The sequence below is a fragment of the Cyanistes caeruleus genome, chromosome 3 (assembly GCF_971803275.1).
Source record: "Cyanistes caeruleus chromosome 3, bCyaCae1.hap1.1, whole genome shotgun sequence".
Taxonomy (NCBI): domain Eukaryota; kingdom Metazoa; phylum Chordata; class Aves; order Passeriformes; family Paridae; genus Cyanistes; species Cyanistes caeruleus.
The window spans coordinates 82,534,558-82,678,736 of NC_141703.1; the positions used below are offsets into that span (position 1 = coordinate 82,534,558).

General features: G+C 38.5%; 4 protein-coding genes across 45 annotated transcripts in view; 1 reads left to right on the plus strand and 3 right to left on the minus strand.

Moving 5' to 3' along the window:
- Positions 1-2,202: 2,202 nt before the first annotated feature.
- Positions 2,203-3,324, minus strand: CCDC89 (coiled-coil domain containing 89). Its single transcript, XM_023921622.2, is given in 3 exon segments — positions 2,203-2,534; positions 2,536-2,640; positions 2,642-3,324. Coding segments are annotated over 3 exon segments (1,038 nt in total). The 3' UTR covers positions 2,203-2,284.
- Positions 3,325-6,065: 2,741 nt separating this feature from the next.
- On the minus strand, positions 6,066-58,916 carry SYTL2 (synaptotagmin like 2). 21 transcript variants are annotated; one of them, XM_086882273.1, is made up of 21 exons: positions 58,718-58,871; positions 57,206-57,244; positions 44,966-45,387; positions 36,413-36,561; positions 34,189-34,324; positions 28,167-28,239; positions 27,523-27,622; positions 25,636-26,493; positions 21,317-25,027; positions 19,516-19,617; positions 18,507-18,560; positions 16,917-16,964; positions 15,751-15,845; positions 14,003-14,122; positions 12,840-13,009; positions 12,131-12,233; positions 11,535-11,705; positions 11,106-11,184; positions 10,109-10,208; positions 9,144-9,349; positions 6,066-8,135 (listed from the first exon to the last, which is right to left on the minus strand). In XM_086882273.1, the coding sequence occupies exons 3-21, from the start codon at positions 45,064-45,066 to the stop codon at positions 7,990-7,992; spliced, it is 6,522 nt and encodes a 2,173-aa protein (XP_086738399.1). In that variant the 5' UTR covers positions 45,067-45,387; positions 57,206-57,244; positions 58,718-58,871; the 3' UTR covers positions 6,066-7,989. The 21 variants fall into 21 exon arrangements, 19 of the variants coding, with proteins under 19 accessions (XP_086738399.1, XP_086738410.1, XP_086738405.1 ...); XR_015284875.1 differs by lacking the exon at positions 57,206-57,244 and having other exon boundaries at positions 10,109-10,470; positions 58,718-58,916; XM_086882284.1 differs by lacking the exon at positions 57,206-57,244 and having other exon boundaries at positions 24,956-25,027; positions 58,718-58,916.
- Positions 58,587-84,537, plus strand: CCDC83 (coiled-coil domain containing 83). Of its 9 annotated transcripts, XM_086882307.1 has the most exons (13): positions 58,587-58,706; positions 61,491-61,655; positions 62,032-62,111; positions 66,064-66,178; positions 68,621-68,705; positions 71,906-72,074; positions 72,688-72,855; positions 75,762-75,853; positions 76,980-77,048; positions 79,771-79,892; positions 80,886-80,965; positions 82,411-82,565; positions 83,560-84,537. In XM_086882307.1, the coding sequence occupies exons 4-13, from the start codon at positions 66,093-66,095 to the stop codon at positions 83,746-83,748; spliced, it is 1,215 nt and encodes a 404-aa protein (XP_086738433.1). In that variant the 5' UTR covers positions 58,587-58,706; positions 61,491-61,655; positions 62,032-62,111; positions 66,064-66,092; the 3' UTR covers positions 83,749-84,537. The 9 variants fall into 9 exon arrangements, with proteins under 9 accessions (XP_086738433.1, XP_086738434.1, XP_023777442.2 ...); XM_086882308.1 differs by lacking the exon at positions 62,032-62,111 and having other exon boundaries at positions 58,626-58,706; XM_023921674.2 differs by lacking the exons at positions 58,587-58,706; positions 61,491-61,655; positions 62,032-62,111 and adding an exon at positions 63,060-63,229.
- A 5,091-nt stretch (positions 84,538-89,628) lies between these two features.
- PICALM (phosphatidylinositol binding clathrin assembly protein) overlaps positions 89,629-144,179 on the minus strand; it is a 66,899-nt gene continuing 12,348 nt past the window's right edge. The window contains exons 2-24 of one of the 14 annotated variants that reach the window (XM_023921692.2): positions 129,872-130,014; positions 127,658-127,733; positions 126,351-126,453; positions 124,089-124,182; positions 123,472-123,583; positions 121,950-122,056; positions 120,732-120,773; positions 119,964-120,049; positions 118,648-118,771; positions 118,171-118,307; positions 115,747-115,847; positions 110,826-110,975; positions 109,356-109,418; positions 108,937-109,017; positions 106,470-106,577; positions 105,592-105,723; positions 105,472-105,502; positions 104,557-104,656; positions 102,775-102,798; positions 100,687-100,746; positions 98,307-98,411; positions 92,185-92,287; positions 89,938-91,288 (exon numbers count right to left, since the gene is read on the minus strand). In XM_023921692.2, coding sequence (XP_023777460.2) covers positions 92,195-92,287; positions 98,307-98,411; positions 100,687-100,746; positions 102,775-102,798; positions 104,557-104,656; positions 105,472-105,502; positions 105,592-105,723; positions 106,470-106,577; positions 108,937-109,017; positions 109,356-109,418; positions 110,826-110,975; positions 115,747-115,847; positions 118,171-118,307; positions 118,648-118,771; positions 119,964-120,049; positions 120,732-120,773; positions 121,950-122,056; positions 123,472-123,583; positions 124,089-124,182; positions 126,351-126,453; positions 127,658-127,733; positions 129,872-130,014 — 2,072 coding nt within the window. In that variant the 3' untranslated portion in view covers positions 89,938-91,288; positions 92,185-92,194. Of the gene's footprint in view, positions 89,815-89,937; positions 91,289-92,184; positions 92,288-98,306; positions 98,412-100,686; positions 100,747-102,774; positions 102,799-104,556; positions 104,657-105,471; positions 105,503-105,591; positions 105,724-106,469; positions 106,578-108,936; positions 109,018-109,355; positions 109,419-110,825; positions 110,976-115,746; positions 115,848-118,170; positions 118,308-118,647; positions 118,772-119,963; positions 120,050-120,731; positions 120,774-121,949; positions 122,057-123,471; positions 123,584-124,088; positions 124,183-126,350; positions 126,454-127,657; positions 127,734-129,871; positions 130,015-144,179 lie in introns of those variants that run through there. The other 13 variants (XM_023921686.2, XM_023921724.2, XM_086882292.1 and 10 more) reach the window with 13 other exon arrangements.

Genomic DNA, 144,179 nt, shown 5'->3' on the forward strand with positions numbered 1-144,179 from the left:
TATTTATTACGTATTTACTAAAACGTATAAATAGTAAAAAGTTTTGATAGCTGTTGTGTTTAATTTGTGGAATACCACTGAGGACCCAGGCTTGTGCAACTCTGAAATAAATTAATGTCTCACATGTGTAATTATTGGCTTGTTGCACACCAGGTAACAAATCCGATTTTTGTGGGCAGCAGGGTGACAGGTGTGGGAGGCTGGGGGAGTGAGGGGAGGCGTGTGTAGGTGGGGTGTGTAGGAAATGTGGGTGTACAGGAGGGAGAGGGGAGTGTGACAGGGGGTGAAGGAGGGAATGGGGGCAATGACAAGGGGTTTGTGTGGGAGGGAGTCGGGGGGAAGCTCTCTCACACGTAGACATTGCCAAAGGATGGGAAGGAGGACGTCCCTGGGGAGTGCAGAATGTGGGGTCTTTCCCACCACACTCCATGGCTGGGGCTGGGCCAGAAGCCTGTGGGGCTGTTCTGTCGTGCTGCCAGAGGTTTACTCTGCCCAGCTTTAGAGTATTTAGGCACCTGGTTTCAGGGTCTCTTGCAGTGACCAGAGGGATGCAGGTGCCCCTCGTTGCCTATGGACTAATTCAAACAGAGCAGCCAGCCACACTACCAAGGGCTTAGTGTGTAACTTGAGTCAGCTAGCATTTACACTGTAGCTGCCAGCACTGAGATTAACTAAATGTGTATGGGGAGTGGGCACCTCCGAGCAGGGAAGTATGGTTAAAAAGTAGGAGAACGTGGTCCACAAGGCTCATGTTGAATGACACTTGTAGGAGCCAGGATCAGATATGCCGTGGTTTGTCGCACAGCAGATAGTAGAGCAATACTTCACAGCTGGCTTTGTGTGGGTTCAAGTCCAGAGAAATCCAGAAGAAAGGCTGATAGCAGCTGCTTACGTAGAGTCAGAAGCAGAGAATGGTTTGGGTAAAAGGGACCCTAAAAATCACCTAATTCAAACCCTGCTGCCTTGAGCTAGATCAGATTGCTCAGAGCCCCATGAACCTCACATTGAACACTTCCAGGGATGGGGTTATCCGCAGCTCTTCTGGGAAACCTGTGCCAGAGCAGAAACTGCCTTCAGCCAGTCTTTGAGATGAACTGGTCACTGGCCTCCTGACCTGCTGCTTCTGGTCATTTCTGTAAATGACTGCAATAGATACCAAGTCTGATACTGTCATGTGGCTTGCAGATACTCAGGACCAAGAAATACTCAATCCATTATCTAAATTCTTGAGTTATCCCAAGGTATAAGCATGCGGCAAAGAACTTGAGGTACTCTGAAGGCAGTTGCCTACAGCCCAGGTGGGGAATGCTGTTTGACCTGTCATGGTGGTTGTTTTGGCTTTTTGGGTTGTTTTGGTGTTGTTTGTTTTTTTTTTTTGTTGGAGATTTAAAGAGCAGGAGCTTAATCTCAGCAGCAAAAAACTTCCTTCTTGCCTAGGAGACAAGCAAGAGAGAGTGGGAGGTCTCTGTATCCCAACAGTGCTGACAGGAAAGATTTTTCTTTTTGTCAAAAACTGCCAGACATGCACAAAATGGAAGAGTGTATCACTAATATTTATCTGCAGAAAACAGCTAAAAACAGGAAAAAAATCCCTAGTGAACATCTAGAACATCATCGTATTCCAAAGAACAGATTGAAATCATCCAAAAGACTTGACAATTTATTCTGAGCTGAATGGGGATATAAATACTACTCTGGCATTAAATAGGGTTTAAATGACTGCAGAAATCTGTCAGACTACTAGAAAACTATAAACAGTAATTTGCTTGAGAATCACTTGTTTTATGATATTATTAGATTACCTGTTATATCCCTGAATTTAGAGAATTCCAGAGATATTGCAAGGTATCATTTCTTTCTTGAGGCCTCAGAGCCACTATGTGCTCAGCCTGTGTTGAACTTCAAAGCAGAATCAAATACAAAAGGCTAAGAGATTGAGCTTTCAGTCATCATGAAAAATAAAGTGATTTAACAATAAAAAACCTATGATTCAACAGAGATTAGCATGAAATAAATCAAATTAAAATTTATGTTTTCCACCCTAATCATTCATGTCATGTGTTTGACTGGTTCAATGATCCATGTTCAGATTTAAGAGTGTGGCAACTTACATTCATAAAAGTGTAATGACAAAAAGGTTACAGAACTGTCAGTGGAGGAGGGTTTAAGCTGGTGAGGACACTATAAAGAAATCAGAGGATGGTCCCATGGAGAGGAACAAAATTCAGGGGGGTGTGTTACCATAGAGGCACCTGTTGAGAGGAGAACAGAGAAAAAACTGCAGTTATGCAACAAAGTGACAGAGTTTGACATTCACAGCTCTCTCTTTAGTCAGCAAATCCATACTGTGCTTTCTGTAAGCATTGAACCGCAGCAAGAGTTCATTGTACGCCTGCTTGCTGTGCTCTAGCTGTCCTAGGAGCTCTTGAACCTTCAGATCTTTGTCTGCTGCTGCTGCCTCTTTCTCAAGGCACCTTCCTGCCCTCTGCAAGACTTCTTCCACGGTCTCTAGCTTCTCCAGCTTCTGAATCTCCCTTATCTTGAAGAGCTTTGCTCCTTTCCATGGCCAGGTTCCGTAGCTGCTCTTTCTCTTCATGTGCCCTTTCCAGCTTGCTGCCCTGAGCCCTCTGCTGACTCTGCCTGCTCAGCCCTTGCAGCAGCTTGTTGGTGCCTCTCCTGTAGGAGCTGCAGCTGCTTCTTCAGTGAATCCTCCTCCCAGGCATAGGCATCTGCTTGCTGGCTCTGAGCTTCCAGAAACTCCTTCTCTCACTCCCAGGCTCTGTGACTCTCATAAGCATATTTCTCCTGCAAGGAGCATAACTGCTGTGAGAGCTTCCTGGCCTGGGCTGCCAGCCGGAGTACTTCAGCTTCCTTCTCCCTCACATCCTGCCTGAAGAGTGCTTCCCTGTCCTGCCGCAGGTGCTTGTTCTCCTCCCACAGCTGCACGTGCCGTTTTTTGTGTTTGTTTTTGAACTGGATCATCTTTCAGTGGTTTTTGACCAGACCCATGAAGCGCCCCTCCAAATACTGAATACCCTGGGTCTGGGTTTTAATTTTCACAGCATCCTCTGCCCTCAGTTTCTTCAGCTCCATGTTGAGCTGCTCCAGGTCTCTGCAGCATTCACGTGTGTCATCCACTTTCTTCTTCAGTATAGAGACAAGGTGATTATGCTGTTCTAAGTATGAAAGCAGCGGTGCCTCCTCTCTCCACTCCTTAGAGCTCTCACAGAACTCCTCCAACCCTTTTGTCAGATCTTCCATGTCTTTGACTGTCTCTGGATCACCTGTGGAGTCAGCCATCCCTGCTCCTGTCTCCTAAGCCATGGAGCCCCTGTCTCATGCAAAGACAAGATAAAATTTTACAATGGGTGCTTCTGTCAGTGACACTTGGGATGATTAAACAGTGCCCATTGGTCGTGTGGCCAACACTGCTGCCATAAGTTGGTGGTGTTTCTCTGGAAGTCAAGAAAAAGTGATGTGGGGGAACAGGACCTCCCAAAACCAAAGTCAGCCAGCAACCACAGCTGGGCCTCCCCCTCCTCTGGTTCAGTCAGGCACACCGAGACTCAAGGTTGCCAGACTCCAAGAGCAAAAGCAAAGAATGTGGGTTTAGTATTTATGCAAGCCTATTCATTTGCTGATGACTAGCTTCACTAATTATTCCTTCTTGAGGCACTGCCCTTGTAGCTACAAGAACTGCTATTATATTTAGGTAAAAAGCTTGTAAGTGATAAAGCTGTAAATAATTCCTTACGCAATCTTTTTCCTCTGCCTTTATTTTCTCCTACAGCTCTGTATTGTAACTGCAAATAAAACACGGAGGGTTACGTCAAACTTCTAATAGATTCAAAAGATTTCTATGATAGTACATTGCTTGTTAAAAATAACTGAATAGCCTTACCCCATGCTTAGAGATTTATGAATCAAATAAAAGATCTATACAATGTTAATAATTAGTGAATGTTTTGTGATACAAAGCCTCTCTTCCTGGAGAAACAGCTCCTCATCAGAGTTTGCACACTGATCTACTGGATTATTTTAAGCATGTAATTTTAAAAATGTAGTTCTTCTTTTTCAAATAAGGAAAATATTGATATTACATATGCACCAAAAAGGTTATCGGTGCTGAATCACACAGCATGCTACCTAAACATTTGAAAAATTAGCCTGAAATTCATCTACAAGTTTTTCATGTGGATGCAGACCTGAAACAGCATGCTGATAATCAGGTTTTGTGAATTCCGAGCTTTGACTAGAGGTAAAGATTGGATGTGGGAAGGAAGCTTAAAGCAAGGATGAAAGATAATGTACAACAAAAATAAATAAATGCCTGTGAAGCACAAAGAATTTCAGAGCTGTGTAGTAGCAACTGCTACTAGTAATTGCTATTAGTACAGACACAGCTCTGCCTCCACCATCCTGCACTCTCTGACTGCTGTTGCTATTGCTACCTTGGATCCTTTGCAAATAACGGAGGAGGGAGGGAAGGATGGAAAGGTTTAGGCCATCCAGTGGAAATACAATGAAGAGCAAGGTTTAAGAAGAGAAAACTATTCTCTTACCAGGTATTTTCTTTCTCCTGTCTGTTTGTTTTCTCTCCTGTTGTGAGGTTGTGTTACCATAGAGGTAAGATGCTGAATCCAGTCACTCCAGAGCTCATGACCTCATCCAGGCTGCTTGGAGCCAGGCCAGCCCACCAGGGTGGCTGAAAGAGCTGGCAGCTCTCTGGCAGTTTCTTAGCAAACAAACATTGCTGACACTCTCAAAAGCACACAGATTTAAAAAAGGAAAGAGAATTTCCAAGCTTGAACAACTCCTCATTCTCAGCTTATGCCCTGCACATGCCAGAGGAGATCCGAATAGCAGGCTCTGACCTCAGACCACACTCAAGGTCCATAGAAAATAAAGACAGACCTTCCCCTGAACAATTTGCAACTTTATTCAGCAGCTAATAAAAATCTGGCAGATAGGATAGGGAAGGGAAAAATAAATGCAACTGCAAGAAAGAAGTCAGTGCAGGTTTTGCTGAATTCTCTGGAGAAGGATACAAAGGAGAAAGAAGAGAGTGCTGTCAGTAACAGACATGAAGCAAACAAGAGAAGAAGGGCACAGTATGCATTTCAAAATGAGTAAAACCAAAAGCAATGGGAGTTGCTGCACCAGCTCAGGCTTGCAGCCTTTACTTGCAGAGCTGGGAGGTTTCTGAACACAGAGCACAAAAGAAGACCTAGGACTTTGAAGCCTGGTTTATAGCAAGTGAAAACCATGTAATTTAGAAGATATACACATATGTATATATGTATATACACACACAGGTACTAAAAAAAAAATAAATTATGAGCTAAAATAAAGATGAACTTTTAACATGAAGGAGAAGAGAGGAGGGAACTGTTGCGTTTCTCCAGACAAGAATGAATATGCATAAAGATATTATAGGAGTGTGGCTGCTTTGATTCTTAATTCCAGTTCACCTTTATGACAAAGCATATCTATTAATTTATCAAACTGCCCTTTAATGATAGCTAATTATGCACCTTTAAAATTTTGGTTATGGATGACTAAAGGCTTTTCCTTTGACTTGAGAGCAAAGTAACAAGTTTCTTGAAACTTTTTGTCTTAATCAGCTTCCCGACTCTCATTTCTCTATCAGCATATTATCATACTACTGAAATAAGGAATTCTGTATATTATGAAAAAAAGAGGTATTAAAAACTGGGGAGGAATTTTTGTACTTATGGGACAGTTTATGTTACTTGGCTCAGTTACTTGATTAACCTAGATGAGTACATAGTACTTCTGTGTCACTAGCTAATCAAACTAGTTAATTACAAGTGCAGTGTGCAAGTAAATCTTGCATTCATGTTCAGGTAGCTTTTCAAAATTTGAAAAGTGGTATGCAGAGTTTTTTGGGAGTGGTGGTATGCAGTGTCTTTTGGGAGTGGTGGTATGCAGTGGTATGCAGAGTCTTTTGGGAGACCAGAAAATTGTGTCAGTTTCTAGGAGGGCTAAAAAACCAGCAAGACACAGAATTTCTTCTACTTGATCAGAAGACAAGGAGATTGCCATTGTCACAAACAAAACATTTTATTTTGATAGCAATGAAGTTCAAGTATTAAAATTTTGTAGAGTATAGACCATGGCACATTACATGACACTTGCCTTAAGACACTATCCCTACAACAGAACCCAAAGCTGTTTTGACTTAGCAGTCATATTTGAGCTTCACAGGAGATACAACTACAATAAAAACATTAATCCTGAGAAACTGAAGGTCATGTTCACAGCAACCTCTGTTTTCAGGTGAAAAATTAATTCACATAAGGAGTGAATACAAATAAATTAGGTGCCTATTCTTTTTCAGAATCACTGTAATTTCAAGAGTGGCTCTTCAAGAATGGAGAATCAAAGCAGCAACTGTACCATGTTGGTAAGAATACATTGTTCTGAAGTGTCATGTGCACATGTTCCCTAGTCAAAAAGTGTTTTTTCTATGTCTGGCAGAGTGGAAGCTGCAGCAGTTACTAATCTCATCCAAAACACCTGAAGCAGGAAGATATCAAAGACTGGCAAACTGCTTTTGACATTTGTAAACTCCACAGACTGCTTGGTTGACAAGAGGAAAGTGGATTCCCTGGTAGGTTGAATAGCATCTTTCCTTTTTTCCATTCATAGTGTATAATAAATACCAAGTAGCATTTAAATTTGTATAATTAAATCAAGCAATTGTTTTTTGAGTTGTGAAGAGCTTCCTTCTCCCCTCTGCTCTAACTGAAGTAAAAGATTTCACCAAATTTTAGACTTAGCTGGAGTAAAAAACTGTGTATTTATTTTCAAAAATGTTGTCTGTCTGCATTTTGTTACACTGCATGCTGAATGGCTAACATAAACCACTGGCATGTAATAAAACTGAATTCCTATTTCATTTAAATAGGCTGAATTTATTTTTAAAAAAAGAAAACAAAATGAATATATATTTTGTACTTTATGCATTTATCTACTAGCATTTCTACAAGTTACAAACTGCAGTCTTATTTCCTATGCCTCAAAACTAAGCAAAGCCCACCACAGTCCTACCAGTCTCCTAACGGTGGCGCTGAAGCACAGGTAAGTTCACTTTTTGCAAAAATAAAAACCAAAACAAGCTAATGGATACAGGTACAAACAAGTGCACTTTGGAGAATAAATACCCAACATTCTTGTCATCACTAAAACCGGCACATTTAGATCCTTTTGAGTAGCACTGGAATAAAAATAGTTTCACCTTTACATCTTTGGCACTTAAGTATTGTATGCTAGGAAGATGATTAACACATTTTTAAGCAAATTTTTTATAACCCTGATTTTTTACAGTACATTGGAAGAAGGTCCTCTGCACCTTGTAGAATAGGACATCGACAGTACCACTTCATGCCACGCTTCTTTCATTGGGGGAGTAACTTTCATGTCCTAGAAATGTACAATTACAACTGGAGGAACCTGCAGAAACTGTGTTCTTCACGACCATTTCATGCTGGAGAGATCTGACACAGCATAATGAGGATACAAACACATAGCAATGAGCTTTAACACTAATGTTGCTGTCTTATCAGTAAGACTTCATGAAAAATCCTAGCAATCTACAAAACCAGTTGACTTGCTCTTATATTTCTGCTGGTTATTTGGATTTTTAAGGGATCAGCAATGCTTCAGTTAGACAACACAGTCATCCAGATATCACAGCAACCTCTGACACTGAGTTCTGTAAACACCTTCTTTCTTGAAGTTGCTTTCAGTGAATAAGAAATTTTAAAATCCCTACAATTTACATAATGATCTGCAAGCAGATGTTCAATTTAAAATACAAAGTGACATCTGACAGCACAAAACCAGAACAGTAACAGAGCCGAAACTGACAAAAAAGCTACTGTGTTCCTCTTCTAAAGTTCCACCCCCATGCTTTTAATTTCATTCCCAAGGTTTCTTTTTGACACTAACAAATAAAAATCCACCTTATTTTGTCAATTTTGCAACCATAAGCATCCTGAGAGGTAGTGTATCTTCTATCCAGGTGTTCGGAGAGTTCATCATCTTCTCCCAAAGGGCAGTTTCATCTGAAGTAGAATCCATCCAATCTACTGTAGTTCCATAGCTTTTGCCTAGAAAAATGTCAATTTTAAAAGAAAAAAATGTGCTGTAGAATTAAGTGCAAACAATCAAATTTGCCTGCTCTAAAATGGTTACACCTCCTCAGATAGTTGACCTAATGCTTTGGAGATTCAGTTCTGTATTTTTACTCTTGAGAAATTTTGTCAAATACAATTTACAAAAATTTCACACAAATTTTGCCATCTTGGTCCAGAGTTTGTGGATTTTTTTATCCTTAGTCTTTTTGTCACAATCCCAAGGAAAAAGATGCCAATTGCCCATGCATCTGAGTTTAACAATAAGTTTAACAATAAAACAGGGTACTGTTTTTTGTATTTTGTACTGAAATTCAACCTTGGGTACTCTAAAATTCAAATTAAGATTTAATATTTTAATTTGTAATTTAGGTTACTATGGTGAACCATGCAAGAAATTATTTTGTGAAAAGTAGTTTGTACATTGCATTTCTTGAGAAAGCTCCAAATACATTCTCCCCTCAGATCAGAGGGCAGAATAGAAGGGAGAAATAAAAGAATTGTATGATTTTCCTGTTGTTATATCTGCACATCTTATATTACCCTTATGCTAATAACTTGTTTGCATTTATCATTTTCCTATTCAGTATCTTCCAATCTTATCCTGCATTCCTGATCTATCCTTTTATTTCCACCCACTGCTGTCTTTACACTATTTTTTTGCATGAGTAAGTTTGCAAAACATTATCACTTTTCAGGCACAGGAATAGCATATTCCTGTACTTTAAACAGTACCAGATACACTGTATGGCCACACACAGGTTTCTTTCCAATACTTCTCCTTGTCAGTCATCCTAACCCTCCTAACGCTACTATTATTTACATTTCAGGATCTGTTCTGAAGAATAGGTATGTTTCTGAATGAACTTGTTCAAGAGAAAAGAAAGACTGAAAGAAAAGAGAAGAAATGAAAAAGGAAAAAAAAAAAAAAAAAAGGCAAGACTGCTTTGTAAATTAAGTATAAATGTGGTGATTGTCCAGTACCTGTTCCAAGGCCTATCCGGAGGCCCCCCAGAAAATGGTTTGCTAGTTTGTTGTGATCCCAGACTGTGAGTTCTATGCAGGCTTCTTTTAAATCTTCTGGTCTAAAGCCATCATAGACCATGGTGTGGTTGAATACCGGGTTTGTCGTTTTTGCAACTGTCCTTGTTTTCTGGCGACTTTTTCTGCTGGTGTCTGGAAGAATGGTACTTCAGAGAGAAAAAGCATTGTCAGTTTGCACTTGTACAGCACAGCCAGCATTAAACATACTAAAAAGGCAAAAGCTGCTGATTAACTGTGTTTTGCATGTTAAAGTAGAACTGAAGATAAGGTGCTTTACAGAGATGGAGCGAAGGGTCATATTCTCAGCCCCTTACAGGAAATACTGGCAGCAGGTATCCACCCTTGTGATTCAGAGGATGTAAGGGCAAGTCAGGTGGGGAAGAGGCACAAGTGAGTTTATTTGCTGTGTTATCACTGATGATGCTGAAACATTTTTTGCTGCCAGAGATTTCCCCAACCACCTTGTTATTCTTGTCTCTTCACATCTTTAGTCTGTAGGCGGAAAGGAAGGGGGAAGAAATGCAACTGTTTTCACACTATTACACTATTTCACGCTTGTCTCCTCCCCAAATTTGCTAAGCTAAACCATGTTTCGCCACAACCGTGCTTTGCTTAAACGTGAATAAAAGCCAGAACAGTTTGACTAGTCCTTCCAGCAAGTGACTGAGAGACAAAACCAAAGTGTAATAATGACACAGAAAGCTCTCCCTGTAAGTTTTAGTTGGTACATACTTAGTCTCTGGAAGTTGTAAACTATGCAGGACAATTTGCACTACATTAAAGAAGAATCAGAAGGCAATTCAGTGTTCTTTTCATATGAATGTAGAAAAAGAAGATACAATTAGAAAGCACAATGGTAGCATTATTAGGCCATCACGTTTGATGACTTCAACCACAATTCTTACCATTTAATGAAAGAATTGAGCCTATTGCCTCTCAGAAGAGGGAGGTTATGGCATTCCTTCACCCAGATGTGGACCTCACCAGTAGATAGAGTCTTCTTTCCTGTAAAAATAAAATATCTGCTTAAGGAGATGCCTTTTAAATATATTTTGTCTGACACAGCAGTTCTTGCCCATTTGTCGAGGTGATATTCAGCCTGGACTTATCTCACATCTTAATTCAACATTGCTCTCTGTACTCTCAAAGTTGAAATCTTCATCCCATCAAAGTACTACAAGATCACATCATGTCTGCATTCCTACAATGACTTTTCTTCTGATACAACTAAGCAGACACATGCCACTGGTCTTCTCTTCCCAAGACTCTAGATAAACAAACAGATCAGATTGTCATCAGCCTATATGATGTTAGCATTTATTGTTGTACTTTCAAATAAGCTCTTTTATGCTCTTAATATATTTGATTCTTACTGACTGTCTGTCTGGATTAAAGACCTGACCTGACTTCACTCTCAGATTTGTCCACTATCTGTTGCCAGACAAGATTAAACCAAACTGATCAGACTGCTATAAATTTCTGCTTTCTAAATATCTGCTGCTACTTCTACATCTAGTATTGCTTGAAATTCAGTGTGTTATCATTGTTTAGCACATCACAGCATCTGTCTGATGATTTATAATCTCTAAAATTATACAAAAACCAGAATTTTGTTACATGTATATATTGCATTACAGATTTTAGATTATGACAATGAGGTAATTTCTTCATCAGTGACATTAAAAACAACAAGAGATCTCAAAACAGTCTTTGGGGTCCTTAACTGCATTCACAATCAGAGTGACTTAGTCCTCTAAGGAAGAAAACAGAAAACTTTTATGTTGAAAGAAGCTGTCTGAAGTGAATGACAAACATTAAACAAGGGTCTTTTTTTTTTTAGTTAAAAAAAAAGGACAAAATTCCCAAAGGCTTGATGAATCCAAGCAAAGCAGTAATGCTTACCTCCAATTGGATGTGGGACATACTGGAGGGCTAGTTTCATCTCCCCTCTGTTTTCTAGATTAAGAGTTACTGCTGAAGTCTGAAATGAAAAAAAAACCAAACATCTGATATTAAAATGGTGCTGTACTTGCTCCATATCTTCAGAAGGTTTACTCCATATTTGGTTAACAGGCACCTTCAGATTTCTGTTGCACTGACAGATTTCATTGTCATAAGACAAATACTTTGAAATTCCTACTCCTTAGATTGTGAGAAAGTTTTTTGTACTGTAATAGCTAGCTAGACTAAAAGACATCTCAGAACTGTATTTCTATGTATAAGTATTTATGACGATAATCAGCACAAAACCCACAGAACACACAAGACCAAGCTTAAATAATGATTTGGTTTTGCACTTACACAGCAGAAAATGCAAAACAGCCAACCTACCCTTGGCTTGAGAGGAAACCAGTTTATCTGCTTATTGGATGGATCATTCCAGTCCCAAGTTCCTAAATCCAGCTCCACTTCACCAAGGAAACTATTCCTCCCAAAGGTATCATTGTGCCAGACAGAGATATTGAGGCTTTGATTCTTTAGGAGCTCCTTCTCAATTTTATACTGCCAGGTAGAAGTAAGAAAATAAGAAATTAAGTTGAATTTTTATCAGTGCTGTATCAGAAAGTGATATGGTTAGAAAAAAGTGTCTGGGTTTATATGTCCATAACTGCTCACTTCTGCATTTCAGAAAGCATACAAACCACAACAAAACACAACTATTTACTTTTTATTTCTATCACCTTAAGCTCATATGTGGCTCATGTTTGTTTACACATAAAAGCATAGAGCCACCAGTGTTCTCAATGCTGGATCCAGAGACCACTGCAGAGCTGACCTATCAATGGAAACACATGACCAGTTCTGCAAGGCAATCCCTCCCATGCTAATGTCCCTTTTGAGTGCAATCTAGACCTGTGCCCAAAAGCTGAGATTCCTCACACATCACACATACAGTATATTATGTCTAGTAATAGTTTGATAAATACCCGCAGTATTTCATTATAGACTGGATTAAAAGTTTTCTTTTTGACAGAAGTCTTCCGTTTGCCCAGTCTGTATTTCTCTGGAAGCAGGTAGGTCTTTACATACCTAAAATTGAGACAGGGTTGTTAGAAGGGTTAAGAAAATTCCAAAAATCTAAAAAATCCAGACCTTCTCCAGCTTCACCTTACAAAATACACAAGTATTTGCTTACAAAGTAAAAGAAATCCACTTGAGTAGACATTATGTTATTCAGCTTGTATTTTTAAGAATTAAAACAGCAGTGGTGATGTATGTCATAACTTTCTTATAATATTCTTCTCCAGGGGAAAATCTGGTGAAATATCTCCTCAGAACATGAAAATAAAGAATATATACCTGTAGCAGGCCCAAATGTCATATTTATAGGTGCTAATCCTACTGAAAATGTATCAAAGTGGAATTTACCATCTGAAAAGTGGCATTTTAAAAGATAATTTAATATTCTTTAAAGTGTTCATTTTCTATGTTAACATATATACACACCAATTTATAAGGGTTGTTCGATATTGAATCAGAGTTAAAAAAAAACACCACAAAGCACATTATAGCCTCCTCATCTGTTTCTTTGGTGGTTTACTCCCGGAGGTTAGAGAGACTGGAAAACCCCAGAAATTTTCATTTCCACATTAAAATAGACTTCCATTAGAAAATAAATGCATTCTTTGTACTTACGGGTCTGAACGTTGTCGTTTAACATCTGCTACTGCCAGCTCTTTGCACTGGCAAATAAAGATGTGGAGCTCATTCAGCTGTTCCACATAATCAATGGCAAACTGAATGTTCCCCTTCACATCAACATTGCCAAAGTCTGCACTATAGATGCTCATTAGGCTGCCGCTCACCTGCATCGTACAAGAGGAGAAATATGTTCCAGACATTGAATTTCACCAGATATTTCAGGGCAGAAGTTGTGCTCAGGATTCAGAAAGTAAAGAAATCAACTGCATCTCTTTAGATGTAACAATAAAATGTAATGGACACTGTTATACAAGCTTCTCAGCAAGCAGATTAATGAAGGAAAGATATTTGGAAATCAAAGGGGTTAGACCAGGATTCTTACCAAAAAAAAAATAAAAATGAATGGGTTTACTGCATTGAGATAGAAGGAATTAAATTATAGGATGCTGTAGATCTGAAGACTGACTGCTCAGATCCTTGACATATTACTTCTAAATCTTCTCAGCTGATCTTCTAGCAGAAAACAAGCCTAAGAGTTTAGGAAAACAGACTTTCTTGAAATACTAACAAGAAGATTAATAAAGTCTATATGGCTGAATTATGTACCTAAATATGTAACTAAATAAAACACTGAAAATTAAATACTAAATACAGAGAAGAAGAAAGATGTGTGCATACATATATGTATTTTATCCCAACATCCTTCCTCAGAATTCTGTTTTTCTTACTCCAAGTCCATATAAACCAATGACTTTTGGTTATCTAGTTGACTCAACTACACACCTGATATATCAATATCTCCTGCTTTCACTTATCTCTCTCCCCTTTCTCCCTTTCTAAATGTTTGTCCTATATGAGTTGTTCCTCATTTTCAGCTACAAATGTAAGCTCTAAAGGTAAAATCCATATCTTTGTTCAGAGCCCTGAACAAGCTCCAATATATTACAAGAAAAAAAAAAAAATCTATTTAATTGTACTTTACTTGCTTCAGGCAATTCCATGCAAGGAATTATGTTATGTTCATATAACAGAAGTGGAAAGAAGGAGAAAGAGATGACAAAGGAAGAAAGATAAGGTGAATGAGATAAGAGCCAAAACAATATTGGAGAAATTAGCAAAAGCAAAGTGCCATTAAAATAATGCTTTGTTTTACATACAGAGGATAAGGAGGCCATGCCAGAAGAGCTGCTAAGATTGGTTAGAGAGCTGGGACTCTTCTTGATTCTGCCAAAGGAATAACTGCTTTCTGATGCTGTATCTGTCTCTCTGTCATCACTCTACAAAAACATCACAGAAAGAAAGTCTGTGTACGTTCTTTATAATCACAAGGAAAATTTAAAAAAAACCAAAACCAAACAAACAGAATTTTAATGCAGATTGAGACTCAGTGGAAGTCTGAATTTAATTTCCCTTGTAGTGCAACATGAATAATATTTCTTGAATTAGGTCATGCATTTAAAGTTGAGAGTTTTTCTGATGAACTGATAATTTTTTAAAGCAGCGATGCAACCAGATTTAGGGGTTTGTTTGTTTGTCTGTTTTAAATCTCAAGTAGCAATGAAAAATTACGAAGTTAAGTTTATTGGGACAATTAAACTCAACTTCTCTGTGTCACTGTCTCATGCATAACCTATGCAATTGATAATGCTCAGTCCTTTTACAGTCCTTTCTGTTATACAGTAAATGCTGTCAGTTCTCTGCCTCTCTCTTAAGGGCACCTGACCAGAAGGTAACATTCATAGAACAGCACTGGATACCATGAATGGTTTATGCAAAGTCTTTCTTGCAAGAGGACAGGCAGGGCTTTGCTTTTCCATGAGGAGATTGCAGCTTTTGTTTCCTTGGTCATTATCAGGTTATGTACTCACAACCCCATTCCATCTCAATGCTATCTCTGCACTAAAGAATTGATCCCCTTCCTACATGTGCCTTCCTACACAAGCTGTTACAGACAACTTCATCTTCCTGTTGTATTCCACCCATGAACAATTTACAAGGTCTCCCCACTCCTTCAAACAGTTTTGAACTGGTGTCATAGATCTTCTAATAACAGATGCAAGATTAGTAAAATTTCTACACACATTAAGAAAATAGTTATTTATATAAATAAACATTTAGCATATAAAGACTTTTTCATTTTGCTTATAAAATCTGGTTATGTCTATTTTGTTGAGTAAAGGAAGACCAGGATTGTTCCTCTGTTTCAGAGGTCAATGATAAGGACTGAAAAATGTCCAGCCTATCTAGGGCAAAGCCTCTTGAGAGAAAATTGCTTTGGAGAGTGCTATTTGGGACTGCACAGAATAAATCCAGAGTGAAGTGACAGTTAAGCAGTGTGGATAATCAGTCCGGTTACATGGACTCTTTGAAAGACAGAAAAATTCTATGTCCTCCTCCTAGAGGAGAAGGATATATAGTAATTAGATAAGGGGGAACTGGCTTTAAACTAATAGGTTTAAATTTAAATTAGGAAGAAATTTTTCACTGTAAAGGTGGTCACAGCAGTCACAGGTTGCCCAGAGAAGCTGTGGCCGACCCCACCCCTGGAAGTGTTCAAGGCCAGGTTGGATGGGGCCCTGAGCAACCTGGTCTGGTGAAAGATGTTCCTTAGCAGGGGGGCTGGAACTGGATGATCTCTAAGGTCCCTTCCAAACCAAAAATTCTGTGATTCTTCTGAAAGAGAACCATAGATGTCATAGGCCTAACGGTTCAAATTGCTTATCACTTTCAAGCTTCAATGTCACTTTAGGAGATTTGAATATGGCCTCTGAGTTTGTTCCAAGGTTCACACCATGATGATGATAACAACAATAATCATGCATGGCATGTCATTGGGAGTTCTGAAACTTGCACAGAATTAGTGGTCAGGTACCTGAAACTATAACACTTCAGAGATGGTGCTTACCTCTTCTTGTAAGAATGATGGTACTGACTTGCTCAGTCCTTTGAGTTTTTCGGGGTTGGAGAAGAGTTTATCAGGCTGTGAAGTCACTGTGGAAACTGCAAAGCAGTAATTCAAAAGGCTTCAAAAACGTTTGTACATCAGAACAGTGAGATTCCATAACAGGATGCAGTTAGAAGCAAACCACTCTGGATGAAATGCATGCACATGCACAACCAGCTTGGATGTAAGAGGTTTTGTTTTTTTTCTCCCATAGGACTCAGAGAAGCTGTCATTAGGAAGAATAATCTACTTTGCCATTGCCTATAACAATGACCAACAAACTTCAACAGGACCAGAAATATTGCTTGATATGAGGCAGCCTGGGTGCTACAAGCAAATTCTGATCAAAAGTGATAAAGAAAACATTGAAATTACCTTCTATATTTTCTTCCTAGAACAATAAGTACACTTCTGCACTAACAATAACAACACTGACATTCAAATTATCATAATATTCTTAGTAAGAAGTCAGCATACAAGCCAAATTCTGGTCTAGTTACTCAGTCTATTTAACTGCAATAGGCAAATTTATGTAAATCAAGCAAATTCTAGACCTGACCACGGAAGTTGCAAGTATTCCTACTTAATTATAAGATCCATATCTTATTAATGATGCACTTTTTTGCACTCTGTCTCTTCCACAATTGCATACCTCTACTGCAGCTTACTTCTGTGGTCTTTCACTGTACAAAACCTAACTGTACAAGCTAGGCTTGCAAAAATAAAGTTTGCTTATGATCCTCAGAATTTTCCATGCTGTAGCCCCACTTATATTTAATACACAAAGATGAACTGCATACACATTGTGAGATGCATCAATATCATGTGACAGAAAATGATCAGCCAGCTACAGGAGCATGTATTTATTGCAGAAAATGAAACACTGCACACAATGGGATTGTCTGCAAGGTCAGTGAAACTTTTGCAAAGCTATTGATGTCAAAACTCAGCTAGTGCTCAACAGATCAGTTACTGTCAGTATGCAATTAGATGCAGTACTTAGAGCAAGTAGCTACTCCAGATGTGTAACTTGTTAGTTGTTAAATGAAAGAGTATTGTTAATTTACTAGTTCAGCTATCAGAGGAAAAGTCTCTCCAGTATCTGCTGGAAGAACCGTATTACTCACTTCCTGCTGCAGTTTCAGTCCTCTCTTGATGCTGATCAGGTTTCAGACCTGCTCAGTGCAGTATTAACAGTCATTCAGCAGTACTGTTTTGCAAGGTTATAAATAGCATCAATATACTTAATATGTGGGATTTTTCTGAGTTTTTTTGGTGGTTTTGGGTTTTTTTGGTGGTTTTTTTTTTTTTTTTTTACTTCCCAGACCCCATGAACTTTGTGGGTTTTTTTTTCCTTCCAACAGTTAGTGGTGGTTTAAGTATGAGTTCTGTATGGGCATTAGATCTGTTTGATTTTGATGCATCATGGAGTCTGTTTATGCGAACATAAATTCAGAACTAGGGACGTGGCTCAGTGGTGAACTTGCCCATGCTGAGTTAATGGTTGGATTTGATGGTACAAAAGCTTTTCTCCAACCTAAACAATTCTATGATTCTGTTTCCGTGTCTTGCGCTGCTGTTCTCCTTTGAGGAGCTGGATCATAACAAAATATGAGTGTAATAAAAGTGTACAGGCTAAAAAAATCAGTCCTTTCACTGCTCCAAAAGAACAGTCCTTTCAAAAAAACTTGCCTTATTCTGCCTGTACAGCTATCAGTTTGGCTGTGTGTCATTTTTTCATAACTTCAGTCTTAACAAATCAAATTCAAATTTGCCCTGCACTTTTCAGGTTAGCCTCTACACATTCACACTGAATGTCAAACAGGCTTTCAGTAGAGGTCTCCACTTGAAAGCAGAGTGCAGGATGGTGCTTAATCTTGTTACTTTACTGGGTGCTGTAGGTATCCTAATATGCTATGACTATCCTACTGATACTATGGGCCACTGGCATGCACAAGGCTTTAAAGCATCTAAACCATGAAATAAAAAATACAATTGCACACAAGAGTTCTTTTAAAACTGCAGTGCTACAATACAGTAAATAAAGAATTGTGTGCTATGTTCCACCATATTCAATATTATTTGATGCTTTTCAATTCTGTTTATTTCGACACGTTCTTGGAGCAGGTTTGTTTTTTGTTTTTCTTAGATTTGGAATTTCTAAAAGTATATAGAAAAAATTAACTGTAAGGCATCTGTAATGCACTAATGGACTGATGATATCAGCAGTTGATCTAGAAGTTCATCTATTGCCTAGAATAATGCTACTTTATAGGACTAAGGCAGGGATATTTAGACAGGTTCCTTTCCAACTGCAGTATTCTGAAGGGTCTTTTGCACTAGCAAAAGTCATCTTGAATCTTACAATGCAACAGATAAACAGAAAAACTGAATATTTACTGAGGCCAATTTCTTTCAAAGGAGCTTGTGTTCAAAGCTCCCAATGATTTCAGTTACTCACAGGCTGAATGACTGAAGGCCAAAAGAACACACTGATAAATGGCACACTTTCTACAGATACGGGAGGACATAAATAGATTCCTTAAGAATAAACACCACAACAGAATTCTACAAAAGCTTTCCAGCCATGCTGAAGGTAACCAAATCCAAACACACAATATAATTATTGGTTTAGAAAAAAAATAAAACTGCACTAGCAAACCATTGAAGCCATTGAAAAAGCAACAAACTTCCATGCAGACACAAATTATATTTACCATCTTCATCACTAAGAACTAATTCTTCCTTTTGTTTATTTATTTTTTCTTTATCTGTGCAGGAAAAAAACAACACAGTTAGAAATTTTGTTATTTGGTATAAAATGGATGGCAGTGACAATCACAGAATTAAGAGTAATGAGGACCAAAACCACAGACAAACCAGCAGAACCATGGGAACAGTTAAATTCAAGAGAGGTTTTTACTTGACATTCTACCTCAAAGCCTACATCCAAGCAAGGGTCTCATGCTGACATAGTTTCTCCCAGTGTGTTGTTGTAACAATGTTAGTGCACACCTAAAACCTTAAAACTGGTTAGAAGAAAGCAGTAGCAGTATTAGAAGAACAACTTGCCAGTATCTTTAAAAAAATCCACATCTCCATGCTTCAGTTCACAAATAGAAGTTCAGTCTGTGTCTTCCCCATTAGACATGAGAAGCATGAAAACACTCAGGAGCAGGGTGAAATGAGACAGGAATAATAATTTAACGAAACCCAAGGAATCCAAGTAGTACTGAGGGAAGCTAGGAATTAATTTTAAGTATAATATTAATGTCACCATATTCTCTTAAAATGAGTTTGATACATTTACTGCTAGAATACACTGGTGAACCATTACTAAACTCAGGTTTTCATGCTTTCATTGTCTACTTATTCAACCCAAGCCAGCAACCAGGAGACAATGACAGTAGCTGCTCATTACTGTTTTGGGTAATTGCCAATACTTCCACAATTGAAAAACTATCCAAGAAACAGTTAATCACTGATCAAGACAGTGCACTCCTGAAAGATGTCTGCTTCACAGACCAGCCTTGTTCCAAAATTAACACCAAGAACTGAAAATTAAACCATATGAGAAAATAATCTGGTTCCAAAGTACAAACTCCATACAGCTTACTGAGAAACAAAACCAAAGCCACAACTTGGCAAGGCTGTATGGAAGACCAGTATGAAGACATTTAAGCCAAACTGGGAGTCATGGGAGACACACACAAGCTTTGTGCTCACTTGAGGTAGCTGATGGAATGTCCTCTAGACTTTTGGAAGGCTTTTTCCTATCTGCACTCCTTTTCAAAGCCATCAAAACAGGGTTTAATTCTTCTTCAGAACCTGTTATGAGACAAAACACATGAACACTGCACACACAGACGTGCCACTTCAACCAAGTCAATGAAGAACCAGTCACAGGTTTCTCATGAGAATCTATTTTGACAATTAACAAAGACAGCAAACATTCAGTGAAAATACAAGATGAATCAAAAAAAATAAACATCTAATTTTAAGTGTCCATTTGCTCTCTCTAAACACCCTCAGTCATCAGCAGAGATAGACAAGTCTGACAAGTGATTTGCCCTGTGTAGGTATAAGTCTGTGCTTACTGACTAATAATGGTGTTTGGGACAATTATTGCATTCAATTGGTTAAGATTAATATAGGATAAATTCAGATTGTAGCCATTTTGTAACCATTTTTTCATGAATCAGCACATAAGAATTTTTGTTTTTTCCCTTTGTGCAAATTTTTCTGTTATAACCTTTCCACAGAAAAAGTAATTTTGTTTCAATGCTTGAATAACCAAATAACCCAAACCAAACAACCAAAACCACAAAAAACCAAACACCATTTCCCCACACACATGCAAAAAAAACCCCAAAACCCAAACAAACACAAAAAAAACTCCCCACAAAAAATGAGCTGTGGATGTATTTGGAACCCCGAAGTTATGCAATTGTCTCCAAAAGTAGAGACAGACTTAGCTCCTTCAGAAATCTTTAAGACTTTCTTTCCTCCCTATCTCTCTTTCCTTCCCCTCCACCAACAAATCAGTGTTGCTGCCTGTAATTATGGGTGAAACCACATTATGTTTCATTTTTCCTCACTTATCTTGAGTTTTCACCAACTTTCTTCAGAAACCTCTTTCAAAACAGGCTCAGATGTAAGTTGGCAGGCCCTGGGAACTTCATATATTTCTCAGATTCTTCTTCAGAAGAAGATATTCCCAGTTTCTCAGTATGAGACTAAAAAGGTTAAACTATCTCCTCCACCTTAAGCTCTTTGATGACTATCATACACTACACATTGACTAGAACTACCATTTAACCAAATAATGTGAATCCTAGTAAACTGACCTCTTCATTTATATGGCCATTTTTCAGCGCAACAGGCAGCAATGATAAATGAAACAGCACAGGGTATTGGTATTATCCTTACTTCTAGATATTCCACTGATAAGTATTTATCTATCTTCAGAGACTAGCCAGTCAAACTAAAGAATGAATCAAGTGAGCCACTGATAATTTTTTCCTCTTTTAATCCAGTATATTTGAAGGGATTACCAGATTGAGTGTTACAAATTTATTAATTTGAAGGCAATGTCACATGGGATAAGAAAAGTGTAAATCACAAAGACTGAATTGATTCATGCTGCTAAACTATCCTTACCAAAAAAGGCTTACCCAAGTGTAGTATGTGTCTGTTAAATCTTTCCAATCAAACAACTTAATTAGTTCTTCCCACCCCTCCCAAGAAAATATCCAAATCTCTCAATTAAGAAAGTATCACACAGACTTTCCACTAATATATTTCAAGCTGGATAAAAAAAAATAATTATTGTAGCTATGTTGAACTCAGCACCATGAATTTTAGAAATCAGGTAGCTCATGAGTTGAACTTCTATTCAGAGTTCCAGAGTGAGAATCAGAAAACTTGGATCCCAAATTTATGTTGCTGCCTTTCTCTTCATTGTTATCCTCATGCTGAGACATGAAGCAGAACTGAGATTCTTCTGGCTGGGGGTAGTTGATCTCACCTTTAAGTGCTGTAGTTGCTCTTCTGAAATTCATCAGTGCTTGAAATTCTGAATTCTGTTCAGAAGCCTCCAAGAACGTGCTTTCAATCATCCCTTTTTCATTTATCTCAAATGGTTTGATTGCGACCATATTTGTCTTGCCTTCCAAGGAACAAAGATCAAATGAAACCATGTTTCTCTCTCCTATTTTGTTAATAGCTCCATCTCTTTTAAGACCAGAAGCTTCAATTTCACTTACTGCAAGATCATTAACTGAGGCTTTGACGGTCTTTTCTGGAGCTCCCACTTTGAGAACTATCTTCATATGTGTATCATAGCTACTTAGGGCATTGTATGGCTGTGAGTTTGTCATGAATAGAGTCTCTTTCTCTGAGGGAAATGTACAATCCTCAACTTCTTGCTGATATAAGTCTCTGGATATTGGACATGAAACTGCAGATACTTCCTGAAGTTTTTCTAAAGAGCGACTGAATTCACCAAATTTTGCATTATTTGAAACAGAGGATTTTTCTACTGTTTCTTGTATTTCTTGAGAGTGATCTCTGTCTCGTTGATGTGGAACATATATACCTACACTAGTCTGTATTTTATCATGCATTTTCTTATCTATATTTTCCAGCACAGAAGCTGGTATTTCAGAAACCTCTTTTGGTTGATTCTGAAAATTAACATCAGACCCTGTATATTCAGCGTTGGACAGGGCAGATCTTTCTGTGGTCTTACCAATTCCCTGCAGCAGCTCTCCATCATGCTCATAGGCTGTGCTCATAGCTTTCACCTCAGCAGTCTCCTGTACTGTGCTCTCAGCACATTTGTGTTTAGGAGAGGGCGTTTCAGAGGCCTCCTTCAGCATCCTCTCTAAAGCAGAACTCAAGCTACTGGCCTTGGATGGGGCAACAGACTTTTCTATATTCTCATTGATTTCCTGAGCTACCTCTCCACCATGCTCATAGGTCATGCTTTTAGCTTCCACCTCCAGAGTTCTCTGTACTGTGCTGTCAGCATGTTTTGGCTTAGGAAGAGGTGTTTCAGAGGCCTCATTCAGCAGCTTCTCTAAAGCAGAACTCAAGCCACTCGCCTTGGATGGGGCAACAGACTTTTCTACAATCTCATGGATTTCCTGCAGCACCTCCCCATCACACTCATAAGTTGCGCTTTTAACTTGTGCCGCAGCAGTCCTTTGTACTGTGCTGTCAGCACGTTTGGGTTTAGGAGGTGGTGCTTCAGGGGCCTCTTTCAGCAGCCTCTCTAAAGCAGAACTCAAGCCACTGGCCTTGGATGGGGCAACAGACCTTTCTACAGTCTCACTGATTTCCTGTGGCACTTCTCCACCATGTTCACACATTGTCCTTTCAACTTGATACTCAGCAGTCCCCCATGCTGTGCTGTTGGCAAATTTGGGTTTAGAAGGGGGTGCTTCAGAGGCCTCTTTCAGCAGCTTCTGTAGAGCAGAACTCAAACCATTGACCTTGGATCCAGCTACAGACTTCTCTATGGTCTCATGGACCTCTTCAGGTGGACCAGTAGCTTCTTGGTGTGCTGATTCTACACTGCAGTTATTTTGTGATATACTATTTGACTCATCATATGTTTTCATTCCCACCCTTCTGTATTCAGAAGGTTGAGATACAAGGGTTTCTTTGAGAAGGTTCTCCAAACCAGCTTGAGGCCTTGGGGAGCCCTCAAGGGTATCATCCTTGTCTGCTGCCTGATATTGTAGATACAAAGGGTCAAATTCCCTAAACAGCTTTCTGAGACTTTTTCTGTTCTCATGCTTATGTGTTGATGACACATTCACTTGTCCTGTACTTTTGCCTATTTCTTCTCCTTGATCAACAGGAGAAATAACGTTTCTGTCTTGCCCTTTTCTCTCAAAGACCTTGCACTGATTTGACTGAAAATGCGTCCCTTTTAAAATGCTTTCTTTTAGGTTTAAGCTAAATGACATCTCCAAGGCTTCCTTTTCTAGCTTCTTTAGACATGATTTAAATATATCAAGCTCACCTTTGGGTAGAACAACTTTATCCACAGTCTCTGCAACTTCCTCTTTATCCAAAGGAGTAGTCTTGTTTTCCCCTTTTTCTATAGGTAAATGTAGTTTATCACCTACTACTTTCTCCTTTAAAGCATCTTTATCACCAGATGACTGGAGCTGCAAGGATACATGATTATCTTTTGATGAAACAATGCTTTTATCTGTGTATTCTCTAACTTCATGCTCTGGAAGACCCATCTTCTCCTGTGATTTTGAGATAACTGGCTGGCTGTCCAGCTGGAGAGAGTCTGTATTTTTTGTGTGTGTCACATTCAGACCTCTTAGGATAGGAGATCCTAGAGATTTTTTGCATACTACAGAATCTAGTTTCTGTGTTTTTTCTCTCTCAGGTGTTTGGGTTTGTTGTTTAATTAACTCTTGCTTGCTCACATTATCTCTGCCTTTTTTATCTTCCTTTGATTTTCTTTCACAGATTATTGATCTAGTATTATTTGGCAAAGAATCATCTTCCCTGTCAATGCTACTCTGGAATTTAGCTCCAGTATCCCAGAAGTTTCTCAGACTCTGGAAGTGTGAAGGATCTGAAATTTGTTTCTTGGACTTCCCATTCATCTTTTCTTTTAAAGACAAAACCTGGAAGTTTGGCTTCTGTTGGGAAGAAGCAGGAACTTTTCCTTTAAGAGTCTCCTTCTCATCTTTGTCTTTGCTTTTTGGTGAAACTGAAGTGACACCAGCTCTGGGATGCAAGTTACTGGCTTTTGGGAGTTCTGTACATTCACAAACTTTATCAAACTGAAGTGTCCCTTCTGCCTTTCCAAATGCATGGCCTGGTCCAGATTCAAAAGAGTGCTGACTTTTGTTTCTTGACGCCTGGCTTGCACAACTTACTTCAGGACTTCTTAATGTGTTCTTGCACTGATCATGCAATGCCTTAGGTAGATACACTGCAGATTGTTTCAGTTTGTCACTTTCTCTGAGACCTGTCAATGCACAGCCACCTGATGCATCAGTATTGATACTAACTCCTTTCTCTCTGTGACTGGGTATAGTTTTATCCCTTTCCCAGAAAGCTCTGATCTCCCTTATTCTTCTTTTTTCTTGTATTGCCTTCTCTGATTCACATTTCTGAGCCAGTAGCTTGTGCCCTTGATGTTCCAAGAGATTTGATTTCTGATTTTGTTGTTTGATTTCTTGACCATGTTCTTTTTCTTCAACTCTTGTACAACCAAATTCAGTTAGCAATTTATCATTTTGCTTCTTATTTGCTTCCTCTGTCTTAGGCTTCACCCTCTCCTTTATCAGCTGTATGTTTTCTGAAGTAAAGGATGTAGATGAAATACTGCTCTGTTGTTTAATCTTTCCAAATGGTCTCTCTTCTGTATCTTTTGTTGTTCCATGCATGCCAGGCCCACTGTGTTCTGTAGGAAGAACTGCTCTTCTGATTGACATGTCCACTTCCTCTCTGGGCTCCCTGCCTTCGGACTTCATTGATACAAGTTCCTCATCTTCAGTACTAGAACTTCTTCTAAACCAGTCTAAAACTTTTGATACAGAGTCATCGTCCACTTTCACAAGTTCATCAGCATGTTTTCCAGGCTTGAAAATGGTTTTAGCATCTCTCTCCTCAACAAGATCAGGCTTACCTTGTTGAAGACTTGTAGAATTGGTATTGGACATCTCACGTGCTTCTGTTTCAGCCAAGAGTTGATGTCTATCTACAATGTAAACAAATTTATCAGATTTATGAATCAGACACATGACTAAAGATGTTTGGTCTACCTAGAAAATTCTCAGAATTTTTTTAACTGTTAGTGGAGAAAAAGAGTTCTCTGTCCTTGTGATTTTTGAAAAAACTATACCATGGGCGAAAGTGAAGAAAATTCCTGTTCTGAAACATGGAATCATTACTTCTGAGGGTACAAGCCAAGAAGATGAGTTAAGCCCATTCTTAAAGGAAATGTCTTCATTGAAGGGAGGCACACAGAGGATGATAATCCAGCATTATTTGTGTTTAGTCCCATAAGCAAATCCCTAAGTCACATCTGAATTACTGCCAAGGACAACTGACAGCACTACACTAAAATAACATTCACAACAGAGGTGCCTATACTGGCTCTGATAAGACTACCAAGAGGAGATCATAGAAGTATTTTTAAAAATATGATTTTTTTAATTCTGCAGTAGCACATTACTGCAGTAGCACATTCCTACTACTTCTGTTTCCTAGTTGTTAATTGCTAGCTACAAGTGATCCACATTAATGTGTTATGTGAATGTGTTATATCCCATCTCATTCCATTCTTCACTTCTATTAGACTCTTACCTGCTTGGATCAGGATCTGGTTGGATTTTTTTTCATGTGTCTCATTAACACTCTGTTCATTATTGCTGTTTGACAGGATATTGCTGGAGGTCTTCTGTGGGGTTTCAAGTTTCTTGGGAGTAACTGTATTTGTCTGGAAGCTTTCACTAACTGGGAAGACTGATCTGTTACTGTCACGAGGGCTGGATGCAGATGTGTCTTCTTGTAAGCCATCTATTGTTTTCATTTGTAAAGCTGATAAATAGGTTCCCAAAGGCTTTGCAGCAGGAATTTGCCTATCACCAAGTGAATCTGATTGAACAGCATAATTTCCACTATTCTTTTTTTTGTCAGGTTTTAAGATATCATGGTCTCCTTTTTCTTTAACATGGCATAGCTGTGGGCTTTGCAGAGGTTTTCCTTTACCTGAGCTGGATGAAAACCTCACTTGTTTCAGTTTTTCCAGTGAGTTTTGTGTGGAATCTTCTGCTTCTTCCACAACAGAGTTCTTCTCACCTTCCCCTTCAAAAATAGTTGTGGTAGAAAGATCATTCTTTTTCTGGACATCTAACATTTGACTGACCCGAACTTCTGAGTCAGTGGAACTTGAGCTTGAGCTGCGTTTCAGAATGCCCCTGGGCGGGCTACCAATGCCATTAATCCTCTCGGTCTGCTTGGTTGGTTTGGGGGCAAGGCCTTCTCTTTGTGATACAGAATCTGCTGCTTTGTGAATTAGTTTCCTAGCTTTTGGGACAGGACGATTAACTAGTTCCTTCTGTGATGGATCAGTAAGTTCTACAAAAGGCTTCTCAGGTTTATCTGATTCATCATTTTGTAAGTTTGATTTAGGTGGGCTGTCTTCTGAGACTGACCAAATTTCTGGAAGACATAGAAGAGCTCATCAGTTTACGTGACATTTGCCAGTAGAAACGGAGAGATGTGACAGTGCAGATCTAAAATGCAGTGATTATACTGGTTTATTAAAAACAACTGCAGCAAAAACACATCCAGTAATTTTACATAGGTGTTGATTTCATTTTTATGTAACTGAAATTTTTAGGAAATTAAAAGCTTGCTGTTATTTCTCATTTTAGAAACATTAACTATTTGATGATAGCAAAGAGAGCACTCCAAGTTTTTTATCAACATTTTTCCTGCAAGGGATAATGTTTGCAGGGAAGGGCAGCTTTTGAATACACATACACCTCTTTAGTGTCAGAACAAACAGCAACCTACAAAAATGGAAACTGGCTATTTCCACAGTCATATGGAATAAGGCAAATGCAGAAATAATCTCCTGGCAGGGACATGAAGGGTTTTATGTTCCTACTATGCAAATCTTTCCTTTTCCTGTTAGCATGCTTCACAACAGAGACAGGAGAGTAATAGCTACATATGACTCTAAATTACAACTTCAAATGCCTGTATTGTGATATGCAATCACTCATCAACTTGCTTGCAAAAAATACTGCTGGAAAGGGAGGCTAATAAACAGGACTAAGGAAACAAAGGAAAAAAGTATAGACCAAAGAGAGCTAGGCTGCTTCTGTCTTGCTAATTAGCAGCAATGATTGGAAGCTCATAAAGACAGCTATGTCAAATTCAAGGAAATTTCACTGTCCTTCTGTTAGAACTTCAGGACAAGCAGCCATCTCAGAAGTAGTGCTTAGTACTGACTAGAACTATGTGCAAAAGAAAGGAAGCAAAATTCGTTTACTCATGTCTACAGCCATTTCCCAAGTATATTCACATGCTTTAGATGAGGTTTGAAATAAGCTAGTTAACAACTCACAGTACTTAAGACAAAAAGGGTTTTGATCTCTTTCAGAAAGAAGCAATGAAAGTAAAAATAATTTCCCTATAAACCTACAGGAAATTCACAGTTATCTGCTAAACAAGTATATTTACCCTTCTTTGATAGCTGAGGTACAATGGCTGGTCTGTCTTCTGATTCCCCATTGTTCAAGTTATCATCTGATGTAGTGGAATTAAATGGATTTCTCCTTTGCTAAAATAGGAACAAACATTACTGTTGCAGTCAAATTCTTACATGACAAACAGACACAAGTGCAGTGATTTCCTCTTCCCCACTATCTATCAGAAAAGAGTCTGAAGGCATACCTCTTGAATTGGATACATGACAAAAAACCTAAACAATACGAACAGGAAACTATCAGAAGTGCCAGTGATAACCTCATCTTGTTCTTTTGAACTCACCAAAACAGAGATAAGCCACCACTTAAAGACACTTGAAAACTCCCAAGTCCTTGCAAGTTCAATAAAATTATCTCTAATTCTGTGATATTAGAATCGAGCAGGCCAATCACTTTCAGTAGTTGAACAGACTGGAAATCATGCCAAGAAAGAACAGCCACCAATTATAGGTGTAGCAGCACTTTAGTGCTAAACCTGTAGTGGCTTTCATTACCTTTGTCCAAAACAAAAAAAAAAAAAAAGCTCATTTTTTTACAAATTATTATCGTTCCTCCTCAAAGTTTTATTTATGTTTACCAATGAAAAATAATTTCCACTATATTCAGTATCAGTCATACCCTTACTGATGAGACTGCTGCCTTCACAGGTCTTTCTTCTGGTTTGTTTAACACAGGGCTTGCTTCTTTAGAACTGCAAAGAAAAATTATATAACAACTTCAGTAAACAGGACATTAAAGCCTTTTTGAAAAAATAGAACAAAGATCCATTTATACATACTAAAACATAAACACTTTGTCCCTGAGGTTTTCTATTTAGCCTGCTCTCATCACATTTAGAAGAAAAGCTTCTCATTCCTATAGCAAGGGGGATACTCTTGCTGCTTTCTTTCCTTGTAAAGATGTACTTACTTGTTAAATAATTCAATACAACTTCTACTTGGCATGACAGAAACCACATTTTTGATACATCTTAGATGTCTGAGCAAGCTTTATAAAAAATAAGTGTAAATACATATTTTATATTTACTATAAATATACTAAATATAGCTACTCTCCAAACAATATCAGTGTTGCCAACTCCATCCTTGTCCTACATTTGTACTTCTAGGACTAAAATCAAAGTGGAGGAAAGTGTCAAAATCTGATTAAAAAAACAGAGCTTTGCAAAGTGTCTGAGTCAGAAAAAACAGAGAAACACCATCACCACTATAGTAAAGATACCATACCATAGATGACAACACATCCCCCCAGAGGTACAATTTATAAGCTATTCTTTCAATTGAGATGTATACATTTTCTTGATTGATAGCATAAGTGAAGTAAGTTATTACTTGTGATAATATAAATATAGCCCAGATATGGAGAAATTAAAATAGCTAGAAGAGACAGCGCCTATATCATCTCAAGAAATACTTCATCTACTTGCTGAATGATGCAAGGGTTTTTGTTTCCAATCAGATTTTTACTGTTTGAGTTTACCTAAACATCTCAGATATGAAAAAGTATTCGGTTTTTGAAGATGGAAGTTAGACATGGATTTCAATATTGTCTTCACATAACAACCATACTCAGTATCCTAATTTTATATGGAAAACACTGACATTAACCAAGATACACACTTAGGATTTTGAGGTGGAGGAACAGTATGAAGCAGAAAAAATTTTATATCTCAGGCTAGGAAGGAAAGCAACTCCTATGGTTTTTCCAATATAGATGTGCAAAGAGATGCCAAAACTGAATATTTATTTGCTCCATGATCTTTGTTTTGTGTGAAAAGTCTCAAGGGTGGTAAGTAGGAGAGCCACAAGGTGTCTCAGGACAGAAACAGCATCCACCTTTCATCAAGTTCCAGATTCACCTCCTTTCATTGACAAATATCTCTCCAGTCTGGTAATTGGTACCAGTCTGCCCCCCTGAGGGAATGACAATTTTCCCATCTTCTCCAGGTTGCACAGTTAAGCTCAAAGTTCAAGGGAGAAAAAAACTCTAAAACACTGATAATTACCCTTGAAAGTCTATAATCTGGACTGGTGTGTCTGAGCAGTGACATCACTTATATTTTGCAAAAGGTAAAACATAATTATGGAGAAGATAAAATGACCACAGTGAGCAGTGTGAACATAAGACCAAAAAAATACCAGTTGCAATCTGAACTATAAACTTCTATATCCCTTCTTTGCTCTTGATTCAACACCACCTTAAAGAAATATACCACCATGAATAGCGAGAGAGGGTTAAGGTATGAGCAGATCTTGTACTGGAATCTATCTCAAGGGTGAAAAATTAAAGAGGTAAATGTTGAAACTTCTAGTTTCTTTTCCAAAATATCCTTTCACATTATGGTTTTTAACCTTAGTTCTAATATATTTTTTAAGTGTGAAAATAGACATACATACTAAAGAAACTACAGAAAATGGAGTTTGTATTCTTGCTTTTATAAAGCATTTGTGTTTTCATTTTTGAGAGCACTACACCTGTATGCTCCTGCATTTTGTGTCTTCTCTGCACCATCTACTACTGAACAAAACAATCATGATTTTTGTTTTTAAGGTTTAGGTCCCAAATATTTCAACCCCTCACTCCTTTTAAGCAAGGAAAATACTGTTAAGCACCCTGGGCTGAAAGAAACTGTTAAGACATCTTCAATGCAGCTTCTACAGGTGGAGAGGTAACTTTGTGTGTGTGTTCAGTGAAACATAATCTCACAATCTTTAATGCAATGCTTCTTTGTACTTACCATAGAATAATTGAAGATTATTAACTTGGCATTACATACTGCAAACCCTGGCTTAAATATAGCAAAACAGAGAAAAAACAACAGCCAGGATCCTATAACTAAGTTTTACAACAAAGGGTCTGAAAATGAGTTTACCTACAACCCATATAGATAAGAAAACTGAACAAACAGTTCCCAGATAAGCTGCATTCACAAGGTTAATCTAAAAGTGTATAAGGCCAAATTGATAGATTAAAAAAGATTTAAAAAATTCTACACTTCAGCTTGGAAAAATGATGTGCCAAGAACCACAAGGAAGGCCCAAGTCCCATACAGACTGAGGCAACAAGGCAAAGAGGAAGGAGCAAAGCTAGAGAAAGGGGTTACAGATTTGCAGACCTTGTCAATACATGGATTTTAAAAGACAGGGATATTTTGTGCAGGTTTTCTACTTGCTGAACTTCAGGACCACCTGCTCAATGTTGATCAAGAATACTTTCTAGCTTAGGGAAGAAAACAGCCTACAAATTTTAATTTTAAAGATCTCCTTTTTTTGAGATTCAGCATATAGACAGATGACATCACTGGAGAGAGGTAATATTGACAGTGTGACTCACCCTGGAAAACTCATTCTGTTCAAGGTTACACCTTCAAAGACACTTCATACACCTGGCCTGTAAAGGCTCTGGTATGCAAGAAAATTATCACAATGATATAACACTCAAAGAAATAATTCATAGCTTCATTATGGAATTTAGATATTTGGGGTGTGGAGATAAAGGTCACCACTAATTTTAAGAATATTGTTGCTCCACCTAATATAGCAGCACCCTGATTCAACAGTAGTTGAACTGGCCCCAGGATTGGATTTTATCCTTATCAGTTTACAAACAGATCTACCAGAACTGAACTTTCTTTACACTCAGTAAGAATTGTTTTATTTTAAGAACAGGATCCAGAACAAAAGTACTCTGAGTAATTTGTTGTCACATAGCTTCAGGAACCAATCCTCAAGTTAGCAGCTCTGTAGTTTATGCAAAGCCTGTCAGTGCTGGTCTGAGGCACACTCTTAGAGAAAGAAGGGGAATGGAAAAAAAAACAAACAGAAAAACCCCATAAACCCCACAACCTTATTCTAAAAGCAGTCCTTTAAAATGCTTCAGAAGTCCAAGTGCTTGAACAGCATGTAGCATTTGGACATTGTAAGCTGTGAACTGCCTTTAATGCAATCCCAAGTTCTAGAATGATACTCTGTTTCATCCTCTTAGCTGTGTTAAGACTGTTGCATTTTAAGAGGAAGATCCCATTAATTCCTTGTGGCTCCATTATCTTAGTAGCCAAATCAAATATTTGTAGACTCTCCCTTCCCACCCCAACTACTGGGGTTATTGCTTTTGCACCATTGTTTCCTTCTGCCATTAGAGACAAGCCCACAGTTATGCAAGGTCAGTCTCTTTCAAATTCCAGGGAACAATCAAGGGAACAGAAAGAAAGAGTATTTTAAAAAGCATATGGTGCATCCTGCAATTTCTCACATGCAATATTGTGTAGACTAACCCTAGTTATAGTGAATTAAGCCCACACTGAATTCATGAGTATCACAGTCCTGCCACATTTGCTTGCCATAGGTTTTGAAATTTTAGAAACAAATTATCTGAGGCATCTAATCAAGTCATTTATGCAAAATCAATGTAAGTAAGCATCCAGCCCACATATCACTTCCCAAGGTCCATTTCCAACAGTCTCATAGATCACTGGAGTGTATAAGCTTGCTTTAGAGAGAAGATCATGAGCTATTGAGGAAAGTACAAGTACACATGAACAAGCCTTGGAGGCTGATTAACTTCTGGTACAATTTGGAGCAAAAGGCAGGAGAGAGTCCTGGAAAATAATTATCAAGCTTTACATGGCTGTGATCTGAAATAAGTCATCAAATCACTTCAAGCTGAAGACCACTATCAAGTTGGTCTCATTTTAAAAAAGACTGTCTACATATTCTTAAACCTTACTATGTTACATATTTTTGAAGAGGTTGCTCTGGCATATTATGAAATCTATTATTCCTTACCAATCACACACAGTTTGTGTAGAGTTGTAATTAAAAGAATAGCATAATAAGGCTGTATTTCTCTAAAAGTATCATCATCTTTTCCTGGTGTGCAAGATGATATGTAAAATATTCTAAAAGATTTATTAAACAGCAGCATGTCCTCTGGTGTTCTTAAAGAAATAACTTCACAGCAAACCCCTGAATGTAAAAGCCACCTGTAAAAAAAACTACATTTAGTAACAACTAACTCTGTCAGCACATCAGTTAACATCAGTTGGGAGGGGAAACAGAGCTCTGTCTTGTGATAAGCAATCTTTGTCATCCTTTTTGGACAAATTTTGACTTAATTTTTGGCGAGTCTATAGCAAAGCAGTTTATTTGACCTTTTTCAGCACAATTTCAGATGTCAAAACAAACACCTCTGAGTTCACTGAGTGATAAGATAAATATAACAAAGACCAATAACACAAGCCAGAGTTGTTAGGACTCACACCAACCTTTGCTGCCATTCACCATGAATGTGTGTGCCCAGACTGCAGACCATGAAAGTGAAAGGTTCAAATGCTACTAGGTATTGTATAAATGCATAGTAGGAGAAGCCTTACTGCAAAGAAAAAACATATGATGTACAGAGAAGAACTTAGAAGACAGACAAGGAAGTGACAGGTTACAGGGCTGATCAATGGCACAACCAGAAGTAAAACAGTTCCCCTAAGAAGTAACTTCTCTTACCTCACTCTATTCACCATAAGTACGAACAGTAGCTATCTGGGTTATACCCTGGTTCTTGTTTCCTCAGTGTGTTGTGGAATCTGGCCATTTTAAGATATTTCACTTTCACCTGCTCTGACTCCAGTGTTTCAGCACTTTCCTTCTCAAACATAGGCTTTTTAAAAGTTTTTAACACAGCCAATGAATTACATGGAGGTATTTTAAAGAGAAGACATCTCTGTTTCAGAAATTAATTCAGGATATTTCAAAGCAAAATAAAACTGTTTGGGATGCTTACAGATTTGAGATAAAGTGATTTTATACAAAATCCATTTTAGTTCAGAAACTACTTATCATCCAGTCCTCCTGACAACTGTAGTAATTCAGGCATACCAAGGATGACTGTCTTATGTTACTCTGAAGGGAAGCTTCTCCATTCCAGAAAGACGTTTACTTTTCTTGGTAGAATCTGACTAATTTTCAGCAGCTATCTAAAGATTCTTGGTCTTTTTAAAAGGTCTCAGAAGCCTTAAACTATATGCCAAATAATTTGGAAAATTCTAAACAGCAATTTTTTAGTCTCCAATTCTTCATGTGATATGAAGTGTTCAGAACATGTGGATGTGGCACTTGGGAATATGGTTTAGTGCAGGCCTTGGCAGTGCTGGGTAAATGGTTGGACTTGATGATTTTACAGATTTTTCTAACCTCAATAATGTTGTAATCCAAGTTTGAAATTCAGGCTTAATTGATAGAATGGTTTCAGTAAACAACTGAATGAAGAGATACAGAGGTTGTGACCCCCCGATTACTGACTGGAGGGGACTGATCATGGCCAGCCATTCTAACTAGAAAATCCAGGTCTCACTTCAAGGAACCAAAATAAATTGTGACATGAGAACATGTGTGGGACCATTCTATGCTTGACTGTCAGCTTTTTCTGAGAAAGGCAAGCTGAAGATTTTTAATTGTTCTATATTCACATGCAGAACAATACATGATTATGTGTCTGTCACATGCACAGATTTTTTGTATAATTCTGAGGGAAAATTTGGTGACCTTTGAAATAAGACCTAAGTGCAGTATTTTGGGTGGAACTTCCAGCTCCCAAGTTTCACTAGTCTATAGATATACATTCTAAGCATGATAAACAGACAGCTTACCTCAAACTAGCTTTCTGTTGCTCTTCTTCTTGATGTTCCACAATGCCATGTAGATCTGGTGGCACGAAGCCTTCTTTATTAACATTGTTCACCCAGCTGATCTTTGCTTTGCTTGTTTTGTTCTGACCCACTTCAGCTAAAACATGAAGCAACAATATTGTTGTTTCCCACATGTTAATACAAGATTTCTTAAGAAAGAAGTACAAGTAGCAAGTTGCATTTAGGCCTACAGCTATTTCTAAAGGCCACTATACTTGAAATGTTTTTAGAAGCAGATCTGGTGCCTTCTAAAGAACACCTTTTTAATGCTACTAAACATGTAAAATACTGTTCTGGATACTTCATTCTACTACACCAGATATACATGGTTTAAACCTTAAAGTGATCTTATATGGAGGAGCTTTATACAAGAACCCTGGTAAAGACTAATCCTGCAGTTTGTGCAGTTAGACAAAGGAAAGTTCATCCTCAGTGTCTTGAGGAAGCAAAAATGATTAAGCCATAGGAAACTCAAAATATGTTGAATTCCAGTCAATTATTCCCTTCCTAAGCAGTAAACTAGAAGTTGGTCATAACTCACTTAGACAGGTGGCTAATCCTTTATGGACAGAATTACCACAAGATGTTAAAGAGGTAATATAAAAAACCCAAACAAACAAAAAGCCCCACCTAACTGAGCAAATGCAAATACATTTGCATTTCTTTTTAGGGTGGGACAAAATCCTATTCTGATAATCTCTTTCAGAGCAAAAACATTCCATTATTTCCTCTAATGCCTTTTCCACTTCACTAACAGTTTTGAAGTAAAGAATTTCTTAGTGTGCAAAAAGAAGCAGGATTTTTATTCGCACTTTTGCTATCTATAACTGCAGGGAAAAATATCTTGCCATCTCATGAGTCATTGAAACCAAACAATTGTACATAGTTCTGAATGTACCAACATATCTCTTTGTTTAAGTAACAAGATTGGGATTAATTAACTTTGCTTTAAAATGGCATGGCTTTTAGTACTTTCCTTTAAGATACAAATTACTGTGAAATTTAGCTAGAATTTTACAGCTGATTTTCATAACCTTTAAGCACAAAACCAGCCAAAATGACAAACACACCACACTAACCACCTATGATTTTATTTTTTTTTCTGCATTCTTTTCTGTTTCAGGCCTTTTTAACTTAAAAACTCAAAGCAGTAACCTCAAACTGACTAAACTGACATTATTCAAAATCATCTCTGAAAATATAGAAATTGAGAAGGTGCAATATTACAGTGTTAGACAGGGTTTGTAACTCGTGGTTACAAAACCCATAGGAAACAACACACTAGTCCAGTCACAGTATGGAAGGACGTACCTTACTTGCTTCACCAGCACAAAGCAAAATCCCTTGATAGAACTAAAAAAGCTAAATAGTACAAACATCAGTACAGTCTGATAAGAATAATATAAGTCTTGCTCTTCTAAATCAAAAGGACTTAGTACAACTTGAGGAGGTTAAAAGGGGATGTAGGTCAGTTTTGCTAAGAAATAAATCACTTTCTATAGGAAGAATGATAAAATAGACCAGGACATTCCAGATTAAAAGTCAGATGTTGACAGATTTATAATGGCTGTCTACAAAATCCTGGATATTATATAATACGCTGTTGTGAATACAGATTGACTGCTCACTCCCTCCGTCTGAGGGATAAAGTTAATGTTGACCAGGGCACCCACCACAGCACGGGGATTCTGGGTGCACTTAAAGCTCACCTGGACACAGGATGCCAGCTGAAGCTGCCAGAGCTTTCAGCACATATATTTCAGTCAGTTCTAACCACTATCTCTAGCTTGTGATGCCTGCCATTAAGCCTCAAAGGTCTCAAACCAAGCCCTGAAATCTTGGAAATCCACGTTAAAGAGCAATTTCCTCAATCTCGGATTCTTTGCATGTTCCTAAGTATCTCACAGGGACATAGAAATGGAAATGAGAATGAGTCCAGGAGTGCAGAAAGCTTTTAATCCTACACAAACACAAACCAGTCCCTTCTGTTAGCAGTCACCACTCTTTAATATAGAGTGCTGTGAGAGAGGAAAGCTTACAGTGTAAATTACACTAGAAGTCTCTTTTTTGCATCACTTTCCACTTGTAGAGACACCAGTATTCTTAAATTTCACAGACAACATTGTCTGAGGTTAGCAAAGTAAGAGCCAGCCTTTCCAAAATAAAGTACAAATCAAATGCTTACCGATGGTGGCAGGTTTCCTGCGCATGGAAGCTCTGATAATGTCTGCTCCATGGATCTTATCCCTGTGCCTCTTTGACTTGGCCTCATAAAACCACTGCCCACTCATATTCTTTAGCTGAACATGGTCTTTGACTTTTTCTGGTAAATGCCTGAGGAAGAGAAAAGTTAATAAATGAGATATAAACATACTTCACATACCTACCTATATGAACAGAAAAAAAGAATCAGACTTTTTTGGTTGCTTGTTTTTTCTTTTGGGGAGCAGGGGGATGGATTTTTTTGGTTGACTTTTTTTTAACACTGTCTCCACATGCTATTTCCACCTTCTCACCTGTTACATTGCTTATTTAGTTATGATGAGCTGGAAAGGGAAGAGCCTCAGCCTTATTACTTCAACCTATGCTCTCAGGGTAACTAAAAAAAAAATTACCAGCTTTGCTATGATAAACATTCAAGGACTAGAGAAGTCTCCAGTAACTGCAGATCTTGACTTCCTGCCTTCAAAGGCCAGTTTTCCAAGATTAAATCTGTGATAAGCTAGTAGAACAGCATAAAAAGTCTCTATTTTGGGGCTCAGAGATGCTTCTTCAGAGTTTCTTTTGGCACTGCTTTTACACGCACATTCCCAAATGTGTACTGGAAGCATGGTGCCATTTTTTCCATAAATTACACTAAAATCCTTATATGAATAGAATGAGTTACAAACATAATCACATGGAAGAAACAAAAAAAATAAGTTTGTGCCATTTATTTTATTAATCTGCATGTATTCATCATGTGAACTGCAGCCATTTTAAAAACTGGGAGACAAATTTTTAAGAATTTGTTTTCCAGCTTCAGGGTTTTCCTGCTTTTGTGAGGTGTGCTTTAACAAAATAAGTAATTGCTGTGGGCAATTTCAGAGGTTGTTTTTTTTTTTCCATGTTAGGCATGTAACAGGCATATGCTTACATATGGCCTGGAGACTAACCTGCAGAGCAGGAAAGTTACCACACAGATTTAGAGAGCACTTAAACAAATAAAAAAAGTCAAGTCACGCTTCATCTTCCTTCTCATTTATGTCCTTTCCTTCAGCAAAACAAGCTAATAACAGAGCCCAAGGGAGAAATTAAGTAAGATCCACTCAGTGAGACTTGAAGGCTAAGCACAATCCACATTGCTATGGAATGCTGCTGTCTTTTACAGGCCTGATGGACAATCATGAATGGGTTGGGTTGGGAGGGACCTTTAAAGATCTAGACATCTACCCCAACCCTAAGGAAGTTCACCAGAGTATGACATTTCTCATGGGTTTAGGGGACAGATCTTCTGGTACAATCAATTAACTCTGATGACAGGCGTTTTATTACAGGCTGCAGATTTGACTGTCACAATAGTCATTGACATCAACAGACATTGATAGTCATTGACAGCAGAGGAAGGACACTGGGTCAGCTCCAACCCTCACACAAAGACAGACCATTCTCATCTGCCAATCGACTTCTCTTCATCTTTGTACAGCCAGATAAGAAAAAAGCCTTAATTGAACGCATCAGCTATATTAGAATTTCAGTACTTAAAACTTCATTTTGAAAGTACTGTCAAAAATCAGTCCCTCCTAGGGGTGCCTCAAATCTACTACATGCAGTTTATGCTGCCAGATGTTGAGGTCACCACTGGCATTTTTAATTCCAAGATTCAACAGTGCCTAGTATTACATGGTAATTTAAAATTTCTCCCTCCCTATGTGCTTCTCTAAGGGCCAAAATATGTACCTTTCCTAAGCAGGTGTTCTAAGTTGAAGCAGGAACATAGCAGTAGCTTCCCTTTGTTCTCCAGCAAATATATTATTCAGTTTATAAATGCAGCCAGCAGGAAGAATGGAAATGTAGAACACAAATTTTTTACACAGGTGACTGCTTCTCCCTTTCACCTTCTTTCACACGTGTTATTTGTCTTCTCAGAAGTGATGCCCCTTAGGGCTAGGGACTGCCTTTTCAGCTGTTTGTACAGCCTGCAGGGCAACGGAGCTCTGACCGCAGCAAGTGCTCTGGGACAGTATGACAACATATGCCAAGGGAGGTTCTCCAGCAGGTGGTACTGAGTCACAGGACAAGTATTCAATGTCCTCACCCTGTTTGATTCAATCCTTTAACCCCAGACACTGCTCACCCCTCTCCCCTTGGTATTCAGGCACTGAAACTGGGGTGTGGTTGGAAACCTTTACAAGTCAGCTCAGAGCAGAGGAAGCTCAGCTGAGCTGTGGAAGGGGACGGAATCCCAGATCCCTCAGCTGTTCCAGCCTGCTTACCTGCCTGCAGGACTCTCAGACCAGTTAACATAACCAGACAGAGACAGAGATGGGGATTTGCCATAGCTCTAGACTCAATAAATGTCACCTGGCCAATGCAGCTCTCATTTTGTTTGGGAGTGAAAGTCAAGCATTCTGCTCCTACGTCTGCTTGCTGCCTATGGGAGTTAATGTACCTTAACTCCACCAGCTCAACAGGCTTTCTAGACTTTGAGAACTAAAAATGAATTATGCTTGCTAGCAAAGGTATAAATGTGCTCTCAATTTACATAGAAGTTCCTTTACAAATGACCTCCTGCCTGATATGGTTTGTATGGTGAGAACTGACGGATGCTCACAGCACCTGATTTGCAACAGACTTTTACTATCTCACCTCAGAGTAAGCTTGGCTTACTCACCTTTTCAAGAGAGGTGTTTAGCCTGTCAGTCCCATTTTTTTTGAGGAAATCAGAACAACCTAAGTATTAAAGCTATTTCCAGGCATTCTCCAGCCACAAAACAAGAAACAGATTTTTTTCTTTAATTTTCCATTATCAGAAAGACAATTAGTTCTATGTTTTGACAACAAAGAAGTTTTTAAGCCTCCTGCGTTCACCAATACATCATAGACTCATAATGCCTGTGGCCATTTTTGCAACAAATGAGAAGTTTTACAAAAGATTTACAAATCTTGAATTCTCAAGATTTACTAGGAGGAGGTCTTAGCAGTAACATCAAACTGCTTGTACCATGTTGGCCTGTTTGACTGCTCGGAATTAGACACAGACTGTGGTTTACCTTGAAAGGAACTGTGGAGAATCAGACTGCAGCCATGGTTTCCCACAGCTATGTCAGCCTCCCAGCAAACCATAACAGGACTAGAAGCCAGCAACAGATTCTGTGCCATCTCCCCAACTAACAAAGAGGCTGACGAAGTTGCCTTCAAATGTTTCTCCTGGTGATCAAAGAGCTAGTAAACATCCAGATCAAGAATCAGATTGCAGGCTCAGTTGCCAATTTGCAATTAGGAGAAAATGCAGCAAGAGCTTTATGTATGATACAAGTACATATTTTGGAGTCCCTCTGTGCTCTGTTAAAATGCCAGTAAGCTTATACTGCAGTTTTTCAAGGAGGAACAGGCTAAAGCTATAATGAAGCTAGTGCCCATTTCTCCTACAGGAACTTTAAACTCAAGAAAGTAAGGGTACATAGTTAAAAGGAAATTTAAAAGAGAATTTTGGACTGAATAACATGGAGCTCCCATTATTTAATATGATGTTTCCACTATGCCAAGGTGAAATGTTTTATGGCAAGATGGAAAATTTGTCTTCTCCCCTAGGGCAGTAAGTACATGCAGATTGCACTGAACAGAATACAAACCAACTGTCCACCACTCTGCAGGCAAACAGAAAATCTATGCATGGATTAATTGGGTTGCTCCTCTCCATGTCTGGAACATCTGATAATAGGCCACATCATATGGTATCACTGTAAGGCAGGAAATCTGCTCTGATACAATCAGTCCCTGCCAGCCTTCTTATCAACAAATCCAGAATGGTTTACCCTATGCTTTGTAGGCTACTGTAACAGGTCATTGCATGAGCAAAGAGGTAACAACTCATCCCTGTTTTTGAAAAAAAGAGTATCTAGCAATACATACCTGTATCTAAAACTTGATCTACACCTCCTCAGTTGCCTCAATTCCCTCTTCTGCACCTGCCTTATTCATAGCCGACATTACAAATCACTACAGAATTTGCAAGATGTTACTACTGACACCTTAATACATTATTTGATTATGCCTTATACCCCAGTTGACAGCTTCAGCTGAGCTTTTCAGACAGGACAATCTGTGTGGTGCCAGCATACTCTGGGACTCCTCATGATGAATGAAGGAGTATTTAGATCAAGGTCTGTGTTTGCCTCAAAGACAGACATTACTGTCCCACACACCCTAATCTGAACATATGGAAAAAGCACCCTAGAATACAATAGCAAAATAAAGCCTTTAAAAATTCTGATATTACCACACCTTATCTACAAATTAACTTCCAAAACCTCCCTTCTGCAAATGGAATACCAAGTAAGTGGAGAATTTGAAAGGAAAGAGAATTTTGATGAATTTTATCAACATAACAACAAATCACAAACTAACAAAAAGACAAATGATTTAGGTTCTGGGTCACTTTCTGAACACAGAGAAGACAAACTTTTTGTGGTATCACTTCTGCAAGAACAGGAGTAAAATTATATTAGACTAGGCATTATGAGCCAGACTTGTGGATTAAGTTCCTTTTTCTTCTTTGAGAGTAGGAAACAAATACAAAAAATTTACAGGACAAAGCAGTAATTGTTTAAACACTGCACATTGTATGAGCGTGCCTCTTTAGTCTGCAAATATCTGTATAAGGTATAGGAAGAAAGTCTGTTCAGACATTTGTTTGAGAGCCACACCCAAAATATTTGCAGTGGGCAATCAAAATTGCAAGTAAGCTATCTTTTGCATGGCAGCTACACACGATTTTATAAAAACCCTAAAAAGCCCATCAGTTACTATTTAATTGGTTTAAAGAACAGAGTAATATAATTTCAAACTGTTTGAGGGCTAAATTAGAAAAAAAAGCAGACCTATGGAATTATGCAACCTTTCCCCATCCCTGTCATCACAATTCCTCATAAGCAACACCTCTTATTCTTGCTTTTGGGGTCTCTCTAGACAACAAGATTTCTGAGAGTTAGAAGTAGCTGGATACATATAAAAACAAGCCAATTCTGTTTGTAGTAATGCATATTCTTCTATTTTATGCTTGTTCAGAAGTCTGTGTATGATAAGTCTACTATCAATACCCTGCCTTGAAAAGTAACTGCAAAGGATATCTGTTAGAACTAGTCAGTAAAAATAACATTTACAATAGGCTTTCAACAGGCACACACTCCCAGCAGAATCAGACCCCTGAAGCATTCCTCTATTTTTGCAATGCCACACCAATTAATGTATCAAAGGGGTTTGGCACACAGCAGTCCCCATCCACCACACAAGCAACTCGGCATCAGAACTTCCCCTATCATTAACCTCCTACAGTTTACACAAGGAGCAAACAATCCCAAGCACAGCCCAAAGAAGTGTGGTGGTCTCCCACTGCTAGGAGATTCTGCTGGGAAGGGCTGATCGCCACAGCAGGGAACCCTGTCACAAAGGTGACCACAACATCTTTCTGCCTTAGACACGCTGGTGCCGGGGACCAACTACTCAAACCACAGAAGAGTCATCCAACCACACTCCACAACTTCAGATCAGACAGAGATAATTCTGCTCACATTACTGTCTCCAGAAAGGGCTCAAAGTTAAGTTAATTCTGAACTATGCATCTGTAAAAGGAGTTAGGGGTTATGTTGAAGCTACTGCCAGGACATTCAGTTGTGTACGTAGCCCACTCATTTGTTCAATGCTGGAGCAGGGCATATCAGAGCTTCCTGGACAGGAATGATGATAAAACCAAAATAATTAAGTTAGTAATACACTGATAAACAGCTTCTAGTCTTGATAAACTGTCACCTGACTCATGTTTTATGCCTGTGCCTTATCCCCAGCAACACTACCATTGAGTGACCTGCTGCAGCTCCTAGTGTAAGGAAAGAAAGAGAGGCATCTTCTTACACTGGGAATAAAAACAGCATAGAGTGTCTTTTGCTTTCTGTGCATCACACCCTCTTTCAGAAGAATCTGATCTTCTTTCAGAAGAAATCTGATATTTCTTCTTCACCCCTTTGCCAATGAGAGCATCAATATCCTCTTTCCTTTGAGACAAACCTCAGCAGAGGTGAAGGAAGAAGAAGGTATGCTGTTCCCAAAGCACTGCTGTACCTAAAACTAATCATGCTGATTCAAACCAACATAAAAGGAGCCACAAGATGGGGAAACACCTATTACAGCCCTTAACAAATCAAGAATTAAAGCAGACTGCCTTAAGAAGGCTGCATGGGCCAGTCTAATCAGAGCAGTTTTATTAGATTAGCAGTACTAGGAACTGTTAGCAGGGAAGAGACTCTATCAGGTGATTTGTAAAATTCCACTAGGAAGGGGCTCAAAGAGGATTTTGTCATGTTACCAATTCACCCACGCTCCAAGAACAGGGCACAGATTATTAGAACACCCTTCAAACCTGAGAACTTTTTTTGGAGAGGAAAAAACATCACATTGAAAGACTTCCATTATACACACATATAAATAACATGCTGTGTGATGTTTGTATGATGACAGTTGATTTCAGCTCTTAGAGTCTTCCAGCTGTGCAGGGCTATAGAAGCCAAACTAAAATACTGTATCTCCTTGGCTGGAGATATAATTCCAGTAGTGTTTTAATATATATAAGATATGAAAAGCAAGCTTCATGTGCCACAATTAGGCAGAAAAATCCATTTCATATGTAAGCTTCCAGCTTCTCAGAAGTTATAATATTTAGAAACCAGAAGAGACTTTTTATTGTAGCAGCAAACGTGCTGATTACAGGCTGCTACAACCTGTATTTTCCACCACACCCTCTTGAACTAGAATTTTAAATGGCAAAAGTAAAGCTACAGGGACAAAAATACTTGCTGACAGTCCTTTCAAACCACTACTGAGAATGTTTTTTTTATATTTCTGTTCCAAGAAGGGTTCCTTTCTCTACATGTTGTTTTCAAACTCTCATCTACAATTACTTACCCAGAATGCTTTCAGACCTGGCACTGATATAACTTTCCATGACTAAAAACAGTGGCTTTCTACCTTCAGTAACTAAAATGCCTATTTTGTTACAAAAAAGGTCAGTTTACTGCTTTTTGAAGCAGAAGATAAAACTGTGTGGTGAAAATATTTACTTAGGCTGCATTAAGATGGGGGCAGGAACTTGGAACAGCACCTGTAATGATTTTACCTTCAGCAAAGCAAATCCTTTGAGAGGAAAAGTCTTTTTAACAAGGAGAAGCTACTGGTCTACACTTTATTGCTCTTAAAAGAAGCAAGTGGAATAACTCAGCAAAATGCTGACCACTTGCTGATCAAAGAACCCCAGGGCTGCACAAGCATACTCAGCAAAAGGAATGCTGCTCTTAGGGCAAGAGTCAGGCTGCCTTTTCCTTTGCAGGATACAGGGTATGCCTACACCAAGGATATTTATTAAAAAAAAAAAAAAAAAAGAAAAGTCTTTCTCAGTAGCATAGAAGCATCAGAGATGCATCATGGTTGGAAGAGTTTCAAATCATTTCAACTGGAAATACATTACTTCACGAGGAATATCACAACGAGAAGGAATCTTAGAGAAGATTACCAAATCAGTGAGAGAAAATCCTGCCTTCACTGAGGCCTGTAAAAATTTGTCTCTGTTATAGCACTTGGAGTTTTCAGCACCTCAGGCTCCATTTTTCATTATCTGTCCACATATTATTTTGTGTACCTTGTAATTCATAATTTCCTTCACACTGGGAAAAAACCCTAATGCCTACCAAAATCCTCATTCTTGAGCAGGCACTATCAATGTCAGCTGAAGCAACTATTTGACTGCTATTTATACCTGTGTAGATAGACAGCTTTCTCAAAATAGAAATAGAAAATAGAAATACTATTTTCCATGCATGCCTTTCTAGTCATAGCAGTTGCCCTAACAGTAGCTCCAGTAAAACCTCCCAGCACATAAAGCACTCCAGAATAACAACACATTGCTCCATCTGTGACACCACAAAGAAATTAAGGAGCAATTTTCTGCTTTATCTGTGGATTGCAAGGACTTTTCTTGGCAGTGGGGCATGGTGTTGGTACTTCTTCTGGACTGCAGCTCCAATGTATTGCAGTTTCACATATTTTAGGCACAACATCAGCATTCAGACATATTTGCTGACTGCAACCGTATTTTGGTTTGTTGGGGCTGCTTGCACTCTTTTTGAGCCAAGTCCCTCATTTACTATGCATTAGTCTAGCCTGCAGTGGTTTTGACACTTGAAAACTGAATCCTCTTCTGAGGAAACCAAGGCAGATGTGTATCCAGGCAGATGTGTACAGGGTGCTCTTGGTCCCTTAGGGAATTGCAGGGGTCTAAAATAATTTTGGCCAGTAATGAATCATTTGTGTGGTAGAGGTATTTAATCCAGAGACTGTGGTAAATCTAGCCCAGAGTAAAAAATCTCCAAACCACATATACTGAGGAACATGGGGGCCTCCGCAACAACTGTTTTAATCTACTTCTGAGCTACACAGTTCAGGAACTGTGTAAGTCTTCCCAGGACAAGGAGGTTGCTAGATCACTTACCTGACTCTCTCTTCTTCGGTTCTTTTAAGCTCTGCATCCCGTTGCAGCACCTTCATTATTGCCTCTTGTTCCTCCTCTGTTAGGAAGCTTAGGTCAATCATCTTGTTCTGTGTGTAGGGCTGGTAAAGTGTCTGGGAAAATCTTGGATCCTGCTGAGGACAGTCTTGTAGCCTGCTTTAAAGTTCTAGAAGTCTTTTTCAGCAGGCACTGACAAACCTGGACCAGGTTACAGTCAGTGGTTTAAAGAGTCACAACGGCTGCTTTCTTGCATGTTTCCCTAGATGAGGGACTTCTGGGAAAGTGTTGCATTCCTGCTTGCCATCATTATAATGTCTTCTCAGTTTGTCCTCTCAGCTCTGCTTCCTGGATTAACAGTTCATTGACCCAGCATATCCAGCATTTGAGAACAAAAAAAACATTCCCTAAAAAAAGAGACAAGGAAGAACAAGTTGCAATATCAGGGATCAGGGAAGTACAATATGTATGCATTTTTAATTAAAAGAAACAAGTTTTTCAGTGTGATTAAATGACTTTATGAAGTTCAAATGGTCACTTCAAGTCAAACTTGTTTTACAGGCCTCTTGAACAAGGTGGCCATGAAAATATATTCCTCCCCAATACAACAACTCACACCCTAAAACATAGAAATGAGTGTCATACAATTGGTACATTTGTATTATACAAGTATATTTTAAATCAGCCTTACAGTTAGCAGAACAATTTGAAGGAAAGGGGAGATTACCACCCCACCAAAACAAGAGCACTTATCACAATGATTTAAAGGAAGAAGAAGAAAAAAAAAAGCCAAATCACTGTCCTACAGACCATACCGAATAAATGTGAAATAATTTATACATAATCATATTGAGTATGTGTAATTACAAGTCATGTGGTAACATGAACCTCACTGCTTTATACAAGCCAAACTGCATTTCCAAGTAGCAATTTGAAACACTGTTTTGTCTCTGTTTCATAGGCCATGATTTCAGAGGACTATCCACTTAGAGATAATTCCAGCTGTCAAAGACAAAAACCTCTTCTTCAAAAAAAACCTTAAGGGAATAGAGAGTGGCATGAGGAGGAGTTAGTTGTGTCTGTGGTAGGGTATCTTAGTGCCTCAGGATTACAGAGATGTGGATGTCAAAGCCTGAGTAAAAAGAAATAAATAGCTCAAATGTAATGCTCAGAGGCATGCCTAGTGCTAAGGCTGGTGAGAAACAGAAGCATATACTTTCCCTGGACATGTCTCTGTACTAGGCAGCTCCATCACAGCCCTTCAGGGTTGTGGCATCTTCCTTTAGCCCTCACAGACTGGCACTGTGATGTGGCTGACAGGATGCTGGCCTCATATCCATCTACTGAACACTACAATCACACAAGGAGTCACTGCATTTGCTCCCCTGGCCATAAGAGTGCAACCAGGCCATTAAAACAAGATATCGGCACTGGCAGGACTCAAAGGGAAACTTCATTCTCAAAATCATAGCATGTCTTTTAGATTTGGTAGGGAGCTGTAGCCACCTTACTGATTATTGCCCCCAACAACTCCAATATCCAACTACCTTCTACACGTTTTTGTTTGGCTAACATATTTTCCCTGTGATTTTCATTGTAATTTTGTTGCATGAGGTTGATACAACAGCATCTCAAACAACCTGCCATCTGTAACTTCATTTGCATTTAGAAAATAATGGGTTTATAATTAGGCAAAAGTGAAAAGTGCTTATTATAGAACTACCAACAAAGATAACAATCCTAATTTTTTTGAGTATCTACAACGGTACTCCTTTAGCTTTGGAACAGGTATGGATATTGGTTTCAACTGTCATGTGAAAACTTTCTATACCATCTGACACAGCAAGCAGCATCCACACTGCTAATCCAAAGCCCTGGACACTAGTTGAAATGGCAAGTACCCAGCCAACAGGCACAGAAGCTACAAACCCTGGACAGTTGTGAACTGGAATAATCAAAGATTTGGCTTTGTTTCTTGCCCAAGATCAGTCAAGTCTGGAAAAAAGCTGTTGCACAGAATAATATCTTACCATGTCTTTGGTCTTTTTTGTTTAAAGAAGAATGAGGGAAGGTGTGTTACATTGCCTTATTATCTGAATTTTAAAATCTAAAGGAAAGAGTTAGACAGCATTTATAAAACCACCTGCAGATTTCACTGATGTCTCTCAGCACTCAAATACATGAAATCTGTGGAAATAGAGCTTCAGTCCTCCCCATCTGAACAACAGTTTGCAAGGGCACATCCAAACAGGCTGTGAGAGCTCACAGCAAGCAGCACTGCTACTAAACTTCCCAGATACCATCATTCTGTAGAGCAGTTTCTTCAACCTAGAGTTGCATCCCCACTTTGTTTTCAATCAGAGGCGAGATACCAAGATCCCATCCACCCTGGCAGGCTCTTCACCCATGATTCCACAGCTCTTCATAAACAAGAAAACCTCTTTCTATGTGTGTGGTGCATGGCCAATCTCAAGAGATAGTCTGATACAAGTTACAAGCAAGGTTGGCTTTCCACAAAAGATTATTAGCGCTGATTCCAAATACAGATGGCAAAAACTGCTAGCTTAGAGAACCTGTTATAAAACAATTTAAAAATAAAAAGTGAAAAAAAATAAAATTAGTGTCTTCCCCCTGTTCAATTCACACTCTAGCATCACCCCAGCCTCAATTATTTTTATTTATTTTGACATTTTCTTCTTCTTAAGAACCCCTATACATGCCAGGGAGAACTGAGAGGTTTGAATAGTTTGTTCGGTGCCACTGCAAGCTCAATGGCAAGGGTTTTTTTGTCAGAACAGTTTTCAGACCTTTCAAATAAGACTGAAAGATCCTTATCAAACTGATTAAATCATGAAAATTGATATCACATTGACTGACTTCCAAAGCAGGGTTTTCATGTGCCATATACTAACATTTGTGAGTCATGGCATATTTGCACAATTTTTTCCTTTAGACATTAAATTTAGGTAAAACCACACCAAAAAAAAAAAAAAAATTAAAAAAAAAAATCTTCCTTTTAATGAAAGACTCCCAGTAATAAACAGAAATCTGAAATTATGTTTCATCCAACTCATGCATGAAAGCTTCTGTTTTGGCAAAAATAAGATACAGAAAGGCAACTCAAAATATAGTTTGCCCACACACACTCTTAAGCTGCTCTTGGTTTCCAAGCGGTTTAGGCCAGGCACTCATCCAAAAATTTTATCTTGTAAAATTTCTCAGAACCTCTCAGGCATCTGTATACCTCAACTGCTTTAAGTCAGAATTTCCATTTTTCTAAAACAGGAACCACAAAAGAAAAACAACTTTGTCTATAAACTCATTAACCCTACAGAGGTCTCTGCTTACCCTCTTACACTTACACTGCTTTTCCCCAAACACATAAGGGGAATGTTAATTTGAATACTCTATTCCAAACATTATGGGCTATTAGATTAAGAGGTATTACAATAATAGTTTAGGTTTCCAAGTTTGTGCTCAGTGTATACCTATGGGATGCAACAAGGGAGGCAAGGAGAATGCTGGAGTACTTTGCCATGGCTGGCACTGAGTTTATCAATAGAATCAGAAAACAAACAGCAAAACCCTAGAGTCATCTGTTCCATTCAAGATCCAAACAAGACCTCTGTCTGCATGCAGAAAACTTATAACGTCCTAAACTTATATTGAAAAACTACTTTTCAAGTGCTCCTTGTAAAGTAGACCCTAAGCTGCTAAAGCTTTGATCCAGAGAATGTGTTGTGCAGCCAATGCCTTCTAACAAGAGGAAGAAGGTGACAGCCAACCCTACAGTTCTGGCTGGTTCACACCACTCTTTATGCCAACTCCTTCAGCTGAACAACTACCCTACAGGCCTGGCTGATCAGCAACTGCTATCTGCACACATCTTCATCCCAGAAAGCATTCATTTACAAGTAACCTACTGGCTCATAAAAATAAGAGGGTTTGGATTTATCCACTTGAAAGCTACACACTTTTCTAACTATATTCCTCCACTCTAGAACCAACCAGCACTAGTAACTAGGATGAGTTGGAAGTCCACACATAAGGCAACAGGAAGCTGAGGAAGACAGATAAATGCAATTGTGCACTACAACAATTTGCATCCGCAGAGGAACTCATTCTCAAAAGTAACCAAGTTTGGCCTACACCCATGCTCAGGAAATAATAAACCTTTATTTTGAAGCAGAGAAGACAATAAGAATACTAAGAACAATAAAAGCCTTGGAGAACTGGCCCCTACGGCCCTGGGAAGTTACATTGGACAGTTACGGCACCTCTGACTGCGAGCCCCACAAGCTACAGCTTTGCAACAACAAACAAATCAGTCTCCTGAATAAATTTAATTCTCCAGTGATATTTAAGCAGTACCATCACAGGTAACTCAGCACCAACCTGGGCTTAGAGATAATTTTTTTGTAAATACACGAGGCAAATCCCAAGAAGGCAGAACAGCTAATTAAGCTTAACACCAGTATTGGCGCAAGCACAAATGGTCATGAACATATTTGCTCAGAAGATCAGAGGATTATGGACTTTAGTTTGAGCAGTGGAGAAAGGAAAGCTATTAACTTTGAAGAGGGACTTAAGTCACAATTCACAGGAGTTTTAAAAGCTGTTGCCTGCAATGATCAGGACAAGAATTTAAAACAAGCACTAGAAGGCTTGTTGTCATTTTTATTCCTGAAGGAGCAGAAAGGAAAAGATCACCCAGTAAGATATGCATATCTGCAGCCAATCCAGCTGCTCCTACAAGAGGTGCTATCAGAATATTTTCAAAATTATAATAGCAGAGTATACACAGCATATCATATTTCCAACAGTCCCAGAGATTAATTTAGAGAAGAGTGTTTGCTAACATGTATGTTTAGCCAGTGGGAGGTAGGGAAGTTCTTATCTAGCTTGTTGTGAAGAGTGCTGGTAGAACAAGGACTTTTGCAGAAGTGAGGGATAACTATTTTTAAGAGCCATTTCAGTGTTGCCTTATTAAATATAGCAATGCTTCATTTTATTGCAATAATAAATCTATTTGTGCAGTATTCCTTACAACATGCTTAAGAGAAAGAATAGGACCAGATAACTGTTCCAAACAGCCAAAAATGGGAAGACATTAAAAGTTACACACAAGCTCTGCTGAACAGCATCAAAATAATCCTTGATGATTTTAATCTGTAAAATAGTTGCAGTCTCAAGATACTTTCACTAGCAGCCTCATATAGTGATGTTCAACCAGCTGAAAGAGGAAGAAGTTCAGCTGGAGTAAGAGAAGCACTTCAGAAAATTCTCATTTTCTCCCAGAACATCTGAACATTTGTTGGTCTGCATGACTCTGCCTGTGGTTTAATTTTATTCTTATTTGGTAAGACATTAAGACCTTCATCACTTTGAAGACTAAAAAAGGCAATTTACTCTGAAGAAGAGTTAATATCAAAGAGGATAAAAGTTAACAACTTAATATTGGAACAGAAAAAAATAATTTGCTTTGGTCATGGTCTAATCCCTCTAATCACACATGGCAGCTTGCCACTTCTTTCACAGGGCTTGGATATTGGCAGCACTGCCTAAGAATGTCAATCTCTATCGCGGTTATGGTACAAAATCATTAGACCAGAGGTATTAAGAGGATGTGGTCTCTGGAGAAAGAGGCTCATAAATTAAAGAGAAGCCTCAGGAAAACACACCTAAACATTCCTTCTCCCTTTGACCACTGTCAGACTAACTGTAGATGTCATGCCATTTATTTCACACTGCAGTAAGTATAAATCTACTAAAAAAATATAATTTGAAGAATCTTCAAAATTACAGAAATTCCATCAATTTATTGATACTAACATGAGCATATTTTCAAATCTAGTTATATTTCCTTGCACATTGTACCATTTGTACTTGGCTGTGGTTTAATCCTAGTAAGGCACATTCCTTGAATTAGTAACAGTTCATTTGAAAGAACTTCATTCTTCTAGCTAATTCTTTTCATCAAGAATTACAAAACAAAGAATATCTTCTCAGCATAATGAACTTGAAATATAATAATGAAGGTGACTCAGTCCTGTAGATCTCTGAAGGCAGAGCACTGTCAGTTGTATAACAATTATTCTCATCTCCATTAAGACAGCAGAAGTGTGATGCTCACAGGACTCAAGCTCCCATTGTCACTTTCTCATTCTTCATGTCAACATTGGCATTAAACTCAGACAGGGTCCAGTCTGAAGGACTGTTTCTATATCTTATTTGAAAACAGACTTAAGCAAAATACTAAACCTTTAGAGAGATCAGAAACAAACCTATTATGTGGTGGGAAGCATGTCATGATCCTACATATCTGATACATTTCTGTATTTAATGGCTAGCTATTTCTGAATGTTTTCCCAACATAAATACAAGACAGTTCCAAATTCTAGCAAGGAAGCTACACAAGAAACAGCCAAAACATTGTCCCACCTCTCCCTTCCAAAAAAGATCCCAGCAACAAGCAACCCTGAAACTCAAAATGCAACTGATTAATTTCTTAAGAAGGTTTTGTTAAGAAGCCATGACCTTCCTTTCATTTTACAGGAAAGAAGTGCTTACCCTCTTCTTCTGGAGACTTGCCATCTTAAACATACAGATTCAGCATGGAAAGTAACATTGAGAACAGGACAACAGACCTCCATTCCATTCCCACAAACTCTTATTACAGAATGGAAAACACACCTGCTATTTCTCCTGCTTATACTGTCTCATAAAGGACATTCATCTATAACCAGGAGATGCCAAAGCCCTTTCCTTTTCCTCCATTGCCCCATTCTTAAAAAAAAAAAAAATAAATACATATATATATATATGAAATTATGTATGCAAGTTTTGGATTTAGCACTACCTGGATTAGGCTAATGAACACTGCACTGACACAAGCAAAATAAAAACATCTATTATTACTAGGAATTCCTTAACTAAAAAAGAGTTATCAAAAAGGCTAAAGTAGAGGCCTTGACAAGATTAGATACTGGAGATGTTAGGGGAGCTATCTGACCTCTAGCCTCCTTCCGTGCTTTCCAGCAAACATTAGCTACATTTTAGCTAGGATTCTATTTTATTGTAGGAATTGTACTATTGGAGAATGGAAGTGTGCAAAACAGTGTGACTAATTAACAAGTATTTCCTATCAGTGGCTACTGGGAAGTGACACACTTCCTGCACTTTGTCAAGATATTGTGTCTTGTGTGAAAACAAACTGAGCTGCAGTTTACAGTCACTGGGTAGTTCTGACTCTTTGCTAGTGCAGACAATCCAACCAAAGGGCTTATTAAGGGGCTAGCAGCACTGATGAGAAGAAATCTATATAAAAAAGAGAAGACAAGGATTTGCATCCAAATACTTAGAGTGATGCTAAATTGACCTGACAGTAAGACAGTTTGTAGAGCAGTTCCAGTCCTAAACACCAACTGGAAGACTGGAGCATACAGTTTCTGAAGAAATCTTTTCAAAGTTTTATTTCAAAGTCAATGGACATGACTTCTCAGATGATTTTTATCTCATGGAAATCCATGAGTTAGGATCTGTTGCATCTCTGTGACTTTAAGAATCCCACTCTTACTCTTCATTTGAGTTGAGGTGATGAGGTAGTTGAGCGAGGACAGCTACCATCACTGACAGACTGATTTTCCTCCACAATTTTGTAAAACTGGGGTTTCCCCTTCCATGTAGCACTTGGATCTTCTCTAAAGCACTGTCAACAGCCAACTGCACAGGTCACTGTTAGTAGCACATTGCCTTTCCAGGAGGGTGCACAATACACCTTTGTGGTACACATTAAGCATAAAATTGCCTAGTCAAGACAGCAACATTTTTACAGCATCTTTGCTTTCCCTGACAGAGGCCACTGATCTCAGCTTCCCCAGAGCACCTTTGCCTGCGGGCCAACAGAAATTTGGGATCACACAGTACATTGCAAAAGGCACTCCATAATTCTCAGATAACTAACTGCATAAGTAAGTACCTGTGGGAATCAAAAGAATCCATAACTCACCTGAACCACTCTAATTTGACACTGCAACCTCCCTGCTTTTCAGCTACCAGACTTCTTCTTGTAACTACAGCTCTACTTGATTGATTACTACTGTGGACAAAGTGCCAGCAAACAGAACAAGCCAAAGGGCTGTCCTTTCTCACAGGATGACTGACTAACCACTCACCTTAAACACTCACTAGTGCAAGTTTTGAAGGTTAAAATTACCTACCTAATAGATTACATAATCTCAAGGATCCTAAGAAAGTTTGCATCAATTAATCAAGTCCTTGCTACCATAACTAAAGCACACGCCTTCTTGAAAACAGGGCCTCACGCAATTGCCAGCACAAATCAGGTGCTAGAGGAAAGAAAATATCCTGTAGGAGTCCCACAGTCACAGAAACAAAAAAGTAAGCCAAAGAACGAGTTGCAAAAAAAAGCACTACGGCAAAGTTCCCACGCAAGTTAAAATCGAAATGGTTTAAAAAGTTAGTATTCAAAAGGGTTAAAAAAAGTTAGCATGCAGTCTGCACACAGCCCAGTCACAATCAGGTCTTGTCTCAGTCATAAAAATTTACTTCAACTTTGCAATGAAGTTTTTATTTCAGGGTTATTTGGTTTTTGTTTACTTGTTTTGTTGTTATCTCTTTTTTTGAATAGATACATTTTAAAAAGCTCACAATAGCTCCATATTGAAAGGAAAATAACTGTCCTCCCAAGCATAATGTTTTAACAGATAGCTCCATAACATGAAAATTTTGTCTGCTATTGGGGTCCTTCTGGCTAGGTTGAAACCAGCCAGCAGCAATGTTAGTCCTCCTTAATACTGATATTAAATTGCAAGAATAGCAGGAAGTCTATCAGTCATGAAAACTTCACTCACGAGATTGTTTGCACGGCTGGGCTGGGCTGTATCATGCAAAATTGTCTTCTCCCTGACTGGTACCAGTTTCCCTGAACACTTATGGTCAAATGCAAGCAGAGAACTCTTGACACTGAAAAACGAGGTGTGCTATGGTGCAAGGCAGATAAAAGGCCATGGCAAGAGCTGAACCAAACTGCTACTCATGGGAAGCATGAAGCAGAGAACTGTTTCTGGAGCAGCCTTCAGTTGCACTGGATGAGGTGAAGTGTCAATGAACACTTTTTAACCCTTCTGAAAAGGATTTGCTCTACAAATGCTGCTGAATAGCACAGGAATAGAAAAGAAGGGGCAAAAGACTGTGACAGGAATTGTTTCTCATGCACAGGCAGCTAAATCTGGAGTTTAGAGTTTGTGAGGCTGGGCTTTGGAGTATCAGGCCTGTCCCTGAATAGGTATTTAGCCTTGCAGGAGTGGCTCATTCTTTAAGAACATAGTTACGCAAGGTGTTAGCTCACTTGCCCAATAGCTATAGCTACATACCCAGGAATCAACTAAATCCAGAGCCCCCATGACCACTTAACCCAAACTTCAAATGCACATCCCTTTGTTCACCAAAATACACGATAATCTCTGAAGGGTTTGCTTGGTTGTCTCTTGACCCTTCCTAGGCCTTAACTACCAAGGATTAAACCTCACAGGCAGAAACAAGAAGCCAGGTACACTTTCTCTCAGTCAGACCACTGTAAAAAAAAAAAGTCTCTTCCCTCCTCATCCAGATAGACCTGCATTCCCGGCTATAGACAAGTCCAGTTCTAACAGAGCAGAGGGAACAGGAGAGTAACCTTAGGGTATCCATTTTTAATCCAAGTCTCTTAAGCTCCGGAGAAGTAATGTAATCATTATTAAGCAAGGTAAAATTAATGACATTTACACTAACATAAATTATCCCAGGATTAAAAAACAAGTTATGTGGGCAGGACCAGAATAGAAGGTTAATAGCCTGCTACTTCTGCTTGTTTGACAGACTTCTGCCTAGGAGTTAGATAAATACCTTTTGCTTATAGTTCTTCAAGTGCGATTACAGAGGGTTTTTGGACCTCACCCTTAATTTTTCACAACAGATGGTCTATTTTTAAATGCTATTTTTAAATCACATTAGCCATTTAAATTCATTAGAGAAGAAAAGCATGGTGGCAGATCTTAACATCAACAAGATAATGGTGTAGAAACCATTTCTAACCCAGGGGTTCTCAAATACAATAATCTAGTTCTGGGGCTCTAGCACACTGAGATCCCATAGTCTGACTGTAGTCCAAACAGCCTGTACAGAGCTAAATCTCTCTCAGTTTATCAGTCAGCCAGAATCAGACCCTGGGCAGGAAATTTCATACAGAATTTACCAATATTGTTTGATGCTTTTGTAGAACAAAATCATTTTGCAGTGAATCGAGGATATTATTCTGCTAATTACTCCACAGGTAAATGTGGAGCAATTTCTTCTTTCTTCTTACCTTTCTTTTTATTTATACTCAGACACATTTAGAGAGAGATGAAATGAAAAATTTCCCTGACGGGGACAGAGAAATAGAAAAAATATTTTCAGAAGATTTATACTGCAGAGAAAAAAGGAACACACCAAGATGTAAGAGGAAAAAAATATGGGATCACAGCATGGTTTGGGTTGGAAGAGACCTTAAATACCATTTAGATCCAGCCCCCCTGTCATGGACAGTGACACCTTCCACTAGTCCAATTTATTCCAAGCTACATCCAGCCAGGCCTAGAACACTTTCAGGAATGGGGAGACCCAGCCTCTCTGGGCAACAAATTTTTAAGTTACTCATTAATTTAATGTGTAGGCATGGGAAATCAAGTGGATTTCAAGACAAAAAGAGTCTGGCATTATCATGCAGAAAAGGAGCTACAAAATAAAGAAGGGGAAGAAGTATTCTTTTCCTCCTCTTCATATGTACATTACATCTCTTCCCTTTGCCCCTCTTGATGCAATAAGCAGAATCAAATTACATATAGCAAGGAAACCTTATAACATGAAGTAAGAATCTAGTATAGCCAGTTGCTGCACACTGATGAATTGGAATGACTCCCTACCACATGAATGAATCATGAATAAGTCTGCAGAAATCAGCTGTCACTCTCAAGTTATGCCCAAATAAGTTAAAAAACTGGAGACTGCTGGTACAGAATATGCAATATCACTGGTTTGACAGTGATGCTGCAAATACACATTTTGGCATAAGTGCTTTGGAATTAGAAGATCAAACAATGGAGCCTCCTTAAACTGACTTCTGATCAACCTAAATAATCTGTCTTTAAATGCAACAGGTGATGGACTTCAAGCATCAGAATGGTACCTATTGCTTAGCAGTCATCCATTAGTCAGCCATCCCAAGTGAAAAGCACTTTCTCTGCAGAGAAAAAAATTCTTTACTACGGTTTAAAGAGTTTGATTCTATTCAAACTTTACTCCTGAATAAAGAGTGGCTTCCAAAGGATAGGAGCATCACTTTTAATTAAAGAAAAAGAAAATTAAACACTTTTTTCTGCCAAGAGACTACAAATTACCTTTATATTTCCTTGGAAATAATGTTTTTTAAGTAAACCGATTTAAGCCAGTTTCATCCCTTTCTGTCATGAGCACAGGAAACAATACAGAGTAGAAAAGTAGTAATTTCTTCAACTTCAGCCAACAGCTTTCCTAGTTAAGCCTTTTTTCCAGATGCAACTATCAAAGATTTTCTCCATGTACTAAACTGAAGCAGTATTTTTACTTGGGAATCTGGCAGGCATCTCCTGCAGAATAACAGGAGTTTACTCCAGGGAATACCTGCACATGGTCTCTATCCAGCAGAAACAGAGCACTCCTGGAGTGCTATCCAGTGTTCCAAAGCACTGGCTCTTAAGGGAAATTACAAATTCACTTTTCTGTCATCCATTTTTGGGCGCAAAGGAATGTTCACTCCGGCCTTTGTCAGAATTGGAGAACAAGAACACGAAAACCTATTGCACAGAATTTTAAAAGTCTGTCAGTGAAACTGATAATACATTATTTTGGGATGCAAGAAATGCTGGAATTAAATTCGTTTAACAAGAGACAGGTCCAATGAAAGCTTCAAGAAATTAAAAAATGTGCCTTACAACCAAAGCAGAGAAGGACTGCACACATAAGGTAGAAGCAGACTAAGATGCTATTTCCTTGCCTTAGACCTAGACATAAACACACTTAGGTATGGTAATTGGTAGCAGTATATAAGCATTTTGTAACACAGCAACAGTATTAGTAGTATTTTATAACTTAGTATACATGAATAGCACACAACTGCAAATGAACAGAGACTTGCAGTATACTTGCCCAAATAGGGTGCAGGAAAGCACATGCAAGTAGCAAAATCTGCAAGATAAGAACAAAGAATGTAGAATGGTCAGGAAATGTATCAGATAAAACTAAAATAAGATTGAAGAACAAAGGGGAGATATGTCTGATGGAACCAGAATAACTGCAAAACAAATAAGAAAGATGCCTAGCAACACTGTGGTAAGCTTATTCCCTCAAATAATATGAACTCCATCATCTGAGATCACCCCCTTTTTTTCCAGGGAGGAAGCAAGGTGAACAATACATTAACAATTAGAAAAGAAGGATGATAATGAATGAAAATCACAAAAATTCTCACTTCGATTCCAGCTTCTCTTGCCAAGGAGCTCTCAAGCACTTTACTGTGACTCCTACAACTGAAACAAGCCATCAAGTGTAGTCATCAGTGCTAAATACAGGGCACCAGCTCCAGGGTATTGTATAGTCCAGGTTCACTATTACTACGTAATATATATGATTGTTAAGAACTCTTGGGGAAAGAGATAATAGCAACTAATGGTAACTAAGAACTAATGACTGGAAAGCTGTATTGTTGCTGTACACGAGTTTAATAAAGTGCTTTGTTTCATTAGTCTTTTAAACAATCCATCACCGAAATCTTCAGTCTGTGCGTAAACACACAAATGTTTTGGTGCAACACTTTGATCAGTTCTTTTAGCTAGTAAAACTAAGTTTCTTCTCACAACATCCTGTTGAGCTTATGTTGTGAATGAGTGTGGGGGAACACATCACCACAAACAGTTCTAAGTCCCTTCCCCTTGCACTTTGTCAAAAAGTTCAAAAATCTTGTCACTTAGCAATCCATCCCCAGATTTAAGTGACCTTCATCCTAGCAATCTTCTAAGCAGATTCTTCTGCTCATACAGGAAAGACACAACTGGCTGCGTTAGACTTTAGGGCCAGGTCCAATCCTGTAAGTCATTTCAGAGACAGGGTGGATGGTGCGACTAATTCACTGTTTTGAGATTAAAAGTGTTTACTATTTACGCAAAGGTTATTAACATCTCTCAGCTGAGATCTAAGCACCTTATTTAAATAAGGAGAGTCCTCGCATTCCAGCAGACTGCAGGAGCTCTGCGCAGGGAAGTTCTGACAGCTACCCGGCTCTCACCCGGACAGAAGCAGCAGCAGCGGGGATGTCCCGGCGCTCGGCTCCCCGGGCACGGGGCTCTCGAGAGCGCTTCTGAGGAAAGGCGCTGACAGGCGCCACTTCCCTGCGGCCTCAACAGCCGGGGCCGAGCTCACACCTGTGAGCGCCGCGCCGTCCTCAGGTGAACGGGCTCTGCCAGCCGACGGCGGCCAAACCCTGCGGAGCAGCCCGATGGGTGAAGGCTGGCAGCCGGGTCCCTCAGCGGCCAGCGGGCCCGCTCTCACGCTGCCCCAGCACGGCGGGCGCGGGAGGCTCCTACGCCCCTTTTTGACTCCGAGTCACTGCATTAACAAGACACCCCCCTCCCCTCCCCAGAGCCCTTTCTAGGTGAGCCTCACCTCTCCTTCCGTCCCCTCCGCGGCTCCCCCTTCCTTCCCTCCGGCCAGGGACAACGCCGGCTCCCCGGTCCCGCGGCAGCCGCTGTCCCGCGCCGCCGCCGCGCTTGTCTGAGGGCAGGGAGGCGGCGGCGCGGGGCGAGGCCGAGCCCGTCCCGCCGCCCCGGGCCAATGCCGGCGCCCGTCCCTCCGAGCGGGGCGGCTCCCCCGGCCCGCGCCCGCCCTCCGCTCCCGCTCCTGTCACCTGCGGCAGCCCCGGGCGGGCCGGGGGAGCTCCGGCTCGGCTGTCAGCGGGCGCTGCTCTGAGACAGCAGCTCCGCAGCGGACAGGGGCTGCTCCGCACGAAGCCCGTGTGTCGGCTTGGCTTGACGACCTGCCTTGAGGGACAGTGATCGGTGTTTCACTTTACCTGGTGATAGGCAACCCGAAAAGTGTGAACATGCGCCCCTGTTTGAGTAAAGATATGGGCCGCGATAATAGAGGTTGCAGTCATCTATTTGTTCAGGAAGCCGCTGTAAGTGCTTTTTCTGTTTAATTAGTGGCACAAAATACACGTGCCGCCATTTCACGGGGTGTTTCAGCAGGACCTTCCCCTCCGCAGCCAGACTCCACGGCGGTTTCAGAAGCCCCTGCCAGCAGGGTGAAAGCACCGACCCTGGCTATGGGGAGAGCTGGTGTGCTGCTATTTTCCCCTTATGCACGTTCTTCTTGCAGTGAGATCTAGTTAGATCTACCTTGATCTAACTGATTTAATTCTGGTTTGCGGCAGCTGGAGGATTTCAGCGTCTGGCGTGCTCAGGAGTGGGGCCGCTGTGCCCTGAGGGCGGCCCTGTTGTCACCTGCCCACATCTGCCGCCCACAGAGCTGGCTCGGCTCTCTCTTGTAGCACCTCTGCTTTAAATTATATCCCCACTGTGTTGTTCCCAGCCTGTGTCCATTCGCTTCCCGAGTCCCATACCATCAGCCCCGGCTTCCCGCTAGCAACAAATTCTTATGTTTCACTTCCTTCTCAAACTTGGCTACGGTGAAACAATTTTTAGAGAAAATTTAATGTTCATAGCATTGGTGGAAAGTTTGTCAATTACATGTCTTCTCAATTTCATGCGTTTGATACTCGGCTCCTCCTTTTTGGTGACAAAATAAGAGACTAGACTAGAGCATGCTTTTCAAGTACTATATGGTAAAATTCAGGCTTAATAAGCCTTTAATAAGGCTTACATTCAGCTCACAAGGATCAGAGTGAATTGAAGACCTTGTGAAAGATTAAAAGTCGCTTCCTCCCCTCAATAATTTTCATTCAAACACCTCTCATCTAAATATCCTGTTTATTCATCCCAATGCAGCATACCAAGCTGCATCTATTCAAACCCACACTAAAGTGCTGTTCAGTGCAGATCAAGAAACATCACTTATTTAGAAATGATGCGAAGCCCTTTTGACACTGCGTAGAGGAGCATGTTTTTCTCGTGTGTAAAATACCACTTTCCCCCCTCTCACAGCAGACCCGAAGGAAAAGGAAGCTATGACTAAAACAGTTCAGGAACAGACACGCATCAGCCGGCTGTGAGTGCGCTTGACCCCTGCTGGATGGACTTGGAACTGATGGGTCGGGCGCCCGAAACAATTCCCCTTCTAATCGAGGACTTTGGACCCAAGTTTAGGAAAAAGCAGCTTCTTGATGCTCAGTGGCAGAGGTCTCCAGCACTGTGAGAAGTGACTGCTGAGAAATTATATATGTGGTGTGTGCTGTGTCTGTTAAAATACGTAGGTGAACTCTCCTGCTCAAATTTAATGTAGTGATGTGTTCTTGAAATGGATTCAGATGAAATCTGTGGGATTATGTGTGTAAGGATTGTCTCAGCTCAGACCAGTTGCCAGTTGATATCATCATAATGAAGAAACTGAAAATATCTGAATGGCCTTCAGAGCATGGAATACCTTAAGGACCCTCAGACTCATTCCTCAGTAAATGCAGATGGGAAAAGTCTGCACCCAGTATCCATCCTGTCCCCACAACAACTCTGCAGTGGTGCAGTAGATTTGAAGAATCTATGCATTTCATGTAAGCACAGAACAGATGTTTTTCAAGTGATTTGAGCTTGAACACTCTCAAGGTGGCAGCAAGAGAACAAAAATTAGTCATAAAAGGGTACACTGTACCCACCCTCCTCTTTGTGTTTCCCAGACACAGTAACAGAGCTGTTAAGTCCTCAGCACAATCAAAAGATATCAGCATGGTTTTGATTGCAGTGCAACAGAGAGCATTATGGCATCTTCAGGAAAAAGACCCAAACCAACCAAGTCTGCAGACAGTAGTATAGGAGTATTGTATAGTAGTGTTGCTATCAGAGTCAGAAAGCGGTTTACCTTTCTTCCTTCGCCCCCTCACTCAGCATGTCTATCTCTCTAGTGATTTCCCAAAGTAAAAAGGAAGTCATCCCATCTTCTTCCAATAATGAAAAAATTAGTGAGTGCTTTGGTGCGGTTACAAAATGACAGGTATTTGTTGAAGTGACAGTAACTTCCAGTGAAGCAAATCGAGCTGATAATGCTTTCCTTCCTCCAGTTTCCTCCTGTCACTCAACTGCCTTTGACACTGAGCGCTCTCTGATGAACTAACACAAATCACAGCTAACTCTGATGTTGTTCATTTAATGGCTGTAGTGATATTTCCCAGGTGGCTTTGACCACATCATTCCTCGCTTTTCATCCTTCAGTTGGTTCCTGGGCATTGAGGTAACTTTTTTGTTTCTTTTAAAATCTTCCATGCTGTTAGGTTATGCCGTAAAAAGCTCTCCACATGCACAAAGGAAGGCAGAGAAATAATAGTGAGTGGAGGAGTGAAATACCCTGCCAGGTTACCCCCAAGTCCACCACAGGAGCTCTCAGCCCTTCAAAGATTCATCTCTTCACACATGAAGGAGTGCAGAGTCTTTAAAAAGTAAGCCTTCAAAAATATTTTAGAATTATTTAGATTTTAAAGCATTTCAAAAAATGCATACCAGAAGTGCAAACTGTAAAAGGAAACAGTGTGTATAATTTATATTACTCTATAATATGGTACTCTCTATGATAAGAAAAAGACTGGCTTCATAATAATGATCATGAAAGGAATGGCCTCAAAGATCAAATGTGCATGACTAGGGCCTGATCATTTTCCTTCTCTTTTGCTCCCAAGCAAAGCAAGTTTAAGTGCTGCTGCCAATGACCAAAGCATCTTTAAATTGACTTTCTTATGCAGCATGGCCAGAGATCTCTGCCTGTAGAACTTAAAAAAAAAAATTCTGCTTACTTTCATGAATATGTCTTAATTACAGAGACTGTTCTACTATGTCAAATGGGACTTGTCAAAGGAAAACAGAAATTCCCAAAGGGATGGCCAAAAATTATGAACAAAGTAAGTAAATGTGAATGTTCATCATGGAGAAAAGGCGGTTATGGGGAGAGCTCATTGCAGCCTTCTAGTCCTTAGAGGGAGCTTATAAAAAAGAGGGAGAGTGACTTTTTACACAGGCAGATAGTTATGGGACAAGGATGAATGGTTTTAGACTAAAAAAGGAGAACCCAGAGAGATTGTGGAAGCCTCTTCCGTAAAAGTTTTCAAGTCCAGGATGGATGGGGCCCTGAGTAAATCAAACTAGTGATGACATCTCTGCTCATGGCAGGGAGTTAAAACTAGATGATCTTTAAGGTCCCTTCCAACAAGCTTTTCTATGATTCTGTGTTGCCCAAGATTGAAGACGGCACCACTTTAGTGACTGATAATTTATTTCTGTGGTTGAGTATGGCTCCCAGGATTATGTGGCTCAGGCATTGATATCCTATGAAGGAAGGAAATGACCAGAGTCTATCCAAAATTTATTGCAGTATGCTGACTAGAAGGAGAGAAGCAAAAGTAGTTCAGGATCAGACTCCAGCCTTCCTTTCCACTTTCTTGAGTCCCGTCCCCGCCGCTGGGCATGGCCTTTCGCACTGATGGAGCAAAGGGGTCACAGGGCACAGAGTACGGCTGTTGCTACTGCAGTGCAGGAGCCACCCAAGGCTCCATCGCCGTGCCTTGGACTGAGGGAGCTGGCTCCTGAGAAAGCAGCTCTGCGATGATGGCTGGCCAGGCTCACATTCGGTGTCGGACTGTCCCAGTACGGGACACACTCTTTTTCTTGAAGAGAGTTACAACTTAAGGAGTTCAGCCTGGCAGCGCATTTCGGCGAAACCCAGGCCATCCCACGAGCCTTTTCCCCCCGTACTTCTCGTTTCCCGGGGCAGAGGGCGCCGGCGGCCCCCGCTGCTCCGGGCCCCGTCGCGATGGCGACCGGCGGGCGGGGCGCGCGGCAGGGCCCGGCAGGGGCAGGCGCGGCGCGCGGCGCGGGCCCGGCGCCGGGGCGCGGGCACCGTGAGGGGGGACGCGGGTGTGGGTGGGAACAGGGCCGGGGGAAGTGGTGGGGAGGGGTGGCTGGGGCCGAGGCGCAGGGTAACAGTGCCAGCGGATTTGGTGCCTACAGGCAGCGATTCGAGGTGAGGGGTGGCCCAGCTTTATCCACTGAGGTGTCTGGTGGCGAAGGGGGCTGGGGGGAATAATGTAAGGGACATGGGAGAAGTGGTAGGCAGGGACGGATTGAGGGCAGAGGGAATTGTTGGCTTGCTTTGGAGATTGGGAACGGGTTACAGTGTGACTTGCACGATTTTGTAGCGTGACTGAGGTAATCGATTTTCCGTATTCTGCACCTGGGACGGGACAACCCCGGGTGTACCGACAGACTGGGAAGCGAGAGGATGGGCAGCAGCCAGCGGAAATGGAGCCGGGGGTCTTGGGTTGATGGCAAACTGAACATGAGCCAGCAGTGCCCTGGCAGCCAGGAGGGCCGAGTGTGTCCTGGGGGACATCAGGCACAGCATCCATCGCCAGCCGGGCAAGGGAGAGATTGTCCTGCTCTGCTTTCAGCTGGGGAAGCCTCACCTCGGATATTCTGTGCAGTTTTGGGTGCCACAAGAAAAACATTAAGCTATTGGAGAGTGTCCAAAGAAGGGCCACAAGGATGGTGAAGGGTCCGTCCTGAAGAGTGGCTGAGGGTACTTGGTCTGGTCAGCCTGGAGGAGACTGAGGGGAGACCTCGTGGCAGTCTGCAACTTCCTCATGAGGGGAAGAGGAGGGGCTGGTACCAATCTCCTCTCTAGGAAGAAGTGAGAGGACCCCAGGGGATGGCCTGAAGCTGAGTTAAAGGCGTGTTTGGACAATGCTGTCAGGCACGTGTTGTGATTCTTAGTGTCCTGCATAGGGCCAGAAGTTGGACTCGATGATCATGATGGGTCCCTTCCAACTCAGTGTATTCTGAGGGAGTGGAGGCTTCTGGTAGTGCAGCTGCTCGATATATGGGGGTAATTATGTGAGTGCAAGTGCAAGTTTGGATGGCATTAATGATAATTGGGCTCGTGAGAGTGGTGGTCTCTGGGAAGTCACATAGTTGGGTTGTGTCAGGAAACTTGTCTGCTTCTTCTAAGGATGCAATGGCACCGTAGGTACTGCTTGAGACAGTGCTGGTACTGATAAAGGTCAGTCAACAGCATCACAATTTTACTTGTTTGGGAGAAGAAATAGATCTTTCCCTCTGCAAATGTTCTCCTGTGGGTTTAAAATGTGCAATCTTCAGTCCCCTTAAATATGTTTCTCTCTCTCTCTCTCATGTGTGTGTATTTTCTATGGTTTGCAAAATCCTTTATTGTAGTATGTGTTGTTTCATCTTGTACAGCTTGGAGGCTTTCTTGTTCCTCTCTGCTTGGGAAGAATTTCATAAATATATCACTGGAGCTCATCTGGGTCTGTAGTTAAAAAGCAAAAAGGCCCTGAGCCTTTTCAAGATACTTCTGCTCAAAATATTCTGGTTTGTATCCAATTTTAAGCAGGGAATTTGATTATCCATTTAGTGAAAGAGACAGAAACAATTTAAAGAAAACCTTAGAGAGTGCTCTAGTAATCTTCAGTTTCTGAGGAAAATCAGTAAATTAAATGCTCAAGTGGAAATGGAATCAATAGCAGTCCAGTTAATTTTGCACTGAAGAAGTGTGATGGATCCTTTTTTACACTTAACAAGTGTATCCTGCACTTGTGCATTTGGTTTGGAAATTTCGAAGGGGTCTAGGAGGAGCAAAGTACCTAACTTCCTGCTTCAGTGAGATGTTTTTCTTAATTCACTTGTTCATTTGGGTTTCTTTTAAATCTCAGGTCTTACAACAGACATGTCTTTAGGATTTCTGAAAGTTTCATGAAAAAGTATTGTAATGAATGGGAAACTGCAAAGGTTGTACATGAAAAAGGATAGAAAGTTACTTTGTATACAAAAAGCTGACATTGCCTTGCTTCAGGGTATGGGGAGTGTGGTGAGAAGGCATAGGACAGTGTATGGATTACAGTGTATCTGTCAATAGTTGGTTTCACTTCATACCCTTGATTTTACTGGCTTGCTTATGTGGCTTTTTACTGATTATTTTTTTCCTGTTTACTTGTACTCATTTTAACAGGAAAGAATATCTAGCCTGCTGTGTTTAGTTCCAAAACAAGTTTTTATCAATATCGGCCATTATTGTAAAATTCAGAATTTAAATTCAGAGGAGCAGTTTAATAAGAAAACAGGTTATATACAATGTTTCTACTTATTCAGTAATAAAACTTTCTATATTATATAAGCTATTTCGGTTTGGACATTTGGTTATGTGACTGCTAAAAGTGAGGAATCTTCATAAGTGCCCTTTCTCGTGACATTTTTTATTTCGTATAATATATGCTACCAGAACTATTGCAGAACTATTCATTGCCAGTTGAATTCTGAGGTTGGTAGTTGTGCCAGCATGCCCAGGGAATACTGCTGACATGCATATCCCTTCAGAAAGTGCTTTTGTTCCAGCTCTGACAATGAAAACTGGTATCAGAGTTGTGGTGAAAGGGAGATATTCATAGTGCTAGCAGAACAGAAGGAGAGGGAAAGAGAGGCACATGAACAAGTGGTCTTGATAAAACAAGCCTGATAAAGAAACAAAAGACTGGAAAAGGAACAACTGCTGGTTTGATTTACAAGCATGGTAAAGACAACCTGCAGCAAGGGATGCAATAAGTAACTGGTGATAGAGACCACTGTATCTACTTGGGTATACATTACATTAATATACATATATATACATGGGCCTGAGTGCTACCCCTGGGTAGGATAATTGCTGTCTAAAACCCAACTTTTTTTTTTTTATTATTATTTTTTTTATTTCAGAAGTGTTACAAGCTTGTCACAAGTGAGAAATGCCATTGAACACACAATATTTTGTAAATCATTCATCTCTATACTTTTTTCTTTCACTTCTAGCACAAGTATAAAGAAAAAAAAAATAAAAAATGGAAGAGAGTAAGAAAAAGAAGAAACCAGAAGAGCAAGTTCAAGAGCCTGAATCAGATTTACCAGAAGCCTTATTAGAATATCAGTAAGTTTAATATATTTTAACTTTTCACTCATATAGAATATGTGAATGGAGGAAGCGGATAACAAAGACAACTTCTACAATTCAGAGCCTGAGCTGATTGTTTTGAGGTTTTGGGGCTGTTTCAGAAAGGTACACTTTTTAAACTGTAGCTGTAAGAGAGCAATTAACTGGGTCAGGAATGTTATGCCATTAGGCTATAACTTGGGAAAAAAATTATTAAAACCAAAACAACCTGACATTTTTTCTGTAGCAAGCTTTTGATCAGCATATTCTGAATTTGGAAGATTACATTTGACTGTATTTTTTAGGATTCCTTGGTGTTCGTGGAGGTTTGTTGTCACTAGCCAGAACCTCAAGACCTACAGTTTGCTGTCTTCCTTGGTGCAGCTGAGAGCAGAGCATAAAGTGTTTTATTTTGAAAGTAAGAGATGGACAAATTAAAGGTCTCTTAAAATCAAGCAGAGAAAAATAAGAGCCAAGGGCGAAATATCTGAAGTAGTTACAAACTAGTCTAATTTATTTGATTTCTAGTCTTTGAGTAAATGATTAAAAGGTGAAAAAGTAAGCTTCAAGACTTTTATCTAAGAGACAGAAATGGAAAGGGAAATAACCTCAGGAACACCCAGTATCCAACAATTATCAGTGTTTAGGGAGCAAGCAGTAATGCCTTGGCGTGGGAATGAAATGTGGAGTAAGCAAACTGAATAGTATGCTCCTATAGTTGTAGTGGCATCTATATGAATTCACAGGGTTTATGTGTGATTTTCTGCTTCATTTTACAGAGCACAGAGTACAATTTTCCATAGTGAAATAGCCTAGATTTAGCTGAATCATATCCCAAACAAATACCATCTGAAAAGTCCAAAACTAACCTATTTTGTGGAGGAATAAGGAAACTGTATTACTGGGCTGAGAAAAAAGCTGTACCATGTTCTGTACCACTTTAAAATTGTTGTTATGCATATGCAAATGACTCATTTGTCTGGAGAGTCTTTCACTGAAATAGGTGCTTCACTGAAATTGAATATGTAGTTTCTACTGCAACAGTAGGGGAAAAAGGGAAGGAAAGTATTCTTGCTGTTTTTGTCTTTCTCTCTTCTCTGCCCCTCTTGCTCTCCCTTTCTTTCTCTTCACCTCTGTAATCTGTAACTTCTCTGTATCACATGATGGATCAAAGGTGGATAATAATACAAGTCAATAGCTGTCACATTCCACTTTAGGATTTATCAAGTGTGTAGTATTTATTTAACTTCCATTCCTGTTTTTTGTTTCCATACACTGAAGAATGGTCACAGTTCCTAGGGAGTTTATTTTGCAGTTTCATTAAAGTTCTCAGTTTTAGCATTTCTTAGGAACAATAATCTTATGATGTACTTTTGCTGTGGCCATGACCACTGTACCCTTGTATCTCTGGCCTGGTCTCTCTCGAGCTAATATCCTTCTGCTTATCTGAAAACCTGAAGAATACCTTGGAGCACGCTGACACCAGAGGATGTAAATTTAGTAACCAGCAATTTGCATGATTCAGTGATCCAAATGTAGCAAATTAACCAGGAAAAAATGATGTTATTTTAAAATAGCTTAAGGCAATAGGGAAGGGAAAAAACTCCCAAAACCACAAAAAAAGCACCCCAAGCCCCCAAGCTAAAAACTGAAAGAAGAACTGTTAAAAGAATAAAAGACTTTGTGATAATTGTAATACTTGCCTCTATAGTGCTATATGATGAATGAATGCTGGGAACAGAGGTACTTATTACAGAGAATTTTGAAAATAGACACCATTTGCAGCCTAGTGTTTTTCATTCTAGAAGAGAGAACATTGGAAAGAAATCTTTATTTTATAGCTGTGGCAAAGTTTTCTTTGACAGAAATATACGAACAGAACGTACTACTTAGGCTGGAGTCTCTATTCCCTTAGTTCTTCTCCAAGGCTAACAAGTTCTTGGTGTACAGGTGTAGTTTATGAAGTTTAACAAAGCACATCATCAGAAGAATTGAATCCCATTGAATTCTCCAACTTGGATTTCATTTGACCTATATGTGAGTGAGTTGCTTAGGCTTTCTCCTGGCTAGTGATGAGTATTATTTTCTGGAGCACAAATGTTCTTGTCCTGAAAGTGACCTGTGTAACAGGCCAGCTAAACCTCTGGCAAAATGAACAAACCAGCTTCAGCCTCTCAGGAGGCTACACAGGAACAGTATTATCAGGGAATCTGCTGCTCTGTAGGGGTATGAAATCCAAACTAACATGCAGGCCCAGATGTATATGGGAAATAATTTCTTTGTGTGTGGTAAGCAGACAGTTAATTATTTAACTAAACGAGTCAAGCAATATGATATGAAAATAAACATTTTTGTAGTATTTACATCTAATCTAGCTTAAATAGCATTCCTTTCTTTAATATTTTTGTAAGAATGTTTCTTTCTTTACTCTCTTCATAGCATTGTTGCAAAAGAAAGAGCAATTGAACGGGTTTTGTTTCATCTGAAAGGACTGGAAGAAAAGATCAAAGAAAATCTTAAAAATGTAAGTGACTGCAACAAGTTTTATTTGTGGTGTTCTTACAGATGCAGTTTTGTTCTTTCCATTCTAATACTACATACATTAAAATTAGCTACTGCAGTGAATTTGTTACAGTTAATGAAACTACAGTTAGTGAGTCACTTCATGTGCTGAAAGTTAGTGTTATTTGAATTAAATGTGATACGTAGCATAAATGTCCTAAATATAACATGCTAAAAAGAAGCTGCAGGAGTAGAACATTACAGAATAGGACAGAGCAGTAAGGTAAAGTGAGTTCAGTGCAGGTGCTTTCCAATGCACAGAGATCCTTATAACCATCTATGTATTTCATGGAATCACAGAATCATTGAGGATAAGAAAGACTTCTCAGATCAAGTCCAACTGTTTAACCCAGCACCACTGTGTTCATCACTAAACCAAGTCCACAAGTACCACATTCACATGTCTTTTGAATGCTTCTAGGGACAGTGATTCCACCACTTTTCCTGGGCAACCTCTTCCAATGCCTCACTACTTTTTCAGTGAAAAAATTTTCCCTAATATCCTGTCTAAACCTGGCACAATTTCCTTTTCCTCTTGCCCTGTTACTTGTTACCTGGGATGAGAGACCAACCTCCACATGGCTACGAAGTCATTCCAGGTGGTTGTAGAGAGATAAACTGTCACCTGAGCCTCCTTTTCCCCAGACTAAACATCCTCAGCTACTCCATATCAGACTTGTGCTCTGGTCCTTTTATCAACTTTGTTGCCTTTCTTTGGCATCTTTCTCTGCAGCAAGTGCAAGACAGCAAGCTCCCTTTCAGTAGGTACCTTTCCTGCAGTACATTCAAATATATCTTTTAACCAGTTCTACAAATATTCTTCAATATTTCAATGCATGAAGAATGAATGGTATAAATTTCAATTTTGTCAGTAGTATTAGCCAACCTAACCAAGCACTGAGAATTGCTGACCTTCTTCAAATCACTTTTGAACTAATGGAATTGCACAAGTTTCTGTCGAATCTAGTTATTGCTGCAAACTCAGTTACAATAAAAATTGAATAAAGAAAGACTACCATGCTATTTACTAGCTGTGATTTCTAGCACTGATTGATGAAGACACACTTTCTCATGGATTAAGAATTGCTTTGGGTAATTTTTAGAACAAGGCTGTGTAGCTACTGATCTCACCTGAGTGACACTTTAAAGAACAGTGTGTATGAGCTGTATATAAAGAGCCATAATATGGCATCTAATAACTGTGAGCAGTGAACTTTGAAAATAGATATTAGAGAGTCACCTATTGAAATTATATGAAAGTGCTCAAAAAGCCTTATTCTGGATCATGTTGCAGCCTGCACTTCATAGCAGTGGAATATTGAAACAATGTGCCTCTCTCCTTTCCATGCTGATGCTTGCCCTGCTTTATATAAGCATCCATCTGTTTAGCTTTCTGTGGTACTTCTTTCAGTCTTGAAGCCTGGATGGTGTTTCATCTGTGGCTTGACTATCACTGGAAGTGGCAATTGGTCTTCCTTCTGCAGGCATCTGAAGGGTTTTATGATTATTGTTGGATCTTATGCCTCTTATGATTATACTGCTGGATCAGAGGGCAGTTTGACTGCCTTGTTCAGGGACACAGAGCAGCAGCGTAAAGGAGACCCCTCAGTGGGTCTCCCCAGTTTGTTTGAGCATGTTACTGACAACAGTGCCCATGAAGGACTCACACTGACAGTTTATGCAATAATAATTATGCAATAATTTTAATATAAAAATATTAACTTTTATTAACATAAAAGTTGGGACAGATTAAGATTTGAGGATTTTCAGTGATGGTATCTCCCTGCAAAAGCATATTGCATATATGCAAAAATATTCAAAGCAGCACACGGACATGCTCTAATCCCCAGTGAAAGCATTAAGTGCGCACAGAGCGTGATTCTAACCCAATAAGTGTCCGTATCGGGAAGAAGACAGATTCAGCCACATGACTGATCCCAACAGTTATGATGGACTTCCCAAACTTCTCCCGATTCCCAACTTACTTTTATACTATTTCTTTATGTTTGGGTGGAGCTTGAGTGACTCTAGTCATTCATCTTCTCCTCTCTCCCCTGGCTGACAGGTGCTGTGAGATTTGTCAGCTACAGAGTGCCATTTAGTTCCCCACCCTGCAAGGATTTCTATGCAGCCTGGCCATAGTGTCTCCACTCTGTTCCACCCTCTGTTCCATCCCCCTTTGCAGGGGTGGTTGGAGATTGTAGGGAAATCATCATGGAATAGGTTATGAGCATGCCAGGTGCATTGCATTCAGTGAGTAGCAGCTGTATTTTACCCTTTAATTTCTGAACCACTACAACTTCTGTTAGGATGTGAATACAACTTCCCAGTTTTCTCTAATTTTACCCCAGCTATCTTTCTACAGTTATTCCCCCAATTCACTCCTAGTTCATGGTCTTTCAAGGATTCCATATTTTAGATTGAGCAGGGCACTTTAAGGTGTGGGTTAAGTGCTATTGTTTTAATTTAATCATGTTTTGACAGTTCTTTGAGCTCCATTCTTTTTTTCCTGCTGGATGTTTCTAAGCTGTTCAGAATTAATCCTAGAAGTGAGGAATGCTTGAGAGTCTTTCTACTGCCTAGTAACTGTTACTTACTTACTCCTTGTTTGCTCCTGTATGGTATCCTGTGGGAGCAAATATACACAATCAGTAATTTCAAACAATCTGAGTGTCACTAGAGAGTGTTATGGCCAAGTGTTATGATCACAGTTGTGGAATCAGGAGGCATAATTAATTTCAGCTCTGACAAGACTCTTTTCTTTGGCTGTATGCAAGTGCACCTGATTGTCTTACAATTTTTCTGTGTGAAGATGGTATGTTCTCATGAAGAATGTTAACATGAAGCAAATAGCTCCTACATATAAATATTGTTATTAAATTATCCACAAGCACCTTTCTTTCCAGGCAATGGAGGATTATTGGTGTGCTGTACCAAGTACAGCTGTCATTAGTCTCTCTTTTCCTTCCAGTGGTCTTGAAGTTACTGAGGAAATGTCTGAGCCTTGTAAATTCTCCCTTCTGTTCTAACCTTTCAGAATATGAAGAACAGGTGTTAACTGGGTGTTCTAGCATTTCATCTGGCACTAGGCCAGATTTTACTTTTTTAACTTAAATTTGTCACTTTGAAAGCATTTTAATACCAACGTGTCTTCTTTCTTAGAATGTTGCTCTGAAGGAAGAGCAGAAAGTGCTTATCTGGCACTTAGTAAGGCAAATAGAAGAAAAGGAGAAAAAACGAGATGAGAAGGAGGTTGTAACCAGGGATGATGTGGAAAAGTCACTGAAAGAAGTTTTTCAGTTTGTGAAGGACAAAGAACAACTCCTTCAAGGTATGTTGTGAGTTGGGAAGTGTGGGTTGCAGTTTACACACTTGGTATTGAGTACATGTTGTTGTTTTGCAATTTAAGTAGAGATTCTTTGTTGTGTAAGTATAAAACTTTTCCTCTCCTAAAACTGGACTCTTTCAATTTAGTGTGAGATTGTGGAGGGCTTATAAATCAATCTGTCCCTGCCAAGTGATGTATAGTATTGTGCAAGCACAGAGGCTTCCTCCTTTTTGAAACTCATGAAAGTCCAAGGCACTGGCTCTACTGAAGATTAAAAATAAAATTATTGATGGCAGGAAAAAAGACCAGTTTTGAGTGTTGAAAATTCTATCTGCCGTCCCTGCGATTCTTTGTGGGAGACGTGACCTTGGTTACAACATTTGGTGAGAAGAATTATCTTCTCTTTGAAAGAATAAGATCAGCCTGTTTGCAACAATGATGGTGGCTCATGAAACTATGTCTGGCCATCAGGTTGTAATGTATTGTAGTGTGGAAGAATCCCCCTTCCTTTTCCATTCCCTCTGAAAGTGCCTTTCCTAAAGAAGTTGACATTGTAAGAATTATCAGTTCAAATAATCAGTAATGAACTTGTCTTTTGATATTCTTATTTTGATAGATCTACGCTCCCAAATTGAAGAAACTAAGAAAAAAATTTCAGAAAAGCAAAGTGAGAGAGATTATTGGTTGGAGTACAAAAATGTTGGAAGTAAAATACACGCTGAGAGGATTAGCAGTCTGGAAAAAGACATTGTGGAAGTCAAATATGAACTTGAAAGAACTGAAGGTCAGTTTACAGCCGGTGTAATGTAAGTCTTACAGGGTCTTTGCATATTGCTTGCAGGAATTAAGTGATAAAATTAATTTTAGGTCAAGTTCTAGTAACTTGTATCAGCTTTTCTAGTAACTTGCATGAACTTTTCCCAGTGCACCTAAGATGGGCTGCGTAATTCTGAAAAATATGAGGACTCTCTTTCTTTCTTTCTTTCTTTCTTTCTTTCTTTCTTTCTTTCTTTCTTTCTTTCTTTCTTTCTTTCTTTCTTTCTGTCTGTCTGTCTGTCTTTCTGTCTGTCTTTCTGTCTTTCTGTCTGTCTTTCTGTCTGTCTTTCTGTCTTTCTGTCTTTCTCTCAGAAGTTCCTTTATTAAAGAAATTTATAAAGTTTACCGAAATTATGACACTTAGAGAAACTGACAAAATGGTCCTTTGATGGCTTTCTTATAAAATACAGGCAACCCTGTATTACCCTGTTTTAAAAAAAATGTTACCCAGAAGGATAGCAGTTTTTTGTAAAAAGAAGTCTACGCATAGTTAGATCACCTACACAGAGAGCTCCCTTAGCAGTCATACTTGAAAATGTTGACTCTGCAGCTCTTATTTCTCATCATCTACAAGCACTTCACATATTGAAAGCTCCTTTGACAGGAAAGTAGTATGAGCTCATTCTTGGAACAGTATTTTCCATGGAGCACACTGGTTTGCATGCAGGACTAGGGGGAGCTCTTTAGCCAGTGGTCTGGACCTTTCCTCCTAGTTACGCAGTGTGAGGCCCTGCAAAATCGTCGGTACAGACACATACTGGGAACTGTTTCAGCACTGTCACAGCAGTGGAATTAATTTGAGAGCTTATATGTTTTGGTGCTGAGTGTTTTACAAAGACTTCTTTCTTACTGCATTATTTTAAAATAATTTAAATATTTTGTTGTTACATAATCCATGCTTCCAACAGGAGAAGGATGTCCTGGTTTTCTTTCTTTATGTCCCTCTCAGTATGCGTGACCACAGCCAAGCAGCTGGTAGTAACAGGCAGTGACACCGCTCTAAGGGTCTCTATATTCTGTGCCAGCCATTACCAGTCATCAGCTACTGTGAATAAGAGCCAGCCAGCTATATTTCTGTCTATCAAAGCATATTTGACCACAATTAAGATCTGCTCTGTGATTTCTATATTTCCAGATAGCTAGTCACATCTGTATTCAAGAGAGTTTTTTTGGTTTTTTTATTATGCATTTTCTGTGTTCTTAATTGTTTTAAAACTTTGCTATATAGCTGCTGAAATACAAAATGAAAAAGATAATGGGCTTTCATATAGAATGCCAGTAGGGACAGGCAGTCTGACCTCCTGCACGTTACAGGGTAGAGAATGTTGTGGTTTAACAAAAATTAATGGTCCAACTGAAGTGTATTTATTGAAAGTTATGTTATAGTGGTACATTTGTAGGTGGCCTACATAGCATACTGGAAAGTGATGCTGCCAGTACTGGATGTTTACCATTCTATTTTGCTTAACCCCCTAAAACTGAACCAAGAAAGTGTCTGGGGAGTACAGCCTTCCAACAGAAATCTAACAAGCTTTCAGAGCAAGACAGCAACAAATTTGTCTTGTTCAGACCTTGAATGTGTAACAGGCTTAGAGAACAAGCATAGGCGAACAGGTTTCCGTCTTTGTGTGTTCCACTGAAGGGCTTGAAACTGGCACAGTTCAGGTTGTCTGGTGGTGACATTTTAAACAGCTGAAGAGAGGAAGCAAAAGAGAACCACACATTCAGGTGATGTGTGGGGAAAACAGTATTGCAGTGAAAGGAGTAGAGAGGATAGCCTCTTTAGGAACTGTTAAGACATAAAATTTCTCCTTTCTCATTCTCTAAGTACAGCACGGGTTATTTAGCTGTCTGAAATAATGAAAGAGTGAATTCATTATAGTATAGAAGTACTTCCTTTTCATTCTGCCAAGTTTAGATGGTGGAGTCCAGCTTCCACATTGTTAAATTAATAATTAATGCACAACTAATACACCTTTCATATTTGACTGCCTTTGACTCCACAGTGCATCCTTGAGCAAATATTCATTTACATCCAGATCAGAAATAGGCTGTCTGCAACACAAGTGCAGTGAAAGACTGAATTTCAACCCTTTGAAACAAGTATGCAGTGCCTTTCTTCAAAGAAAATTACTACAATCTCATTAATTCCTTCAAAGAAGAAATGTCAAGCAGAAGTGGGCTATTTAGATGAGCAAAAAAAAGAACTAAAGGGAAGGATGAAATAATTAAATAGCAAGTGACTAGAACATGAAGCCAAACCTATTCAGTTCAATGTTAGGCATACCTTCTAAATAATGACTGCAAGTAATGATAGAAGCAAATCATTGTGGCAATTGCCACATTCACCATTTTGTCCTGTTGTCTAATTAGAACCTTAGAGCCTTAGGTAAGTCAGAATATTTATTAGGCACATTATAATAACGATCTTAAAAAATGTCACATAGATAAGGTGATCCAATATGCTTCTGTATCAAAAAAATAAATGTTCTAAGCAAATCTCTTGCTTGGCTCCAGGAGCTCTGCTATTGATAGAGACAAAATTTCATGTTAAGATGACAATATTTTCACAGAGAATTGCTTAGCTCACTGCTCAGTTAGTAGTGAATTGCTCAGCTGTTGCAGTTGTCAACAAAAATGTGTAAGAAACTTCGGATTTCTAGTTTTGTAGTTAACACCACTGTTCTTTGGGTTTAGGACAATTTCTGTGGAGAAGGATATTTGAATGCTTTTCTGAGGAGCATCTATGCAGGTGACTTGCTGATAAGTTCCAGTTTAGTAATGACATGCCAGTTATCTGTTATCAGGAAAAATTGATGTCAAATAATGATTTCTGATTTCTCTTTTTTTTTTGTTTTTTTTTTTGTTTTGAAGAATATTATAGAGAAGCTTTGAAGGTTGTGAGAGAAGAAAATCAGAAACTGTTTGACAGGCACATGAAATTACTCAGTGAAGAAGCTCTTAAGGTATTTTTGATTTTTTCTGCATTATACTTAGGATACATGTACTTTGCATTATTAATTCTTTTAACTCATATTAACACTTCAAACTTTTCTAATAAATTAAGAGTAAAATCTTTTGTAAGTCTTGGTACACATGGATCTGGTTATTGCTATACATACATGTACCTATTTTTTTTTCTTCTTTCCATCAGAATAACAATGGGTAGAGGTGAGGGCGTTTTACAAACAAGGTATGGGAAACTGGGCACCATGCACTGACAAGGCTTGTTTGAGAACATGTTGCTTTTGCCATAGCCTTGATTTTGACATTTACACAGACTTCAAAAAGCAGTAACATACACAGAGATTGCATGAAAATATACATCTATTTGAATAAAAATGGTTTCACTGTACATGTAAAGTATAACATTTTAAAACGCCACAATAGTGAAATCTCAGGAAAATGTAGGTATATTGATTCACTATTTTTTGTCATCTCTGCCAGGTCTGATTTGAAAACATGGTTTACAGATAGCTCTAGCAACAACTTTTTACTTTCACAAAATGCAAAGCATACTTCAGTACAAACCACTGGGCCCATTAGTCCTGACTTCTGTGCTGGAATTTCCAGTCGTGTGAGAACATAATCCAGAGGACTGTGTTTATGGTGATCTACAGGGGCATCTTCCCTCCCAGTTCTTACTTTACTGACATCAATAATTAAATTGTAGCCTTGGCTCATTAGCACAGACCTCTACATGCTTAGGTCACTTGTAGATCAGTACTGCCTCATTTGAGATTTTACTTGGGGTTCTTAATGTCTGAAGGTTTGATTTTCTGAAAGCAGTAATATTTGATATGGGAACATAGAAGAATTTGTTAGACAAAAAGGGAAATGTCCTATTTTAATATGGGAAATCAAAAAATATTGGTAAATTGCTTGACATATAATCTGCTCTAGGCAGGATGATAGAGGAGAAACATCTGGCCTTGTGAACTAAATCCCTTGTAATCCCTTAGGGGATGCTACAGTCTGTTGTGTGGATGTTTCTTAACTATTTCCTCCTAAAGAGCAGAAGGTTCTTTATAGTATTCAGGACTGTCAAAGTTTTGCTCTCAGGTGAGATGTTCTTAAATTGTGTTTTCTCAGAATGCTGTGAGATACTTAGACAAAAACTTACGGAGAGAGATTGAAGAGAATGAGTGGCTAAAAGAAGAGGTAAGAAAATCACTTGCCTGCAGTTTATCACAGCAGTTTATGTTTGAGATATTGTGGCCTACGGTCAAAACTGTTTCCAGTCATGGGCCTCAGGAGACTTCTGTTGGCAAAGGAGGGCAATTTTCCAGTAATTAATCTGTAATCCTGAGCAGCAAACAGTGCAATGTGGTGAATAAAGGTAAGAGGTGAACATTTACTTTCACAAATGGAGGACACTCTTTCCTGCCCAAGCTGTTACATGAAGGATGACAATGTTCCATACAATAAAAGATTTTTATCTGTGGAGATTGGGATGCTATATATTATAAAGGATCAACCAGGTAAGTAGCTGAAGAGGGGAGGTTTGAATTGCATTGAGGTTCCTAGTGCTGCTGTACTGAAGGAAAATGATATGGATGTTGGAAACATGTTCTGAGAAATGGCTTGAGATGGCATTAAATGGAAAGTCATAAAAAAAACAACATGGGGAGTCTACACTGAAGACAGGAAAATCAAAATCATATATAGTCGTAATTATTGCTTGATAGCTTTTCTACTGTCCTTTAATGGCAATTTAGAGCTATATATTAGATAGCTGTAATTTTCTTGACAAGAAAAATTTCTTGTGAGCCAGATTTAGGAAACTAATTTTTTTCCATGGTGAAAGTTTGATTTTATTTATTCCAGCCAATATAGGTTCTTTATTTCAATCAAATCTGAGATTGGTGGGTGAAATGTCTTTCCTCACTTTTACAGCCTCACAGATGAGAACTGAACAAAACTTTTTGGGAAGTTAATAAATGTACTTACTTTTCCATGGCACATCAATGAACCTTGTAGAGGTTTCTTCATTTTAGTTACTAATTTAAGTTCTTGCCAGTATGCAGGAACACAGCTTTCCTTCTTCCCCTTAATGAGCTCTGAGCATGCATCTTTAACTTTCCAAGGAGGGTGTCCAAGCCACAGCTTCTGAAGCAATGAGGGTAGGGAAGAGAAATGGGAAAGAATGAATGTTTTATTCTGTATAAACAAACAGGAGCTCAGATCTACACATCCCATCAGTGAATGAGTATGAAATCTCTTCCCTTCTCCTTGTCTCACTGAACACTTACAGTTTTTACACACATTAGCAGTGCCAACGAGAGAGCACTTTGGAGTACTCTTATGTCCTGACAGGCCCTCACCTCAGAGCTGAGGGATTTGGATTTCTTTCGTCTCAACTAGAAGTTTCCTATGTTATGAATTTCTTCCTATGTTGCTACTTTCCTATGTTATGAATTACTGCTTTGAATTTTGGGGGAAAACAAAACTATTATCACTAACTTCTCCAGTCCTCTGAATTCACCCATTCATTTTCTTTGCTTCTCTTACATGGATGAAATATTTTCTCTCAGACTGATGTTTATAAGTAGCTGACAGGCTGTTTCAGTATTTCCTTTGGGGAAGATAAACCAAAAATTTCAGTTTTGTCTCAATTATTTTTATTTTATTTTATTTTTTTTTTTTAATTTTTATTTTTTTATATTTTTTTTTAAGTTTGGCCACTGGACTGAAAAATTACTTACAAAAATAGCCCTAGATTAGTTGCCTCCAAATTTAAACAGATTTGGAGACTTCAGTCACATTTTTCTGTGGTTACTGTGTCACACCAAGATGGTGCAAAGCTGCATCACCTCACTGTGCCAAGCCACATCCTGTTACTGGTTAATTTCCAGTCATTTTCACCTTTTGAATCCTTGGAATAAGTTGAAACTAGTTTTGACTGCAAATTTGGATGATTCTAACTGGGTTAATTTGGTTTTGATGAGAGTGGATCCTTTCAGATCACTGGGTGCTTCTCTTAAACATGTGGATATGGCTAAGTTTTATGGGAAGTTTTCTTTCCCATAGTAAATTCCCCTTCCCAGTGAAAGGGGTAAGAACTTGCTTGTATTTCAGTGAAAGTGGGAGGAATTATGGGAACTGAATAACCAGTGTCCTTTGGTCACTATAACTCCATGGTGATAAAGGGCAATTACCAGTCTGAAACCAAGTGGTACCTGGGCTTAGCCAATGTCACAGAACCATAGAATATCCTGAACTGGAAGGGGCCCACAAGGCTCATTGAGTCCAACTCCTTGTCCTGTAAAGCCCCAACACATGCCTGAGAGCATTGTCCAAATACTCCTTGAGCTCTGTCAGCTTTGGGGCTGTGACCGTTTCCCTGGGGAGCCTGTTCCAGAGCCCCACCACCCTCCAAGGGAAGCAATGTGGTAACTTGGACTGAAAACTTCACTAATTCTGGGTAAGAAGGTTTTGTGTATAAGAATGAATTAGAAAAAACAACACTTGCTGAGCAAGAGCCTAACTTTACCTCTCCAAAGAAACTTTTCCTCTCTCAAAGCTCTGATGTGAAAGCAAAAAAGAAAAATCCAGAGCTCCTGTTTTGCAGACCTGTTTGACCACCCAAGAAGGTTTTGCTGACAGGATTGCATAGCTCAAATGTGTGGCTGGGATTGACACATGTGAGCTATGACAGTAAAAGGGTTCTAATAAAGGTGTGAAACCAGAGAGTCCTTCCCTTTGTTTGAAAATGTGTCAATATATTTCCCCACCAAATGTGCAAACTTGCTGATAGAGCAGCATTTTTTCTAGGTATGTGCTGGTAAAGTAGTTGCTATCAAAGCTTTCCAAAATTCTAAGATTCTAAATTCTAAATAATTCTAAATAATTCTATTTTATTTTTTTTTTTAATTGTCAAAAGGTTAAAATCTACCGAAAGGAAGAAAGTGATTTGAAAGCTTCTGTCCAGCTCCTGGAAGAAGAAAATACCACTTTATTGACAAAACTGATTGATATCAAACTGCAACATCTAAGAGTATCAGGGTAAAATAATGCTTTTATGGACTCAAAAGTGATTATTTTTTTTTAAAGATAGTGCTTCTGTCTGCCTCTAGAGCTATTTGGGCTCTCCTGCATCAAAGCCAAGGTAGTTTCCTGGTTGAGAGAGGACAGAATTTGACTGAGTATAGGTGGGAGTAGTATCTCTGAAGGATGACAGTAACATTGTGACTTCCCAAGTACTAAATTTCAGGGAAGAAACTGGGTCCTTAATTAATCTACTAAGACCTAGCACCATTTGCTTTATATTACTGTGGCTTGGAAATAATTTCTTTGTGTTGCAATTAGATGGTCTCAGCCCCACCTTTTTAGACTAAGTGCTGAATAATAGATTTTTACTGTTCACAAAACATTTAAGGATGTGGATGTGAAGATTAATTTGCAAATATAGGGGACTTGCAATCTTGAGTGAAACAAGTGACCTGACACTGACAAAGGCAGAGACCATGGGAAATGTCTGTCTGCAGAGGTGTCTGTAGTATTAGCTTCTTTTGTATTGAAATGATTTAATGTCAATACTAATGGTATCAAAAGCACAATGCAACAATGTGAGAGATCCATCTTCAGTTTCCAGTCCCAGCTCAGTGATTTTAGCCATATTGCACAAAAAGTTCCAAGTCTTAAGAAGTGACCATTTTTCTCTCCTTTCCAAACTTTGGATTACTTTGAAGTGAGAGCTGCCAGCTGTGGTCTGAATCTTGGACTGACTGGAGACTATAACATTTGTTTTCTTTTAGTCTCATGGACATAGTTGGACTAAGGCACTAAGAATAAAAAGGAGCAGTTTATTAGCCACTAAGCTACCTGGCTGCCTCCATTGCATTTTTGAACCATTGCGCTATTCAGCCTTTGTGGTTAAGCAGCAGTGGCTCTCAGAAAGGGTGGCCTCCCCCTCACTCCAAATCATTGCACAGGACAGTCTGTAGAGAAAATTTAGGGCCCTGTTATAGATTTCACTTTATATTTTTTATTCCATAGGCATTTGTTTCTTACAAAGGGAGATAGCTTGCAAGAACTTTCTAAGGATGAAATGGAAAGGGAAAACAGAGAATATGCAGGTAATGCAAATGCCAGCAGCTTATAATTGATAAGTTGAATTGATAAGTTGAATTGATAAGTTACTGAACATTTATAGACTTTTCATTTCTGAAACTTTTTAATCAAAGTACCTGTTTGATATGGTGAATGTCTTATTTCCTTCTTGACTGCAGCCACCACAGCAATGATAGATGGTAATTTGCATAAGGAGAGAAAATCACAATCTATCTGTAATAGAGCTTTTAAATTAAAATTTGTTTTATATTGTGGAATATAATTACTCATCTAGAGCTACCCTGGAATGCAGTTTACAGGATTGGCCATCTTTTATGAAGATATGAATCATATCTTAATCAGTTCTTTATTGATCCATATCATAACTTCATTATAGCTTGTCCCTGAGAGGACACTCTAAAACTCCATGTTGGCTTTCACTTTGAGTGTACATGCACTTTGCAGTCATTCAGCCAATACACCAGAGTTAAATTAGAACTAAATCCCTAGCAAGAGCAGATGAAGCTACATGGAGCTCAGCCTGAACTGAAAATCTTGGTAAGCCGTACTGAATTTTGGGCTGAATCTCCATCCTTTCTGGGAGGTGTGCCCAGGGAAATGATATACCATTAGGCAAGAAGGAGCTGAGTCTGTACTTACCTGTTTAGGAAAGTCTCTGTGGATTCCTAAGCATCATGAGTTTTTTAATACAAAATTAAAGAGATATGTTAGAAAAATGGAAGTCATACAGTTATGGAGACATGAAGAAGTTCTGAAATTCTGATCAGTCCCAGCCATAGGTGGGCCTTTTGAAACCATCAGGCACCAGCAAACATGTTGACTAAGACTTCTCTATTAAATATATGTTTACTTTGAAAACCTTTGCTAGACTTTTGCAATAGTTACCTGGAGGAGAAGGCTTTGTTCCAATAAGCTGGGTCAGTGTCCCAGGCAAACCTGTAACTTGGCAGTCCATGTCCAGAATCCTCTATCAACCTGAGAATTAGTCAACTACAGATGTGATCTCTTCAGGGGAATTATAAGTAGACTAACTCTGTTTCAGGAACTTGTATTTATGTACCTATAGATACACAAACATGGGTACAGAAGAACTTGTTTTTGCTGCCTTTCTTATTCTTTTTAGCTGTTCAGGGCTCTACAGGATTTAAGTTGAACTGATAAAAGCTCTTTTTTTTCCACACCCCCTCTCACAGATCCATTAGTTCTAACTTCCAATCAATTTCAGTTCCTGGGTCCTGATCAGAAATTGTGAACAAAAAACACATCAAAAACCCCAACATAAATGAACATTTGGCTTGAATTGCCAATTAAAAACACTACCAAGCTGTTCTTTGCATCACATGGGCTCAGCCATATTAAAGATTGCAGGCAATGCTCATATCAAGTACTGATTCTGACTTCCATAAGGCCTAACAATTACATACACTTCATTTTTCTTCGCTTTAAAAAGCAAAGACAGATGGAAAGAGCCTCAGAAGTGCCTTTCGAAAGATTCAGTCTAAAACAGATTATGAGAAGTCTCAAGAGAGTGATGAAAAGCTGCAGAAAAAATTCTTCACTCCAGCCCTGGACAGCTTGTTGTATGAAGATGAAGATGAGTTCCAGGTATGAGTTAGAATTCAGGTCTTTCACTGACAAAAACATCATTTAGTGTGGAGCATGAGCTACTGTCAGGACCATTCTGTTTCCAATGGTGTTACGGCATCCAATGTCCTTTACCTGGTGGGCGATTCAGATGCTTGACTGCAGTCCTCTGGTGCTGTTTGGGACAGTTAGGTCACTCCATGTCCTTCAAATGTTGGGCCAAAAGAGCACAGGTTGTGTGTCCTATGGACCAGCCTCACATGCATGTTTTGGATGTCTTCAGGCATCTCTGATACCATGAGGCACATGTTTTGGCAATTGAGTGGTGTCCTAGGAATCATCCCATGGAGTGTCAGGATGAAATTCCCCTGGAAAGAATTCTGAATGTCACCCAATGAGAGATCACTTGGATGGTAATGGACTGGTTCTTTAGAATCTGAGTTGCACAGTAACATTAAAGGATCAATATGCCTTCAAGAAAAAGCCAGGATGAAGGTGTTCATGGGTGCAAACTATGGGGTTGAGAAAACAGTGCACATTGGCCTTTCCTGTAGCTGATTGACTCTAACCCAGCAGAAAAGCTTTCCTTTTCTTTCTCCCCCTGAATTAGTTTCTGTTGTGTTGGTCAACTGAGGTTTGGAGAAGACCAGAGCCAGTGCAGATGTGGCAGAAGCACATGGCTGGGCTTGGACCTCTCTCTTGTAGGCTGGAGCAAGCTATTGGATTAGTTTAATTCTTCTCATAGAACTGAGTTTGAGATCAGAATTTTGTTTATAGAGAAGGTGATATTGATGAAAACACCCAGGAAAAGGAGAGGGCAGCAGAGCTGCAGCCTCCTAAAATGAGTTGGCTTGCAAAAGAAGCCCATTATTACTGACATTATCAAACAAAACCCCAGTGCAGCAGCTCTACAGCTGCTTTAAAAAGAAAAGTCGCTGGGTTGTTTGTTGGTTTTTTTTGAAGAATGGTTGCTTTCCTATGAAATTGCAAAGGAAACGTGTTTTTTCTTCTTAAGGCATACTCAAAACTGGGACCTCTGAAGAGAAAGCTGTATGTGGTTGGAAAAGCTGTGCCTACTTGTAAGGAACCAGAAGAAATGTCAAGGAGGAGCCACAGAGAAGAGGACACTGTTGGTAAATCAGATGGACATATTACAGCTAAGATGATCAAGGCCTTATTTAAGGAAAATGTTGATGAAAACTAGACAAGCTGTGCTCTTGACAAAGAAATGTAACATTCTCGATTCATTAAATATTTGCTCTCTTCTGTGCAGCATGGGGCTTTGAGGAAACTATTTTAGAGTGCCTGAATCATGGTTTTAAATTTCATGAGAGGTATGCCTGTGTGCAGAGGTTAATTGAAAGGTTCCTTTCCTTACCGCTGCGAGAGGTCTTGTGCACTTTTTGGGGTATTCGGTCCACGTAGCAGCACATATATCTACTAAAAGGTCAGAACTAATGTTTAATTTGTGCTGTCTCCACTTGTAGATATGGAATTCCCTCTTGATCAGACAGTGGATGGGTAAATGCAGGCTGCCATAAAACACAGAACTGTTATAAAATACTTAGTGCTCTGCTAAAGCAGAATTAATTTATGCAAGCATAATTCAACTATTGCTATGGTTTGAATGCTTTTTTATCTGTCTCCACAAGACCTCTACTTAAATACATTGGTATAAACAAAAATTAATTTAAAAACAATTTAAAACCAGCATAAAAATCTCTAAGGTCTTAAATATTTTGCTTGTTTAGAATTGGCCAAATATATTATGTAATCCCATATCCTTGGTTTGTGGCTGGTCTCTTTGAAGTGCATTGATGCAATGGGAGGTTCCCTCTGGACACCCTTTCAGCAGGACACAATGGGTCCTTCCCACATGTAGGCTCTGACTTGTGCATTTCCTCATTAGAAACTTGTGACAGCATTGACTAATCTGATTTAAACCCTTGACAGGATAATCAGCTCTTTGGAATAAAGTTTTTTAAAAACCTTACATTTTAAACAACCTGTATCTCTGTGCAGTATCTCAGTGTATCTGTACTTCAGTGCAAGCGCTTTTCCAAGCTCACTCAGCTGTTCCTGCCCAGCAGGTGTCTGTCTCCTTGGGCTGCAGGTGAGTCCCACTGGTCTCTGGGCTCCACTGACCAAGCTCCTCTGCTGAGATCACAAGCAGACAGGTTAAGGTGTCAGACTCCACCTCACACTGATTCACACTTCTCTGCCACTTGGTGAACAGTGAAGTGAGTTTGAACGTGCTCCTGTAACCCAGGGAGTTACTGTGAAGGCTGAGGCGATTCTTATCCCTTGAGTGTCCAGGGAATAGGGATCTGCACTTGGGCAGCTCCTGCTGTGTCTGCAGCCCAACACAAGCCTCCCCTCGGCTCCCCTGCCTTGCTTTGAGTGCAGTGCAAGCCCTATGAAATGGCTGACTTGAAAGAGAGATTAGTTCTGCTCAGTGATTAGTTTAGCTTCTCCTTTAGATGCAGAATTGGAATGTGGCTAATGCTGTGAATGGCTTTTCTGTTGAAGAAAGGCCTCTCCTTCTTCCCACCACTCCCCAGAAGGGATTTACATTTTCTAGTGGTATAAATGTGGGGGTCATCTCTAGGCTCCTCTTGGCTTATGCCCATAATGCATAACACCATGGGAAGGACATATGGCAGGACACCATCAACCCGTACCTTGAAAAAAAGAACCCTTGCCTCCTCCAGTCAGTTTAGCCTTTTCCTATAACAGCCTGTGTGGGGGAGAAGGAGTTAAAAAGAAATCCCAAACATGCTAATTAGGGTACAAGCCACAGGCAGCCTGCACAAGCCAGAAGCAACATCCTGCAGCAAAACATATTTAGTGAAGTGTCCCAAATCCCCTTGATTTCTACAGGATTAGCATTAAGGCCACTTCGAGGCTTGCATATGGAGAAAGCTGGGTCTTCAGCCCAAGGCATCTGGATTTGATAAATTCATTACTGGAAAAACCTCTCAGAAATGAGTAGCATGTTGTAAAACAGGGGGCTGATCAGTCACTTTCTGGCAGCACAGCCAGTGCTTCCAAGCCCTACTTGGAGTTCACTACTGCAGTTAGGACCAAACTTATGGGAGTCACCCTTGTATTCCCAGCATTATGAAATACCTTTTCTTTACTGTGTTACTGTTGTACATGACAACTCTAGGATGCAAGCAAGGGTCCGGGTGTCTCCAAAACTATAATCCAAGCTGAGCATCAGTTGAGCTGGAGTTGTGTTTAACTAGAACAGAGCTCAAAGAAACTTGCAGTTTCAACAGGAAGAAAAAAAACAAGTATTCCTTGGAATTCAAAACTAAAGAAATACAAGCATCACTCAAGTTGCATGGAAATAAAAATGATTTTAATAGAACTGAGGTCCATGAGCTGAAGTGAGAAACATCAATCCATGGAATGTCTATAAAGCACAATGGGGAGAGGTGTGCTGAGAGCTTCTATCCATTCCAGTGATGAAAGGAGCTGCTTCCCTCAGCACTCTGCTGGTTTGAACCCTCTCTGAGCAACTGGATTGTATTGCTTTATAGTCTGGCTGTGCTGGTATGATCTCCCCCAGTTTGAGCTGCAGGGAATGTGGTTGATTTCACTTTTGGTCTGGTTTTTGCGAGGTTTGCAGCCTCCTCTGCAGCAAGGTTATATAACAAGGCAATCTTTCCACAGGTTCAGACCTGCACGTTTTGGGAAACGAGGGTAAGAGACTCGTTCTGCAGCATTTGTTCTTGTTTGGCTGCTCTCTGAGAGAGAAATTATTAAACACTCTGCTTCTGTGGGCTAAAAGGAGTTTGCCAGAATAAGGTCAAGGCAGAAGCTAAGGGACTGAAAAGTTACACTGTAGTGACAAGCACAGAACAGAGAACCTATTGGTGTTAGAATCTTTAGCCACTGATGTTTTGCAGCTAGATGTTCCTCCAAAAAAAGGCTTTTCCTTGGATTTTGAGTCAGCTGTGAAAGTAAGGATGCTTTTTGCAATACTACATTTCAGAGCTCGTGTTCTGCAGTCTCCCACAAACACCGTATTGTTTCAGGACATGACATGGCAACAAGATGCCAACAACTGTTCTCATATGTGGACAACTGAACACTGAGCCATACTGAAAACCGGGATTTTATTGAAATACTGGATCTTTAGTGCTCACTTTAGCTCACATAGTGATTAAAGTAAAACAAGAAGCTAAAATTGTATCAAATACTGCTTTTCTAAAAAAAACCCAGTACCTGGGCAATTGCTGTAGCTGGCACAGGGAAGTTCAGCAGTTACTACAAAGAACAAAACAGAGATCCATGCGATGAAAATAAACTCGAGACCCCAGTGCTCCTTGATATCCAAAGCACTGTGCTTGCATCCAACACATTCTCTGTACCCACGATCTCCTCACAGAAATTTAAGCAAGTTGTCTCTTCATTCCAAAGCTTTTGATCTTTGCTTCAGGGAATTTCATCATCAGAGAATCAAGAAAAGAATTAAATGTGTTTTACTCACTCCTAGACTGATCTGTTATCTTGGGGACGCCATCTCCCATAGTATTACTCAACCTTCAGGTACACAAAGGTGCTGAGTAGGTGTTAGCAATGTTACACCTTCAGGGAACCTGCCCTGGGTCATCTCCTCACTCATTCTCCTGATCCAGCCAGGATGCAGCTGGACAATCAGCTAAGTCCCTCTGCTCTCCAGTTGAACCTTGGAAAACAGCAGCATCTCACAGATTTTTCTTGTTGGGGAAACTCAGTGGAAGATGTCAAGCCTGCTTCTGCTCTCTCCACTGTGGTGTGAGAGCTCCAAAGGTCAAGTTGAGAGATTGACAACAGGCCAAGGAGAAAGCTCTTGTTCAGTTTACATATGCTGCCATTAGCGCTGCTCTTTTGTTTGTATTCAGCACATTTTTTCACTGCCCCTCACATTATCTTGTCAATCTTCTGCTCCCATCAGCATTTACTATCATTCCCAGTGTTTTTAGCACTTAATTCTCATTTCTCTGTCACAATCTTTATCTCAATTATGTCATGGCCTTTAAGTTGCAATTCATTTATGTTGCTACAAAATTTGTGTCAGGCTCTGGCAGTGGGCACTTTTTGTCTAAAGAAAAATGCAGGGTTTCACCCTGTCCCTTTTTCTTGCTGAAGGGCTGTTTGGCAGCTGGGAACAGCTGGCAGTTGGCTGAAAGGAACCTCTGATGTCACAAAGTCATGCAAAGACAGACTTAAAACATGTCCTGAGGTACCAGCTCAGTGTAGTTTGTGACTTTGAAACAAAGAAGAGAAACAGCAAAGGAATTTAGATCTGTCTTCAGATGAAGACTACATCTGTGCTGTTAGAAAACTCAGTGAGGAGCTGTTCAAGTTCTTGTTCTGGCAAGAGTAATTGTCTCAAGAGGTAAATCCAGTTTTTTTTTTCATTATATAATTCCCTGATTTAAAAAAAAAATAAAAATATTGTGGTTATTCTGACACACCAGTTCCCTACAAAAGGCTTTAAGAACCACATCTCTCTAACAAAGCACTCCATCATCTTCTGCTTGCTAAGGGCCAGCAGCTTTCCTACACAGTTTGTTCCTGTAAATTAAGCAGCCTTTCAACTCAATTCTGAAGAGAACCAGGTTTTCACAACCCCCTATTACTGAAAAGTGCCAGTAATTAAAAAACAAAATGCGTCTGTGTGCTGCACTTTTTAAATTAAGCTAAAAGTGAGTGTTATTTCAGTGATACTGAAAACAAACACTTACCGGGAACAAAGCAAATGAGAAAATACTACTCAGAGAAATTCTCAAGCCAGTTTGTTTCCAAAGAGTAAACCAAAAAGTGAGGGTTTTTAGCAAGGCCTTCAGCAAGAAAACCTAATTTGCACAGCAGCTGTTTCAAGGAACACAGAGCAATAACAAGTGAGCAGTAAAGGGTAACAGGAGTTCAGCATCCCTGCAGAAAACATGGGTTTGGGTGTTCACAATTCTTTGGCACTTTCATGATTTGCAGCCTTAAGTCCACAGCCACAGAAAGAGCCCAAGGGATCACAGAGATCTAGGAACACAGATGTATCCTCAGCCAAAAGCCTCAAGTTAGACTCTGCAGAGAGCACCACAGACCTAAAAAGAAGGTTGGCATCTGTTTTATCATAACCCAGCTGATCAGGCTCTGGAGGAGGACGAAGGTCTGCGCTCTTCCTTCACACAAGGTCTGGGCTGTATTTCAGAACAATCTGTACCCTGGTAGTTATGGATGTAGCTAAGAGGTCACAGATGTGCACCTTTTATCCAGTTGCCCCCCAATTCAAACAATTCACCTTTTTTATATTCTAACCCCAAGCAAACCTGAGTTGCTTTCTGCACCGTCCCACATTGAAAGCCTCAGGGGTAGGAAGGTAAAATTTAGTAATGTGTATGAAAACTCCCCAGATCTGGGTGTGTATTACATACTCTGTAATAGGCTCAGGGATATAGATGCTAATTCTAAAGCAGGCAGCACAGTGCCTGTGAAATAGCAGGCCACATAACTTTCTCAGTCTCACCTGAGAAAGTGGCCTGGGAAATCATGGGGAGGAATTAAAACAATCCTCAGAGATAGAAAACAGCCTTGCAGGTGCTGTTTGTCTGTTCCTTGTTTTCTTGCAAGAGAAGGTCGAGGGGTGGTGTACCCCACTGACCAGTCATGGTGATGTGTTAGTTTACTAACCAATAAAAGTTTTCTTTTCTGTACTTTTCACGTGTAAGTCTATAAAAAAGAGCTGAGGTAATAAACCGAGAGGAACTTCTCCAGTTTGGACTCCACGAGAGAGTCTGTGTTGTTCTTTTCACCGTTCCCAATGGAGCGACACAGGGATTTTTTTATTCATGCTTTGAGAAAGAAATTTTAAATCTATTGACCTGTACTGCTCAGTTTATGATATCCTGGCCTCCAGGACAAGCCTCAGGTCATTGTGAGGAGGAAAGTTCCACTTCTACCAACTCTTCCTGTGTCGAATTACAGAAGATGGTCTCAGCAAACTGTTCATAGCTTTTCCAGCACTACCTTCTGCTGGAAGATTAGGAAAAATAATTATCATTTCTGGGGACATATTTATGCTTCTTGCTCATTGTACAGTTATAAACAGTACAAGTTTATTGCCATGAATATTTTGAAAAACTAGAAGATGGTGAAATATGATGTTAGGTCAGGAAGAAGGAGACACCTTGTTACCGGAACACTGAGGCTGGTTGTGACACCAGCCCGGGCAAGAGGCTGCATGGATCACGTCAGCCACAGGTTCAGAGCGCTGCACTTCCTGCAATACAATATGCACGTATGAAATACATTTGGTATTTTATTAAGTAAACAAAGCAATTATCAGTGCACATTTTAAGCAGCAAAAAGAAAATAACCTCAGACTTTCATACCGTAACAAAAGTTCTGTGGAAGCTGCATTTTATTTGAAAATCCACCCATTTTTGCTAACATACATTTTAATATTTTAAACAAAAATAGAATCTGCAGAGACAATGCAGCAAGTATGCTTAATTCATGTACAGAATTGCTTTCGTATCATTGACTATCCTTCTGAAGGCCCCACTCCACCCAAAAGTTATGATGTATTTACACAAAGCACCGATCAACAGCGCTACTTCCTCGTGAACTAAATACCCACTAGACATATGTAAGGAAGTTACTTCCCCTTTTTTACTTTTAAAAGGTACATGATCATAAACATGGCACGAGCCAAATGAAAAGGCTTTCCCCCCCCAACACACAACACCTCAATTTATTTTTTTTACAGAAAAGAAGGAAAGTCTTAAAAGTGAAAGCAATTCCTCACATTCATCTTGGAAAGGCCTTATAATGTCAAATGTAAAAATAATGACATGCCAAGCACAAAGCAATAAAGTTCCTTCCCGATGCACTAATGCTGAATTGAAAATGTAGTGCTTCTTCTAGTCAGTTAACTGTTCCCTTGCAAAATCCTAGGCACAGAATTGACTATAAGGATTAATGCGTTTTACAGCTCTTCCCTAATTCCCATATATACTGAGAATTCATGAGATTCAGACCTTTAAAATATTTAGTGCTCTGTATGTCAGCTGAAAAGCATTCTGAACCAGATTCATTCTTTGTGGATAAAAATCAGACATACTGTATACATCCATACTCATTTTCATAAGGAGGTTTTTTTTTGATACAATATTAATGTTAAATTGATAATCATAAATAAATACAAACAATAATACATAAGGAATGTCTACTGCAAACTGAATATATAATTTTTAAAAAAAGTTAATTTCCATTACTGCTGTGCCTACATTTGTGAGGACTGAAGAAAAGGTAACTGCAGAATTAAGAGTTAGGATTCGACCCTCCCTTGCCCAGAGTCTTGTTTCGAGTTACGGTAAAGGACACATCTCCAATCCAGACAGCATTTCCAAACACCAATATCAATTTCCAGAATAAAGGCTTCCATTCATACGTTACCAATTAAGGATATTATTAGAAGCTGAGAGTATTGACGTGTTAGTCACCAGGACAAAAATAGATCTTGGTCTTAATTCATGGCAATTCTTGGCTTTGTGTTGTGTACTGATATCTTCTTATGGAGGTGTCCCAGCTTCCTTCATTGGTTTTCATCATTTCACTGCATCACTTAATGGAAGAGGAGAGTTTGAGAGACTGAAGTTCATTTTTTTCCTGGAACTGGGAGTTTACTGCTGAGCACATCTTTTTGGAAACGTTCCTTTCTCTTCCATCTAACACAGTTACATAAACTGAATCTGGAAAGATGAAAAACCCTGGGGTTAACATGCAACAGAAGTAGGACTTCACTCTAAACCTTTTTTCTTCAAAAATTTCCATTCTTCTGATGCCTAAGCTACCCCATGATCTGAAGTTCTGAACAGAAATAAAATATTTTAAAAAATCAGGGCCAGGAAACAACCAAAAGCCATCAGGATGTTCTTCCAACGACACCAGCCTTTGGAATAGCTCTGCATTAAAAATAAAACCCAACTAGTTATCCATGCAATATTGTCACCAGCGGCAGCATAACACAGACCAACACCATTATGAAGAGAACTCAGGGTCATTTTTCATGTTGAACCAGAGGACGTGCACGAAGAAAAGGAGCTGCTGTGTGCAATAAGCCTACTCTCTCTTTGTACTGTGTATTCTTGAATTTCTTTTTCACATTTTCACTCATTTTACTATTCAATTCCCACCAAAACAACAAAAACAACACAACTCCACTGCAGCTCTGTACCAAAATGGATCCCTGGCACATGTGAAACAAGCACCTCCTCCTGCACAAAAGGAACTCTCTGGCCAAGCCACGGGGAAGTGCACAAGCACTCTGCCAGCAGCACTCAGGGCTCTGCTGCTAATGGGCAACTCTGAACATTCTCCTGATGAGGTGGTGAATAACCAGGGAGCACCAGTTCCTTCCCCCTAATGACAGCAAGTACCACATGAGCTGGTTCTATTTCCAGTCAACCTCTAAACTGCTGAAGTTAAATACACAGTTTCCAAATCACTTCCACAGTGATTCCAACTCAACAAGATTTGGTTTTATTTCCTTCAGAAACAGTTCTAGCCATATTAATAAAACCTGAATTAGAACTATTTTTGTTTCATATCACAAACACCAGCATCTCCCCAGAATAACGGACAATACCTAAGTTGTTCTACAAGAAATCCTGGAGAGAGAGCTCTGCAAAGGGATCCTTTCCTGAGGCTCTGTGAGGACTCTGACTGGAAGGGCTGGATGCTGCAGACAGCTAGTAAGAAAGACGACAGAGAAAGGGAAAGAAAAAGAAAACAAGGTCTCAGAATGACAGAATATGAAAGCTGAACGTGTAATGAAAGGACAAGGGGAGGTTAAGAGGCAAACTTGGCAGAAGTCGACTATTAAAGCAAGGTGTTTGGTCATATGGAAAACAAAGCCTCTTCAAAGGTTGGTGTAATGCATAAACAAGCTGGACATGACCTTCCAGAAAGGAAATACCAGTGGCATTTCCCAAACAAGCAGATAACCTCAACACTTTCACAGCAGTTTTCTTCAAAAGAAGATACAAAACATTCAGCCTGACTCCTGTGAAACAGGTTAGTCCTCTCCCTGCTTTACTGGGAAAACTACAGCCTGGCAGGGAGAGATGATGCTGGGGTCTGGCCAGAGCATGGCAGCTTTCCAGATGGTTTCTCCAGAAGGAATAGCTCTCAGCATCTTTTCTTGTCAAAATAGGATGTGTAAAAAAAAAAAAAGGCTGGATAGCAGAGAATAGATAATTCTCAGTTTGGGACCTAGAAGGAGAACAGGATATATTCTGTGAGTAGGAGGAAAAAAGAAATAAAAAAAAGGAAACAGGATGAGAGTTTCAACTGCTACTGTGGCCATTTTCGGTGAGAACTGAAGACTGTGACTGATAGTCTGTACACTCAAAAACTGCATCCTACAGTTGTGTACCTAAAGCATCACACCACAAACTCACATAAAGCACTTAATTTAGGTGGGTAATATTGGCATTCCAACTGCTGCTGCTGGGAGGGACCAATAATCTGCAGGCTGTACTTGCAGGAGTATCTGCTATTTGTTCATTTATTTTTCCTTCTGTGTTAGTACTTTTCCTGTTATAAATAGTGTTTCATTAAATCCTATTTGCCCTCCCCCTGGGTAGAACATGCATGTTTTTGCAGTAACAAATCAAAGTCAGCATCCTCCAATTTGGGTTCCTCACTGGAACAGTTTGTTCAGAATCGAGTCACTTGCACTCTGTGTCCATGGCAAACAACATTGCATGAAGACCTTTTCCTCTGGAAATGCCAGGGACCCGCCAACCTATGCACGACAGGGAATCTGCGTATGGGAATTGCTTGCAGAAGTGCTCCAAGTGTAAATATTGCCATTGCACATTTAAACTTTTCACATGAACCTCTATCTCGGAAACCACATGAGCAGAAGGACTTCCTTCAGGATCAGTACGTGCTTGATCTGCATTGGAATCTTCATCTCCTCCTGAAACCCCACTCACAATGGGGCACTCAGATCCAGTCACCACAAATAAATTATGGAAAAGTCATGAGACAGAATGGGAAATGCTTAAGAAGCCATCTCAGGATGTCAGAATTTCCCTCTTAAACTTGGTTTTTCCCTTTGGAAAGCCATAGGCAGACTAGTGATATGGTCCAATAGAGTCCTAAGCTCAGCAAGAATGCCTGCTGCCACTTGATTTCAGGAGACATTCTTCCTCTTCATGGTCAAATGCCTTGAAGTCACACACTAAAACTTCTATCAAACTGAGCTGGGAAATCTCCAACCCAATCCATATCAAGTCCAAAGTAACATCCCAGTTTGAAAGCAGTGTGGAAGACTGGTAGGTTAGAGTAACTTGTGCAGCATCAGCACATAACCAGACACAGGGGATATTTCAGGAAGCCTGTTCAGGTCAAAATCTGAGAAAAAAAACCTGACAATGCCATTACCTAGATGCCATAATTAAATTCAGACAGGACACAACGTCTTGCAGTAAATACACATTTTAACAAGATTCCTCTAATTACTGAAAAGGAGGTCTAAAAAAAAAAAAAATACATGGAAAGTATAGTTTCCTACATTGCACCTCTTCAGATTACTGTTCATAAATAGGTCTGAAAACCAGAACCATTCTCAGCAGTTTCTAAGGATAAGCATTTAAAACAACAGCACTGGCCATCAGTTTCTCTAGTGCTGATCTAACTGGAGCTGTGGATTTAGTGTCCCCACTGCCCAGAGCTGGTGTGATGTGAAATGCACCGCACTGTGCTGCTCAGACAGCTTAGTCACACCTCCAGCATCAGCCATCACTTCTCACTGCCTCCAACCAAGACAGAGCTCCCTGGAGTCCCAGTAAAACCTAAGAACCCGTCCATAAGCAAACACTGGGCTGACTGCCATCATTAGCTACATTCCAGTTTCCCATGAAACAAGTCTGTCAAGCTGTTTTAGCATATATTTTAGGGGTAATGTGCCAAAGCAAGCATCTCTAAGGTCTACTTTCTGGCATAAGGCTGTCCTGAACTACATATCCTGTTCTTACAGTTTCAAACACCCTTCAACAAAAAAAACCCACACAAAAAACAACCACAAAACTCATCCATCGAACCAACTTACTCATTTGCACATTTACCTGTTCTCCATCACCCAGGTGGTCACTCCTGCTACTTGCCACGTGCAGCTGGCTGTGTTAACAACTGCAGTGTTACAATCTACATAGATGTTGGCAGTAGGTGGAGTGATTTCTTTATTCTATTTTAATCTTAAACTTTGCACTACCCATCTCCTTCCCCCTCCTAAGGCCATGTCCTTCTGGGGACAATCACACCAGGACACGTGACATGTGAAGGCACATGGATTTGTCCTAACTGTACCATTTTATATTGACCAACACATCACTGTTGTTGGTTTATCAGCCCAGCCCTGCTGCTGCACATTGTGACACTTGTGATGGGCAGACACATTCCAGCCCTGTACATTAGATCTGGCTTGTCTGGAACATTCAGCATTTGCTGTACTGTATCACATCTGCCATCCCTCTGCTGGAGCCACTGATTCAGCCTGCCCCTCTCCTCAAACACAGACACACACACACTTCCCCGTCACCAGCCACAAGGTCATCAAACAACTCCAACCATTCTCACTGTTCTGGGCTAGCACAGTATAATAGTGTGTAATGCCCACTATTTTATCATGATGAAAACTTTTCTTTCTCAGACAGGAAATACAGCAAGATAAATATTTTCAAAGAAAAATTACACACCTTTCAAAACTATGAATGCCTTCTGCACTCAGATTTTTGAAGATGTGACTTCTAGTTTCATTCTGAATTATTTCAAGTTATTTTATCCTTAAAAACCAAACTACCCTTGCTTTTGACTGCAACAATTAGGAAAAAAGTTGTGAGCATGTAAAGAGAACACTTGGAAGAGAAGCAAAATAGGTATGTCTAGAGATAGAAAAAACTTATTTATTAAGACCAATCCTTGAGAGTATCAAGTTATAAACAACAGTTTAATTTATACAGAAACTGCACAACATTAAGATGCCTATCTTCCCAGTGTGTTCTCCACTCACTACAACTTGTCAATAAAATTTTTGGCAACAATTTCGTATCTGTCATCATGCTTTTAAGTATCTTCAGCTTTCTTTACTGTAGACAACACCCAAGATCTATTAGAAGACTGGGGGTGGTATAATCTGGTGCTTTAAAAGTAAATATGAAAAACAATTTGGTTTTTGGCAGTGATGATGCCATGGAAGAAAACCAGTATTAGAATAATGGTGTTTATAGTGATCCATGTGGGCAGTTTGAGCCTGTGCCCTTCAGATAACCATTATTTATTCTTTAAGATTTGTTTACTGACCCCCAAGAACACACATTTCTATTTCTTTTACTTTCCTTTTTCTATTTCTGGCGCAATGAAAGCATTGGCTAAACTGAAACTGTGAAATACACTCTCAGAAGAGCCTCAAGACTCAGCACACAGTAAAGTCAGCATGATAGAAGTGTAATTCCCCTCCATGGATATACATTAATATACTCTGCTGTGTATGGGGAAGCTCTCACATGCAGCCCTTGTTTCATTTAAGATGCTTTACTCATGTCAGGTTTCTAAAAACTCAACAACTTCCAGCAACACAGACTACGTGTCTCAGGGAAAACCGTTCTTGGTCACAGCAAATGCCGACTCAAAGGGTGTGTTTTCAATGAGATTAATTCTCACAGGAGCCAAACACTGTCAGATAAGAGAATAAATATACACCTCACACACCTCACTTGTGACTAATTCCTCTTTCTCCTGTTCTGACAGTCAGTTGGGATTCAACCTAGGCCACGCCCTGCAATGTCAAGTGAAGCAGAAAGGCTCACTGAGCTATTCAGACCCATCTACCTGTTCATAACTGAATCAGGCAGATAGGCAGGTTTGTTTTATTTTTTAAGGATCACTTCAATTTTTATTTTCTCATGTAGAGAAAACTCCTATCCTTGAGGATTCTTTTACTTGGTCAATATTTAAAAACTGTCATAAACACTATTTGTCCTCTTGAAATGGTATAAAACCCATGTGAAAAATACCAAACCACTTAAGTGACAGTGAAGGTACAAAGCAGCCCTCCAAAGCCCAAGAGAAAGCCAGCTGAGAACTGCATTTCTAGCTAAGGAAATCTAACAGCATTCCTTTCAGATAAGGCATTTAAATAGATATTTAGAAAAAAACCCTATCCACAAGGCTGTATTTTGAAGAAGACAATGGGCATACAGACCACTGGCAGCACACAGCAGAACCTTTCTTATTAAAGGATCGGACTGAGGCACTGGAGGCCTCACTTGAGGCTCTTTTTAATTCCAGCTTACTGCTGAATTCCCTTCCCTCCACAGTCCAGTCCCAAACACTGCAGTTACACCAAGCTATACCTAAGTGAAGTTATACATGAGTACTTTTAAACAGTCACCTATAGAGACAGAACTCTTTATAGTAAGATCAAAATAAAGGCACAATATATTTCACTTTTCTAAGAGAAATCTGATGTACAGAGTGAACTTAGAAAAAGAAACATCTGATAGGTGAGTCAAACCACATTTAATCCCAGAGCTTCAGTCTGCCAGCTAAACTTGGCTCTGCTTTTAACTGCAGTTCACAAATACAAAGTCTTAATGACCTCAGAATTTTCCAAGAATAGTATAAAAGTGGTCAGGGTTACCTATCCCCTCTTCCTCCTACTTTTTAAAATGTTTTTCCTACTGTAAAAAAGCCCATCTCTTAAGATGCCTATCGGGTTATAAAAGTGAGTTCAGACAGAAGATTTCCCAGTGACAGACATTTGTAAAACAAACAGTAAAACAAACCATTAACAGGCACATATTCAACCCCAGTATTGATGCAGTCAGTTCAGAGTGGCCCTTTGGCACACTCATTCCAGTAGGTTAGGCAATCAGTCCGGACACAACACATCCCAAGAAAGGGGTAACAGGGGATTTAAGGAGCACTCCATCTATGGTAGCACTTAACAGGGAAAGGCCAGGTAGATGGTCAGTATTGCTATTGCACATCTTCACTGTGCTGCAAATGCAGTCTCCTGCAAAGCCATGGAAGAACACAAAACCCAGTGGAGACCACCACAGTTAAATCTAGACACACCATGTGCCTCCCACTGAGATGGTCAGGAACAACTGAGTGGTGCGTTGAGGTTTCACCAAGTTTGATTCTATAATTTTTTCAAACCCATCTAATGCAGTCATGGACATAAAAGGCTACACACACCCTATTTGGCCCCTGCAAAATGCTGTAACACAAACACATGCCTTGCACCTTAGGTAAATTATAATGTAATTCTTTGAAGTGTAACAGGGGAAAGAACAGTGACACATACTTAAGAAAAAGCTATAATAGCCAATCTCACAAGGCCACACACTCTGAGAATAAAGCAGCATGGGATATCACTTTGGGGAAAAAGCTCTTCTTCAGCTAAAAGCACAGGCATCAGCTTTTCCTATTCTTTGTCACTGTCACATTCCCAGAAAAATAATGCCTGAAAGAAACCTACTGTCTTTGCTTTGGTAACACAAAGTTGCTGCTGTTAACATGGATACAAGCAGATAGGAAGCAAGCCTCCCATGAACCACTGGGCTAATGCAATAATTTGCCCAACACAAATAAGAGACATTAGTTATATCTATGTATAAAATTAACATATTAAATATATTTCTAAAGAAACTGCCTCGTGTAATTCATTCCCAGCACCAATAATTTGAATATACACACCTGTGCTCCCGGTACAGGGCCAAAGGGGTTTGGTGGTCTCATGACTGGCTGACTGTATATCAAAGTTGGCTGTGTCATTACTGGTATGCCTCCCATCTGTGATGGCTGAAAAAACCCAGACAACATGAAATCACACACAGCATTAACACATTGCAAGTATTGAAGAAGATAAAGGAAAATGGCAAATGGGGGAAAAGTCTTGGTCATATTTGAGATATGCAACCATGTGAGATCCTTCTACAACATTCTGCAAATAAAGGTTACCAGAAAGGAACATTAGAGCCTTTCCAAGGAATTTTCTCAGTAACAACTGAGCCCATTCACTCTCTTGCTGCAAAGATCTGAAGCACTAAGAGCACTTGTTAGACAAGCATTTGTACTGGTCCTTCTGCTCCCAAACACAAGGTCTGACAGCACTGCCTTGATTGCCTCTGAAAGCACAAGCACAGTTTTGCAGAGACCAGTGCAGTGCTGACAGAGTTCAGGACAAAATTGAAAACAGAGAGCTGTACTTGCTATCAATAATAAGTCAATATGCATTCAGAGTCAAAGTGTTACCAACACTCCAGCTGAGCCAAATTATGAGTTTAATGTGTATTAATTGTCTTCCAAGTCAGGTTATATTTATCACAGATGCCCATCTCTGGCACCGCTTTTGGCATTCCCCTCAGGCTTGGGTTGACAGCCAGCAGCAGTCCTACTGAAGCAATCCCCATTCCAAGCAGCTTTTCCCTAATTCTGGTGGTGGTGGTACTCCTCCTCCAACCAGCTGTATGGGCAATCACAGGGTCAACCCATTCAATAAACTAACCCTAATGAAAACACCCTATAAAAAAATGCAAGAACAACCAAACAACTGCTGGCCCAAGACACAGGAAGCAGCAGCCAGGGAATGCCCAGGCACAGTGTTACGGCACTAAGCCAGCTGCCTGTCCCAGCATGCTTGCAACATATGGGAACATAAGGGAAAAGTCTGCACATAGAGAGGACTATCTTCAGATTTCTGGTCCCCACTACTGCTTTTATGAAAAACCAAAAGGTTTTACAGCAAGGGTTATAAATTGAGTCAACATTTCAGAGATTCCTCATGGTAAATGTCCTGAGTAAAGTCTGAACAAGCCAGGGAAGATTTCAGGGTGTGCTATGGAACACACTGGTCATTTGTAACAGCCCACCTCACATGTTTGAACAAGCAGTAGCAACTCAGGGTAACAGAGTTATGGCTCCTTAATTCCAGTTTCCATTTCACATTGGCATTTGAACTCCACAATTAAACTTAACACAACAACATAACATAACAAGCAAGATTACTTCTCGTATACTATATATGTTACCTTCCCCTGCTGCTGACTCAGAATAACTATTAAAATGCTGCGGGTACCTTAAGAGCAAAGTTCTACAGATCAAGTTTGAATCCACCCTAATGTTAGTTTAACCATAAGAGCTTTGATCAACAATATGTTCATGGATGGTAATGGGTAATGACATGAAAGACGATACTCTCCCAAGAGGCTCTCAAGAACACAGCTGGCCACTTCTGCAGTTCACTTATTGAGTGCATACAAGTTATAAGCCATTAAAATAATTTGGTTATATGATGAAACATTTAACTTTTTTTTTTCCTTTAATCTGTGAGGCATTTAATAGAATAACTGCATGAAGGAAGTTTTCATTCCTTTTATTCACCCAAGAAAGCTGTGCTGCATCAAAATCATACTGAAAAATGCTAAGGCATATAACTTCAGAAATATTTTAAAATTTAAGAGAAGAACAAAAATTTTCAGAGCAAAAAGCAGGAAGGTCAGGTTTATGTCAAAAGCCTTGAGGCACTGGTGTGTCACCAACAGATGCAATTCCAACCAAAACCACACCATACTGAAGTGTCATAAACTTGCACTTTTGTAACATTAATCATCACAGATACTTGCTCCCAACCTCAGCAGAAGGTATTTAAGGAAGGCTTCACTTCACCAAGAAAGCATTTCTGTTCTGAAAGCAGCTATTTATATTGACATGGTATTTCTATTTCTATTAACACTTATTTCTATGCCAATAAAGACCACCAAGAACAAACACTGCGTTAATTTTCACAAAATCACAGAATGGTTTGGGTTGGAAGGGACCTTAAACATGATCTAGCTCCGTTTTCAGAAGTTTATGAATAAAACAAGTGAAGTAAGGAAGGACAGACTTAATTTCAGACAAACAGAATGTAAGTGGTCCAGAAAACCAGAAGTTAGCCATTTGGTGAGGAATAAATGAATGGGAGTTGAAATTCAGTCTTCAGTAGAATAGTTCAGGAAAACAAGAGCTACCAAACTATAAGCAATCAAACAATATATTGCATCTGCCTGGTTGGAGTTGTAGGAATTCCACTCACCATCATGTAGCCCATCATTCCTGTTGGTGTTGTGGCAGGATAGGCCATTACAGGGGGTGCCTGGTGTGAGAAAGAGTGGTGAACTGAGAGGAGAAGAGATCAGCTGCATACGCCACGACATTGCTTTCTAAGGATCAACTGCAGCACTGAGCTTATTATGAACATAGCAAAGAATAAATAGGATTTGCAGTCTGGTGTTAAGAGTGTATCCTAATTATTTCAAATGGTATTCCATTTAGCAATACCTAAGCTAAAGTTTCTGGGCCATTTTGGCAAATTTCTAATAATGTATTTGCTTTTTTCACATAAGGATTGTGGCTGTTTGAACTACACTGCAAGTTAGCACTCTCTCAACATCTTGTTTAGAGAACACAGCACAAGACTCAGAAGTTTAAGAGAAAATATGAAGCAGAAGCACTTTCTAATCCCATGAAGTATATACTTGTATTTCAGTATCTGAAGTAATGGTACACAAGGAGTCTGAAGAGAGAATTTGAAAGACTGAAAGACCAAATTACCATTGCTTCTGCTGACACTTAGAGGAATTCTCTTTAGTCAGGATGGACACTATGGGGATTCTCCCAGCAGGCTTTGATATAAATTAGACTCTCACAGGAATAGCCAGTTTGCATTCCCTCTTCCTTGCTCACTGCATTCATTTAGCAAGACATGCTAAAAGTCCTCTTAGTACTTGACTACATTTAGTACTCAGATACATCTATATTACCCTGATGTGCTCACTGTACTTTTATGAAAGCACAGTACAATTGCTGTCAACAGACAAAAACTGGGTGAATTTGTTTTGTAAACAGCTTGGCAATATATATGTAGAAAAACAGCTGATAACTCTTAGAAAAATAGAGACAGTTCTTCATCTCTTTGCCAAATTCTTTATTCTACAGTTTATTATCCACCTTCTAAAGTAGTATTAACTATTACAAAGACAAAAAAGTTGGAATTTTTTTTTCAGACTAAACTGGTGCTTACAGATAATCAGATAACTTGCTGTCTTTATCCACTCCACCCCTTTTAGTCTTCCCTTTTAGAAAAAACCCACTAATTTTCATGCTTTTGCTGTGGGGATTTCTAATCAAGATAAACACCATAAGCATTTCTTGGTACACAGACATTACTGCTACAGAAAAGAGGGAAATAATAAACTATTTATCATACTGGATTAATTGAAGCAGATAAATCGTTTCATCAACAATAGGGCATCAGAAAAGCTGGTTCTGAATTCAGTTCTAAGGTATCAGCTGCTTTTTCTTAATAGTAGAGCCAGTGCAACTGGCGTTTCAATTGCCATGAGAAGAGATAGAAAATCATCTGGACAGCATATTTGCCACGTATTTCAAACAGTGGGCACAGCTATCCTAAAAATAACAACTTCTTTTTTGTTTTGCTTGTGTACACACACCTACACAAACATGCTGAATAAACTTATTGTTGAGTGCTCAAATATGGACCTACCACCCTTTAGTTACAGAGCTACCCTAGCATAAAAACTGAATACAGGGAAAGACCAATATTACTGCTGACATAAAGAAAGAAGTCCTTTGAAATGAAAGTCTGCATTCCTCAGACAGCAAGCACAGGTTATTTCTTGCCCTCTGTAAACTATCTGCATTAATTTTCTTTTTTTTTCATATGAGAATTCATGACATATTGGTCTCTCCCCACTTAAAAAAAAATATCAAGATCTACCATAAATGTGGATCAAGTGCCACGTATAACAGAAGCCTGTGAGGTTTCATGCAGTTATTCAAACACAATATTTTTATCTTCATTCAGAATTCACCAAATGCATTAAAGGCAGCACAGACACACATCCCAGCTCTCTGGCAGCAGATGGTACAGTTTAAAGCAAGGAAAAATAATCTTGGTATTTCCCATGCCATCATTCGATTCAAGAGCCTGCACACCACCTATGAAGTTTGTGTATGCTAGGAAAAGCTCAATTTTTGGCACACCAAAGATTTTCAAATGAGAAATGTGTAAATAGCGAGGAGGTTATGAGATTCTGCAACAGCAGTGGTTAATATCAGCATGCCAGTCGATTGCAAAAAGGCTGTGGGTTGTTTCACTTACGTATTGTGGAAAATGCATGCCATTCTGTATTTCCCAGGGAGAACAATTACATAATGCAATAACACTGGATTAGAAGCAAATACTTACACAACAGAATATACACAGATAGCATTTTAGTTCACAAATACATTAAATGTTTACTCCAACACATTCTTGTAATTCAAGTCATTCACTGAGACAACACACCTGTGATACTATCATTGGTATTAGGTTTGACATTGGTTTGCATAGTCCATTTATTTGGTATATGCCTTTCTCACCAAAGATTTTCAAAAGCATATTAATTTAGCAAGCAGCAGCAACTCCACAATAAAGGGACCAGCAGAGGAAAACAAAGCTTTTTTTTTTTCCCCTCACATTATTTCTTTTTCAAGTTTCTTATGTCTGTAGAACAGTTTCACAGGAAGTGTCTCAACAGTATCTTTCAATAATAAAAGCTGTTAAACATAATGACTTATCATCACAAGATGCAGATAAAAGACATGAGTTATTAAACAGATTTAAGCACACAGGTAAACTCTAACCACCAGTCATTAATGCAGGTAAGTAGTTACAATTCCTTCAATATCTACACACCCTCCAGTAAGATCCCCAAACATATTTTTCCCTAAAAAAAATGTAGTGCATTGATAGGGGACACCTGGTAGGGAAGAGATGGCAGATCCCAGGAGAAAAGTCCTTTCTTTCCAAATCCACAATTCTGCATTACTACACTGTGGACTCAACCTTCCCTAGTCACATTCAGATGCAATAAGTCCTTGGGGGCAGTTTGTTACCTGTTCTGTCCATATATAGCTCTCCAGGTCATTGGTGAAAGGGTGAGTAGGATTCACATGCAAAAAATGTTCTGTGAACACTGCGAAAACTACTTCTGTAAAGTCTTAAGGTGTAATTAAAAGCCCTCTCTCTACATCGCTGCCCCAAAATCCTTGCCAATACTACCTGTTAAAATAGACATGAACTTGCTCATCAAAACTGACATGGATTAAAAGCAACTGCACACACTGGGGCAGGAAAGCAGCAGTTACACACATCAAAAAAGCTGTAGTCACAGACACCTCTGCAAGTATCAGCGGGGCCAGCTCCCACCCCAGAGCAGAGTCATTTACAATGTAATGATGTGTGACCTATAAGAACACCTGAAAGTCACTTTCACACTTGGCACACTGCAAAGTACCTTCTCACTCCTTGGAATTCAGAGTTTCATGTCATAAACCGATAGAATGGTTTGGGTTGGAAAGTACTTCGATGATCACCTAGTTTCAATCCCCCTTCTGTGGGCATGGACACCTTCCACTAGACCAGGCTGCTCAAAGCCCCATCCAGCCTGGCCTTGAACACTGCCAGGGATTGAGGCATCCACAGTTTCTCTAGGAAACCTGTGCCAGAGCCTCACCACCCTTGCAGTAAAGAATTTCTTCCTAGTATTTAATTTAAACCTGACCTCTGTCAGTTCACAGCCATTGCCCCTTGTCCTGTTTTAACATGTACTTGAAAAGTCCATTGAGCGAAACCCAGAGACCACTACCTTCCATAAGAGAGGCTGCTCAAACACTACTGAAGTTCATGCTAAACCTGCACATCACATCACAAACTATTTACTAGAATAACAGAGTCAAGAAAAACAAATCCCAGTAGTACACAGCTCCAACTAACTACCTCTTCAATTTTCTATTACCCTTTTACTGCAACTATAGACCATTTTCAAATTCACCCATTATACATCACCCTGCAGATCTAAATTGCAGGGAACTCACTATTTTAAAATGAGCATTTGCTTACCAATGTTGGAGCGTTCCACGCAGTGGTAGGTGCAATCTTGGGTTGCCAGTTGGAACCACCTGTTAGTTTCTTTTCACCTGGCTGAGTCCAGTTTACATCACTTCAAATAAATTTTTTTAAAAATTGTTAGAAAACATTGGACTTTCTAATAAAACTTTCTCAGGTAAACACCATTTCCACTTGGAAATGAGGCTTCATTTATTAATGAAACTCATTTAGCAAAAGGGTTGATGAAAAATTTTGCGACAATATGCTTCGGCTTGGCAGAGTAGGAGATGTTCAGCATGAATCCCCTCAGCATCCCAGTCAAGTTGTCCAGAATAGGTAAATTAATGTATTTGACTTGAGCCAAGATGTTTGAGTTAGATTTCTAGACAGCATATTAGATTTCTGAATGATTTCAGAGTTGGCACAGATGGTTCCAATAAACTTGAAATTTGCCAATCCTATTTCTCAACTTTGCTGCTAGAGTAGATGTTTGCTACCCTTGAATACACACACCCCGCTTAAGAATTCACCTTGTCTAAAGGTCAGCCTCAAGACTGAGGTTGCAGTTTCACAATATTTAAAACCACTCTGCTCTCACTCAGATCATACCAAGTATTTAAGGAGTGCTATTACTACCTGCAGCAACTACAAAGAAACATTTTGATGAACTAATTTTTTTAATATACCTAAGGTCTGAAAGGAATCAGAGGACAACTTGCCTGCTGCTATCATTGTCACTGCCACCCAGTCCACAGTCACCTTCCAACAGCTCTCAACAATTCATTACACCTTGTACAAGAAGTACAGATCCCACATGTGCTCTGAAGGATAACATTATGCTGGCATGCACAGGTTTCAAGTAGTACATTCATGAAAATTTATTATCATGAAAATCCAAATGCTCAACTTCTGATTAAGCATACTTACTTTTTAGTAGTTCCATTTCCAATGCCCAAATCTGTCACAAGGGAGAAAAAGAGACTACTGAAATTCTGTTTGTTTAAAAGAAATCAGTAAGTATTTACATCTTAGTGGTTCCATACTTACTGCCTACAAGATTGGCTAAAGATGAATCCAGATCATCTGACACTAATTTATTAGGCGGTACTTTGGCAACTGGAAGACTCTGGTTTTGAGAGGCCACTGTTGGTTTTAGGAGACCACCTAGTTCATCAAAGCCTTGGAATGAGAAACATAAGTGATTTGAATCACAGACCTCCTACAAATGTCATGACATTCAATTAAACAGACAGCAAGGTCAACAAAATGGCTAAAATACAAAATTTAACCTAGTGATGCTGCTCTATACAAGAGGGACAAAACTTACACCTTTTGATAAAGAAGATATTTACTATAGAAACAAGATTTCACTTCAGTGGTTTAACCTATGGGACAACTTTACATGGAATGGATTCATATAGTGACAGTAAAGCAGGCAAAATGTAAAACAAAGAAAAATATATAAAGTGTTTCAATCTTACAAAAACATGTATTTGCTTTTAGCAAATCAAATACAAAAAAAAAAATCCAATGTCAAGAGCCTAATGCAAAAGATCAGAAAATATCTACTTTCCAGATGCTCAAACAGAAAGAGCACTACAGTGTAAGGGCTCTACAAATACAAATTTAATTTCAGCTGACAGCATATAAAAATTAAGGCTGTTCACTGTGTGAAGTTTTAATGTACAAAATATTTAAGTGAGGGAAATCAGTGTTAACATTTCAGCATAGTGTAGAAATAGTCTGTAAAGAAAAATTATTTTATTAATGCTGTTAATTATTGACCTTTTAAAATCAGTTTTCTTTTCTTCATCTGAAACTCTGTCCTAGTAGTGTAAGTCAATACATATTAAGAGATTTATACCTCAAAAGTAAAATGAATTAAAGGAAAGAACATACATCATTTATTTTAGCAAGTGTCTTACCACCAGAATCTGGGACAACATTAGAAGATTTGTTTCCAAACACAGACTCAAAGTCAACATTAAGGCCAGCTGATGGCTGTGGTTGAGCAACAGGAGATGGAGTGAACCCTGTGCAGAAAAAAAGAAATTGTATGTTTTTTTACAGCATTTCCCACAAATCCACCTTTATGCTAGACAAGCCAAATAAATAATTCAGCACTGCAGAAAGACTAGGAATACCTCAAAAGCCCAGATTACACCCTGACACCAAGCAGTTTATTTGGTCTTTATTTGAAGTTACTCCTCCAAAGAAAGATCTTGTCTCAAAAGCTGAACAGACAGGCCATAAGACACTCCCCTGCAACAGCTTAATCTCTGGATACCTTCCTTATTTTACCATATGCTTACAATAAAATTACTGAGGAAAAAGTCACCATGCTTCTCCAGGAAAAGAAGCTGGCTAGTGATGAACGTGTTTCAAGTTTTGCACATTTTGCAGTTGACCATGTTTAGCAGTCAAATTTCTAGAAATTATGGCAAGATATAGGGAGTACAGTCATATTTCAACTCTTAGTGCTGTCTAAACTTACTTCATTTATCTTCCATGTATCTGTAGTTTTCTACAATTACACAATTTTTTTGAACGCTGAAAATTTATTGCAGCATAAAGCATTGCATATGATGTTCAGCAGCATTAATTGATAGTTCAGTAAAAAGAGAAGGTAGTAGACATTTGTAGTATTTTTTAATGTTATATATGATCACAAGCACATGCATGTGCATCACAGAAGTATTCAGGCAATAACAGAAGTAATTATTGCTATATATGAAAAGCACCAAAAAAAAAAGCAAAAAAAACACCTTGAAAATTAGCTCTTCTAACAAAAAGTATGATATGGAGAAATGAAAGGATTATAACTATGTCAGCAATAAAACACTGCAGTGGGCAGAAATAACTGACCAAGAACACTTCTTGGATTTCATTTTGCTTGCTGGGACAGCATCTCATTTCAATCTTACTGTTTTTCAAAAATAAGTCACATCTTGCCTAAAAAAAATTAATAACTACAGGATGTTATTCTTGAATGTAAAATTCACAGAAAAAAAACCCAAATTCAGATTACCTGCCTCTTTTTGTCATAAGGAACACAAGACTCCTAACTCCATTACTAAAACTTAGACAATGTAGTTTTCATTAAAAATAAATCTAAGTAAACTGCATACAGCAAAACATGGGAAGCAGTAATGTGGGAAAAGAGAGAGTAAATAATCAACAAACCAAAATGAGTATCTTTATGACATGTATACCATCAAGTTGTAACAAGCCATTTCAGAGACTCTGAACTGCAGATAGGAATTCCTTTGATGGGATGTCCTGCAACTCTTAAAACCGTGCCTGTACCAATAGAAAACTTGACTTACAATAGCTCATATTTTGCTTTAGCAATCAGTCTCAACCAAAATAAGCTGCTTTCACATTTTAGAAGTTTCAAGTTTTATGAAACTAAGATGATGAGACCCTCTCCAAGACAAAACAATATGAAGGACTCCTTTGAATCAGCCCCTGATAAAGATCAAATCCTACCCAACCAACTTATCAACCAACTCAGGGCATTTTGTTTAACAGGGATATTTTGAAAGGTGCAAAGGTCAGTATTTTTAATGGAACTTCTTTGGGCATCAAGATTTGACAGAAACTAATAATCCTGCTTTTTTAATAAGGAACAAAGGGAACAGAGTAAATTGTAGTATTTAATCTTTTGTTAAATGATGTTCACTGATTTTTACACAAGGATACTAAACCAAAATGTGACTTTATGGGACTTTTAAGAACTAAGCCTTCCACAAACCATTTACTGAAGATATTCCTAAGCCTTGCACTGCAGCAGTGTTTACACACCCTGCTCAACCTGGTCTGGACAGATGATAACCTGTCACAGCCTACAGTCTCTCTAGCAACTATCGAGATGGTGTTCCAGAATCACTACCAATATGGGGTTACTACACAGATGTGACACAGTTGCACAAATGATTAGCCAGTAGTTTAATGCAGCACAGACTCTTTTTCCTGCTCTGCTGAAAAACTTAACATTAGTTTAGTGCACTGTTTAAGAGTAATATATCAACAAAATTGCCGTAAGCAGCACGAACATCCCAATCCCTTTATCTTAAAAACAATGAGGTAGAGCAAGATGAAAGCTACTTATAAACATGCATGTCTTTTGTATGGTTTGTAGCAACAAGTAAACTAAGAGAGATCCTGAAATGGGGAGATACTCATTTCATGTTTAGACTAAACAAGCCTTAGTTTGGCACAAACTGAAAAAGTACATACCATTTGTGACCACACACCTGGCACAAGCACATGAATAATAGTGGGAGCCACTATAACAAGGCACTTCTGTAGTCAGTAACATGCCTACTAGTTCTAGGCACACAACACATTCAAATTTCTGTGTGTGTGGTAAGGCTGCATCCCATTACCTACCTCCAAATAGACCAGCTACAGAAGAAGGCTCATTGCGGAAATGAGAAGCATTAGGATAAGCTTGAGGACCACAAAAAGAATCTGATAAGGAGTATCACACAAGAGAGAAAGCCAGGAAAGGAGAAGAGGGAGAGTTACAGAAAGAGAACCAAGATACACTGTTTACCTGCTATTCAAACTTTAATTTCACATCAGTCTATAAATCCACATATAGTCTAATAACATAGAACCAATGGAATGAAATCAATACACATCAGACAGACGGTAAGAAACATATTTACACAATCTCTAACACAAAAGGGGAAAGCACAATTTCAGAGAACAGCTATATTAGGAACAATTTTTTTTTCCAATCAAATGCCATGTTTTACACCCTTGGAGGAAATGAGTGTAAAAGCTTCAAGGCATTTTTCTTATACCTGAAGTATATTCATATTTGGTTGCCACAAAAGGATTTAGTTGAGTAAATGGATTGTAATGATCTAAAGAACCAGAAAGAGTTATTTTAAACCCACATTCACATTATCATAGTGTCTTGATTGTGCTACAGCTAAAACTGCATCTACCTGTCCCATATCAATCTGTCAGGAGGCCACCCTCTGGTTCTAGATATATTCTTAGAGCATGAAACACTGGAAGGGAATGTAATTGTATCAATGCCATCCATTTCCAGTGACTTCAGAGCTCTCATGTAATAAATATCACAAAGACCAGAAAGCACCACAAAAACCCACCAGGGTCCTTGTTCACAACTTTGCATTGCTGCAACTTTTTGTGTGACTGCAGAACAAGTTAGACAGAGGAAACTAATCTGACTAAATAATCATCCTACTAAAAAACCAGCTGTATTTCAAACAACCATTCGACATTTGCATGAGCCATAAAAATTTAATTGAAGCACAGACAAGACAGATTAAAACATAGCAGTACCAACTAAAAGTATTTTACATATATTTAAAGATATATTTCTCTTGCTTGCTTTGTCTTTCCAATGAAGACAGGCTAGGAAACTAGTTAGTTAAGCTGACAAAGTATAGGTAGTATGAATACCTTTAAAGACATAATCCCTTTGTTTTACCTCTGTTAACAAGTACCAGAGGTATTAAAAAACTCTTTGTTCTAATAGTCTTCATCTTTATTTCATCAATTCTAGTGAGGTTCAACCAGCATAAATACAGCCAGTGGTGTACAACTGTCTTTAAACTTGCTTTGTTTAATAGAATTGACATGTAATTAAGTGATTTTTCATCTATGAAAACAAACTGAATCTTCATATTGAAAAGTAATTAAATTACTCTAGAGCTGCACCAACACAAATGTTAGAAGGATTTCTAGTGAGACAGCCATGTTGAACCATCTCCAAAGTAAGATATGAACGGTGTTTAGCAGGTGAGTCACTAGCTTATTACCCCACAGGTAAAGAGTGAGTAAATTATGCATCAATATGTGCGTGGCCTTATCAACTTTGTTAATGACAACATGACTGAGGCAAAAACATCCACTACCCAAAAAATTGGATTAGGCTCCTTTGTTTAAAAAGAGCATTTCAACCTGAGGAAGAAAGTAACAGCATTTTCTTTTACTTCTCAGGCATATGCAGCATTTTACCTTAAAATTCCCAAGTACAAGAGACTGTAAAACTGCACTCAAGCAGCTGCTCTAACTGTAACTGTTTCTTTACATCAGGTTAGAATCCTATCTAGGCAGCCAAGCAAGGATTTTAACACCATTTTTACTGCACAGCTACTAAGTCAAATTTTAACATAGCACAAAACCAGCCCCAAATGACCAGCTTTTAGTTTCTGAAAGGCTGTAAAAATATATTTTGGAAACTAAAATAATGTTAAAATTTTTAGGAAATAGGAAATTAGTTTAAAATGGTACTTTACCAACAAACATTTCATGTGTGGGTGTCCTACTGGTGAAAGTAGATACATCAGAAGACACAGACAGATGAGCAGCATCGTTAGTTTTTGAAAGGAAAGGATTTAGGTTTGGAATGGCATCATCAACACTATCAACAGTAGCAGAAAAAGGATCTGTTCAATTCCAGAGAGCAAGAGAAAGAAGAAAAGGGAGATGGATTTAGTTTTCTCCGGACATCTCTAAGCTTGGGATGACCTAGCTAATTATTTCATTTTCAAGTTGTCCAGGACTGCAGATACTAGCTACTAATTTTCTTTTTTAAAATTTTTGAATTAATAACACCATCTTATAAACTGCTTCTTCTTGAGTGTGTTTTAGACTGAAAGCAACTATGTATGTCTTTAAACACAAACACTTTTTGTTTCTCACAGTCATGCCTTCACATTTGCAACAATGTCTCTGGAGCAGAGGGTATCTGTCAGCACTACAGAACCTGAGGCACTAGGAGAAGATTCAGTGCAATAAAATCCCCAAGACAACTTTAAAAATTTAAACAAAACCAACTGAGCTGAATTTCTCTTTCTCCAAACTGTGTTCTCACACACTCACACAACTCAGTTCTTTTACTGAGCATCACAAATTTTCAAGAGCAAAGTAGCATACAGGACATAAGCACTCTCCTTGCTCCCTGGGGTATCAGGAACAAAGCAGCTGGTTGTTGAATATGCTGTTACCTGCAAGCAAGCAAAGAACTGCTCTGCTTTTATAGACAACAGAAACTAAACCATAAGGAGGACAATGCTGCTTACTAAAAAAACTGCCAGACTTTATTGGAATGAAGGAAACATGGATCTATACAAGTGACTTCCCAAGGCATATAGTTTCAAGGCTTCCTGAGAATGGAATTGCCAAGCTCAAGTACTCCTGCAATTCAGAATCTAACAGATACAGTGGATGGAGAAGGCAGCTACAATACTTGTTGACTGAAAGAGCTGTGGTTTAGCTGTCTGGTTTCAGAACCCATGAACTCTTAATAGAAAATTCAAGAACTCACCAGGTGAGATCAGCAAGGGCTGTATCTAGTCCTACTTACCATGGTGCCTAGAACTGTAGCTTACTCTTCTAGACAAAGCCACTACAGAAGAATTTCTGAATAATCATTGTAAGAAAGATGTCTTAAATTCTTCAGCTCTTGGCCTTTTATTTTTTTTTCACCTGGCAAGTTTATGCAGTTATCCATAACTCTTGTAAATACTATCATGCTGTGCGAAGCACTTTTGAAGTGTAAATTATTTTCTTTCCCTGAATGTGACTTCCTGATTCTTAGCTCTAAGTCCCACACAGCTTCATAATGTGCTCAGTTGTACAAAAGCCCTAATGGAAACAAAATTTAAAAACTATAATTACATTATTTTTTGCAGGCTTAATGCATGCTTTGATTCACTGCAAGCTCAATATATGTTATTAGGTAAGTCCTGACTTTTCCCCAAATTGCTTGGCTATGTTGCAAGAACAATTGAAATACCTTAGAAGACCTATTCCTAAATCATTCAGTCAGCAAAATTAGAGTGTCCAACACTGAATCAAGGACAAGCAGAATAAGCTGATATAATATTTGTAATACACAACAGGAATACAAAATTACATATTATCTCATGTATGTTTTATATACTGGACATGCCAATCAGCCAGTTGCCTGAAACTGAGTCCTTGTGTCAGCTACTCCTTAAAACTGCTTTCTGCTTTGAATGTCATTTTAAAAAATGTAGAACAAACAAATCTAACAATAAAAATGGGGCAGATTATCCGTTCATCAGTTCCTCCTTGCTCTTTCTGTTGCTGCTTCACATTCTGCTGATTTTATTGGTTCTCTTTATATAAGTGGAAAAAATTCAAACAGATGGGTCAAAATGCTCATTTCCACATTGATTTGTTTTGCTTCTGAAGTTTAGCCACAAACTGATAGTTGGCAAACATACCAGACACAGCTGGAATGGTCTCCAAAGAACCCAAATAAATAGTGCAGATAAGACAGAAGAAATTAAGAAGCAGAAGTTTTTAACTGTATTTGTCTGAATCTCCTGTCCACTAAAATTATTTTACACATGCACTCATCCAGAAAATTACCAAAAACTACTTTCTGTTCCCAATTCCCAAGGCTATATATGGAACTTGCTCTGTTTTGACCACTGACACAATATAATGCAATTTTAGATTATCAAGATTTGCTCAGAAATGTAACCTGTTCTCAGATTCTCTGCTTGTCTGCCCCATTCTAACTCTAGCCAACATGTCCGATATTGTCCAAGTCTCAGACCTTGCAAATGCTAGTAACAAAAGTAACCAAAAATTAATTTGGTTTGGGTAATTTATATCCTTGCATATTCAAGTTTTAAAAATTGCTGTCAATTCTGACAGCAACACCTCAATGTTTCTAAAATCCATTTCATCCTTGAATACACATGGCATCTGTTTGTGTCAATGAAATCACTCTGCACCTGCATGCTATCATTAGGCATTAATGATTTTGGTGCATTTAAAACAGTAGTTTGAATTTTTCAAATTTCTACCTTTAAATTATCTAATGAGAAGTATTTTGTCCAAAGAAACCATGACAAAGGGTTTTCAGTGGCATCTTTTACAGTCTGAAATAGGTAAACTGGAAACATACAATCATAGAACCCATTCCCCAGGAGTTTAATCTTGTTAGCTTTAACATTTTTGGAAGCACAAAACTAAAGACAGCAACCCAAATATAATGCTTCTTTAACCATTTATTGGTTTATTACACACCTAAGAGCTTCTGCATAAAATTTTTAACAGTAAGTGATTTTAGTTGATTTGATACTTTTCTCAAAGCCACTATATACACCAAATACAAACATCATCATGTCAGAAAATTACCTAAGGGAGGGATGCTGTGCAGTGATTAGAGCACAGGACTGGAAATAGCTCAGGTTCCATTCTTGGCTCTGCCACTGACTTGCCGTATGACTTCAGACAAGTCAGTTAATTGTTCAGATTTCCCCATCTGTAAAATGTGGAAAGCACTTCTTATCTACCTCACCTGTGTGAAGTGAGTGTTCATGTCTGTAAAGCTGAAGAGTTGGGTGTTTTTTGATGAAAGGTAACACAAAAAATGGAGATCCCAGAATTTTAACCTGAAGTTTTAGCAGACAATCCAAAATCTTCGGTTAATTAAGTCTTATAAGTATTTAGAAATGTGTCAATAGTAAGCAGATATATCAATGACTATTACTGAAGACTCATATCACAAGCAACACAACACTGAACAAACATAGACTTCCAGGTTCAACTTTCAGGTTAATAAAGAAATGCTAAATGATGATGTGACCTTTTAGAGGCAGATAGTTCCTCTTTTATCTCTCACCCGCAAAACAAACAGGACAAGCTGAAAGAGAAGGTATTTTGCAGAAAGCAATCAAGATGAGCCAAACCATTTTTTTCCATTTCTAAACTCTAAGCCTACTGTAGCACTGAAATTTGTATGCCTAACTCCATATACCCCTAACTACATCTTTCTCCAAAGAGGTTTTGCTCAGCAAAACTAAAGAACAAGTAAAACTCATTTATTTTAGAAGCTGCCACATATGTTAGTAGTGCCTTCCTCACTCAAAATTGTGTTATTTCCCTATGAACAAATGTGAGAAGGTATAAAAAACAAAGAACACAGCAAAAAGTAAAGTGGAATACATACACAGCTTATTATGAAGATACATTAGATAGCTGGAAAGATGTTAAGAAGAGCTACAGCTCATAAAAAGAAATAGGGAAGTAAAAATTCAGAACAGGGTTGTTCTGATGCCTATGAAACTTCCTGAAGCAGAAATTCCCAATTTTTCACATAATAAAAGAAAGCATTTTTTGCAAGCATCTAGTTTAGAAAAAAAAAATAAAAATCTGGAAATAGCCCACATAGTTCAGGAATTTACTTTATTATTAAGTGTCATTTATGTAGAAAAATTAAAAAAAAAAAAAACAACACAACCTCCCTCTCCCTCTGTTATAAAGCTTTTTAAACCTCCACCAGTATAACCAACAGTTATATTGGCAATATAATACCATATCTGAATTATTCTGGAACACTGCAAAGCAGCCAAGAACTGTGAGTAAACACTGAAATGCTCCAGCACTCAAACCAATCCTGAAGGAAAATTCGTGACTTTCTAGAACTCTCTTGCTTGACCCCTTGGTTTGAGGACTTGAGTGTACCAGTAAGATCATCTCAGCTCATTCAGTCCACCCTAGAAACTGGGTCGAATGAAAATTTGGGAGTTCTGGAGTAGATTTCAGAAGGAAAAATATAAATTTTGTCTCTTCACTTAAAAGGCCCAACCACAGCTTTCTGCTAATCTTCTGTTGTAGTTAAATTAAACATAGCAGAGAATTTGTAAAGAGAAGCCTTATTATTGTTTCAATAACTAACTCTGGCCTTTTTTTGTATGCACAGTTGTCACAAGTGCCTCCTTTCAGGCCTCATTCAAGTTTTGCATTATCATCACCAGCAAATTTTATTTAACATTAGATAAAATTTAGAATATGTATTAAAGCAATTTTGCATTCAGGTTCCTGTGTTTGCAGCACAGTCTACCTCATAGATATCTTCACTGATGAACTGACTTCTGAACAGCTAAGTTTCTGCAGTTAGCTATGTGAAATCTTGAAGACAGCAGTTATGAGGCTGACAGAGCTGGTCAACAATTAAAGTAACTTTGCTAATAAGAAGACATATCAAAATAATTTAGAATCACCACACAGAATTATTTTAATCTATACACAGATTTTACTTTTTCTGATCCCCTTATTTACTTGTAATGTCTTACTAAGATCTCATTAAGGAAGAAATAGCCCTCAGACAAGGGGCAACAGCTACAGGAACATGGCCATAGCAATTAGAACCTTAATCCGACTTGGAATTCTTACCTCCCCAGGTACTTCCTACTTGTGGAGCAGCAGATATAGGATGTACAGACGGATGAAAAGTTGGCTGCAAATCAAGCAGATCATTTGGCAGCTTTGAAGTGCTACAAAGACAAATTAATAAAACTGTTTGAGCTACATCACAGTTTTCAATATAGGCAAGTGCTAGCTACTGTCAACAGTAATGAAAGCTTTGTTACAAAATGATTATTACAATATGGATAGAATTGAGCCAAAATCAGAAGGGCTGGTGAGCTCCATATTTTCAGTTCTGTAAGAAAGTGTTAACTTAGCAAGGTAAGTTGTATGTTATGCCAAGGGACCTTTTCCAAAGCTGTCCTAGACCAAGACAGGCATTCTCACAGTCCAACACCAGGCTAGATGTTATGTTCAGAACTCTATGTTCATCAACTTTTAATGTCACCTCACGAAAACACTATAATACAACAAAAGTGACTGACAAAATGAACTCTCATGGGCTGCACCACCAAAATATTACTCTAAATCCCACAATTTATATCTTTCCATTATAATCACTGTTGAGAAACTACCTCACAACCATGAGCAATTAAAGAACTTTGAGGAAAGCAAAACGTAAGAGGTCTTTAAGCAAGTGTTTAAAGGTCACACATCAGGTATGTGAATAATAACATTCAAATGCACATTTTAGACCATTCAAAACCTTTTCTGAATTTAGAACATTTAAAACTGAGACCTTATAACATTACATGGAAATTAAGAGTGAGGGCTTATATACAACTGCTGCATTTATTTAAGGAGTCAAACAAGAACAGTAAAATTCATCCTCCTGCAGAGAGTTCATTTCACAATTTAAATAAGTCTTGGGGAAAAAAAAAAGTGTACTGGTGCTCTCCCAGAACTTTTCAGGACATGAAATGAACCGAAATCTGCACATATGGTTTCTACTATGCTCAGAAGCTGAATCACTATGACATCCAAACACCTCTCTAAATGAGACCAGCACAAGAGTTTAATGGCTAGTAGTGACATCCTAGACCTCTGTATATTTTCTTGCTCATCCAATCACTTGTGTAATTCACAGTTTTCAGTATTGCATGATTCATTTCAGCAGTGATTGCCATCACATTTTGCCACTACTGCTCCTATTAAAAAGCAGCATGATCTGGCACTGCCCTGTAATGTGAGCAGCTGAACTAAGATAATTTTCAAGGTAAAGCTTGCTCAAGATAATGACAGGGATTAACCAGACACATTGCATCTAATAGCAAGCCACTGAACTTCTGACCCAGCATATCCCCTTCATGACAGCTCCTGTTGTAAAATCTGTTATTTGCCCATAGCAGTCATTCTGCCAGCAAGTAAATTCGAACATGAAAATCTAGCTTTGGGGTTTTTTGTTTTTTTTTCTCTTGTCCTCACTATGCAGCATTTCTGTCTGTTTTAAGAAGCTTTATCAAATGTTTCTATGTTTCAGACCTCTTAAGAAGCAAGATCAGATATTTAAGTTCAAAGCATACACCCTTTTCAAGTTTTCTGGCCTCTAAAAAAGAATTAAAAAAAAAAAAATCTCTTTACAAGGAAGTCTTTCAGTTACTAACACTGACATTCTCTAGCTTCTTATACATGACTCAGCTATTTACCGCATATTTGGTGTCAAGTAATTTCCTACAATACCTTTCTAATGGGAAAATAAAGTTGTCAAAAGAGCAATAGATTCTTATGTGTGCTCTAACAGAGCAACTAAGCAATCCCTCCAGGTTTAGGATCACGCTCAAAGCAAAAACATGACTTCAGAGCACTGATTCCTTCTATACTGATAAAAGCACTGTATCTTCTGTTGACAGGTATTTTACAGAATCAAGATCATACACTTGCTCATACCAACAGATCCTGCTCGTCAAAGATCAGGATTAGCATACAGTGAATACTCTTGCACTTCCTTTGCAGGTCCTTGCAGAGATGTTCCAGATACAACACAAGACTGCAAAACCTGCCTCTCATTTCAAACCCTGTTTCAGGCTTTCCTTTTTCTGAAAAACTAGCCAGAATATATGCCACTCTACTTTTAAAGATCTGGAAATGCCTTTTCTTTATGACTTCTCAAACAGAATTTTTATTTGACTTTTCTCAAATTTACTTGTAATGTTCCTTGGGGACAAAGCATGTGTGTTTTACAGTTCCAACCGTCTGGCTTACCAACTAAGAACAGCTACAAAGGCTGTCAGCAGTCAGTTCATACCAGAAACTTCTGCAAACAGATGATGAGAACACAGTTTTATGTTATTTATTGCAATAGGCTATTTTCCCATCTGTTTCACTATAATTTCTTATCATATTGCTAATGTACTCTTCAATCCAACCCATCTTGTGCAAGATACACTCTGTAGCAGAAATTTAGAGGAAACTGTTGCTGCAGCAGATGTCCCAGTGGAGGATTCAGCATACCTGTTAGAGGAGCTAGGGGTAGAAAAAATATCAATGGCTGGTGTAGTCATTATGCTTCCTGCTGCAGTTGACACAGGAGAAGCTGCCGTGGTTAAAGAGGTATGAGGTTTCTTTGCAAGTTCTTTTAGACGTTGCTCCTGTTGGGAAAGTGAGCTGGTATAAGAAATCTGAACATCTGCGTCCAGAACATTTGATGTAAATAAAGCAGAACTAAAGAATTATTTATTCCACACACTAGTGTAAACCACTTGCAATTACAAGTCAGCGGTGCCACAAATGCTTTGGGGAAAACTATTTTAACAAACCCTGCACAAGCTGTACCATCTAAATATATACAATTCTACTTCCAACACTTCGCCAACAGTACCTGTTCAGTATTAATAACTCTGTTTTCCCTTTTGCTTCTTTAAGAATCCTAATAAGCTATCAAAAAGAACACAGAAAAAACATTTTCAATTAAAAATTCTGTATGCCTACCTTTAAAGCTTTTAAGCGAGCCTGTTCTTCCTCTAATGCAGCTTGTTTTTCCCTTTCATCCACTTTTGTGAGGGACAGGCCAGTGCTTGCAAGGGAAGAGACTGCATTGGAAAGGGTGGTAGCCCTAAAGTAATTGGACAGGAGAAAAGCTGGCAGTTAACAGATGACACGTGATAGGAGCTTCTAAAGAGCACTTTGCTTGTATCCACCCAGTCTCCTTCTGAGCTCTCTATAAAATTGGCGATATCTTACATTTCAAAAGTGAAAAGTTTAAATAAGATACCTCAAATGAAATGCAAAATTAAAAATGCCCAGAAATCATGCTGTCCACTCTACTGCTTTTTGGATTTTCCACCTTAAATGCTTCTCCTCCAAATGGCACCACAAAATTCACATTTTAAGCCTTTATTTTTCCTATTTGCTTAAAATGACATTATTTGTAGGCATACAGCAGTCTCCAATCATCTGGGCTGCACTTCAAATTGTTGTTAATTTAACAGGCTTAGTGAACAATCAATGCTTTTAATATATCCCAAAGGAAATTTCTAATTTATCATCATATTTAAGAGTATGCAATAAGATTTTAAACAAATACTGAACTTTTAACAGAGTAATCTTAAAAAAGAAAGTAAATATTCTAAAAAGTAGTGCCCTAATAGTCACTGCCATAAAGAACTTATAAAATATTACTGCTTTAGTTTTTGAACATACAAAAAAAAAATACTAATTAATTTTACAAGTCTTACCCCAAATATTATGATTTTTTAAATTTAAACAATGAAATTTGTCATGTATAGGCCTTCTCTATATTGCCTGTTGTGTTTTCGAAAGCACTCAAAATAATTTAATGCCTTATACCATATGCATTATGGCTTTAACTTCCAATTACTTTCAAAATTCATTCCTCATGTAAGGACTTCTGGACGCATTTCCTTGCTTTTGACAAAACGTGGATTAAAGCAGAGATGTAAAAAAGACATGTATTTATTCATGCTGTATAAGTTACAGAAGTCTAATTATTAATATAAAACAAACATTTGCAGGCAGTACATGAAAGAAACTTAGTTTCTCTTCAGAAGTTCTGGATCAAATGCTAAAAGCGTAAGTACAGATGCTAGAGGAGGCCCTTACACATCCTTAGATTCTAGTTCTGTTGACCTGGAAGAAGCTGTTTTAAGATATGACAACTTGCTAATCCATCTTTGCTCATACAATGCCTTTAAGGAAGCCTCCTCAAATTTTAATTTACAATGAAATTGAAAAGAAATGGATTTGGACAATTTGACAATTGTCCAAAAGGACAAGGATATAAGCACCTGCTTGCAGCTGTGGAATCTTTGATTTTCTTCCCCTCTAGAGAAGCTAAATGTTGTTCCAAAGCATCAAGAAGGCTACTCGGTGCCTGCAAAGAGAGACATTGGGGAAAGTTTGAAGAAACCAATAGTTAAAATATTTTCACAGAATTCAATTGTAGGGCAACAGGCACAACAGCTCAGAATACTTCTACCCCCTCTTGGCCTTCTGTACATATTTAATGAATTTAAGTATACGGTGATGTATTCTCCTTATTACATTATTCTATCACAAGGATTTATCAGCAAGAAATGTTAAAATTAACAGCTAGGAAACAGCAAGCAGACAATCAGAAGCAGTCAATATTTTAAGAGACACTAAGAAGGAAATTCTACCTAAAGTAATTTCTCTGCGCATGATCTGCAAGTCTTCACATTAATTTCAACAGGCATATAGCCAAAAGCAAGGCTGCTAAAAGCCACAGCTTCATAGTATCATGCGAAAGTTTCATTATGTGACCTCACAGATATAAACTGTGACTTCAAGCATGATGGAAATAAGGTTATCTTAAAATTCAATTAGAGAATGACAGAAATTACATAAGTATTTTACAACAGGTTCACTGAATATAAAAGCCAGACTCTGACAGAGCTTAACCAAAAACTTAGACATAACCTAGTCACAATGTATACAAGAATGCATAAGTGAGTACCATAATGTCAGGTTTTTCTGATCATGCAACCCCAAAAAACACAGACATGCACTGGGAGACACTTAATAGGTTTATCTACCTGTGAGAGATCTGGTATGTCTCCTCTGTCAATTCCAACTTGCTGTAATAAAACACATAAGCTTTAGAACCCATTTGCTTCTGTTGAAGGCAGAGATGCTCAAAAAGTAAACAACATTAATGTGAAGTAATGCAAAAAGCACAAACCTGTTCAGTATTTTTTAAATCTCCAGTCTGTAATGGCTGGTTGTATAAATTCTTTTTAAATGTATACACATTGAAGTAGGTGTGTTAAACATATTTTAACAGATAGCACCTTAGAAATAAGAGGGTAAGAACTCAGTGTTTTATAACCTGGAGAAATTTGCCTATCTCACAATTTACGTGGCAAACACTCACACCTCCTGATACACTGGACATATTTGATGAAACAAAGCACCTTTGCAGTTTTGTAAAGAAACATTTTGCTAAAATGCAGATGAAACTTAGGAGTTTGCAGTAGAACATATACAGTTACAATAGAAAGAGCAATACTCTCAACTTCAATTGATGGATGGTCTTATCAGCTGAAGACAGTATTTCTGACAGAGACACTGCCAGGACAGACAGCAAGCCAAGCTTGAAGGCTTATTTTTTGTTAAGAGAGAGATATGAATACCAAGGCAATAAAAACGTGAAAAGAAGCACACCTCAACTGAGGAAGTCCAGAATATTAATAAAACAATTTAGCAGTGCTCTATAAACAAGAAGGCAACAGACTAAACACACTTTTTAAAAAAAACCCACAACTAAACATTTTTCAAGGTAATTGTTTTTCCCTCTATGAGCACACCTACAGCAAGAAATCTTGAAGAAATCCCATGTTCATCTGTTTATCTCAGTTGCTCATTTGTGAAGCTGTTATTTCATCTAAAACTTCTGGTAGAATTGTGGGTTTCAAACTAGAATACAGCTAGAATCATAGAAAGCAGATCACCATGAACTTCTTTTGTTTGTTTAAAGCAAGTCTATTCTTCAAAGAAAGCTCACAAGTATTACATAACCAAGGAAATTTTAAAATGCACATTAATACACTCCCCTCAAGTAAAGATAAACCAACAAGCACTCCACAGGTTTTTCAATACAGCCCTCAAATGAACTAATCAAGGCAGAGATGAACAAGATGACCCTTGAGAGAACAGCAAATAAGCAGGAAGGAAGAAGCATCTGTTTTATGATAAAATATGCACTTTAAAAGCTGTTCTAAATAAAGGGCAAAGTTGACTGACTTAGAGTTTACCTCTGCAACTTTAAGGAACTCTGAGATCCGTGTCATTCTAGTGAGGAACTTCTTATATATATCAAGGCCTTCTTTGCATTGGTTCTTTTTCATATCAAAATATTTTTCTAGAAACAGTAAGAATATTTGCATTAAATAAGAAAACAAGATTTGCAAAGGATATGCAAAGTAAAAGCATACTTTTAAGACAAACAGAAAATACCTGCATGTCTATTATTATGATATGATATTATGATATTAAAATATGATATTACGATAACTGCAGAAGTCACTATGCCTAACTTAAAAGTGACAAAAGCTCTGTCAAATGGGAGCTGTTGGTTCCATGCATGAGATTACACCTTAGCTTGCAGGTACTAGATACCACAAAAGCATAACCACCTCGAAGAGGACAATCAAGTTTAAGAATAGGTCACTCAAATACATGTAAATTCATCTTCTTGGGAAGAAGAAAAAAAATGTAGTTTTACAATCTGGCAGTCAAGTATCTACTCTATTCCAGTGACCACATATCAGGCAAGATTTTGATCTTCTCTGACAAATTGATGTCTCTCACTATGGTCTGGTGCAGTGAAGTACAACTAACTGATTAGAAAATACCAGTGCTGAAAGCAAGAGGGTCCCACCCCTCTTTAGAAAAGCAATTTCAAGGCCTGTTTCTCTTTTTTTTTAATTATGCTTCACTCAAAGCATAAGTGAAAGCAACTGTATGTTACCTCTTAGCAAGGGAAAGGAAGCCAACAGGGGCTTCAGACTGGAAGTTGGACTGACTTCAGATTGTCCCTTACTGACTTATTTTGGATTTTACTTTTCATTTTGCAAGCACTGAGTAATGACAGCAATCAGGTAGCTTCATCCAATCACAGCATATAACAAAATCAAGCAAGTCAACAGATTACTTTCAACTTAATTCTTTTCTAAATTTAGGCTCTCCACCTTCAGTATGTGCAAGTGAAAGGGCCTTAACCCTGAATTTGTAATTCTCTTTAAAATACAAGATACGCTCTAGGAACATAAGGCAACCAATCATGGAACCAAAGCAACATTGAAGTTTCAATACTCATGCAATCATTGATGTTGTGACTGCAGATTTGGAACTGAGTAACCAATTCCTTTACTATGAAACACAAACTATTTCTTAAGAAAATCCCCAAGCAACATCAATATTATAATTCAGGTTTGCCATGCAGTTCAAAAAGAAAAAATAAAAAAAATACAAACCCAAAACCAATACACAAAAACAACAAATACAAAACCAATGCACACAAAAATCCCCAACAAAGCAGTGCAAGAAAAAAAATTAGGTGGATCCAAAATCTTGGATGGGTTTTGCTTTCAGATTTTACCTATCCCTAGGTACAAAGCAATGTCAAATGCAACTGCAGAGACAAACACTGGAAATAACAGTAAAATTTTGATGTTTTACAGTAGGACTGTTTCAGTTGCTCAAGAGAGCAGCTCTTGTGAATCATTCACTAAGTTTCCCCCCCCAGTGCTAAGCATTGCAGAAAGTTGTATTTACCCAAGAGGTTAATAATCCCTTCATTATATGCCGCGAACAGTCTAATGGCATCTTTGAAGAGGAGCATGAAGGCAGCATTAATTACACCATTTGTAAGTTCATTGCTATTAACCTAGGAAAATCAGAGAAAAAGTTAACTGAACTGGATTCACCTCTTACTGGAAAACTTCTAGTTAAGCTCCAGCACGCTATCTCAAGAAGGCTTTCCAATCATCTCACAGGCTACTAGCAGAAAGTAGCATCATAACAAACCAAGAGTTTCTCTCATCACAGAATTAAATCAAATCATTTTGGCAGACATTTTTGTTAACTAATGCTAATGTTAACTAACATAACTAAAAGAGAGAGGGCAGAAGTAATCAGCTTTTCAACAAACAAGCAATTCCTACATAAGCTACATAATAAAAACAGTAATTTAGCACAAAGCATTCTATCCAGTGAGCGTTGTATCTACTTTTTCTGATTTCTTGGGGGTATACCAATGAATAAAATGATCTGTTCTCTTTAAGCTGTGCAGATAACATGGAACCAAGTGCAAGACCTTTAATCTGACCTATTCTATATGTTTGTACAACAAGTTGATGGTATGTTTGAAATGTACATGCTGCTAAACTTACATTAAAGTCAAGAAGTGCATCCATTTGATTTTGTATAATTGGTACAGTTTTTAAGAGTTTTTCTGTGCTCATTGTTCTCATCACTCCATCTGCCCTGTTGGGAAAAAAGTATGAAGAAAATCCTTCACATGAATTTTGAATGCAATTATTAATAGGAAACAACAGAAAATATATCAGGTCATCAGAGAAACCATTTAACTCTTTGCCATATAAAGCCATCCTTGTGGGGTTTAGGAATGGTGTCTAGCCAATACAACTAATAACTACAGCACAGAAGGACAACAAATGATTTGGTCAAAATATGAATCCAAGATGAATTTTTACTCAGAGAAAATGAAACTGATAGTGTTTAGAAATATAGGAGAGATACAATGCATCAGGTAACCAAAGGAAAAAAAACCTCTTATTTTTGAAGCAATATTTTATGTATTCTTTTTCCAATCACCCAATTATTATTCTGTGTCAGTTTGGATTCTTTTCAGCTTAAAGAGGTAAGAAAGAATAAAAAAAATGCAGTAGTATGTTTTTCAAGCTTTTTCAGAAAGGTTCTAGAGACTACATGTCTTTTAATGGCTGACTACCATTATTTGGTTGTTTATTAATTGTTCAGATTGAATAGACTAAGACTGGCTGCACATTTGAAAAATATCCAAAAACAGCAACAACTGAGAAAGAGACTAAATCCCCTCAGTGACATGAAACAACTGCTCTCTAAAAGACAAATCAGACAGCCTTGTAGTTCATCAGCATGCACAGAGCAAACCAAATGCTTCCTGCAAGCGCAAATCTCATAGTACATCTTCACAGAAAAGTTTGTGGCTATTCTCCAGGTTGGAAAGCAGTGGGGACCATGCTGCTTCCAGCTCTCTACTTGTGCTGTATATTTACTCCTAACAGTAAGTGCAAGAAATTTATACAATGCAGAGCATGGGTGGGAGGGCCCTGAGAAAAATCAAGGAGTTGAAAAGGTAGATTGCTGCCATCAGAACACTTATTCCTACTGGCTCAAAGAAGGACCTCCAAGCACATGGTGCAGGCTAAATAATTCACCTTGTTAGACCTAAAACACCTGATATAACAATTGTGTCTCTCTCTAGAGCAGCTACAGCCACCTTACCACACACAAATCTTAGGTGTGGAAAATGCTGTTTTGCGTTGCTGGCAATCCAAGCAACTCTAAACACAGAAAGAGCAAAAGGAGCCGAAGCATCCTCCTTTTACTTTACTGTCACACTTCAAACCAAAATGGATTCTACAGTCTTAGCAAGGAGACAGAAGGGATTTGGACAGAGTTCTGAGGCCCACTCCAAATGCCTTTACAACATTAGTGCAAAATATCGTTAGACAGCCCATTACTACAATTAATTCATTCAACAGTATTAAATTCAGATTTCTGTAGATTAAGCATTAAGTTTTTAGTTTCAATATAAATTCACCTATGTATGGATGATCTAGGACACCCAAATGTAAAACTTGTATTATGTTTTTAAACCTTAAAGAGCACAATATATAAAAAGATATTGGACAAAGATGGAAAAACTCAACTGTTATTGGTACCTTCTTGCTAGCCTTCCCAAAGAAGAGCTCCAGATTAATGTCATCATTCACTATAACATGTAGTTTACCAGACTACTGGTGCTCTGCACCATGTTACTTTACATGCAAATGGGTACCTCGTCTCAAAAGAACTCGTTTCTCTTAAATGAAGACACTTTCCAGGGAAAATTTGAATTCTTGCAGACCAACTGATGATAGCATCTGCTGTAACATGCTATTAAAAGCAGAAATTTACACTACCTTCACAAAGGTAGTAAACTTCACACAGATATTTTGTGACAAGAACACAAACACCAGTAAGGACTGACAGGTGTTTCACGTGTCATTTCAACCTTCCAGAACTACAAGCACAAATAAATTGCACAGTCTTCTGTATTACACAAAAGGCAAAGTATATAATCTATTATGAAAGACTTTCAAACTCCTACTTTTTATATATATACTTCTATGCATACCATCTTCCATTCCTTTATATTAAACTGTTAATGTTTAAAGATAAAAAATTGCAATAACTGAAGTAAAATACTTTTTGCAATATACATCAATATACATCAGTTGAGCCTTTGTGTGTCATGGGAGATATTCCAAAGAGAAAAGGAGTCATTATTGTCTGTATTAAGCATGAGCTAACGTCACTATTTTTCATTTGAATTACAGGACATGTGACAAAACCTCAAGATCAGTAGAACAAAATACAGTCCTTACCCTCTTTTTACTTTTGTGAAGTCAAAAGCCACTTGTCTATAGGAAACTGCCTTTTCATTCAAATATCTGCTATACCGCCTGATAAATGTTGACATATCATAACCTAAAAAAACAAGTTTCAGAGGTTTATTACCTACTTAATCAAAGAACAAGTATGTTATTCAAAATAAAGTGCAAAATATTAACATGACAGCTCCAACAACTGCAAATTTGTGCAAAAATATAAACTGAAAATAGCTGCGTACATCATTGTATTCACCATGTAAATCAAACAGACAATACCACAAATATCTAGACAACCTCAACTGCGTACAAGTTCACACTTCACTTCCTAAGGAAATTACTTCCACAATCACAACAAAGTAATTTTATGCAAGTTCTCTTATACTACAATAGAAATTACTATCAAGAAATTAAATGATGCATTCACAAAGGTTTTCACATCAGCTCCGTAACAGTGTCTCATTTGCAACTGAATAGAAAAAAAAGCCTTTGATGGAAACTCTACAACATGACAGAAATTTTTCTCTGTTAAGACAGCAGTGATAGGAAATATTTTGATAACTGTCAATCTAGGGGTATAGACTAAGAAAAAGATCTATTCATAGTCTATGCTGAGACCATAGAAGTTAAAACTCAATTTGGTAGAGCCTTGGTTATGAGAGGGTTTCTGTTCTCAGGCAACCACTTTAGCTACCTGTTCTAGTATACTTGTGGCAAAGATCAGAAGTATATAAGAAACAGTAGACAAAGTAAGGAAGTTTAAGAGAAAAAGCAATGACAGCTACATATATGGTCAGATCTGCACTGAACTGCAGCATAACAGTTTTGAAGACTATTTCAGTTGAAAAACCCAAACCACAGAAACACTTATTTGCCCACAATTAGTCTCAAAGATATATAGAATTTTTTTGATTAATTTCCAAAAAAAGTAATTTTAATTCTTTTTAGATACAGGTCTCACTGATATGCTGTATGTACATATGATGTGTTTTTTAAAAATGAGGTTAATAAACAAAATTGTCCCATTTTGAGAGGTCTATCTCTATAGAAATAAGAGGAATACTGAGATCTGTATTGCTACAGAAGTCAGAAGTCTTTAAGTAAGCCTGTTAGAAAAGATGCAACATGTTCTTCCAGCAGACAGCTCCTACCACACCATTACAGCATTTTATTTAAGAAATGCAGCCTAGGGTAAAATGGACAAAAAAGTTACATCCTAAATGACAGGGTTCTTTAGAGTAACCAAGTTGTCTTTGCTGCTCCTCAGCACATTACTAACTTTTAATGAAAAAAAGACACCTTACCTTGCAATCCACTTTTGTCTAGGAAATTGCTCAAATTGAACAATGTGTTTCTGGACGCCAGATACTGGATAAAACGCTAGATGAAATAAAAAAAAATAAATACTTTTACTGTGTTACCAAGGAGAAGGAATTGAGGTAGCAGTACTAGAAACTTTTTATCCAGGTTACAAAATTCAGCTTTTATGCCTTAAGACTAACTTCAAATCTGGAAACTATTACAAAAACAGCAAAACTATTGAAGTAAGCCAGTTAGGTTTTTATGCATAAATATGTGAACAAATACAAGCAGCATTTTGTACAAAGGCCTCATTTAGTTGGAGTTTATTTTAAGCCAGAATATGGAACTCTGAAGTTCTAAAAAAATCCCTTCAAATACTTTCTCATTTTACATGCTCGTAGTCATTTCACTGACTTCAATTTATAAGAACTAATTTAGTTTTACCAATTAGCCAAGCCATCTTTGCTCAGCATACAATTGCAATGGCACTTAGCTTAAATATGAGAATAAGGTGATATAAGTGTTAGTTTGCTCATAAATCAAATACCAAACAAACCATATGAAGTATTAACACTGTATCACAATACTTCTAAATATACATAATTACAAATTATGTTTCAAAAGGTGAATGATGCTATTTTCATCTTGTAAAGACACATTTCAGATCATTGACACAATTTAATAGGGAAAAAAAAAATGTACAGAGCTGCTACAAAAATAAGCTAATCATTCAGTTGCAAGAAACATTTTGACAAAAGACAAAACCAGTGTTGATTACAGTGTACATGTACTACTTCATTACTTTTGCATACATAGGTTACATAGAAAAAAGACTGGAGGAGAGTAAAGGCACTCAATATCTAGCCATAAATGAATGAAGCCAAAGTTGGGGTGCTATCCCTGGAGGTATTTAGAAGACACACAGGGGTGGCATTTGGGGATATAAGTTAGTGGTGGGCTTTAGCAGTGCTGGGTTAGCAGTTGGACTTGACCTTAAAGGTCCTTTACAATCTAAATGTGGTATAATCAGTTTGCACTCTCACTGTTCCAGTATTATTTTCAACAGTGAAAACTTTCATTTTGAGCAATCTTACCCTCACTGCTTCTGTAATATATTTGCCAAGCAAAACTTGTTTAGAAATTCTACTGTTAATGGAAAGTATTTCAGACAGTGGTCCCATGAAATACCTTTAATTATGATGAACTATTTTGGCATCAGTTTAAAATTCATATGACTCAAAGTGCAAAGTGTAAAAACTGTGCTTTGAAAAGTGTCAATTATCTCAATGAAAAAGTTTAAAGTTTCTAGTCAACAACAGAAGTTTGCCCTCTTGTGGCTCAGTTATCTGCACAGAATAGATTTTCACCCAGACCAGCAATAACCTGCAAATGAAACCAGTATATGTTTAAAAACTCAACCTCCCCCTCCAACCCAGACAAGTCAGTCAGAAGTAGTTCCTCTGAATGCAACCTGAAATGAAAAATTTTGCTAAAAGCTATCTCAATTCCAAAGTTCATAGCTTAGCTTATTCTGACTGTCTGCAGTAAAAAGGAATGCTTACAAACATTTTCTAAGAAAGCCTTAAATATATTTTTTTGGTTTTTTTAAAGAAAAACATTCAAGCTGCTGCTATGCTTGGCTTGGTATTTTAAACAATAAGGCCCCACAGGAATTCAAATTGTGAGACAAAACAAGTTTATTCTGTTTTGTGTAACTTAGGGTTATGTCTGTTAAACTGTTCAGGTTTTAACACTTTGGTGTTAGTTCACCCTGTCCTAGGGTGACCCTCAAAGCCAATTCATAGGCACACATTTCATTATAAAAGATTAGGGGTGATGGTAGAAACTAACTTAAAATCAAGTTATCTAGGGAAAAAGACCACAAGGTTAGCTACAGTATGAAGGTAAAAATGCTTCCATTTTCAGCTTTTAGAATCCCATATGAGTTAGTTTTTCTTGGGTTTTTTTCCTTCATCATAAGAATATGAACATAGGGAAAAAAGTATCCTCAGCATTTGGGACACTTTTTACTCCAGAATTGTACATTTTGAAGTAGAAACAATGGATACAAACAGAAAATGAGACCTGTGTTCATGCAGAGTTGGACCCAAAAAGGCAAACCCAAAGATTGTCTTACAAAAAGAATTAGTGGAAACATTTAGCTGGACAGGAATGAGGGGCTGCAACTGTTCTCAGACATGTCATTTTTGTATTACCTCATTTCCATACACCATTAGATGATGGGTTGTGATAAGCGATTTGAAGACCACTACCCAGCTACTGTTGGTAGTTCTTTCAAATAAACTATCTGCCAGCTGCGGGATGTTCACATTCATCTCATTCGTGCACTGGATTAAATCTGCAAGACAAAAATTTCTGTTGTTATTAACAGTTCTGTGAAGGAAGATCAAAAATGCTCCCCAGAAATTCAGTACATTCATTTTACGTAGCAATATTTTTGATGAAAACTGAGGGGCTTTCCAGTAAAATATTGAAAAGCACCATGGCCATAATCTATCAGAACTTCACAATACAAAATTCACTCTGCTCACTGCCAAGATTCAACTGCTTTTGCAGTTGCCTTAGAAGGCCCTGGAACAGAAATCCCTACACTACCTCTAACAACTCTCAGCTTTCAAACACCTAAAGCATTAAACAGCAAAGTAACTATTACATGGTACCATTTAATTACATTTTACTGGAAGATTATGACTAGAATTAACTGTAATCTCAGATTTCTGGCCTCTTAATGGATCAGTAAACCCTTCAGACACTGGTTCAAAGTGAGTAATAAAAGATTCAAATACTGCTTAGTCTTGATACAATGCAATCAACACCTTCAAAAGAGCAGAGGAAATGTTGAGTGGAAAAAGGAGCCTCTAGCAACAAAGCCAGAATTATTTTACAAGACAGATTAATTTAGTTCAAACAAAATTGGATTGTTAACCAAAATGATGGTTAGGAGCACAAGACCTGAGGTTGGCTAGCTAAAACAAAGCTTTCCAATTTCTGCTCAGCCTGGACTACTGACTGTCCCACCTGTGTAAACATGGGGAGCAGCTATACTGCCAGTACAACCAATAGAATAATGGATCATCATCCAGTAATTTATTTGCAAAGGCTGATGAAGGGATGATTTAAGATTACAACACTATGTTGACAAATACAACAGAAACAACTATATGATCATAGAGCTTGCTATTAATATGAAACTTAATGCAATACAGTAGGGATGAAATTTTTTTACTATTACCACTCGAAAAATAAATCAGTAATTTTCACTCAACTGACAGCCCTGCCAAAGGCCTCAGCTCAATAAAAATCTAGAGTTCAGAATGCCTGTCTAAGGACTATCAAGTTATACCGGAAACACCCATTTAATCTGAAAGCAAACATTTCACCTTTGAAGACAGTTTTATATCTTGCTATGAACAATCATTCACCTTGAAGGACTTTTGAAAGACAGGACCTTCCTTCAGCCAGAGCAGCAGGTAAGCATGACTACCATACTCAGAACTAGTATGGTCAGAACAGAAAAAGCTGCTATTTACATGTTTAAGTATTAAAGGAAGTGAGCAGGAAATTATTTCCACATTCATAAATGTAATGAGATGGAGAGATAAACATTCTTTTATCTACAACTAAAATTGTGATGACTACAGGCATTCATGACCTCATTTTTAAGTCACGGTTATCTATTATTGGATGATGATTTGGGGTTGTTAAGACAATACCAGGATATTACTCAGCAAGAGACAAGCTCTGAGCTGGATCATTAAAACCAAGCCCTGCAGCTTCTTCACCTTCAGGTCTTCCCTCCTAAATAATAACACAAGCAGTTTTGTGCAAGGCTCTCTGGCAGGAACATACATTAAATACAAAGGTACACACATCACTGCCTGTCAAGTCATATATTTTGGCACAAGAGGTGCAAGTGCATATTAGAAAGTGAGAACTTCTATCCTTAAATGCAACGTTTGCCAACACATCAACAGTAACAAAAAATATAAGAGGTGGCACTTCAATATCCACTATCTAAAAACATTAAAAAATCCCCACCCCAAATAAATATCCAGTGTAGATGATATTTTGTGTTGGGATAAATGTTCTCTGAAATGCCACTGAACTTTGAAATCATTTTATGTTGCAGTGAATAAAAGAAAACAGGCTCTACAACCCTCAGAAAATCATCCCTAACAAGACTGATGAGTGTTTATGCGAAAAGCATAGAAATGAATGGGGGGTGTGCACAGAGGGAGAGAGTGCAAGCACATTATGAGGAACCAGTAACCAACTGGGAGAGAACATAGGCAAGAAGAGAGGTACAGAGGCAACCCCAGCCTTCAGTGGAGGTAAATTTGCAAACACAAACAAGGATGTCACTGCAATACTACAGTTACTACAAATCAATTTTAGTAAAACATGAAATTTCTTTCTCTCCAAAATGCTGATGGAACAGATGCACAACAATCTGGTATGTTTTAATACCTCAAAGTACCTACACCATATACATCTCAGAAAAGTTACATCTCTCTGAAATTTCTTTTGAAAGTGCTAAATAGGTAAAATACTTGCACAGTTACACCCAAATTAGAACAGCAATTTTTGTGCTAACTATACTATAAGCACCACAGTACAGACAGAAGAGGATATCCTTCATCCCACACTTCTGCACTACATCCCACACTGCATATACAGTGTTCTTACTTATTTATCCTAGGCCCAAAAACACCCTTCATTAAAGGAGAGGAACAAATATATAGTTATTTTCACATCCTACGCTTAACACAACTTGTCTCACACCCACCTATGAAAATACTAGCTATGTGTTTGGAAACCCAAGGGCCCCAAAGCAACATATCTCTAGACTGCTACTTACTGGAAATGCTACGAGCAATACCACAGGCAGGTGTATAACCAAAGGGTACAGCACTAAGGCAATAGATTTCATCTTAGAGCAAAAATAGAAACAAGCAAAATAATCAAGAAAAAGGATGATCTTTGGTGAAAGAGTGATGCCTGTTTCACTGATCCGTCTTGTCATGGGAGTCAAGGAGGAAGACTGAATAGTTACCCCATCAATACTACAGAAAGGAAAGTCACTTTATGTATTGACCTCCTGCATTAAGGCCCAGAATACCTCACAGCAGAAAAAGAAACTCTCCTGGGAAATATAAACCACATAAAATCAGAGAATTCTGCAATTCTAAAATCTGTTAAAACTTCACAGCATGAGACACACAGCATACAGGTGTTAACAAATGTCATTCATTGCTTCAAAGAAGGCAGTGATTAGCAACAAGAATCTTAAGCTTGCAGCTGGCTGGGACATGTATATGAGGGAAGGTTAGACAGCAATGAATGCACAGTCATATCCATGGATGTGGCAGGGGACAGCCAAGGGAAAGGCTACCAGGTTGCCCAGGGCATCAAGCACGTGATGCACAAGAAGTGGTGGAAGGAGGTGGGTTTATTCCACCAGCAAAACAGAAGGCTGGAGGCAGAGAGGGGGAATATAAATAATATCTTTAATAATGTAATCTTGGAGGTTCACAGATAAAGGATGAGAAGCAAAAGGGAAATTGTCAGGCACCTGAGCCCATAAACAGACAGATCTGTTAAAGTTCCGCATGGTTTCAAAGCTGGGGGTCATTACAAAACCTGAGGTCCCTTTCTGGGGGAACTGACAGTGGTCAAATAAGAGATTTTTAGGCTTCAGGCACTAGCTTGAGCCTGTGGGAAAGTCAAGTACACAACTTTCTCACTCTGGCCTGGGAAATCATGAAGAGGAATCCAAACAGTCCTCAGAGAAGGAAAACAACCTTTGCAGGTGCTGTTTGTCTCCTTGTTTACTTGCAAGAAACAGTCAAGGATTGTTACTCCTAACTGTCCAATGATGGTGATGTGTTGGTTTGATGACCAGTCAGAGTTACCTTTTCAGACCTTCTCAGAACTGTCTATAAAAGATCTGAAAGAATAAAAAGTGCTCTCTTTCGCAACTAAAGCTAGAGATGCTGTGTCATCACTTTTGCCATCCCTAATACAGTGTGACACATTCCAATCTAAAGCAATTTACATGTCTATGCAGCATCTATGGAAAGAGAGAATATAGGCAGGCAAAAACAGAGAAGTGACTTACAAAGTAAGTTGAAGTCAGACAGACTGGTCCAACAGGTATCCCTAAAGATGAAAAACCTTAGACTTATGTGATTGACAAAACATGTTTTGAGTACACCATTTACCTACCTACACTAAATTGTGTATCAAATTTCAGCAGAGGTTTCAGAGCCAAAACTAGATTTTCCAAGAAAACACTTATAGTTTGTTTTTAAATAGTGTTTAGATTTTATTTTTGTTATAACAGTTAAAGCTTTCACCACCAAGCACTTTCACGTAACTCAGTTCTGTCTGGGTCTTTTTCCAAGAAAGCAAGGGATTTGCAAGGAATCATAACAAAAGTCTGGCCAACAGACATTTCAGCAACACTTGAAGACTTGCAACTGCACCTGTACCAAAGCAAGCATAGTGCCTAACCTGGTTCAAGTTAACTACTGCAAAACATACAGCACAATACTGTACAACACTCTACAATACTGAACAACTGTAACATAACATAACACTGTAACATACTGGCAACTCCCAACCAAGGCTTCTACAGCCTTTCAACCATTCATCCTTCCTTACAGGAAAGAATCAAGTGATTCATTGCCTTATGCAATTCATAGTTACCAGGTGAAAGAAGCATAAAAGTGCAAAGTAGAGTAAAAGCAGAGCAAGACTGAAGATTCATACACAAGAAAGAAGCAGCAATCACCTACACAAAGCAGTTACTACAAGGCTAAGATGATAAATTATGCTGTCTATTCCACACATGTAGATGTGGATTAGCCAACCCATGGGAAGAGATCATGAGTGGGACCCATGGCAAACATGAGGCTGTCAGGCTGGATAATAAAGCATCAAAGGCATCTGTCCCAAAGTACCCCAGAGAATGCATGTGCTTTCAGCATGTGCCTGTGACCTAACTCCTTGTGCAGCACCTTGTTCTGCACCAGGCAGACTGCCAAGACAAAGCTATGAAAAACTGGTTTCCTTCCCCACAAAAAAAGAACTACAAGGTATCATTAATGAGTCTTTATGATTTCTTTTCCCAGAATCTTACTCATATGAATTCCCAGTAAGATTCTAAAGAACCACATTGAGAATAGCTTTCCTTAACAGTTTTAGTTTCAGATAGAGTTTCAGACTGTGTCATTTGTGGTAACTTGGCAAGTAGACTGAACATAAGCCAGATTTACATACTTCATGTACATGCAGTAGCTGATTATTTCCAACAGTTTACCTGTATCTCTCATTTTGTAGAATACTTCTATTCATAAGTATGAATCTGAAACTATTTACAAGACTAAGATCTTCCAGGTCAGAAAGTGTGTCCCACACCCCAGTTACTCCAAAACAGGTCAAGCAGCTGTGACAGATGTCCATCTTCTTAACTATTGCTTTGTCATCTTTTATACCACAGACACTACCTAGAATAATTCATTGGTTATATCCTACAAGTTATTGATAGTTGTGCCATTTAGGAAAAAAATACATAATGGCAGAGAAGACAGTATACTTCTGGTAAGGAACTGCACTATTGATCATACCACTACTGCCACTTGGCAGATAGAGCCAAGAGCTAAACAAATTACATTCTTCAGTTTAAAAAAAAAGAAAAGAAAAAAAATTAAATACATATTGGTAGATCCAAAGCACAGGCCAATACTCATCAGATCAAGTTTACTCAACTAGTAAATTTAAGATTGAAGTCAACACAGCAAACTTGTTTCTTTTTCTAAGTAAAAAAGGAAATAGAAAACATTTCTTGCATGAATTATACAGGACAGTGTCTGTCCATAAGATAGTTTTACTGAACAGTATACATCTCCTTATGACCAATTCCCCTTTCACCTAAGGCCATACAAAATGATTTTTAGGTTTGAGCAAAAAATCTAGTAATTATTGATATAGGGCTATTTTGCTTTCCTCTAAGGGACCAATTTCTCAACAACACAAAATATTCAAAGCTTTGTCATTTTTCATATTTATCATATCATTATTTTACATTTATCATACTTTTGGAAATGAGTGGGAAAAATGTTGGCATGTCAATCCAAAAGTTGAAACAAAAATAAAATACTTATGGAAAAGACACAGTTACCTACATTGCCAATACTCAAGTTAAATTCCTTTCTCTGGCTGCCTAGATTTCAATTCATATCATGATTTTCAAATTATACCAGTTTCCTCTATATCAGGCTCTCATTTTCTTCTTGTTCTACACAAATATTTGATCACCAGAACAGAGCTGCTCCCTCATTTGGTCAGCAATCTGAATCAAAACACAAATGTCTGAATCTAAAAATCTATTAAACAGCTAAAACATTTCCAAAGGATAGATGAGAAAGCAGCAATGTGACCATTTCCCAGGCAATGACACACTGCGTAGCGGCACTTAACACTGACAACTTTGGGAATTTGGTGAAAAATTTCAAAGATCAGAAATCAGCAAGTTCACACCAAATTGGTAAATGATATGAAAAATTATTGGGTTTAGGCCATTGAGAAATCAGCCAGTAGACAAGAAATTCCTTCAATTTTTTGTTAGGAATACAGTTACAGCAAGCTTTTACTATTTCTAAACAAATTTTATAGGTTTAAGATCAACATTCCCCTGTTTACCCCTAAAGAGCTCTTGATCTATATACCCATGTAGATTTTAAACAGTCCTGTTACAGATTCTGGGAAAGGACACACACCTGCCACATCTTTCCTTCCCAGAAGGACGTCAAGAAAGTTTCACAAGAGGGGGAAAACACAGGTTACTGAGAATGAGACAGGGGAAAAAAATTAAAGAAATAAACATGTTCCAGTTACAGTAATGTAACATCTGTCCACAGACCTTAAATGAAGGAGAAACTGAATTTAGCAGCAACAAAGTTTTTCATGGTCTGTTTTGTTGTTGTTATTTACTGAAGTAGAAGTATTTTTTTAGCCAGAGTGGTTTGCATAAAATGTAACATAAAATATTAGAAATATATAGCCTCTGTATATTAGATATATTTTCTGTTGTATTTTTTTCTTCAAATTTCTGTAACAGACCATCTTCCTTCTTTGAATAATTGGCAAGTCAAGGGAGTCCCTTATTTTCAAAAGTTCAATATAAAGTATCGAGTTTTTCAGCTGGCCACAGATGACGACATATTTTGGATTTTGGAGGTTATTTTCTCTATTCACCTTCACACAATGATCGTGAAGAGTGTGCTCTCATTTTATCCAATTATAAAATTAACAAAATTGAAATTACTTCACAAATACATACCAGTTTTATTCTAGCAAAGCTCTTTGAAAACATTTATACATGTCTATGTATGCACATGTCTATATACGTATAGACAGTGTTCTCTAATATTTAAATGCTTGGAGGACTTAATTGAGCCATGAAAGGACACTTATAAAAACTTCCAAGAAATCAGAAATACCAAAAGAACAACAAAAGAAAAAGGGTTTCTGTAAAATCTATAATTAAAATCTACAGATTAACAGTTCTGATAACTGCAAACCTTCACACATTCATATCTGTTTCTAGACATTCCAACTGACATTTTAAAAGCAGATAACTTTACTGTAAGCATATGTAACTTTCTAAATAATTTCCCACTTCTTCCACAGGTGATGTCCTTCTTTAAATATGGAATATAGAACTAGAAAGTTACTGGATGTAAATAAGTACTTTTCATTATAGAACAAAGGAATTTGTCTAAAAAAAAAACCAACAGAATAATTCTGAAGATTAATGCAAACAAGTAAAATTGTCATCTTTTAAAAGCTGATTTTTCCGTGAGACAATATATTTGGTAACTGAAAATTAAACTTGTGCAAAAACAAGGATATCCCAAATGAGATACTGGAGTGAACAGGCAAGACACAGTGATGTTAAATTTCATTCTGAGCCACTCACTAAAGGACATTTAATCTGCTGAATTTAATCTGAAAATATTATATAACAAGCATGTATTTTAAAACTGAATGAATACTTCAGTATTTTCCTAGTTAACAAAATACCTATTTTTGCAGTTTAAAACAAAATATGTCATAAACACTATTTGTTGTAAATTCAGGTTTGTTTCTCTTCTGAATAAACCCATTTTTTTACCAAACCACTTTACTAGAAGCATTTTACTACATCAGATTGCCCCATGGCTTCACCCAAGTCCCCTCAAGAAAGCAGACAAGGAAATCAGGACCATGCATTTTTAAATTAACAATAAAAATTCCCACTGAGAATTCTTTCTCTGCATATAAACAGCATCTTAACAGCTACATGCACTGACTCAGGAAACAATCTATGGAAGAGTTAAAGAAATCTGAAAAGACTCAGTATATTCCAAGCTTTCCAGGTTTAAAAAGAACTGATTTAATCTAATTTATATTAGATAAGCAGAAAGAAGATTCATTATAGTGTTGAGTAAGTTCCTCTACAGCCAAAGATTTATATTTTTGTTTCATCAAGTTGCATCTTGCCTTTTCTTCCAATTCAAATGAGACTATCATGTTCTCTCCTACTTAAAACAGGTGTTTCTGAATGTAATTTTTAGAAATTACTTTAAATCTCTATCAGTAACCCTGTGAACTCAGCATTACTGCCACATGGATCTTTTAACTCTACATTTTTCTCAAATGGCAACACTTTGAGTAACTTTCTACTTCCATTTGAGAACTGTAAAAACTAATTAAGATACTTTCTGCAAAAAATACAGTAGAAATTAGTTCAGCTGGACAACTGCCTTCAATGAAGAATTCTCTGAAAAATAAGTAGTGTCTACCAAAACCCCTCAACAAACGAAGCACTGGTAAACGGAACAGCAAAAGAAATTAAAAAAAAGGGAAGCACAACTCAAACCATTATGTAAGTCACACAATTTTCCTTTTTCTTTTTTTCTTTACTTAATCTTAATTCCTGCATACTGGAAGATGCCACATTACCATTTGATTTAATACTCATAACGATCATTCAAACTTCTCCAATTACAAATACTGTGGAAGTGAAAAGTGTGTCTATGTTACCTTTGGAGAATTGATTTCTCAAGACAGACTTGAGCATCACTTTCATCTAAACTTGCCAAGTATCCCCATCACATTTTAAAGACTAACATTAAAATACTGCTAAATATTGTCTCAACAGCTCCAGCCACAGATTGTAAATACAACATTCTCATTTCAAATACAAATGTATCATTAATCCAGAAAGAGTTACAACCAGATTTACACAAGCATTCAGTGTACCTTGACAGCACATAAATAAGCTTGAGCAGTTTAGAAAATAAACATATCAACACCATAATTCTTGCTCTTATCTGCTTAATCTAATCAGGCACATTTCTTCTTGGAAAAAAAATGGCGATTTTAGGCTGTTCTGTTCATCCTGCAAAGAATCATGTTACACTTTCAGACCAGAGAAGCTCATTCTATAAAGCTCAATGTAAGAAAATAACCTGAATTGCCAGATCATAATAGCAGAATAAATTACTTATACATACATTTAGGATCACATATAAAATAATTAATGTTGGCCAGAACCTCTGGACAGCATATAAATTCCAGTCAGATCCTACAGATTCTTGACTAAATATACAGGTTGTTGGAGCCTGGATCCCTCTGATAAGAATGATCTTCTGAAGACATGCAGTTGTGGAACCACTATCAGTGACAATTAGTTTTGTTCAGTTTTACGTCTCTTCCTTTCCTTCTGTACATAAGGAAAGGCTATTAAGCTCACAACCGACCAGACTTGGAGCTAATGAAATTGGTTTAAATGGCTACTGCTGCAAGTTAACCCATTACTGCTTTACCCCAACATTTCTACCGTTCAAGCTGAACACAAACCATAGCTTAACTTCATGAAAGTTTAACACATTGCAGAAGTTAGTTATTTTAGACCAACACAAATTCGTAAGATACACAACTTGCAGCATATGTTTCCATGACAACTCATGACAAAACAGGGTGATCCCAACCAATCCTGTCTCTATCTGCAAACATTAACACACTTCCATTGCTTATGTCATGTCAGCCCTAGTGTACTTCTCTGAACCATACTAACTTCTCATAATAGAAAAAAAAAGCACATAAAAACCCCTGACCTCAGTGCTGGTGGGTGGGATATTGGGGATGACACATGACGTGACACAACACAGCATAGTTTTTTCATTATCCTACAAGATAAAAAAAGGCTCACAAAAGACCAAAATTGGCAAAAGCCACAACTAGAAAAGATGATGGCATGCAAAGGTAAGAAGAATGAGAGGAAAAAGAAAAGTGGACAAGTCCTCCCACTTTTGGCACCAGTGAGTGACTGTTACTCAGCCATCCCACTACAGTCATCCTCTGTTCTTCCAAGATGTCTGTCTCGGCCTTCAATGGTTACTGTGCATCTCTACAATTCCAAGTTTTCTTAGATTAATATCCCAGAAGTCTGATGTCTTGGTGCAGATTAAAAAAGAAATTCTCCTTGTGTTTCTCAATGGTGACTGAATATCCATACTATCCATGAAGACTTCAACAATGGAAAAACTACTATTTTCTTTCTTAATAAAATAATTTCCTTTCAACGTTTCCTAACTTTTCAGTCTTCTTAGTTCATCTGACCTCCTCTGGATTCTCTACAATTTCACTGATTTTTATATATAAACACACACACATATATGAATGTATATATTTATTTATATATGTTGTTAAATATTGTGTCTCAGCTGGATAATGGAAATTACTTCCTTCTACAGACATGGAGGGATGCCCATCTTTCCTACATTCTCATGTTAGTGGTTTATAATGAAAATTAAATGAGTCAAACCCTCTGGCAGTGTTCCTGCACATTCAGAAAATCCTCTTAAGACTTTAGTTTTACACCTTCTTTGCACATTTAGACCTCTGCCAGCATAGAGCATTACTACAATTTATCAGTGTAACTTCATCTACTAATCTTGGTCTGAAGAGCAGCTGCAAACATCCACAAGACAATGCAATTCTCTGTTGACACAAAGTGTGTACCAACAAAGCAGTTACTAATAAAAAGCATCATTAAAACCACATATGGACATATTCTCCACTTTAAGTACCCCCCAATCCGTGGACAAGTGATGCAAGCAATCTGTATTAAAGCACTGCTCTCTTGCTCCACTACGTTTGAGAGTCAAAAAAACCCACACTAAAACTCATGACTTTTATCTGTACCTATCAATTGTTATAACAGGAGAGAACTATCTTTGTTAAAATCTTTAAATAGTGATCAATACAAAAGTACCTGAAATATATTCGTTACCTTCCTAAAGATTAATTTTCCAGCTGCCCCTCTCTCTTAAGAGTAAATTCTTCCTCAAAACAGAACAAAACAATTGCTTCAGCTCCTAATACTGAGAAATATGCAAGACATACTAAAACTATTGAATACTTTTGCTCTACATTCAGTTCCTATACTACTCTTTTAAAGCACTTCATCATGAAATCTAGTCCAAAATAATTATTAGCTCCCACACATACACTAGCACATTATTCCTACTGAAAAGTATCTGTAAACTTAGAGCCTTGATCCTATCTTTACAAACATGCTTAATAATGAGTCTCTGAATCATATTGTGAGGATGATTCTTCATTAAAAGATGAAAAATGTCTGTATCTATCAGCCAACCAACATGACAATTCTTGCATAAGCTGTACATTCAATCTGAATATTTAACCCACCGGCCTAATTATACCAGGGAGAAACCAATATTCTTTTTCACTGATCACATGCTAATTTCAATGCATTCATGAATAAAATTATGAATAGTTCTTTGTTCAAGATTGTCAGTATTTCCAGAGTGCATGGCTGCAAACACTTGAGGATGTACCCCATTTAAGGTTCTGACAAGCGAGAAAGCAGGAATGTACCCTAATAGTTCTATAAGAGCACTGCTGTTTAGGACAGGTGGCTGGGCAGGCTTTGATTCTGAACAACAGCCATTGGGTGGATATTGAAATAGATACTTAATATATCAGTGTATAATATTAAAATACAATAGTAAATATTATAATAACTTAAAATAATACATAAGTATCCAATATAATATTTATAGTGTAAATAGTCACGCATAGTGGATGCATGGAAGCACAATGAAGGTTCAACATTTTAACTTTGATGAAAACTAATTATTTTGAAAATTGCATATCTTTAACACTGCTTTTATATCCTACTGAAAACATGAAGGTATTTCACGCAGCCTGCGTACATGTGAGTTTATCCTATGATTTCATCTTACAGTGCATAGAGAAGGCACATAACATAGTTTATAGATAACTGAGAGATCAGTATGCGATGCCAGAGATATTAACCTTCAGATCTCTTTACCACATCAATGTACACATTGAATGTTACCACACTGTTCTCTGTCTGTGATGGAATAACGCCTAAGCCATCTGCCTTTGCATACTGTAAATTTTTGGTTGCAATTAGAGCCCTCTCTTTCTGCTCCAAAGAAGCTGTAAATGTTCTATAGCTAATACACTTCCATACAATAAAAAACAAGTTGTGCTAACAGACATGCTTTTAAATCAAAGCTTGTGAAACACACGTACAACCTGCTATTGTACTGCCAATAACACATAACCAATTCTTGCAGATTGCTCTGGATACCTCCTGGATGCAGGCATAGTACCAAAAAATGCCTTACCTGGCAGCTTGCTAGCAGTGGTACAGTAACATTACTGTAGCCCAGCCCACTAGAACAGGGAAACCATTTTGTTAACAGCAGACACCACCGAACAAAAATTCCTCAATGAGCACAACTTTACAGTCGTTCTGCAGCAAGACAACTTTTATCTTTTTGAGAAGGTAAGCCTTTAACATAACTAGGGTTTGCTTCAGTATCTAACCCTGCAACAAACTCCTAATCCCAACTTCAGCTTGCCTGGTCATGGCATTCAGATGATATCTGTTAAAAAAATACACCCAAAGACTGTCAAAGTACCTGTCACAGAACCATACGTTGGTTTACATTGGAAAGGACCTTAAAGATCATCGAGTTCCAACACCTCCACCACAGCAGGGATACCACTCATGGTCAGGCTACTGAAAGCCCCATCGAATCTGGCCTTAAACACTTGAAGGGATGGGGCATCTACAACCTCTCTGGGCAATGTGTTCCAGCACTCCAGCACCTCTGAGTAAAGAATTTTTTCCTAGTATGCAATTTAAACCCACCCTCTGTCAGTTTAAAGCCATTTCCCCTTGTCCTGTCATTATCTACCCATACAAAAAGTCCCTCTCCACCCCTTTTACAGCCCCCTACAAGTACTGGAAGGCTGTAGGGAGGTGTCCCCAAAGCCTTCTTATATCCATACAGAACAAGTCCCGCTCTCTCAGCCCATGCCAACTTCCAACATCTGTGACTTCCTTAATCCTGTGTTGCAGAGGAGTAAACAGAAAATGCCAGACTTTGTGCACAGCATGTTTTGGCAGTAAACACTTCCAGCACACTTTCTGAATCTAAATATATGTATCCTCTAAATATACAGAGTATCCACACACTTGTAATTTAGCTGTTTCCTAGGTGCTTAACTTCCACATCCCTTTCTTCTAAAAGATGCACCAGAAAGCAATTTTGTAGTAGTGATGTACCATCACAGTAGAGCACAGTGAAACTGAAACCAGTGAGCATTAACATCAACCTGACCTCCTGCCACCACATCTCACTGAACAGATCTTCAAGTCAAAAAATTCCAAAGAATTTGTTACTTTGAAATTAATCACACACATGTAATTCACATTTTTTACTCTTTGAACAGCGGTGCAGCATCTTTAGATAGTTTAAGAGACAAAACCAAAGAGAAGATAGAACCAAAGCCATCTAACCTGGGGTTTTCCTACTTCAATACTCGTCTCATTTCAGTAGCTCAAAGGTCTTACTCCAGCAAAGTTGTTTGGAATATGTGTTATTCTCTCCCATTTTAAAACAAGGTTTTGGAAATTCGATTTCCTTCTGAACAAAATCTAACTCTGAGCATGAATAGCATATTTTTCCTGAATGCCTTTGGAAGCTGTCAGGATGCATGTATTTAAGTTAAAGGAGTTATGCCTTCCTCCATCAGTGCTGAAACTGTCAATGAAGACGTGTATATCTGGTGCATGGTAGGACACTTTTCTTGGTAGATATCACTCTCTACAGCTTCAGGTTAACTACTGGAAAAAACCCAAGTAAAACAGAAACTTTTAATTGTGTGGAAATAAGTTTCCTTTTGTCAAGATTCCATGCTAGTATGTTGTACTAAACAGCTGTACTGTCAAGAGAGTCTAAGGTCAGCATTTATTCTAGAGTCATCATCTACCACAGGTCCTTTTGCCCCTGTAGTATACTGGTTAGAAACCAACACTCCACATTTTATTGCTTTTCATGTATTTACACAGATTTTCAAAATTAACCTGATAAAGGGGAAAAAAATGGGAAA

What these genes read in the sequence shown, in the direction of transcription:
- CCDC83 (XM_086882307.1), top strand. Translation starts at nt 66,093, where the DNA reads ATGGAAGAGAGTAAGAAAAAGAAGAAACCAGAAGAGCAAGTTCAAGAG. An exon ending in GGAAAACAGAGAATATGCAG is followed by an intron (nt 80,966 to 82,410) that starts GTAATGCAAATG and finishes CGCTTTAAAAAG; the next exon opens with CAAAGACAGATGGAAAGAGC. An exon ending in AAGATGAAGATGAGTTCCAG is followed by an intron (nt 82,566 to 83,559) that starts GTATGAGTTAGA and finishes TTTCTTCTTAAG; the next exon opens with GCATACTCAAAACTGGGACC.
- SYTL2 (XM_086882271.1), bottom strand. Translation starts at nt 45,066, where the DNA reads ATGATTGACCTAAGCTTCCTAACAGAGGAGGAACAAGAGGCAATAATG. An exon ending in AAACGACAACGTTCAGACCC is followed by an intron (nt 12,234 to 12,839) that starts GTAAGTACAAAG and finishes TCTCAATTTTAG; the next exon opens with GTATGTAAAGACCTACCTGC. An exon ending in TCTATAATGAAATACTGCGG is followed by an intron (nt 11,706 to 12,130) that starts GTATTTATCAAA and finishes TCTACCTGGCAG; the next exon opens with TATAAAATTGAGAAGGAGCT.